Source organism: Pezoporus wallicus, unplaced genomic scaffold (genome assembly GCF_028554395.1).
Source record: "Pezoporus wallicus isolate ANWC-B61680 ecotype Strahan unplaced genomic scaffold, APGP_CSIRO_Pwel_v1 contig_6974, whole genome shotgun sequence".
Lineage (NCBI taxonomy): Eukaryota > Metazoa > Chordata > Aves > Psittaciformes > Psittacidae > Pezoporus > Pezoporus wallicus.
In genome coordinates, this window is record NW_026636227.1 from 569,024 (window position 1) to 713,202 (window position 144,179).

Genomic DNA, 144,179 nt, shown 5'->3' on the forward strand with positions numbered 1-144,179 from the left:
GTGTTTAACACATTTCTTCTGTGCTAATGAATGCAAAAGCAGGCAACACCACTATTAGTAATTGTTTTTTATTCGTAGTCCTCATTTTCCAGATAGGTCACATTAAACACAGCCATTAAACAATAGTGGTTGAGATAATCCATACAATGTATGATGCTTTTGTTTGGGTTTTTTTGTGTCATTCATCGGTCATTGGTGCAACTTTGAGCCATATGGGGATTCAGGGGCTGATAAATGAGAATGCCAACTTGTATCACAATTGGGCCAGAGAAGGCAAAACCTGAATCAGGTTTCATTCAATTACACTTCAAATCAACAAATCTTGATAGCCAAAACTCCCATTTAAATTAATACAATAACTGTCTGACATCAAAAGAAAGTAATTAGACAATAATGAGTGGTCATATACTATCCTGGGCTTCAGACTCCTTCTTGACCTCCCTTCCATTGGACAGCAAGCTGATTGAAAGTTTGTTTGAATGATGTATCTTGCTCCAGTATGAACAGTGTTTGACTTCTAGGTGTAATTTGAACTGGGGAACCTATATTCTCAAGTGGCAAATCGCATTTAAGGATAATCTCTTTCTTGATAAATATGCTAAGGAAAAAAAAGACAACCCAGCAACAAAAAACAGAACAAAACAACAAACCAACCAACCAACCAAACAAAACCCACACAGAAAAAATAGCCTGATTTGGAGTCCTGATTTGATTGAGCAGTTGTTACAGGAGCTCCCAGTTTCCCAGTTGCTGACTTTCATTAATAATAGAAAAACAGAATACCTTATTTGCTATTCAGTGTACAGCACAATTTTATAAGTTACTTGCCTCCTATAACTCTGCCATTATCTTTATAATCATGTGGCAGATACTTTCTTTTAGTCTTATAAAACATGTATGTAAGGAATGAGAGCAACAGCTCATAAACTTGATCTTTCATTTCTGCCTCTCTCCAGTGGTGAGAGACACCATGGAGAAAACATACTTTCTTAATTCTTTTGTGTGTATTCCTTCCTGCACACACACAATCGTGTTAATTTAGACTGAACCAGCAAAACTCACATTGCATAAGCTCTGCTGTTTATTGGTTTGTTACACATCCATTCTAAATAATGAAAAAGATTTCTTAATGTGGGATATCCTCATTGGAAGAAGTATGCCAGAGATCTACAGCACAAGGCAGTTGTCAGCCAAATTATATAAAAGCAAGATTTCCTAAACTCTTCTATAAAGCTGCAAGTCATGAATTCTGAATTACCTTAGAGTGGTAAATAAATAATCACTACTAAATACAGATAATGTGTTAAACAGCTAAAGCTAGTAAATCACTAGTGACAGAGAGCCTTAAGGTAAATTCCTCTTACATTGGCGCAGCCCTTTCTCAGAATATTGTGTGGTTATGTCTTCAGAAACATACAATGAATTGTACAATTGGTTACTCAGTGTTAAAATCATTTATAAAATACACAAATCTCCATCACTTGACTGCATTTACATACTGGCTTAGATTTTGCTGAATTAATGGATTTCACTGGCAGAGATAAAGACTTGGTGTACAGACACAGAAGTGATGGGCACCACAGAAATACATATAAGAGACTAATAAACAATAAAAAAATCCTCTCTATTATGGAATTTCAAGCTGTCAAGCTATCGAGAGAAACCAATCTGTTGTCTCCTGGACAAAAAAAAAAAAAAAAAAAAAAAAAAAATATATAACACAGACAACACTACATTTTAGATACATAAATTGTCCAAAACATGGAGAGTAGCTTGATAAAACATGTACAATATCCTTTTCTTCTTTTTTTTTCACATGTAATTGTAGCCTTTTTTTTTAACAGGAGGAGCTAATAGCAAAGTGTCAGAATGGTTGTCTCCCAAAGACAATTCATTGTAGGACTGACTAGCTAAAATCACCATTTAACAGCAATCCCAACATCAAAACAGGATGTTGGGTCAACTTTCTTTCTTGAAGTGATAAAAGCTATGGCTTTGTGGTATTTGAGGTTGCCAACATCTTATATATGATTGTAAAGTAATATTACATTTAATAAACCAAATACACCACTTTAAAGCCATGCACCAGAGTGGTATTTCTAACAGAGTATCTGATGTATATAAAGCACAAATCCTGAGATAAAAATTATATTCTTCTGTTGCTTCTTGTTCTGTGCAAGTTCATTTTAAATGTGGGTTATTTTTTAACTTTCATCTGAAGGCAATTTTGAATTTTTCAAACCCTAAAAATACCCTTAAAAAACAATAATAAAAAGTAGAAACTGCATCCCAAGTTATTCTGCAAATACTTTTCAGGATGAATGAAAACCATTCAATGAAAACAAAAAACCCACCCTTCCTCCCTTCTCCCCCCCAAAAAAAATAAGCAGTGTATATCTAGAACTGCAGTAAGAAATTGCACACTCCAAAGAAACAGATAAAATCCTACTCATGGCACATTGGCATTACTGCTTTTCATCTCTCGGACCTTAATATCAAAACTTTGAAAATGGTGGCGTCTCTTAGGAAGTCAATAAAATATACTTCTTTAAAGATGCTGACTGCATGTGTTTAGAAACAAAACAAAACAAAACAAGGAAGTTCCAGATGTTGGTTCAAGTGTAATTTTTGTTATTAAACATGGGTTTGCAACAGAAGCTTCTACAAGGACTTGCACATAACAATGACTGATGGATGTATTTGTAGGCCGTTCAGCTAGCTCCATCAGCTCACTCAAACACATTTTGAACAGATTATGTACTGCAGTACTTCGTAGACCATACATTAAACAAGAGACTTTGCTCTGAGGCGCTGCTTCCCACAATCCATGGGGAAAAGGAAGCAGGAAAAAACAAAACTCATAGAGTTCGACAGCTACTGAGGCAACACTTGCCATTTACAATATAAGCCCAAATATTTTTGCAACACAACTATATATTAATTTAATAAAATACACAATATAGCTCTTATACACTCAACAATTTGGCTCATATGCACTGAATCTGCAATAAATCAATAAAAATATGTCATTTGATGTAAACACATTGATTCTTCTTACATTTGCACATTTAAATGATCATGTGACTTTTGTGGTTGTCTAAGACATTTTCACTTTCCTGAGCTATTTTAGTGTCCACAAATGAATAAACAAGTGTTAATAATGTTAATTTATTTTGTGTATTACCCTTAAACACAAGTTGGGGTTTTTTCAAACTTTATTTTACTTTAGTTTTTTTAAAATTTACTGCTAGCTATTGATAGTTTTGTGGGACACTAAAACGCTAAATAGATACTAATTTTTAATTTTTTTTTCTCTTTTATCAAGTGAATTAGCGTATGTGTGTGCAGGACAAGATGGACTATATCATTTTACATTTTACCTTAATATGATATGATGTGCTTTACTAATGATCAGGATATGTTCTGTTGAAGAATGGTTTTTTTGTTTTCTTGTTCTTTTTTTCTTTTTTTTTCTTTTTTTTTTTTTCTTTTTTTTGTATAGATTTGTGGCAGGTAACTTTGTACATAAATGTTTACCACAAATGAATGTTAATGTTTGGTGTCACTTGGACTACTACAAGAACTCATTTTAGGACTTTCAGTAGAAGTCTGCGGTGACTGCTGGAAATCCACCACAGATCAGAATTATTCAACCCTGTTTTTCTTGGGGTTTATACGTAAACAGTAAAATCAGCATCAGCTATTGAGGACAGTCTTATAATATTAGACTTATTTCCATTCCATCTTTCTCATACCTTCCTATCAGATTGTCAAAATGGCACCGTCTTTCCTTCTTTCATTTTGTTCTTAGTGTACTTGACTCTGTCCTAATCAAAGTTTGGACAAAATGAAACCAGCGTCATCTGTCAAAAAGAAAGAGCAGTGAAAAGAACATACTTGTGGGCACTTCAGATGTTCACTAAAAGCCTTAAAGCAGCATTGGTCTTCCTTCATTCCTGTAAATCTGTTACAACCAGGGGATTTACTTAATGATTTACTTTTAATCAGCAGAAGTGGAACACAACTGCCAGCCTGTCCTTATTTTTCCCCTCACTTTCTGACAGCCACAGGGTCGCTTCCCCGACAGTCCTGCAAGAGCTTGTCGATTTCTCTCACAACTTCCTCGGCATCCACCGACTCTCTGCCTAGATCCCGGGCTGAACGATCTAACTGCTCCAGAACAGAGTCCATCTCACTCGAGTCTCGGCTCACTCGGGAATGCACATCTGCAAAGGCCCTAGCCATCTGATCTGATGCAATGAAGGGAGTGTCTTTTGACTGTTTACTAGGTGAAAGATACTGACTGTCAGTTGACAAGTACTGGCTGCTTGGTTCAGCCAAGGCTCCTGATTTCACTTCACTACCATCCAGTGGTCCTTTTGTTGAGGTGCAAGGCTCAATACATGTCTTGTTTGGGCTGCTCGATGCTGAGGGAACCTCCTGAAGCAGAGGACTCAGGGCACGTTTGGCTTTTAAGTAAGGTTTAACATTGGCAATGAGAATAGTGTGCTCTCTCTTGTCTTTCCCAAAGGTACAAAAAGTCTTCTTCCCGGTGGGATTCACAGTTTCGTATGTCTCAGTCTCAACATTAGCTTCAACTGTGGGTACAAAGAGATTTGTGCGATAATCTGCATTCTCAGCCTGACTAGCTGCAGGGAACTGTGGCATCCAACACCTGTCAGAATGACCAAGCACTCTGCATTCATCTGTGCAGTTAACACATTCTTCTTGCTCTGTAAAAGAAAGAAGAAAGAGAAAAAAAATCTAATTATAAGTGGAATTTTTTAAACTAATGGATAGGCTATGATCAACATGTTAGGGGCTTACTTGACATCTGTTTTTTTAATTATGGTGAAAAAAGAAGATATAATTAAAATATTTCAGATTGTATAAACCTGCTAGTTAAGACAATAGATTTATTTAACTCTGTTCTCTATGTATTAAAGTATTCACACAGCTCAGTGGAAGTATAAAAGGGTCATTAGAGAATCATTCTCAGTGGAACTGAGCTTCATCTGTAAACTAATCTGCTGTAGAAATCTGTTAGACTTTGTTCTGTGAAACTCATCCTAGAAACAAATGAACAGCACTTAAGAAACTCAAAAGGCATTATCAGGATTAATTTTTCAAATCAAATAACTGAGCAATGACTGCTTTTCTGTAAAGACAAACACTTCCTAAAATCGGCAAGTTGGCTTTTCATTTTTGTCACCTCCATTCAGTTTATAATTGTTACATTGTGTGATAGTCACAAAATAAAAAGGTTTTCTTGAAAAGCATACTTTTCCTGCTAAGAACAGAGAACTAAAGTTTTCCATCAGTATGCATTAAGTATAAGCTTGTCAAAAAGTGCATATTGCAATTTTATTAGACATGCGAATGAATCATGTGATCAGTTTTCCCCTTTTTTGTTTTGCTGCAAGTAAGTGAAAATGGATTGCTCAATACATATGATTCAGAAGAATGAAAAACTATGACACATTTTTTGAACTGATAATGTTTTCAAGTAGGATTTCTATATTCTTATTTCTTTCAAAGAATATAGATATGTGACTTTTTTTTTATTCACTGCCTTTTTAGAACATAAATTTTGATGCTTCCTGTTTTACAATTCAAAGAAAACTTTTTGCTTCAAAAACTTTATCTTGCCTGTCATTTTATAGAAATAAAATATATCTGGGCTACCATTTTCTAATTGTACACGACTCCAACCCAATGTCAGGGATAGAGAAAATTACAGAAATACCCCTTCAATATGTTTTTTTTTTTTTAGAAAAACACAACTCTGAGCCAAGTTGCTTTCTTTTTCTTCTTCTCAGTACTCTCTATTCAATACCGATAGAATAAATGTTTTTATCATCTCTGTGTTTCAATTTGTTATACACTGGCCTTTAGCTGTGAAGTATTTTCTTCCACAAAATGTGGGTTCAAATATTCATTTTATTTGAGGAATTTAGAATTTACAAAATTCCTGGAATTCCAGTTAGACAAAAAACCTGTGAGCATACCTTTAAATGTAAACACAAAACACACACAGAGACATGACCCACAGGTCTTCAGAAAAGCAGAACAAACTTGTTGACCCAAAGATACAAAGAGTTGAAGTGATTATTATCTTTCTAAATCAGAAAATAAATTTCTAGTAACCTGATAATATCACCACCAGTTTCCTAACAGTTGCACTGAGGAATTCTGGCATAGAAGAAACACCAAAGGTGATCTATGACAATTCAATAGTGTGAACAGCTTTAACTGTTCTAAAAAGACATGAATAAATGTGATTTAAATCAAAATGTGTTATGTCATGATAAACAGTTAAGTAGACAGGCTGAGAAAGCTGGTGCTGTTCAGACTGGAGAAGAGAAGGCCTCATGGAGACTTCATAGCAGCCTACCAGTACCTGAAAGAGGCCTATAAGGATGCTGGGGAGGGACTCCTCATTAGGGACTGTAGTGATACGACAGGAGGTAATGGGTTCAAACTTAAACAGGGGAAGTTCAGGTTAGATATAAGGAAGAAGATTTTTACTGTGACAGTGGTAAGGAACTGGAACATGCTCCATCCCTGTCGGTGTTTAAGGCTGGGTTAGACAGAGTTTTGTGTGGCACGGTTTAGTGCGAGATGTCCCTGCCTATGGCAGGGGGGCTGGAACTAGATGATCTTAAGGCCCTTTCCAACCCTAACTATTCTATGATACTATGAATCTATGATTCTAAGTCAGGGTGAGATAATTTAATTAGTGGCAGTTCAGTGAAAAAATATCATTCTGTATGCCTGCTCTGTACTTTGAGTTTAAAATCTAAGATTGGTGTAAACCCTAAAAAAAATATCAAAAGCAAGACAGAATGAAGTACAGTGTGAAGAGAATACAGAGCGATTTTTGAGGAAACAAATGTAGCAGAAAGGCTTTGAATAGAAAATTCACACAGGTGAGTCAGCCTCACCTCTGAGCCTGATCATGGAACAAATCTTCCTGGACATATATCAAAACAGACAGGGAGGTAATTAGAGACAGCCAACACAGCTTCACCAAGGGCAGTTTTTGTCTGACTAATCTAGTGACCTTTTATGATAGAATGACTACCTCAGTGGAAAAGTGAAGAGCTACAGATGTCATCTACCTGGAGTTTTGTAAGGCTTTTGATAAGGTCCTGTACAATATTGTTGCTGCTAAATTGGAGAGATACAGGTTTCATGAATGGACTATTAGATAGATAAGGAACTGGCTGGATGGCCACATGCGAAGAGTTGTAGCCAATGGATCAATGTCCAAGTGGAAACCAGTAATGAATAGTGTCACTCAAGCGTCCACAGTGGGACAATATTATTTAATATCTTCATCAATGACACGACTGTGAGATTGACTGCGCCATCAGCAAGTCTGCTGATGGCACCAATCTGTGTGGTGCATTTGACATGCTGGAGAGAAGGGATGCCATTGGAGGGACCTTGACAGACTTGAGAGGTGGGCTAGTGCAAACCACAGGGAGTTCAACAAGACCAAGTGCAAGGTCCTGCATGTGAGTTGGGGAAATCCCCAGTATCAACACAGACTGTCGGATGAATGGATTGAGAGTAGCTTGTGGAGAAGGACGTAGTGATACTGGTGGATGAAAAATTTGACATGACCTGGCAATGTGTGCTCATAGCCCAGAAAGTCAATTGTATCCTGGACTGCACAAACCATAAGAGGGTAACCTTAGATTGTACATGAGGAAGAAACTCTTTAATATGAGGGCGGTGAGACACTGGAACAGGTTTCCTAGGAAAGTTGTGGATGTCCCCTGGTTAGAAGATTTCAAAGCCAGGTTCGATGGGGCTTCGAAAAACCTGACCTAGTGAAAGTTACTCCTGCGCATAGCAGAGGTGTTGGACTAGATGGTCTTTCAAGGTCCCTTCCAACCCAAGCCATTTTATGATTCTATAACCTCCAAGGAAAAGTAAGCTGCATGTTTTAATGTACAATAAAAAATAAGAATTATTGTAATGGTGGTAAACAAGAGTAAAAAACCAGCCCCATCCCAGGGACTGTAATGCAGTGACACAACGTGACACGACGGAGAAGAGCTTAAGGAAGAGATTTAAGTTTGTGGTGTTTGATTTTACTTCATTTGAATAAGATAGCATTGGTATGCATAGCCATAGTGACAACATATGTGGTGACAACTGCTTAATGAAAAGGGAGACACACAAATAAAGGACATTGTTATATACCTCATTCCACTCATTAGTTCACGTCCACTAAAGTTCTTTGCATCTAGTTTTCCAGAGCTTCTACAGCATCAAACAGCTGCTGCTTAGAAAAGCCAAGTGAAACTGCTACTTTCCCTCATACTCTCTCTCTCTCAAAAGGAAAACACAAAACTCAAAAAACCCAAAACAAATCAACATATTTTAAAAGGCAAATGGGGCAAAAACATTGGAAAGAAAGGTTTCAAGCTTTAGCACTGGATGGGCAATAGCTATACTAGCCAGGTTTGCTTGCATTTTTATCACAGAAATCCAACAGAAGTAAACTAAAAAATGCCCCAAGACCAACCATTTTAATGTTAATTCTAAACTTTAAATTTTGCAAATGCTTGTTATTTTTTTTTTCTTTTTCTCTTCCTCTTAATCATGCAAGTAGATTTGTGGCAAGGACAGTGTTTAGCTTTAAAAGTGTACCTATATACTAATGACAAATAATAGCTGTTATGTTTAGGATTTTTCTCTAATCATATCTAAAATAATTTCTCTCTTATATAGAATTTATGAAAATGCTGAGTAAAAGTTTTCTGTTCCTTTTAAAGATTTCACTAAATAATTATCAGTATTCCAGGTAACATTTATTTTGTAAACCTAACTATGCTTTCTATGAATTTTTGTAAATAACTTTGGTATCCTTTTAACAAAAGATGGAAACAAAAACCTGCTGCATGTTAGCTACCATAAAATGCTCAGAACTGCACAATCAATGGACCAGCACTTCTCTCTGCTGCTCTCTCTCTTTTTCAATTATTCTATCAAAGTAGGACTCCTCTTTGCTCCTTTCTTTCTCAGACAAAAAAAAATTAAAAATTACTTCTTTTAAGCCTTTCTAACCATATTTAATGTTTCAAGAACTCATAGTATTTTGAAAGACCAACAATGGACACAACTGGGAAGATCCTGAAATTTTGAAATTACAGTCCATTTCATTAAACCATAAAAAAACTGTCTGTAGAAGGGAAACACTTCATCCCTCTCAGGCAGTAGTTCTGCACAACTTAAAATACGTTAAATAAATATTTGTATATGTGCATAATATTTATCTGCAATTTACATTGATAACACATATATATGCATATATGAAATATGCAACTGGGAAATTATATTTCAACACTTTTTCTTATTTTAAAATGTGACTGAACTGTATTTTAAAAAAACCTGAACTGATATTGAAATTAAGAAACTTAACATGAAAAGTAAAGATCAAAGAAGTTCTTAGCCACTGAAAATAACTTAACTACACTAGGTATTCAGTGCTGTGCCAAAACCTATCATTTGAGACTTTCAAGACTGATTAGGTTAATTTTATTATAACCAAGTTATGTTCTAAGATTTTAAATTGTTAGCTCTTATGCATGCTACCTACACATACACTGGGCATGAGGATAACTCTTACACAGTGTTTACATTATTAATTACTGCCAATAAAAATACAAAGTTTGCTGGCAATCTCTAAGTAAAAGAGATAAACATCATATACAACCATATATGTTATATATCTTGTATGTTGTACCTTCCTTCCCTTTCTTATATCCTGTATCTGCTAAAGTAGTTTTTACACTCGCATTCATACTCACGCTATTGACTAACTTTCCATTTCTGCTCCCTGGGCATCCTAGCAGTGACTGAATTAAATATGAAGTGAAAAAAAAAAGAAGAAACAAATACTGAATGACCTTGAAAAAAACCCACCTGCATTGCATGAGCTTTGGTGCTCTAGTCTTGAAAATCTGTATTTCTTCACTCTTTTATGTCACATCATAGGAAACGGATTTTGAGTATTGATTATCATACATTATAAGCTGCCCATCTCACCATTAGCCCATAATTTTGACTGCTGCAGGTAGCAGACAGTGAAGAAAATTGAACAGGCATTTTTGTACTAGCAGCGGAAACTATAAACATGAACTATCACCACCAAGTGCCAAATTAGTATATATGAGAAAACAGAATCAATTTAAAGGGAAATACATAAATGTATATATATGTAAAATAGGTCATACACTGTGTTGTACAGTAAGATGTGCTGGTAGAGTGATATGCACCATTGGTCTTTATCTCTACACTTGTATCCCTTCTGTTGAAAATAAACCTTCAACAGTGCAAGTGTATACAATAAACAGAAGCAGCCTAGAGATTTTCCTAACTCTCTGGAGCTTTAAGGCTCAACAGTCCAAAGTGCTTTATGCACTTAAGGGAGAACATACACTAAAATAGAATTGTTAAATTATCAGCTGTAGAAAGAAAAGGAAACAAGCTATCTGGAAACAAGTCACCTAGATAGGAAATGTATAGTGGATTGAAATTTAAGGTGGTGTAGGATGACAGTTATGCTGGCAACATAAAATGCAGCACAGGGTATGTATTTTGGTGCATCAAAAGACATTTCTTACATATTTTTTCTATATTAGCAGAGCAGCTATATTTAACTTCTGCCTTCTCTAGCAAGCTTAAAGCAAAATATACTTTTATTGTCCTATTAATTCATAAATATTGTGAATGGAATTCAATATGGGTAATGATTTCACTCTAAATATATTGTACTAGGAAGTTAATTAATTAATGCTTTAGCTAGCTCGCTCCTTTCAGTGGCTAAAACTGAGATATCTTAGTTCAACTCACTAATTATATAAAATTTGCATAATTATAACAAAGAAGAAACTCAAGACATTTTTTTTTCTTAATAGTGATTCAAAGCATAACAAACAATTAATAAATACTTTTTTTTTAATTTAGCTGGACTCTAATGATCTAAATCACACATACACACACAAAGCAGATAAGCAAATGAGAAGTAAACATTCCATGTACAGAGAACATCAGCATACAAACATTTTCATTAAATATTTCATATAGCGTGCTTATAAGATGAAGAACTTTACACTCTATATCAAACTATTCTGTATAATGTAATAGTAAATGTTCAGTCTTGTGTATAGGGGAAATAAGACATTCAATATATGTAAGTGTGCATATTTACCTTTTTCTATATGTATATATGTATATAAATATATGTATATGCATATATATTTAAAATCTGATTTCCCTTATATGCAAGACTGAGCACATACCTTGATATAGACCTAGATATACACATTTACAATCATATTCCTCCCCAAATCTGTAAATGATGTTATCAAATTGTATTTGAATTTAAACAAGAGAAACAGAGTTCAGATCATTATAATTTATAAGATTTGACTTGGTAAATGGTCATTCAAGTGCATTCTTTTCCACAAACTTTGTATTCACAAAATATTAAAAAAAAAGTAGCTTTGTATTACCATATGTCCACCAATGAACACTAAATAAGAATATGGTGAGGTAAGTATATTAATAACTTTCACTTTTAAACTGTCAGTAGCTTTTGTTATTTTTTTTGTTGTTCTAGGAAATGCTAGCCTGTCTTTCAGGTATCTTGTTTATTTAACTCTTTGGTTTTTTTCATTCTTTCAATGCATATGTTCTACTATCATATAAATACCCCCTTCAGTTTGCCCATTTCCCTTCTTCTTTCTATAAATATGGAAGCTAAAAAATAAACACAAATTGTCAGAAGCGGCTCGTTGGCTGACACATCTGACTGGAATGGCTATCAACTAACAGCTACAAATAAAAAACACGCTGGAGGACCCATTCCAAAATGCATGTCTTCTTTTCTTTGAAGCATGTTATTTCACGTTGCTGATACGGTCTATAGTAACTCTTGAAATGCTCTGCTATTCATTGCATGACAGAGTGAACAGTAATGCATGTGTTTGCTGACCCTAGTTTCACATCACAAAGAAAATGATTTGTCTTTAAATGCATGCATGGAGTTCACACTGCTTCCCTAGGAGATTTATTCATTCCAACTTTGATGTTGTGCATTTGTCTTCATTATTGAAAATATTTCCATTTAGGTTATACTCAGTAATAAAACAACGTGTAAAATCCTCTGTAGCTTATATTTCTCTAGTCCAACCACAAACACTATTTAAAAAAAAAAATAAACTAATCAGTACTTGCTTTAGACTAATAAAGTATGCTTTGCATATTTTAATTCCTTGAATAGACACAAAAGAGCTGTATTTTCTGCACATAAGTGTAAATAGATGTACAATAAATTGCATCTAATCTCTAATAGAGAATATAAATCTGGCTTTCAGAACTTCAGTAACTCCTGTGATAGACCAGAAAACCACCCAGAATTGATATGAAACGGTGTCTTACTTTTTCACTTGAGATAGGCAATCGTCTTTGTTAAAGAACTGAAAAGACTATGAGGAGATATTTATTACAGGAGAAAAATAATAGGCTGCTTTGCAATGTCCTAAACACTGGGGCTATATATGACACTTCTGATGAGAACAATCAGCTAAAGTACTACTGCTGTGGTTGTATTCCTGTTTAATTACAATTGATTTTGACATAAATGAGCAGAGGTAAACAAATACTTCTATACACATGCTTGCTGTTATTAAACAGAGCTGTCTCCAATCTGAGTATTTATATTGGCTTGTCTGTTTAAAGGCTCCTTTCAGTTAGGCAAAACAATTATGTAGCTCAGATTAGCAAAATGACTGGCAGTAAAATGAGAATGGACTGCCACTTTTTTAAACCTCTTGCATCTCGTGGTCTTTTCCTGATATTGTAACTACAAGATTCTGAGGTCTATAATACTTACATAGTTCCTTCATTGTTGGTTGTTTTTTGCTTGTTTACTTGTTTTTTGGACACAGGATAAAGAGAATATATTTTTATATTGGTAAGACATAAAATGCTTAAAAAGCAATAAAAAAAAGATGGTGGGCCTATGGATTTAATTAGTTCACATTTGTCCCAAACCGTAAATATTGGACAAATATTTCAGAATTACATGGAGCACTACAGAACACGTAATATTTTTCTTACACAAGTACATTTTAAACTCATACTTGAAATTTAATGGCAATCACGCAATTTTTTTTTTTTTAATTTAAACACAGTATAAAAGCAAGAAAACATTTATTTTACCTGAAAATTTTCCATCCTCACAGCGGGCTGGTCCACAGATCCCAACAATGGGTCTTTGGCCTCTGCCTTGCTGTTCTGGAGGCAAATCAGACCTGTGAGTCACAGACAGGAATAGGCTCTGCTTCCAAATTTTGCAACTATTTCAGAACTTCCACAGCAGAAAAACAATTTCTATCTATCTGTGGCCCAGGCATAGCTCACAGTCCTTAAAGATTTTCACTGTGCTTCTCAAAGCTACAAACATAGAATTTTATAGCTGGCAGTAAACTGAGGATGTCTGACTAGTAAAAAGAGTGTCTCATTTCTTCCTATCAAAGAGGAGAGGCACATCCGGTTTTGGTTTCCAACATTTGCTTGTAAGTCAGACTGTCACCTATTCTAATTTGCAGTAAAAAGACCATATGACAGTCGTGAAAAGATATTTTGGGCTCTCCCTCATCCCACCATGTAAAATTCTCTGCAGCCTCAGGCTGCAGAGAGGAAATGTACAAGGGCTAGCTGTGCCACTCCTGCACTTAGCTGGGAAGCTACAGGGAAACTTTACTAATATGTCAAATTCAAAGTTTTAATCAGTAAATCTTTCTTGTAGAGCCCGAAAGCTGTTTCCTGGAAAAGAAGAGAAATAAACCTGCAGTAATTAACAGAAGAGAACAAGCTTGTGGATATGTTAGAAAGAACATTTTTATTATAACATATTTTCCCACTCTTGATCAAGGCAGCTCCATGGATTTAACAGCAGGATTTTTTTCAGCACTGCCGCCTACAGTTGCAGTGATTCTTAAATCTGAAACCTAACTTAATTTGTGTGATCATTTACAACATCTGCATGATGTTCACACTATTTTTGCTAACTTTATTGGGAAATAGTCATAATCGTAATATCAAATTTATTAATTTCCATACCTAAATTGAAATATTTAGTAAATACTAATACTGTGTATTGTATTGTGCCAATTTTTAGGAATCTAGCTATTAACTACGTCCACCATGAGGCATCCTATGTAAATAACAATAGATTGTACAGTTAGAGATAAGAGGTAACAGTGATTATGACTAGCAAAAATAATGAATGGGAAGGAAAGACAGCATTAATGAATCTATAATCATGCTGTTGACATTTCCTGAAGATATCAGTATAAAAGCTCCATAATTTAAAGAAGCTATCCCCATCTGTCACACCGTCAAGCCACCAATGATTATCTGCATATTACACCACTGAGCATTCCTCACCAGGTGCCAATTATCTCCGTAGACATATCTTCACTTAGAAGGCACCAAGCTTTTTGCTTTGTAAGCTTCTCTCATATTTGGATAGGACAACTTGTTTGCAGACATTGACTGATGAGGGTGCCACTGAAGAGAGAGACATGACAGGCTTCTGAAGAAATCTGTTTCTACATCCTTTGATGGTTCTGTTTATATCATGACTATAGGTAGACTGTCTCCAGTGGAAGTCTGTCAGGTTCTGTGTAGGAGCATGATTTTGTCCAAAACAGAATTAATGCAGTGAAGCTTTTTAAATGATATGTTTTCCTTTACAAAGTCTCACAAAAAATGACTAAAGGCTGTATGGGTGCTGAACCATTCAAAATCTGACAAGTTCAGTGAAAGAGAGTAGTTTTCTCCACACTCCTGCCAGTATGCCTGAATTTACATTCAAAATCTCCTTTACCAGACATAATGAGACAATGTCTTTTTTATACTGATATATGGAAAAGCCCACTCGGTATCATTCTCTGCTTCAAAAAGTTGATGTCATATATGGGTTATATACTTTGGACTTCATGGGAGGTACAATGCATACAATGCAAGGAAGAACACTTTTGTGATGCTGCTCTCAGAAAAAAAAAACTGAAGTTCTCCAGGCAAATATACCAGATTCTTGGTATTTTTCCACTGAGCTATATTCTTGCAAAAGTAAACCAATTTTACTTACCCCTTAATATTATACTACTGTGTTTATATCAAGCTACTGCTTTTTTACAGAATTAAAATTTGTGTCAAAGTGCTCCATTTTGAATGCCTGAAGGAACACACTGCTTCCTAAGGAATTCTCACTTGGACATACAGATACAGAAAAGAAGTAAGTTATTTATCCTGGGAAAAAAGAAATTATCACAGAGCTTCAAAGATTCTCCCCTATGCTAAGTAACATATTCATTATTGTTTGATTAGATTGTGCCCTAGACTATTATTTAGTAGGTTGCTGATGTTGTATTACCACCTTCAAAAGGGATCTGCAGAATGGGATTGCCATTATGCCAATTTATTCCCTTAGGAATTTGATCTTCATAATGCTATTCTACTTAGCTTTCTGACTAGACCGCACTCCAATTAGATCAATCAGAAAGAATAATTAAGGGTGCTTTTTTCAAATCTCTCTAAATATTACTAATTTTGCCGAAGGAACTGTACATGTAAATAGATTTAGTATCATATTTTCAGGTTTTCATGAACTGTAAATGAATTTCTGAGAGACACTGAAGATGCCTGGAGTATTCACATCTTCTTTTCCCCAAATTCATCAAGAGCCTTAAGCTCCAGATCACTTTCTTACATTTCAAGGATTGAGGAGATTATAGATAGTAACAACATTAATACAGAAAATCTCTTCTGATAGTTACTTTTATTTGTAGCAGCTGAGCTGCTCAACTGAGAGTCACTTCTTTACTTGTCATCTTTGCATTTGTTATGGTTTTAACTTTTGTGTTGATGTCAGAGTACTATGATTTGACAAAACATATGCTGAAGAATTTGTGAACTATTTACAAAGATGTCATTGTGTTTTCATTAGTTTCACTAATATCTTCACTTTCTAAGCTTGCTATCTTAGACACTGTTTTCTTGTCTTGAGCAACCCCTCATCTAGGCCATGTTCTTATAAAAAGCCTATTTCAGTCCTGGAGGTAGACTTGAAGACTAGTTACAAATTTCACCACAAAGTAAGATGCAGACAGGGTAATTTCTGTTAGTTGTGCCTTTAGTTTACTTATCCAAACATTAGATAAACTAAGCAAGTAAAAGATGCTACCTCTAAAACTGCTGAAGGTTTTAGAGATAGCATCTGTCCCAGGACAGAAGGATTTAGAAATATGTCAGTCAATGTCAATCTATTAACTTTCTTTAAAAAAATCTTTAAAGTACTACAACCCTAGAAATAGGGCAGTCATACTATAAAATGAAGTAAAACTTATTCTAGACATGGATCATGCTCAGTTTTTTGGGGGATATTTAAAGACCTTTTAATTACTGGAACTTATTACTATATTTACTTGATTTAGAATTTTGTTACTTGATTTTAATATGTCCTTCTCCTCTCAGCCCTTTTGTTCAATTGCAAAAAAAGGCAAGAGACTTGTCCATTTATTACTGGCCTGAATTCTTAGTATCACAGATAATGAGAAGCAGAGAAAACTGACGCTTCCTCCCCAGAATATCTACCACATGGTTTTTGCAAAACAGCTTCTAGGTTTCCTAATAAAAATGTAACTTTGACTTGTTTTTGTTTAGGAAAAAGAGTTGAGTAATTCCCAAGGAGATAAAAGTCATATGTGAAGCACCATATCCAAAAGCAAAGCTCAGTGTGGCCTTGAACAAATTCTGTAAAGAGTCAAAGGTAAGAAAAAATCATCTTATGGGGAAAAAAAAGTCGAACGTTTGTTTTTTGTTTTTTTTTTTAAGTCCATCTGTTACAGCACACACATGATACGTATCCTATTTCCTGGGTATCTAAGAAACAGTCTAGCAGAGCTCTAAATTTATTTGTAAACTCTCAAGTGACTCTCTGCATTTCCAGCTAAAGATGGATACAGGACAGTTAATTTGCTACCACCAAGGGAAAACATTATAACATAAAAACATTCCCTCCCTTAGCTTCAAAACTGTTGAGTGCCTAGGGAGCTCATCTATTTGCGGAGTTGATACTATGCATATGCTTCCTCTCTAACTGCTACATACATACATCTGACATCTGCCTCTGTGTTAAACAGACTTAATTGTCCCTAGTATTACTATGAAAAAAAACCTCTAACCTAGATTGTTAATGCAATAGAAATAAATGAAAGGATATATGTGATTTTTGTAGATCTATTTTTGCATTATTGGCAAAATATGCAAGCTCTGTACTACAGCTATCAGCAAAATCTTTTAACTCTGCCTTCTGAATAACTTTAAATAGAGATTTTTTTTTTTTTTCTTAGCATCACATTCAGCACCTTGTGCAGCCTTTTAATGAAAGTGGTCATTTTACCTAGAATTTCTTTTTTCATTTATTCTCCTTTTTCCACTTTCTTGATCATTGATCCTCCTTCTTTATCCACATCAGACTTCAGAGCATTTAATCATTTGCCAGACATAGCTGGGATGATTCTGAAGATACATAATTTCTTTTTTTTTTTTTTTAAGTGATATTAAGGGGACTTTACATGTTAGTACATTGTTCAGCTCAGTGTTGCCAGGAAAGTCAAGATTCAGGCAAAGCACTTGATTTCAGATTTCAGTATGTTTTTAAAAGATCAAAGAGCATGGCAAATCTTGTTCTTTGGTTTGGCAGACCATGCAGAACAACAATACTCTAAAAGATTGAGGTAGCTCCATAGAACTAATATTAGAATGAAGGTTCTTTGAAGTTGTTTTAACCTTTATGTCAATTTTCATCTTAAAACCACCAGCAAAGTAAAAAAAAAATGAAAAAAATTCTTCTAATCGGGAAAACACACAGAAATGAGTTCTTCCTGTAAAGTAAGGTAAAAAAAGAGCTGGCGATTTGATGTCTGACATCATTCATGATAGCAAAAAATGAAATATTCTCAAGGTGTTTCTTTTACTAAGATTTACTTCTTTGAGCAAGAATATGAAGCATAGTCTTTCGTAAGGCAACTGTACCTTTGAGATTCAGGGAAAGGGTATTGTTACAGCTGAAGTCTTCTGAAAAGACTGACTTCCGCTTTACCACGTGAACTAAGTCCTAGCTAGCAGGAAGACAGGCGACAGTTTTTTCACCCCTCCTGTTTAAGCTTCATTATCAAGCAACAGGTATGCAATCCAGAGAGAGCTTCCATCTAATCTGCTATTTAAGGGAGAGTTCTGGTCATTCAATGGACTGAAAAAAAAAACCCACAGGAAGTAGACTCAGCTGCAGAATATTATTTTCTTCAGATGGCTAGAAGCAGCTATAAGAAAGAGCAATTTCATTCAAGAAACAGAGGTACTGTGATACTGTGATACCCACATAATCTAATTTTGACAATTAAAATCAAGCTAGAATTCTTATGCTGTCTCTAGAGACAATGGAGAAGGATGGATTCAAAGAATCAGTCAGAATTTCAGTGACAGGCCTCCAGATCGAAAACTCTCCACAGACAGGCCCACCTATTCTCACTAAATATGCATTGAGTTGATGTCCTTAAGTTATCTACTTCTGTGTTAGATATATACCCTTTCTGGGGTATATATCTTTCTGGCTGTTTCCTATTAGCTAATTTCCTTATTATTTCCTATAATGCTATTAGCTTAAGTTTTTCAGCACTCAGAAAATAGTCAGGTTTGATTCTAAGGGCCCAGTATTCCCTAATTTAATTTAGATGGGCTTTAGGTGTGTAACTCAGCATTACGAGACCCCTTTTCCAAGAAGGGCTCGTAATGCACATTGTCCTCACATTGGTCAGAAAATTGTCCCTTTACAGACTAATAACTGGTTACATGCACATATAGCTTCTGGGATTTCCACAGAACATTCATTCAGTATTTAGTCAGATCCAGAATCCTGGTATTTTCCCACTGAGCTATTTTCTTGCAAAAGCAAATCAATTTTATTTATCCCTTAATAATGTAATACTGTGTTTATACAAGCTACTGTTTTTTTACAGAATTAAAATCTGTGTCAATAAGTGCTCTATTTTGAATACCTAAAGGAACACATTGGTATCTGCTACTCTTCATTGAGGCAAACTGTACCTGATCCACTCCCTTCTTGCGGCTGTAGCTCTGGCTCCAACTAAATGCTTGTCATAACTACAGCAAGGAGTTTTTTGCTGATGTATATACATGCTGCCGCCTTAACAGAAGCAGTATGTTTGACTTGGTATGAAGTGGCTTTTATTTTATTTTATATTATTTTATTTTATTTTATTTTATTTTATTTTATTTTATTTTATTTTATTTTATTTTATTTTATTTATTTTTTAATTATTTTATTATTTCCTGAAATTTAGCAAAAGAAATTCAGATCAGCTAATCAGCTATACTTTGTCTACAGAGCAAGTTGGCACCTTAGGTATAACCAGAATATCATCCTAGATCCTGCTGGAACTTAGAGGCAGAGGCAAATGAGAGCCAACTTCCTTCTTGCCAACTATTCTGTCTGGCCATACCTTGGTTTTGCAGCCCAGGCTCTGCTGGCTCACAGATCTGAATCCTAAATACAGCAGAGTAATGGATACTTTGCAAGAAAGCTACATTCCAATTTTCATTTTTAGTTGCAGTTCAAACCTACATACCTTCTGCAAATACTACCAAAGAATACCTTTAGCTTTTGCTTAGCTAGGGAAATAAAAAGAGGGGAGCTTCATGAATCATAGCTCAAATTTCTGTAACAGATTTTTCATATCTGCCTGTCTGTCCTGAGAGTACATAATTGCTAACCTTGGATTCTGGAGTCAGCCTATAGGTTTTCTGAGATGCCCAAAACTGAATCGTAATATGTCCCTTTCCAAGGACAAAATAGAATTTATTGACACAGAGCAGCACACCTGGAATTTCCACTAGTCACTGGTTCTATTCTCAGAAACAATTCTGATCTGAAAAATTTTATTTGAAAGTTTTGAGTAGGACTGAGCTCTTCCATTCATTAAGTCTTTGGCTTTCAACATCAACATAAATGCTCCTTCTTTAAATAAACAGTTTAAATTTCGCATGCACTTTTTGATTTGTTGAATAAGTATTTCTCAGAGAATCAGAATGGAACGATAAACAACTGTCAACAACTTTATCGATAAAACATCAGCCACAGTCCTCTGGAAAGCTGACACACTTATTTAACAGTTAATTTTTCTTTAAACATAATCAAATGGAAAACCAGTGATGGTATTCCGATAGAATATATCTGGATTATCAAATGTTCCTGTGATATATTACCACAGCTACATTTAGCCACTACAGCCTACTGATCTACATGATATACAAACAAATTCAACTGCAGCTTGATGTTACAAACTGCCTTCAACATTTTTATCTGCAGTTCATTGAATCTACATAACTTCAAGAAGTTATAAATAAAGCGTTTCACATAGACAGGCATATGTATATTTCTGACACTTTTTAATTTTTACCTTTGGAAAGGAAAACACAGATGCTCCTATAAGCTTTCAGTGTCCCAGTTAGCCTGCTCTGACCATGATGGCAACACGTCTCTTTGATGTCATGGATGAATATATCTAAATCTCAAGTCTTCCTTCTAGCAAAACTGCAGTTCAGTACAGAAGGTCAATGACAATCTCCTTATTAAAGCCAAGTGTTTGTAAGTAGCAAGCAGCATTTTCTTGTTAGGATTTGTCTATCTGGTTTCCTATCTGAATTATGCAGCGACATGCATCTATTTACCATACTAAATCCTGTTGTTCATCTTTTGCATGTGGCATATTTTTTATTAATTTCCTAGAGGCAGACAAATGGAACTGGCATTACTTTTAGCACTCTCGAAAGACATGGTCAGTGCAGATCCCCTTCTGCTTATTATTTAGCAGTGCCTGCCAGTAGGATTTGGGTATCCCAAACAAGTGTTGCAAGGGAAGGGTTAAATTCAGCGTGTTTAATGGCACTCTCTGTTCCTTGGATCATTCATCATATTCATGGAATCTGTTCCATGAAGTGACCTAAGGCTGCCAATTCAAATAAATTAAACTAGGTGAACAGCCATCAGAGTGAATGAAATCACTGTTGAGATCACTGTCATGATCTGAAGTAGCTTCATTAATGGTGAAAAGACATGTTGGTACAGACAGTTCTTTCAATCTGCTCCAAAGGACCCTTGCTAAAAGTTGTGTTTGGGAGGTATAATCTCTAGATCTAAGCTCCCTGAGAAGTGATCATATTAAAAGAAACCTGCTGGGGTACTTGATTTAACATTAAAGTGAATTTATCAGCTACTCCCAACTTTTTGAGAGACTAGTTGAATTATCAAAGGCTGCAATGGGGAATGTAAAGCCTTCTGAGAATGAATCTGTAATACATATAAAATCCTTAATTTGTGCCATGTGATTATCTTAAAATCTAGTAATAGCCTGGATGCTAAAACACACCTGAATTTAAGATTTCTTTTGCATGTCTAAGGCCAATCTCTACCCATCAAATTTATGGGAAATGTCAAAAATACAAATTTATGTAAGACATCTTATTTATTCTGTGTCCTTTTTTCAGTGTCTTCAGGTGTGCTGAGTACTCAGTAGGGTAAATTGTATCAAATTTGTTATTCAGATGTTTACAGTATTTATTTTAATATTTCACTTTTTTCAGCTTTCAGAAAGAACATACAATTTTCCTCATTTTTGGTGGGATCACTCATGATTAAAATAAAACATGAATGCATTATATTCTTGAATTAGGACATCTAATAGTGACAGAAAAGCTGCTATTAATGCAGAAATGAGTTTCATTTGTGAAAATCCAGCCTTGCCCAAAATTTTGCAAGATAAGTATCTGACAATTTATTTTTTTTTTACTGTGTGTCATTGATGTACATATAGTTTTGCAATTGTAGAACAGATCGTGGCAAAAGGGACCGGTGGACTGGGGGCATTGAGTCTGGCAAAGTTACAGTACAAAGGCAATTTATTATATCCCCCTGATATGTAGTTAGATACCACCTTCATATACATACATTGTGAAAATAAATGTTCGCAATGATACTCGTGAATCTGTATTATAGAGACAAAGTTGCGTCTACAATGCATACACTTTAAAGTATGAGAATAAAGCTTGCAAGACTTGCATGACAGAACAAAATATACAAGACCAGCTTTGACCCTGTAAGCCTCCTATGCTGAAGTCAAGTGCAGTGACAAGCTGGAGGTGTTCACTGGATGGAGAGGTGAAAAGAGGTGATTGTAAGAAGTGTGAAGGCAATTCTATATCCATAACGTATTCATCCTAGGGTGCAAGGACGTGTGTTACAATTACCCAGGCAAAAGCATGTAAAGAATCACAAATAAAGGATAATTCCACAAGATGCTATAAAGCATTAGAAAGGACATGTATTGTAATCTTACTCTGTCATAGAAGTGTATTCTGTCCCTAGAACACAAATGGTGATAATTGCAAGTAATTAATAATTATACCAAGAAGCATCTGCTTCTTTCTCATGCACAGAGCAAAATCAACAGTATTCCCAAAACATGCTAGTGGTCTACATTTCCCCATTCTCTTATGTAAACCTCTCAGAGGCATGCAGAAACCATTGCTCAGTGAAGTGGACCTGGAAGCAGATCAGGAGAAGCTGAGGAGCTATTAATTGCTTCTAATTTATTTTTCAAAATAGAAATTGTTTGTATAAAGAATAAGAGAAGGGAAAGAAAATGTCAACTCCTCCCCCCCCCCCAGCATTAAATGCATGTATAGTCTAGTATTTGCTAATCAAATGCCTTGCCAGCCTCTCAAGAGCCTCAGGAATTAGATTGCCTGTCCCTGACTTCTTGAGTGTTGTTTCACTGATAAATCCATCTTCTGACTTTCATCTGCCACCAAAGTAAATGTAAACTTTTTCAAAACTCTGAACAGTTTTGCATATTCACTGTCATTCCATCATCTTCTTTCCACTAAAATTTTTAGGTTATGATAGATTTGTCCTCCTTGAGCTTCTCCACAGGGCTGTTAGTCTCCCTATACTTAATTCTGATCACTAGACCTGTTTCTGTTGCACTGTCTGCAAAGTTGTTACCATGTTACAATCATGCATAGTTCCATGAGCAGTGGAACTAATTAAAGCTTATTTTCTGCAATTTCTTTTTTGTATTATTATTGACTAAAATATCTTGGAAGACACACTCTACTTGAAGCTTTCTCAGTAACTAAGGCACTGTTAGTGACTTTCTTCAGTGAAGAGTCTTCAGTGTCTAATAATGTATGACATTAGTTTTTCACTTATATTGGGCACTTATATACTCCATTACAGCTGTCTATATCTACAAAATTTGTGGAAATTATTTTTGAGGCCTGTGGCTTTGGATAGATACTGTTTCAGAAGTTACAGGTAATAGCGGAAACAGGCAGACACAGATTGCAAATTCACGCAGTTATTTCTAAAAAATCCCTGAAAATTTATATTTTCATAACTATTGTTACGAATTATCTCCCTATATAGAATTTGCTTTTTTCTTTCTCAAATATATGGAAGACAGGTAAGCCATCATGTACGCTGCCAGAAGATATTTATTGACTAGTTTTTTCAAATAACACTTGCTGGCCAAATATATGCAAAACATATTTAAATGACTTCTTGTTGAGAAGCAGATTAGCCTGATTAAAGACATTCACTAATGTTTCCACATTGATTCTGACACTGGACTATCTCAGACACTTCCACTCAGCATGCAGTACTGCTTTGTGCTATTCGCACAGATAGGTGCATATATTTACACCTAAGGAATGTGTTGGAACATAGCCCAAAATTCTGACACTTGCATGCCTCCAAGGAAGGTGTCCATATGCCAGATAGGTGTCTAACTCCCCATTACAGTACACTGAGGCCTACTTAAAAGATTCAATACCATGCACACACTACTATAGATATTTGCAGTTGATCTGATGGGGTGTATGAATGTGGACTAAAATTGCACTCCAAATGTCTAAATATAGATGTAGGTTTCTATCTTATGCAGAACTACTGGAAAATACTTGGTTCCCTACCCTAAAAACAGTCTTCTATAATAAGACACTTTGAACAGAATTTTGGCAGTGATTACAATCAGGGCTGCAGAACTGACATCTAATTGGATTATTTTTGTTACTATGTTAGGAAATTCCTATTCTGATTAATCAGTCTTGCTAGAAAAATGTGCTATTTATTTCACAGCAGTTTTCGAGAAAGTGTTCTGAAATTTCTTGGAAGATATGCTCCTGCTTGTTGTGCTCAGCTGTGTTACATCACACAACACCACACTTACACATGATTAATGAAAACCTTATCATCTGACGCTAGCCAAGAAAGAAATAATTAAACTTGCTTATATTCCCACCCTTTCCATAAGGAAAAAGATTGTCTAGTGCTACTTTAAAAAAATTGAGTAGATTAGCTTCTGTACTCTCACCCTTGGAGCCAAGGACAAGAAAGTAGAAGTTGCAGGTCACAGGACAAAATTAACCACAAGAGGCCAATATATTTCTATCAGATAAAAATGTGAAGGCTGGGGGAAGGGAGAGAAAAGCCAAAGCTGTAGAAATGATTTTGCTGAGAACTGTTTCTCTAAATCAGAATTGCAAGTTTAGATTTACTACTCTCCAACATGAACTAAGTTATAAACCTCCAACCAACAACAATTATCACTTATTTGGATATAGTTTTAAGCAGTTTTTGAGAAAGCCTTCTGAAATTTCTTGGAAGGTATTTAAGTAGCATCCAAGATCAGCTGAAAAAACAAAGGAAAATTTATGAATATAAACTTTCAGGTCAACAAACTTTAACTTACCAAGCTTAAGCAAGCCTGGAAGTGTTCAAGGCCAGGTTGGATAAGGTTTTGAGCAACCTGGTTTAGTGGAAGGTGTCCCTGTCCATGGCAGGGGGGTTGGAACTAGATGATTTTAAGGTCGTTTCCAAACTAAACCATTCTACAATTCTATGATGTTGTGATTTTCTACCTGAGCAGAAAAACAAATCTTTTTAAATAGAACGTTTATCAATAGTTTATTCTGAAGAATTCAAAGCACGCAAAATTTTATATGTACATAATACATGTTGGCAAATATGCAGAGAGAATGGCTGTTATATACCTGCTTTTCTAAAATGCAAAATCATATTAAAATTAAAAATATCAGTGATTATAAAAAAATCCCAGTCCACCTTCTAAAACAGGTTCTTTTGTTCACTAATTCAGAAATCTCTTCAAGCTTAACTTAATTTATAACTTGGTTGTGCTCAGCTGTACTAGGTGTGGCTATGTTTGCTTGCCTTTTTTCCCATTAAACTGGTACTAAGCAAAATTGGAAGAAAAATAAAATTATGTAACACAAAAGAAGTAGGCTCTAAACCAGAATGCATTTTTACATGAAGATTGTTTTACCAGTATCAGTTCCTTCATAAATATATAGCAAAATTACACCACTTACTTCCATAACCTAAAACCAAGAATTAATTTTGCTTTGGGGAGAGGGGAATTTGATGAATTTTTAAAGATGTCCAAACTGGACTCTAGCTAACTCTAACCTAACTGAAGCTGTTCCACACTTCCAGGGTTTTATTCAAAAGGAGGTGAGCTGAAATGGAAACAGTAGGAATTTTTAAGCATACACACAGCTAGAGCATCTTTTAAAAATATGTATGTGTATCTGTAGCAATGAGCAGGAGAAATACTTTCTGAAAAGTATGTTTGCTTTCATGAAATTTAAACTATTACAAAATATATGAAAAGCAACATATTACTTAATAAGTGTTAATTTTCTTCTTTTATTCTTCAGTCTTTTGTTTCTCATCTTATTTTTCTTTCTATGTTTCTCTTCCTCCATTCCTACTTCAAAACCTGTAATACAGTTCCCTTTTACTTAGTTTTCTGAAGTGCTTTTTCCCACTTTTTCTTTGACTAAAAATAAGCCATAGAATTAATCTCCAAAGCTAAACAAAACCTGAATTGTTACTAACTTTGGTTATTTTGATTTGTATATTGGAATTAGTTCTGGGTTTTTTCCTCATGAAGTACAGATTTAATAAACTTATTATTATATACTGGCTGCAGTTACATGACACCAAGTGAGATATGGAGTAAGTCACATGCACTCACACAGGGAAAAAACAGAAATAATGTTTCAAGATTTATATTTTTGGTCAGGTATAGAATTTCTCACAATATGGACAGGAAGATTATAAATGAAAAATTTTTTCATTCTCAGCTGAAATCTGTGTCTTGCAGTAAAGCAGGTAATAATGAGACAAAGTATTTCATGCTTTAACAAAATCTACTTTTTCAATAAATTTACACTAGATAGTAATGAGGTATATTGTGCAGTGTTTAATCTTCTCTAAAAAAAAGAAAGAGAGAAGTAATTCTTCTGTTTGGTTCTCGGGTATTAAGTCCGTACATCTTTTATTTTGACAGTTCAGCTTCAGGCTATAAAATAAAAGGACCTGTTCTACATCTACTATTTAAAACAAAGGCAGAAAAACTAAACCTCCATCAATCTGCTGTCTTTGGTTTTATGGCTTATCTATGGCAAAAAATGAATCAGAAGAAAGATTTGCTCTGATTCCAAAGACAGATCCATCAACCTCCTGGTATCTGTGAACCATGCTTTTCTATAGAGATTGGGTGTAATGGTGCAGTTGCAGTATTAAACATACTATAACGCTGAGATACTGCTATTCACTTGCAATTACAATAAGGATCTGTAATAGGAATGTATCTAGAAAATGTGCATGCATACACCATGAACTGAAGTAATAAGGGCTCGTATTACTTCAAAAACCATATCATGGTTCTTCCACATCTATACCTCATCTAAATGGCACACTTTCTTTTAGAAGCTCTATCAGGACTAAAGCAAATAGAATAATACAGTGATATAATTTTGAATATTTTTTTCAGAGGAAATTTCAGTCCAAATCCTTTGAATACAAAATGCATACAAGTATGCAGTTTCTTCATCAAGTTATTTGTAAGCTCTTCAAGAACTATCAGAGTCTATTGAGTTGTGGGCTGTGACTTTTTAAGCTGTGACTTTTCAAAAAGCATGTCTTACACAGCTTTATAATCTCACATGTAAATTTTGGATCACAAGCAAAGACAGATAGCAGATGAAGTATTTCTTCACCTGTAAGAAGCAGTTCAACAGACTGAAGTCTACTTGTGATGGTATGTACGGTGAGGATAAAAGAGGAAAACAAAGTCAGGAATGTTTGAAAAAAAACATATTTTGAGGTAACAAGAAGAAAATTAAAACTTTGGGGAAAGGATTTATTTCACTGCTGTATCCATCCCCAAAATGGTCTCTGATTTTATCTTAACCTGTGGAATAGCCATCTCTGAAAAAGTGTGGTTGCGATTGCATTAAAGCACGGTTTTTTTTAGTCAAGGGTGACCGTATTCAGGGATAACTCCCATTGAGGTAAATAATTTACTCAGGGTAAAAGGGAGTACACAGTGTAGTGGTGATGCAAATGATTTACTCTAGTTACCTCTGTAAGCAGCTTCAGCTCCCTTTTTTTAGATAGCTCTGTCCTGACAGCAATTTCATAATGCATTCAAACCCAGTGACAGAAAATATCAATTAAGTGGAAAAAAAAAAATGAGACACTTAAAAAATGATAGTTCACTTTAAAGCATGACACAACTGTGAGAAAAGGGAACAGAAAACCACACTAGTTTAGTTGCATATATTCCATAAAGATTGTGAAAAATGTATCTTGTATGGATTATTTGGATATTTGCAAAGCATGAAATAAACAACTAATTACATAAGCTATCAACAACTTCACATAGAAAGAGCTTATAGGGTTTCTGACCTGATATGGTATTCATTTAATCTAATTTATGAAAGTGCTTGAGGAAACATTCAGCTGCTTTCTGAAAGACTGACTTGGGAATTATTAGAGCTGTATAATTGTTCAACTGATCAGACTTGAAATAAAAACATTTAGTTTTACATTAATCTTTCAGAAATGGGCAATGATTTTGAGAAATAGATTACTGTCTAAAAGTCTTGCCAAAAATATATCTAGCTGAGAGCAACCACAACTACTTTTTTTTAGCAGTCTAATTTTCTTATTTTCAATCTTTATTCAACATCTGTTCTTTCTACCCTCCTTTGTAACATAATTATGCAGAAATCCAGCAGAAAACAGGTTGAGCGGTTAATAACAGGCAACTTAAATATTTTTTTCACACCAGTGCCCTGCAGACGTTTCTTCTTCTTCTTCTTTTTTTTTTTTTTACTTTGGCTTTTAATTTAATCGGTGTGTGTTTCTTTCCTGATCTTAAAGTATGCTATCAGAACATATGGAAGCACCTGAAAATAAGTCTTGGAAATGCACATGTTAATAAGGTGCTTATTATGATAGGTAGCACATTTAAGAGGAGAGAGAGAAATTAACAAATTTTCCACTTAAAGCAGAAGGAATTTGATTGAGATAGATAGTCTCCCAACATGCTCACTCCAAGAAGACTTCTAGACATTTTAGAGATATTCTGTATAAAGGCCGACAATCTTTCAGTACACATCTATATATATGTTTTCTCTAAAATATGTTCACTTTTCTATATTTGACATAAACTCATTACACATTTCAAAAGTAATTGTGGCTCCATGATAAATACTCCTCATTTTGCAATATTTCATTTTAGTAATTAGCACTTGACATTTAGCCTAAAAGAGATGGAAAATTGTTATAATGACAGATGTTCAAAAGGTCTACTTAAATATGAGTTCCTCCATGTAGAAGCTGGTACAAGACGCTGTTTTCCCTGGAATTTCTAGAGTTCGCTGATTAAGATAAATAAAGGATCTTAATTCATCTGGAAAAAAAATGTTTAAAGAATTCAGTCTTAACTGAGACAAAAGTACTAAAAGTTGCTAAAAAAAAGGTAAAAAAAGGAATGATGAAAATTACAGAAGACAATACTATGAAGAAAGAGAATGGATCTCATTTTATGTGATACATGTAAACAGACAAAGCACAGTTAGTGTAATTGAATGTACAACCCATTGTAATTAGAGGATTCTATTTTCAGGTTTACATAAACACCTTAACTAGAATTATTCCTTGAATGTTGAATTGTTTTATAAGAGATGAATCCGAACCAGCCTTATAAGAGTGCACATTTTCCCTTTATATACATTTAGTAATGTATAACCCCTCATGTTTGCATTCTGAGGACTAAACATTTGGGTAAAGGTGTTTTTTTTTTTCATATTCTCACTGGTTTATTTTTATAATCTTGGTATTTGAGGCCTCTACTCTGTATTTGCCATATTTTCTGGTAGACTTGTGTAAAAAAGTTTTGATTTTAATAATTTTTCACCCTGCCAGCTGCACAACATTTTTACATTTATGTGGAGTTTCACTCATATATTTGTTATACTATAGATGGACAAGATACTACCTTTTATTAGACACCATGTAAACTGATAGGTCCTGCTGGCCAAAAAATACTATCTGCTTTCATTTGTCTCACAAGAGATGATGGTTAAAAATTAGCATAGTAGACGTGTAAATTCCTAGTTTACCTATAAAACATTTGTCCTTTAAAATAGTTACAAGACCGCAGCTTCTAACCTACAGATTTTAAAGTAAAAGAGAAATTAAGCCATTGCAGTAGTGAAGTTTGACACAGATTAATATTTTTTCTCAACTAAATATGAATTCCAATAAAAAATTTGAAAGATTAATATATTTTCTTTGGGCAAAATTACTTGTAGGATAGTTACATATTACAAGATTATTTCATTTTCCTTCGTTCATCCTAAAGATATCATTTCCCTTGCAGGCAAAAAGTTAAAAGTGATTTTCAAATTAACAAAAAAAAGACAAACCAACAACAACAAAAAAACAAACATAACCCAATCAGACCCAAACTCCAATTTCAAATCCCCCTTTGTGATAAAGTAAGAAAAAGCATTTGTTTTATTTTTAAACAGTATCTAATGCTAGAAACTTCTTTAATAATGAAATATTACACAGATAGCTTTTGTAATGTGCCCAGTCAAGTTAGCCATAAATATGTGCATACATAACAGAAAATTTCTTTTGTAATGCAAAACTTTATGTTGTGAAAGATATTTCCATGAAGGAGTTCTTCAGCATATGCTTGAAAGGGTTTCACTTTTAAATTATCGAAGTTGCAGAAAACTCTTTTTGTTCCACACTGTCCTCACCTGCTTCCAGAAAAGAAATCAAAGCAGAAGAGGCAGTTTGGAGCAGGCTGGAAATGTTAAAGAATGTGAGAAGAAACTGAAAAACACCCTGCATCTGGTATGTCCTGAAATTACCTTGGAAGTCTCCTTAGAACTACCTGCCATGCAGTGTGCTGCTACTTACTGTGCACACGTGTGCCTAGAAAATTGGTATTCTTGGAAATGATTCAGCCAGACTGCAGTTTAGAGTGACACTTATTAGATCATGATGGGGAACGGAGGGAGAGAAAAGAGGGGGGGAGAGAGAGTTAGAAAGAAGGGGGAGAAAGGGTGAGTTAAGGGGAAAAGTGAAAAAGAAAGAAAGAGAAAAAAAAAAAGAAAAAAAGAAAAAAGAGAAAAAGAGAAAAGTACCACAGCATCTTCAATATAAACACAAAAAGATCTTTATACGAGACTGATAGAACTGTGTTATGGCTTACAATAGAGTTTTTCTGCACACCATCATCCATTGTAAGAACAGTAAGGTAATGAAATATTGCATTGTTGCACTCAAATTGGATCTTCCTCTGTCAACATAACCTATTCCAAGCATCATACATACAACCTTCTTCAGTTTCAGCATTTACTGACAGGAGGTTTCCTAAATAGATTACTACAGTAAGTTACTACAATGATTTAATTTGAAGTTTTATGATATTTGTCCCACTGTTCACTGAGTAATATCACCAGAATCATGACTTCAAGACATCACAAAGACATGACTTCATGGCATCAGGAGGACCAATACCTGATATTACCACTACTGGCAGTGGATGTCCGCTTGTTAAACTTTTTGTACATATGTTAGGATAATTCTGGTGAACTAATTTTATGCAAAATCAATTTTTCTTAGATTTAAAGTACACGAGCAGAGAACAATTATTTATTGTTAGAAGAAATCTTTTCTGCACATGAAATTAAAGACTGTTTTTCCTACTTTTCACCAAAACAAGAGATTTAGTAATTGCTGTTTAGTAATGTTTCATGTACAGCAGTAAAGATATGATTACTATATATACAAAACCGCACTTCAACTTTCTACCAGGGCATAATAGCTGTCAGAGGGAAGTAATGTCTTCACATCTTTGCAGAGGGAAATTTTCCTGGCTTTAAAATATTCTATTTATAAAGTTGACAAGCCTCAATTAAACACAAATATTTTTTAGTTTCTTCTTCCATTTGCTAGTCCTCTCTATACTGATCTTGCAGTAGCCTCTCACTAGAGGTCTCTAAAAAAAAGACTTCTATCTTCTCTTCTTGGATACCAACATGATGTGCACTGACAGATTGGTATTTCACCCAATGAGATTCCTCCTGAATTATCTTCAACGCCTTTTTTTTTTCCTTTATTTTCTGATTTCATTTCATTTTCTATTTTCAAGATTTGTGCTGTTCTACATATTGTGTTAATTTTCTTCTTCCTCACGAGATCTGATTTGTATTCTTATATCTGGATTTCATCACCTCAGAATTTTCTGACATTGTTCTCAGGAAAAGTTTTTATCTAGTATCTGCTGCTTGAATCTATAGCCTTGTAAATACACAATTCCGTGAAACTCTGCATCTATGATGTGAATGTTCTAAAATATGTATTTATTAAGAACAAATTATTCAGTTATGACACTTTAAAATAGTAGTGCCTGTTTACAGATCTTTTATTAAAGAAATGAAAAAGGAGTTGACTGATATGTTGTTTATAATGGAATGGAAAAATCCTAGGGTTTGTACATTTTGAAATAAATACAGTCAGAGTCTAAGATTATTCTTGCCTTCTTGCATGAGCCATTTCATTACAAGATGGCTTGCCCTGACCTTTGGTCTTCTTTGTCGAGAGAGAGAATACTAACCTACAAATGACCATACCAAGAACTTCTGTTAAAAACATAGTTAGTGCTCAGAAGGCTTATTAGACTGTTGTATATATTCCAGCAGTAAGTGCAAAAGTCCTAAAGTTCAGTACAGCTATTCACCATAAAAGAAGATCATACCTGAAGGAAACGGTGATCAAAAAAAATCTGAATTATGTCCTTTGCATCTTAGGAAGACAAACAATGACTAACGGAAGGTGGCTGGTAGTGATCCTAGCTAGTCAAATATGTGACCCTGCCTTTCTTTGCAAAACCAGTATTGTAATAAATGTTATGAGATTCACCAACTATAAAAACCAACAATTGCTATACAATCTTCTACATCCTGAGCAAGTTCAAGAAGATGCTAATTAACAAAAAATCTAAGCAAGTTTAATATTCTTAAAAATTCAGTCTGGACTTGGGTCACAGCATAGACCTGACAGTACATTGATGGTTGATCTAAAAAAAAAAGTAAGACATCACTACTCTTATATTCATGTATCTTTGCATTATTTAATGTCAACCCAGAGTTCTGTCTAGCTTATAGGGAGAGTGTGCTATACTTTTTGTCATAAATGAGATGAAGACTTATCCTCTATAGATCAGACCAGCAATTGTGGTGAATATTCACTAGTTCAGCAGTGTAAATGATCCTAAAAACCTCACAAAACTATTGTGAAGTTCTCACAACTGTACTATAGTCTCTTGGGCCTGAAATTGTATCACTACAAAGAATAAAATAAATGGTGTTCTGGGAAGGCTACATTGTTAAGATATGTAAATTAAGAACTTAGACTTCTTATGCACCCTACCTACTCAAATGGAAAAAGAGAGGCTGTTTTAGAGGGAAATTCAGTTTACATTCTTAATATACAGACTAAAATATTTTTGGTCTAAGCTCTCTCTTGTTTGGCTACCAAAAATGAGAAAGAAGAGTCATTAAGTTCATGAAGTTCAACAAGAGCAAGTGCAAGGTCCTGCACCTAGGATGAGCATTCCCTATATCAGTACAGGCTGGGAGATGAATGTATTGGTAGTAGACCTGCAGAGAAGGATTGGGGATACTGGTGAATGAAAAACTGGTTGTGAGCTCTCAGTGTGCACTTGAAACCCAGAAAGCCAACCTTATCTTTGGCTGTATAGAAAGAAACATGTCCAGCAGGTCAAGGGAAGTGATTCTGCCCCTCTACTCTACTCTTGTGAAACCCCACCTGGGGTACTGTGCTCAGTTCTGGGGCCCCCAGCATAAGACATGAACCTGTTAGAGAGGGTCTAGAGAAGGGCAAAAAAAAATGGTCAGAGGACTGGGACACCTCTCCTATGAAGACAGAATGTGAGAGTTGGGATTGTTCAGCCTGGAGAAGAGAAGGCTCCATGAAGACCTTATTGCAGCCTATCAATAGGTATATATAGAGGGCTATAAGAAACATGAAGACACGCTTTTAATCTGCGCTGTAGTGACAGAACAAGGGCCAATGTTTTTAAACTGAATGAGGGTAGGTTAAGATTAGATATAAGGGAGAAATATATTAGGATGAGGGTAGTGAGTCCCTGCCTATGGTAGGGGGGTTGACCTAGATGATCTTTAAAGGTCCTTTCTAATGAAAAGCACTCCACGATCCTATGATTATGTAAATCACATATCTTTTGTGTTCTTTGTTCGTGTGAGACAACCTATGAATAATATTTTCCCTTCTTGCTATTTGGCTACAAAACCGTCTCAGCTAAGCACAAAGTGATCTGCCCTTGCTCAGGTCTTCACTTCTCAGATAAAATGTCATATATTTCAACATTTCACAGTTCAACCAGAATTATAAATTTTAACTAGAATTGGAGTCCTCTGGGACAGAAGCTACCAAAAATGCAGTAATTAAAAGTTGAGGCATTCAGCTGTTTTTTCCTTCTGGAGAGAAAATGAGAAACTTTAAGTCAAGAGCTTAATACACCACTGGGAGGTACTCAGATACTGCTGTGATGAGTATCAACAGAATGAATAAGAACATCTAATACAAAATAAAAGCAATATGGGAAAGTGTTTCTTTTCAGAGAACTACCTGCTCTTTTCATGATAACTTGGCAGCATATGTGCAAGAAGTGCACATACATTTATAATCCTACTTTTTTTACTGCACACTGATGATTGTGGTCTCCTTTTTGTGCTATGCTCATTTGATGAGCCTGATTTTTTCAGAGATACATGCTTTTCATATCCAAATTGAAAATATGGCTGAGAGGCCTGGATGCTTTTAAGTTACTACATTTTGCTGGAACAATACAAGAATACTAATCACAAGCATGAAATAAAGAAAGGAACAAAACTAGCAACAACCCATTCTGCTTCTGGTAGCAGACTGGAATAAGTGCAGCTTAAAGATTAATGTATATAATATAAACAATGAGATAGATCAGAGAGTGCAGTTATTATTACAGTTTTTTTTTTCCTGCTGGACTCTTGTTTTCAAGAGCAAATTAAAAATAATTTGAAAAAAAAAATAAAATGTTAGGACAGGAAGGATTTGGGACCATTAACCTTGACAGACCTCTATTTGCCCTAAGCAATCTTTGTGCTTTCATAATATGAGCCACCAATGTTCATTTAGAGTCTGAGAGGAAAATACAATTGTATTTTGCTCATGGACTAGTACTCATGTTTTGTTAAATGTACCCATTTAGTCACTGACATTGACTTGCTTTCCTGATGTACCTTTAAGAGAAAGTGCAATTATTCAAATTCAAAACTCCATGTATTTTTTTATTTTTTGTTCATGTATTGCAGTAATTTAGGCTGTGTCCAGGTTGATCATGTAATCACCTTCAAATGTATTGCCCTAATCTTACAGAGAACGGAGAATAACCAAGAAGTTGCCAACTTAGATTTCTGAAAAAATAAAATCACATAGCTGTAAACAAGGACAAAACAGTATTAGAAATCTTACTAGAAATAAAAAATAAGATTAGAGGCAATGTTAATGCTCAGGCAGAGTGTCATGGCTTATGCCCAGCCAGCAACTAAGCACCACACAGCCTTTGCTCACTCCTCTCTCAGCAGGAGGAGAGAGAGAACAGGAAGAGCAAAAGTGTGAAAACTGTGGTTTGAGATCAAGACAGTTTAACGGGACAGAAAAAAAAAAGTAATAGTTAATAATAGAAGAATTGGAACATATAAAACAAGTGATGCACAGCATGGTTGCTGACAAATTGCCAGTTCTCAAGCAGTAGCCCCCAGCCACTTTTCCTCCCCAGTTTCAGTATACATACTGAGCATCATATGATGTGGAATATCTCTTTGGACAGTCCTGACTGTGTCCCTTCCCAGCTTTTTGTGCCACTCCAGCATTCTCTCTGGCAGGGCATGAGAATCAGGGCATGAGTATAAACACTACTTAACAACAACTGGAACGCTGGTGTGTTACCAACATTATTCTCATACTAAATCCAGAACGCAGCACTGTACCATGTACTGGGAAGAAAATCCACTCTAACCCAGATGAAACTGACAGGGAGTCAAAACAGTAGAATGAGCTTAGCCAGAAGAAAAGAACAAGGAAAACAGTGTGGGAGAAAGTGGTGAAAAGGTTAAAAAGACAAGACTTATACAAAATAGGAAAAGAGCTAATTATAAGATCAGAGATAGAAGCAATAAACCATAACTAAGAGATTATAAAAGGAAAAAATCAAATACCAAGGTGAAAAACAGTGTGTGACTAACAAGAATGATCTAAATTACTAAATAAGAAACATAAAAAAGGTGATAGCCCAAGCAAAAATATGCAAGAATACCAAAACACATGAAACAGATGGAATGTTAAAAGTAATATGCTGGGGGAGAAGTGTAATGTAATGACTGGATCAAAGGTGTGTGGTAGAAGTCACAAGAGTCTTAGTAAGAATTATTAAGAGTAGTAATAATGATGATGAAAATGATTGAACTGATTTGTTTCAAAAAGAAATGTCAGGAGCTAAGTACTGTTACAGTGGAAATGAAATTAAATTCACAAAAAGAACAATCTAAGCCACTTGAAAATACCACTAATATCTGTGCAATCTGGCTAAATGTATACTTCCTAATGCATACTTTACTGCCCATCATCAGTACATAAAGTACTACACAGAAATGCATGCATTAACAATAAAAGCCTAAGCCATTCAGCTGTATCACAAATAATAATTATGTGGGACAGTAAAAGATCATGGCAAAAGCTAATCTAATAAGTCTTCCATTATCCTTTAATACTTTAAAACTGTGATGTGAGCTAAACAGTTGTCAAAATTGAGTTCTGTTTACACTGAGCTGAGTATCAGTGAAATAAACAAAGATATCTGCTGAGCTCTAATTACAAAAACAAATTGTTTTCTCTGTAATTGAGCTGAAAACATTATTTCATTTTGCTCTTGCCCCATCATCAGACTTTATGCTTATTGGAGGCAAAAAGGCAGATGAAAGACCATATGTCATTTGTTGAGCAGATAGTTATTGTAAGAGAGTGGATGGACATAATAGAAAGACCCCACCAGATAACTGATTAGCTGCTGCCTTGCAGGGATGAGGTCACAGAGAGCACAGTGACTACTTTATACCAGATACTGTATTTCATTTTAACTCAGCTAATGGCATACTCCCTTCTCTCCAAAGTGCAGTGGCTAAAGTGTGGTCTACCAGATAAGTGCAATCCATGGATATTCTCCTTCTGAGGGGAGGTACAGACTGCAGAGGTCATGCAGAGAGGTGCAAGGGGATCTGTGGTCTGCTCAAGATCATATGGACAGCAACTCTCACATAGGAAGTATACATATCCCATATGTAAAATCTGCAGCTGTATACGCTCCACGTTATGCAAATATGATCCAGCATAAAATAAATATTTGTGGAAAGTTGACTGCATACAGATTCAGGTATTAGATTATTAATAAACCTGAATTAGGTTTATTAATCTGAACTGAGTTCGGATATTATGTTGTGAAGTACTGCTCATATGAAGGTCCAACATGAAAAGAAGTAGAATAGCTCACTGCTTATCATGTCTTCTAAGGTTTTATTCATTCCTAGTGGGGAAAGGTTGCATGTTATTTGTTTTGCAGTGATAAAGTCTTACACTGATAGGCACTTTTATGTCCACTTCCCCAATTCCCAGTCCTCTTGCCAATATTTTTCTTCTATTACAATCAAAGACTAGCTATTGTCTGGCACCAATATAGATATTCATGGCTGAATATAAAATGCTGAATGCATTCTACAGCCATGGTTGCTTGTACCGTCACTTCTCTATAGATACGTAATTTGTTTCTTGAAAGAAGTGCGATTACAATGCAACTGAATATAACACAGCTTCTCAGCAGGTATCACTGGGGTGAGAATAGCCCATCACAGTCAGACTGTAAAAATTTGTTTTACACAAGCCAGTCTCTGCTTGTTCACTGTCAGAGACAATACATTTTGCATCATCACTTATGTTGTTTTCCTTATCTGTCATGATAGTTACAATCTGTATTTCTCAGCTCTGTGCCCCAGAGACTAAAACTATCAAAGTACAAGGAAAGCAAATAGGCTAATAAAAATGCAGTACCAACCCATCTCATGAACATAACCAGACTCACCTTTGATTTCCAACATGCTCACAGCTCTATCTAAGGCAGCTGTTAAATTACTACTTTAAAACACTGAAAGCCAGCATGAGAAAGCTCTTATTTTTTGAATAACTGGTACCTTACACACACAGCCTAACTCTGGTAAGAACACTGATTCATTATAACTAGTACACAGTTTTGCACCTAGAATTAAAAAAAAAAGTAAAATAAAAAAAATAGCACACTGTTCTTTTTGACTAATAAATAACAAAAACAAAAATTAAAACAAAAGGCAATTAAATTTGCTTGATTCTAACTTCCCACAAAACTACACCATATCTAAAAATTTAAGACTCACTTAAAGCAAATGGAGTGGTTCATTAACAGCTTATTGAAGATGTCAGTCAACTGGAAATGTGAGAAGAATTTTAACATGTAAGTACTGGCAGTCCTCATGCCTGATTTTTTTCTTCTCGTTCTACTAAGGAAAAAATTCCAGTCTGGTACCCCTATTGAAAATAAAAATTCCTCCCAGTGTAGATTTCCATGTAACATTCTTTCAAAACATATATTCTCTAATACTAGAGATGCTAAGAAACCTTGTGCTCTGGAAGTGCAATATCTACCTTCTTTATGTAGACAAATAAAAATACTATTAGAACCTTGGGATTTTAACACGTTTGACTAGGTACATTGTATCTGCACTTATATTTCATTTGCAAAATCAGATTGCTATAGATTTTGGAACCTTTAAGATTCTTTTAAATGTGTCTGCAGTATTAATCTGAACTTTCTATTGAGAAATGAATTATTTTACAGTAGGCATTCATGGTTTGCAAGAAAACATTATTGTTTGATCTCCTTATATTTATCTCATCTAAGATGGAACTGCATAAAGTCATTACTCTAAACAGAAGTAAAAACTGAACAGAAATCTGCACCGTTTACTCAGTGAAGAGTGATGACAGTACACATTTGCTCTCGTAGTTAGGACTTGTAATCTGATTAGGATTTATAATCTGATTAGGCCTGTAATATGAACATAAAACAATAAATACTGAATAATAGTGTATTTTTTAAGCTCCTATTTGTAGATTATGTTTATAATTAAAACGTCTAATTTAAAATATAATGTAGTGATAATTTGTTCAGTTTAAGAGTCTGATGTCTCATATCTTGCACAATGATAGTTTACATCTTGCTGTAATTCTAGTTTGGCAATTTTAAAATTTGAACTACTGCTTAAACTTTAAGGTCTACATTTTTTGCATTCTCAGAAAGGACATTCAAATACACACAAAAAATTCTTTGCGATGATGCGTGTAATTCCAATAACCTATGTAAATTGCAACAGATTAAAGTGACTGTCCACTTCTTCATTAGGTCAAAAATAAGACTTTTACCCAGAGGTGTAAAAAAACCAAAAAACCTCCATCTTTTTTTTTTTCTTTAAGCAACTTTGCAGTGTTTGTGATATTTCAGGCTAGCAAACATCATTAGAAAAGACCTAGTTCTGACAGAATCAAGCTTCCCCTTTCTTCAAGCTGTGGCTGCACAATATGTAAAGATAAGACAGATTAGTATTGCCTTGCATCCACTCTGACTACATTTGTATCCTGTTTTAATATTATCATGAATAGGTTCAAGTGGCTAAAAGACCAGAGAAAGAAATAGTTTTCTGTTTGTTCACCTTCCTGAACTAGATTGCTGCAGGATGACATGAGCCCTGTCTTCTTCAAAATCCCCATATCATGTGGATGGAGCCATAACTGTCTGACTGATAGAAGTCAGTTAAAATTGTGAAAATAACCTTTTAACACTGGAGAGACTGTGATGGACCATGTGCTCATCAAGAGCTAGCACCTACCATGGGCAGTCATTCATATTTTTACCTCTCAGTTTAATGATAAAAGTTTCCTCCTCATTTCAAAAAATTAATGCCTTCCTAGGATTTGTCCTTCTTACGATTCCTCCTTCTGGCTTCCCTTGCAAAAGAAAGCTGGTCACAGAAGATATTTCTACAATATGAATTCTTCACAACAGGGGCATGAATCTCCTCACACAGCTTCTTTACAAAGGTGTCACAAATTCTAAAGGGTAAAAAAATATATGAGTCAAAGTCATCCAGCTGAAGAAGGATGTGATGATGTAAGAAAAAGAACATTCTGCATGTCTGCATGTTAGGAATGTCTTACGTTTTCTCAAATTATATACTGTATGTTTGCTCAAATAGTACAAAGTCTCAAGATCTCATTGAACTTACAGAGAAAGGAAATGGAATCCATTGTTTTCACCTCAATAAATACAGTCTTTAGAAAAGCTGGATTATATAGCAACCATCAGTGTGATAATCTCTTCCTGCTCATTCTATTACAGTTACCGTTATGTAGAAATCAGAGTCAGAAATAGAAGCATAATATGTTGTCGTGGTTTAAACCCAGTCAGGCAACTTGTTCACTCACTCCCAGTGAGTGGTGCCGGGCTGACAACAATCGAGGCCCCCCACCTCCCCCACCGGGGCTCTCCCCTTCCCTGCTCCCGGAGGAACAGGGAGGAGGATCGAAAGGGTGCAACTCCCATGGGTTGAGACAAGAACAGTCCAGCAACCAATGTACAACACAAATCACCACTGCTACTACCAACTACAACAATGATAAGAGAAAATAACAAGGGAAGAGAATACGATACCACCGGCCAAGAAATGAGTCTCACCCGGAAGCCCGTGTCCTTCCGGGTAACTCCCAGTTGCCCCCCCTCCCCGGGCATGACGCGCTGTGGTATGGAATACCTCTTTGGCTAGTCTGGGTCAGGCGCCCCATCTCTGCTTCCTCCCGGCTTCCCCTCCTCCCTGGCAGAGCATGAGCCTCACAAAGTCCTTGGTCAGGGTAAACATCACTTAGCAGCAACCGAAAACATTGGTTTCACCAACATTGCTCCAGGCTGGAAGTCAAAACACAGCACTGCACCAGCTACCACAAAGGAGAAACATGACTGCTACTGCTGAACCCAGGACAGTACATAGCAAGAAACTTAGCTCTTTACAAGGACAAGCTACCACAACCTATCATACCAACAATTAATATTTTCCACTGGTTCTCAATTTACTTTCAATACCAGTTCAAGAACCTGGCCATAATATTTAAGGCTTGGCTGAGCAAGATGCATCCAGGACTAATTCTCTGTTCACTGCACAATGAGACAGCTGTGTCCCTCTAGAGCGCACTTTCGAGTGTGAAGCTCTCAAGATTAAAATTAAAATGTTCTCAGTTGATGGCTGCCATTTGCTGGAAACAACACATCACAGGAAATAAACAGAGGTTCCAGTCAGATTCTCCTACACTGAAGAAGTAATCAAAGCCAAGAATAATAACTAAAGTAAACAAAACCAGAAGCTAAACAGCAGTAACTAAAACCCGCCACATCTTTAAGCTAAGGGTTGGAAACCTGAGCTTCTGAGGAACACCTCCACACAGGTACATCAAACTTGCATGGTGTGGACCTAGTAGGGTGCACATATTGCTTCCCCATCCACATACCTGATTCCTATTCTTCTAATGGTAATGAAGATGCAATAAGATAAAAATTAATTTAACAGAGGTTGAAATCAGGATCCCAGATTGGATTTAGTCCCAGTAAGCCATTCAGCGCAAGCAACTCTCACAGTTTTGTCTCGTCAATGTCTAAATGGTTGAAGTTGTTGGTTCCCTCAGGCTCTTATAAGAGGCACATGGAAATGTGATTAAGGAGTATGTAAGGTCTGAATACTATGGGTGCTAGCATACTGTACTTAACAAAATGAATGTGCTGTATCTTTGTGTTTTCTTTACAGATATGACTAACCTTTTTTTACATCCTCACGTTTTACAAGGAAACAGGCAGTAATTTAATTTACCTTCATATAACTCTAATGTCAATTTTTATTTATTATTTGCCCAAACTCACTCTCCTTATACACTATTCCTACATGTCGTGGTTTAAACCCAGTCAGGTAACTTGTTCACTCACTCCCAGTGAGTGGTGCCGAGCTGACAACAATCGAGGTCCGTGTCCGTCTCCCCCCACCCCGCACCGGGGCTCTCCCCTTCCCCGCTCCCGGAGGAACGGGGAGGAAGATCGAGAGAGTGCAACTCCTACGGGTTGAGACAAGAACAGTCCAGCAACAAATCACCACCGCTACTATCAGCTAAAACAATGATAAGGGAAAATAACAAGGGAAGAGAATACGATACCACCGGCCAAGAAAGCGAGTTCCACCCGGAAGCCCCTGTCCTTCCGGGTAACTCCCAGTTACCCCCCACCCCGGGCATGATGTGCTGTGGTATGGAACACCTCCCCGGCTAGCCCGGGTCAGGCGCCCCGTCTCTGCTTCCTCACAGCCTCCCCTCCTCCCTGGCAGAGCACGAGCCTCACAGAGTCCTTGGTCAGGGCAAACATCACTCAGCAACAACCGAAAACATCGGCTTCACCAACACTGTTCTCAAGCTAGAAGTCAAAACACAGCACTGCACCAGTTAACACAAAGGAAAAACATGACTGCTACTTCTGAACCCAGGACACTACAAAATAGCTGGAAGAGCTACTTTAGAATCAAAAACATTTTTGCTGGATAGAACAAATGGCAGGATATGCTTGAGGAGTTACACAGCTGGCAGTCGCCACCAAGAATAAAGCATATAATGATAACTCTCAGTGTGCATCAGGGTGGAATTCAAGCTCAGCTAAACAGAGTTGCAGGTAACCTTGTCTAGCTTTGAGCTGTTCAACCTGACAGTGCAGTGTACCATAGCTTTACATTCAGTCTTGTTTTGCACTTTTCAGCATGGAACTCCTGAATACAACATGGATGGGATTGCTCATCTGAATCAGCAAGCAAGCTATTAACAGGACATGACTGGGGCAAATATTCCACAAGTTTCAGGTTTTATTGTAACTTCTTGTTAAAACATAAATGGAAAGATATTTGCTTTCCCTAAGGTTCCAGAAGAATGAATTTAAAATAAATATAAGAAAAAAGCTGAAAAACCTTGGATAAACTGAGAGACTTCTACCCTTGTCTAAGAAGATGTGAGCTACACTCTGAGAAGCTCAAAAAGTTGGTTCTTTCTCTATTGGATTCTTTGGCATTAGTAAATGTAAAAATGCCATGTCGGGAAACTAGATACCATGTAATGACCCTACCTATAATGTCCGTGCAGCTGAAATTACACTGGGTGCACCTTTGGACTGGACCACCTATCATTCTGCTAGGCTGTTTCAGACATGTTTCAGAAGTCAGCATTGTTACGAATCGTAGGGATTTGTCAGGAATAAGAGAGGGTGTGATCCCTCTCATTAGGATAATGTTCTTCCTGATTTTTACTTTGGACTTTCACAAAATTCCTGTGTGAAAAAGAGCCTTGGTAAAAAGAGACTATAAGAATGTCTATGGCCAGACAGTGGAGCTCAATTCTGGTATCAGAGAACATTTGCAGTCAGAGTGCCTGTAGTTTATTTGCACAAAGTAAGGTTTTGAGGGTGTTACCTGGCAGAATCTGAACAATGGTGAATAAAGATGGATTACCAATATGCTTCTTTCACGTCTTCTGACTCTCCCTTTCCTGGACCTAGCCATGAAGCTGCAGCAAACTCCATGAAGGTATGGCAGCCTAGGTAGGGGCTATAGCAATGCAAAAAGATCCCACCACAGTCCGTAAAGTAGGAGTGGTACTGCTTTGAAGAAAAACCTCCACAGTGCACTGGTGAACACTATAGCACAGAAGACCTCATATACTTCTGTCTGAGGCTACAGGGTAACACTCTGGATAAATTAATCCTTATCAATTAAAGAGGCATATTAAAAAAAAAATTGTTCAATCTCATTAAACCACCATGTGGGTATTCTTATATTCTTACTGCTATACTCTTATTTTTTCCCCTTATTTTTATTCTAATTCCTATTGGAACTAAGATGCTCCTGGTTCACTTTACTCTCATTCACTTTGGGACAGGTTTAAGCTCAGTCAAAGTAAACGTGTTTTAAGCCCAAGTAAAGATATATTTACAGTGATTTAAAGTGATTTGACTAATCCACCTGTAATGTTAATTTGGACAAATTTTCATAGCTGCTCCAATGTAGAAAAAAATTAAAAACATCAAGATGTGTGCTAAAATGAGAAAAATAGTAATAACAATGGGTGCTTGCATTCCTGAATGGAATTCTGCAACAATAATTTGTGAAAGATCTCTACAAGAAAGGTCTTTACAAGAGTGAGGAAAATCAAAATGGCAACAGGGTAACTACAGGCCTAAAACAGACATTTGGCAAATTTTGTAACAGAGGAATACTAAAAATATTATTAAAGTTTTAAAAATAGATTAAAAATATTTTTAAATTTTAAAAAAATATTATTAAACATTATTCAATAATGAATATGAATCTTTCTTATTCATTATTACTAACCTACTAAAGAAAAATGGACATTGTCACTACATGAACTTTAAAAAAAATTATTTCTATTTGTCATAACTACCAAGAAGTGTGAGAATAAAAATCAGAAGGAGCTGATAACAGGAAATTGGTGGCAGTCGTTGGAGACTACCAATATAATTTGGTTTTGGGCTTTTTTTTTCTGAAAAAGTAAGCAAACACTGCATTTTTCTTGAACGTTAGTAACAGGTATAACTAAAATCTCTCATAAAAATTTATTATGTGTAAGATAAAATTCAAGATGAAAATAAAACAGTTATGGCTCTCTTCATAATTGATTTAGAATGAATATGTCTTTGGTTGGATTTTTTCTGTCTTTCCATTACAGCCTAAGAAATACTTGAAATGACATAACATTCCTGCAACTTTTCCACATTTCTGCAGAGATTCTGTTTCTGTTTCTACTTTTTGATTTTAGATGCTAAAGCTCTTTTACTTTTGTGGGTTGAAAATTGACTTAGATAAGAGGAAGGTATATTTTAATTAGCAATCAAGGAAATGTTTGTAATTAATGGCACACATCCAAGAAGGCTAGGCATCATGCAGGCCAGCACAGAAAAAAAGTTGGTGAAATTTGAATTGGTTATAATAGTGTTTTTAAATTCAGTGTCTCTGTAGAAAAGAAGAAGGTAAAACAAGTTACTACAGTAACATTTACCTTAAAAACAAATGGAAACCACCTGAACACGGCAAAGCTTTTCACAAGGAAATTGAAAAGGACAACTAAAAGACTAAATGCTTGCAGATAACATGACAGACTGCTTAAAGTTACTATATTAGGATTTCAGAGTAACTGTATACCATCCTTTAAAAATACTTTTAAAGGATGGATAAATAGCCAGCATGGTGAAACAGCAGAGTCAAGGAGGCTATTAGAAGTAAAAGGATACTCTTAAAAGAGTGAGAATTGTGTGCAAATAGGATGAGAAAAAATGCATAAAGTTAAAATATTGTAGGCAAGGATGGAAAAGGTTTTGAAGACAATTTTCTCATGACATAGCAAGTAATGAGGAGAATTTTACAAAAAAATAGAAAAAAATAAAACCTTCCAGAAGATCATGGGTCCATGGGGCTGACAGAAAATCAGCATATGATCCAACACTGAAACAAGATAAGGTTGCAATTACCTATGCCTCACAACGAAAAACAACAAAAAGGAAAAAAAGCTTTGAAAAACAGAAGCCTAGGAAGATCCTTACAATGTATTTTGAGGCTACAAATGAGTCAGAAAAACTGCTTGCAACTAAAAGATTAATAGACTAAATTTTAGAGAAATTGGATAAAATGACTTCGAACAAATCAGCAGAACATATGGAAACCAAATATCAAACTGGAGCATTTTTAACACTATCACTTAAATAGCTTTGGTACCCAACAAATGTGAGTAGTAAAATCTGAGAGTGATTGTGAAGAGCTTAAGCTAGATGTCACACTATTGAATGACTACAATAAAATGGCACATAAGATTCCATGTCAACAAACGAAGGTAATGTACATGATGAAAAACAGTAACAATCCTCAATACACAAACTGTGAACTCTAAATCAGATCTTTTTTATTATTCTGGACAGTTAAATGAAAATGTGAGCTCACAGCTCACCAAGAGATCAGTTAGAATAAGAAGAAATCTTGGAAAAGGAATAGATATTAAAACACAAAACATTACTCTGTTTAAATCCATAGCTGCTGTCTCTAGACTTCTGAATGCAGTTCTGCTCATGACATATTCAAAAGAATAGAAAAGAACTGAAAAGATAAAAAAGGGCAGCAAAGATGATAAAAGTTACAAAAAGGCTTCCATAAGAGAAGAGATTAAATAGACCAAGGTTTTTTAGCTTAGAGAAAACACATCAAAGGGAAAATATGAAAATATTTTTGAATTGTGGTTGTCACTGAGCAGACTATTAGGAAATACTTATTCATTGTTTCTCCTAGAGCAAGAACTAGGCACCGCAATGAAATTATCAGGTGGCTGGTTTCATTAACAGTATGTTTGTACACGTACACATACATATGTTTGTTCAAACAAACAATGTGTTTGTACACATGCCTAAGTATGTTGTAAAGATCATCATGCAGAACATTATAGATGCCAAGGGTCCGTAGCACAATTAGACAAATTCATGGAACAAACATCCACTCAAGTTTGATAGAAAAATGTCTTTTTTATTTACTTGCATTCTTTTTTAAGACCCTTAATTGCACAGGGGTGTAATTGTCCTAAAGTCTTTGTGCTGGAGTGACAGGAGATTCCACAAGGTGACTCAGATGTTGCATCTAGGTGGATGATTGAATTACCTTCAATTTGTATAAGTGAAGGGCACACATACAGTACAGTTGCCCTGGAGTGCATGATGCATTTTAGTTTTCTACCTCACAGTAACTTCCACTTCTCAACCACTACTAGACAGGGTTGTTTTCATTTTATTTTAAATTCCTACAGATTAATATCTTACACACTAAAGAAAATGTTTAAATCAGTGTGGTAGCTGCTGAATCAGTGTTTGCACTGCAGCTTCTCAGCAATTTTTATTACTCTTGCTTTTATATCCATTATTCTGAATGTCAGGGAGCTATTTTTAAGTACTAGCTTAGTTCAGTTTAATAAAAGATATAAAAATATCTGCACCAGAATACTTAAAATAATTCCTTATTAAGAACTTTGTTTCATAAAATCAAATGCACATGTAGCTAACTGCATGACTGCTCCACACAAGATACATTTTACAGGAGTAACATTTTACAGTCTATGCTAGAATAGTAATACAGAAAAAGACAGATGGGGGCCAGGATTATGAAAAATCACAGAAAGAGCACCATTAGAAAATTTAAATGTCTAGTAGAAAATTTGGGCACCTTTTCAATACTTTTTTAATATGAGCACTATTACTAAACTATTGCTTTATGAAAAACTTCCTTCCTTTTCAAAATCTGATCTTTGTTAGCAATAGAATAACCATAATAGTTAATTCTTAAATTTATTTGAACAAAATTTTCTGATGATTTTCTATGAAAGGAAATAAAACAGTTAACTTTCAAAAAGCTGAGGGCTCTAAAGCCCCAATCAGAAACAATGTTAAGGAACTAAATTGGTCATTATTGCCTCTATTGATTCATAATGGTACAAGACAACTTGTATGTTGTGAGATATGAAAAGCTCTATAAAGCTAGAAAATAAAGAAATTTTGATACTCCTTCCAGTAAGGCACACTTTCACCTTCCCATTCTGTAAACTAGGCAAACTTGGAATACTTTCATGAACTGTAAATTTAACTGTGAATAGGAAAGCATAAATTAGGACAATAGAACCTTAATCCAAATTACATTTCTAATAATTTCTGAAATAGAAATTTACAGGCATTAAAAACTGTCTACTTAAGGGTTTCACAAAAATCTTGGTGCTTTCAATTATGAAAGAGGTGGGGTTTGGATGGGGTCGGTTTGTGTTTTTGAGGGAGGGTTACAAATGTATTCTCCATTTTCTCTGAAAAAGTAATTGTTTTGTTTTTTAAAAGTAATGTTGTGGATAATTAAAAATGAAACTAAACCATCAGAAGAAAGTAATCAAATTTCCCAATATAAATGGACTATCTTGGGGGGAGAGAGGGGGAAACCCAAATGAGATGCTTACTCCCTTGTCTATCATTTAACAAAGTTGAAAAAACTAACACAAAAGCAAAAGACAGTAAAAAATATGTGACTGCTGTACAACACGTAAGATTTACTCTCTGAGAGAGTTCTGAGGGGTATTTTCAGAGTTAAATAGTTGCTATTAGGGTTATTCTGAACATTAGAAGGTAACTAATGCATTCTTGACAATCCCATTCAATTTGCCAAAAAATGCAATTCAATCTTTACCTCTGTGATCCTTGTAAAAAAGCAGACTATGTTCAGTACTAATAACACTGATGTTGAATAGCATCAAGACCAGGTCTCTATCATGAAGTATGGCAGTCAAGCCTGTGTTATATAGAAGTGTGAAAAAAAAAATAAATGACAGACACAGTTCACACAGCTCTTTGGCAGAAAACTCTGACATTCACATAGTTACATGAATATATATTTTATTTAGTTTATCTCATTTAGGGACACAGTGCAGAAAGGCTAGAAGGAGACCTCTTTGTGCCAGCATGTATTTCTCCAGCAGCTGGCTCTGGTGATGGAGTTAAAATGAGAGTGGCAGATATATCCCTGCAGATAAACCTCATCTTACCACTAATAATGGCACATACCACAGTGGGTCTGATACAACAGGATAGACTTGAAGTATCTTAAATAAATATTTACTTAGTTTAATAGATTGTTACTGTATGTTTATGAAATGCCAGTTGATTCTTCAATGTATTTGCCAGGGATTAACAGCTATTCCAGAATCCATTGCTATTTAATGAACATAGAAAAACTGTCTTAAATGTAATACAAAGTTAAGTTTAATAAGGTCATGAATTACTTCAGCTCACAAAAATGATAAAAAATTACTGAAGATTAATACTATGTGAGGTACAGATAACTTACATGGAGGTTAATCTTTGATATGTTTTTATTCATCCCTTGGTATTTCATTCACTTAAATTATAATAGTTCAAGTGGTCAGATAAATATATTAAATTATTTTTATTCTAAGTAGAAGACCATGTAATCTAAGACCATCCATTTTCTTTAGTCATTTCAGCAAAGCGTTTCAGCACGTAAGACTTCTTAGAAGCCAAAGAGGAGGTAGATCTCACATTCTAATTTTAAATCTCCAACACACTCTTCTTTATCGTGTCTGGCACCAGCAATCTGGCCATAAAATTCAAAAGAATAGCCAAATAGATGAATATTTAAGCAAGCATCTGAAACTATGAGCCTTTTACAGACGCCCACTTTTGTGAGGGAAGAAACAGCTCCCAAATGAAAATACATGGAAGAGGAAACAATAGTTGTGCAAACAGATATGATGTGTCTCTCGTGGAAGAGACAGTCACCACCTCCACATTATAACTGATGAGATGGGAAAGATTTGGTGAATAAATTAATGATAATGCCTCCAGAATAAACTCGGGCTTGAACCATTTGCACGTATAATATGAATAAGAAGCATGGAAGCCAAAAAGTTGGAATAAACAGTGGCCAGCATGCAAAATGCTAGTTCCTGCAAAACTGCTGAACTGCAATTTGTCTTTCATAGCTTTAGATATGTACAATTATTGAATGGCATATGAGTTAGTCATCTTTACTGACAGTAGAGAGGAATGAGTGTTTGAGGGCATGATTCATCTAAAACAGGTCAAATGAATCATGTTTCAGAAGTACCTACTGCTCTCCTCATTAATTCTAAAGTGCTTGTCAACTAAATAACTGTAAAGAATCAGAGTAACTAGCTCAGAGGTAGGTAAAATCGTAGGTGAAATGGCAGGGAAAAGATTCCTCAGAGCTTGTGTCTGTTTTTCAACAGGGTTGAAAATTTTGAAATTTGAGATGTTAAGCTTTCTTTTCCATTTCTTGAAGTTTAGGTCTTGGTTTTCCAGTTTCCTTGTGCTTACAAAGCTTTAGCTTTAATCTATTTTGAAAAGGTAAAATTCACTTTAAGATGCCATAAACTTGAATTTCCTGGATTTCATTAAGATTATGACAAATGTTTTTAGCTGTCTTGAACTTGTCAGTTATTTGGTTTTTTTTCTTTTTATTGTTTTTATTATATTTTGCAGAGTACTGTGTTCACATATCTTGCCAGTAAACTGAACAAAGGGCACTAAATCCTAAGTAAAAGTGTAATTATATTTTGAGGAAATATTCTAATTTTGTTTAGCTACAAAATCTTATGCAAAAGAATGATGTTACCTGACACGGGATTAAAAATGAAAATTTATGTTATGTTAATTAGTAACAATAAAAAAATATCATACAGTGTTGATTCAAACCAGGCAAAGTGGCACAACTCTGTTGACTCTGATGAACCTTCATTGGAAAACTGCAAGCACCTATCTGGCATGGAATGTATTCCATTTTAACATTATTTAATTGCAGCTAGTCTCCAGGGAAAATACAAATTTTCATCACTTTTGGGCAGTGAATTAAATTCAACAAAAGCATACTACCTGTAACAGAAGGGCAGTTTCTCCTTTTTTAAGAATTCTGAGTGTTTGATTACTTGCTTTTTATCTCCTCTACGTTACATGTTATCTTCCCACACCTTAAACTTCTAAGCTGTTTTTTTATATCTTTCTTCTTCCTGTAACTCTCTCTCTGTCTTTACATAATTCTGCATATCAGAAAAATAATCAAGTTTGCAACAAAGAAAGCAGCTGTATGGCATTTATCTTTCAAATGTGCTTGTAAAAAGTCTTCTTTTTAATAAACAATTAACCAGTTACCGTTGTCATATATACCTGTGATAAACTGCAGAATAGTAATAAATTTAGAATAATTTGTAATTCTACTGATATTTAAATCCACGTCTTTAAAGAATTTAAAGAAATCTGTAGGTTTTAAAAAACAAAGAAATTTTCAGGCTCTAAATAGCAGCTTATTTTGTCTTGTTTAAAGGGGTTGCACAACTCCTGATATCACAGAAAATAATAGTGAATTAGTGGTGGAGTAAGACTTTTTAAAAACAAGAGGAAGGTGGGCCTTAATTTTCATTGATTGTCTAACTGTTGAGACTCTTTTCTTGTGCCAAAATGCTAACAACCTAAATATTTCTGCTGTTCTCCGTATACTAAGAAAAAATGTGAATGTACACAAAATAAACCACCTAAAATAAAAAATAAAGGAATACAATCAAATCTTTATAATAAAGAATTCATAAATGGACTGAATGTAACAAAAAAAAAAACGGATGTTATCAATAATTGCATGTAAAGTAAAAGTATCCATAGGCAAAATTCACAAATTTTATAACTATATACCAATAATTAGACTTAAACAATAAATATCATGAAGCCAGGAGATTTGAGATAAGATTTTTTTTGGAAGTCCAAACTAGTTAAATTCTGTTCTGTTATCTTGAAATAACTATGCAATGATAACTAAAATAATTTTTAGTACATGCTTCAAAGTTTTTGATGCTTCTGTTCAAAATTGACATTTTTATTATTGTGGGTTTTACTGTTTGAAAGTTGTAATAAATGTTAAATGGAAGTGTCCTGAGTTAATTTAATAGTGTTTTCTTTAGGGACAGTTATAAGCTGTCATGCATTTTACCATGTGAAAATTTTACTATGTGTAATTCCAAACAAGTAAATCTTTTGAGAATGTCCTTTGTTTCTTATATGACTGAATACCAAAGAAAAGATATTTTATGCTATTACATGATATTTTCAGTGAATTAAGATTATACAGTAACAACTTTACATGATCTTTTTAAATTTTTATGGCCTAATTCAGTAGCTTGCTTTGCCTACTCAGTGGTACGCTTGAGAAGCAAAAAGCAGCCACTGCACGCTGGTTAAGTTACACTGGGTTTAAAGTTCTACTCATAGCAGTGGCTGTAGTGTTCAATGTAATTTTCTTCCTCCATCGCTCTCTTCTCCATTCACTTCCCCTCAAAAACACCTGCCTTTCCTATCCAGCCAAGTATCATTGGGTCATAAAGCTTTGAACTGAGAAAAGAGAGAAAACCACTTGACGTAACTCAGGTTCACATTCAATTTTCTGTGTTTTATAACATAAACACAAACCTTCTTATACTGTTTTAGTCAAACTCTTTAGCCAATCCTTTTAACCAAACTGTTTAATCTACCTTTTTTTTTAAATAGCCCATGGGCTTAGTCAATAAAAGAAACCAGAGTGAGAATTTGACAGAAATTAATTTCTTAGAATATCTTGCATTTTTTTCACAGTGAAAAATATTGGTCGTTTTCAGGACACATTGTCAGGGCCACATAATAGGATTTCCAAAATTAAATGTGCAATACTTCTACTGTAAGTAAAATATTCTCATAAGAGTGATGTGAAGTCGGTGCTTTCTGAAATTATTATAATGGTGCAGTATGAATTTTGTATGCTTAAAGAAAAAAAGAAAAAAGTTATTTCTTCTTTGAATTAAAATTTTGGCTCAATGTATAGACCTACAGCGACTTTATGTGAACTTTCCTTAAAACTGTGAAATACCATAGGCACAAGGGGCAGAATCCTTACTTGAAATCAAATTAGGAAAGTAGAAAAAAAATACTAAAAATAATCACATACTAAACACATACTAAACCTAATTGCACACATGAAGTGTAGGTCTGCATATTCAGCAGTGCTGAAAGATACGCATCCCTAGGCCATACAAATTACAGATGCATAGCAAAAGTCTGTTCACAGGGTCAGAACAGACACAACTCCACTACCGTGTTCTGGGTGTTCTTGGTCTGTATGTTTGCCTCAGAGCTTGGAAGGCATGTAACTGCCTAGAGATCTGGCTAATGTGCAACCTAAATTGCACTTTTTATATAGGAGCTGCATTCATCAGTTCAAGAAAAAATTGGGCCAGATATAGTAAAATATTGTATGAAGAATTTAACTCAAACTCTGAGAAAGACTTGATAGGCTACCCTCTAAAACTCCAAGGTGCACATCCCTGTAGTATTCAAGTAGACACTGCAATTATATTGTTATATATAAAATATTATAGATAAATATATATTATATGTACAGTACTATACATTATTAGCTATATGTTAAAATTTTAACCTTATATTAACTCTATATTTTTAAATACTGTTTTTCAACTGTTAACTATATTTCAGATTGACAGCTTTTGCCTCAGACTTAATATACTTCCCCAAACAAGGTTTATGGTGAAAATACAGTGCTTTATGTAAACAAATTTGTGAATTATTTTTACATTTTCAGTTTTAAAACAAGCATAAAATGTTTAAAAAATTTAATTTTTCAACACTATTAAGGTGCATATTTATGCAGATTATGAAATCAAATTATCAGGGACATAATTTAATGATATCTTATTTCTGCATTTATGTATATGCATGTATACATATATAAGCACACATACACTACACACACATATACGGTATAAATAATATTAAAGGAAATAATAAAAGATGAAGGATTTTTGATATTAGTCACAGGAACATCCCCACTGAATTTATATGGGACAGTGTATGTATAAAAAGCTGGAAGAATATGTCCCTAAATTTAGAAAATACATCTGGAATTTTTTTCTGTGTCACAGTATGACTTGGTTATACTGGACATATGCTCCTCTCCATTTTATGCTGCAGAGAGGAGCAGGTGGAATTAAATATAGCTTGGCACACAGCACAGGGGTAGCCATGGAGCAGTATTTTTCAGTGTCATGCAGGCGCTACAGGCTCCATATACATTAGAGATGTAACACAAAAAAGGGCATGTCACCTTCAGGAAAGCATAGTAGTCAGGGAACATCTGTTATACATGCAGTGTTCCCTGTAGAAAGAATTGAAACATGATGAAATATGCATCAAAAGTTCCCTATGCACTGAGGTACATTAAGTCCCTTTCAAACCATATGAAGCCCACTTGGGGAAGGGAGGTTATTTGAGTGCAGCAGCTGGAATAGGAGAAAGCAGCAGCAGGGAATGGAAAACAGCTGTTCTGACATTCTGGAAATCAGGATGGGCAGTAGATGCACAGAGGCTGGTACATGGCATGCATGTACAGAAACTAGACAAAGTACAAAGCAGTAATTAGTTAATCATGCTACCAGCAATGGCTGAGCAGAGTCCATGTTAAATGCTAAGTACTAGCATATTATTTCAGGGATTCTTGTTGTGAAGCACTGTACAATCCAAGTTAACTGCAATTCTCTAACATGATGAACTCTTCCTGCAGAAGATGTTCACAGAGAAAAGGCTGCAGAACAGGTCAATGCAAATGTTCCTTTCAGTATGGTTTACTCAGGACTGGACAGTATACTGCATCCTCACATTTAATGATGACATCATAAAAAGCAAGGCTGGAAAAGATCTTCTGGCCCTGGGTAGGTTAAAATAAATCTACATTATCAGTGAAAATATGTTTTTAACCTGTTTTAAAAAACTCTAGGCAAGGATATTCTTGAACTTACATGAGTAGTCTGGTTCCGTGCCTGGCTATATTTATAGCAAAGTTCTCCCTCATACGTAACTTAAATAGCTCTCTCAGAAATCAAACAAAACAAAAACCAACAACAACATATAGCAACTTGATATGTACAAAGATTTTTATTGTCTTTTTTCAGTCTGTTCATTTAAACAAACACAAATGCTAAACAAACACTTCTTTTAAACTTCACCTATAGGCCATGTTTCATAAACCTTTATTTTTTGCTGTTATTCTACCTCATTGTTGATTTTTAATTTGCCCAGATATTCCTTGAAAATATGCCTATATACTGAGTATGGTGGTTGTGTCTCTAATTAAAGTGTTCTGCAATCCTGGCCCGAATTAAATTATACCACTTTCCACCCTCTGGAAAACAAGGCATAGGAGAAAAGTAGTACGCACACAGAAGAGCCAGGAAAAGGACAGACTGGATTACTATATACAGAAATAACAAGTTACTCTTTGTTCCAGAAGAACAAAATCCTATTATTATTATTCGAACAGAAGAATTGCTGAATGGAATAATTAGCTCCTGTCTCTTATTTAAAACTTCTCTATTGTCTTTCCCAACTGGACATAAAACTATTTATAAATACAGTCCAAGTTCAGGTTTCCAACTACTACTTTACAGTAACTCCATCTACAGAATGTTCCTTCATTTTTGTAACAAGAATGTGACTGGAATATGCAATAAGATTGTTTTAAAACTTGACTACTGTCGCTGTTTATCATATCTCTATATTCCACTGACGCAGTAAGAGGAAACACAATCATACAAAGATGATTTAAAATAAGAAAGATGTATTTATTTTAATTGCCTCTTTTATATAATTGAATAAACATATACACTCGTATTTTTGGGGGGTTTAAACTATAATTCTGTGCAAGCATAATTGAAAGAAAACTGTAAGGGCACCATATAAGAATGTTTTCAGACTAAGAGGCAGGAATAGCCTCTCCACCCATTATGTTTCAATGATATTAAGTATTTACCCAATACATGAATATATGTCCAAAAATTTTCATTAACAATAGTAAGCACAGGCAGAGAACATACGTTTACTACCCAGGGAAATGCATAAAGCCTGAAAGAATGAAAACTATCTGGTTTATGATTTTCTTGTTTCAAAAGTTGATCTTTCTATGCTCCCACTTTTCTTTCAATTTGTAAAAAAGAATCTGAAAAGGAGAAATGTTAGCTGAAGATAATGATTTTGACATAGAAGGACCTCATCTTACTGAGAACTGCAAATGCTTCTTATGCTCTTCCAATGGGAATAAAGCAAAAAGATAACTTATGGATTCTAGGCCTTCCAGGAACAAAATGCAGTACAAATAACCATGCTGAGCCCCAGGAAAAGTGACGTCAAAACAGAGTACAGAAAGGAAGCAAAGAGATCAAAACTAGTGATGGGGGAGGGATATTCTGCTTTCTTGCCTTTCAAGCCAAGCACGAAGAAATGAGCACCCACAACTACAGTACCCAAATATTAGAATTTGCAGTCATATCTGAGATTATGTTAACAGACTTGTGATCTGGAAGTACATGTTATGCATTTACTTGAAAATAAGATCATCAAAGAAAACCCTTATGAAATTTATTAATACTTTTATTGGTACAGTCTCGGACTTTTAAGGTGTTAGTAATCATATATCTAGATTGATTTGATGGTGAGACTTCCAAAGAAAACAAAATACAGGGCAAAAATATATACAGTTTTCAACCACAGAATAGTTTACAATTAGAAAGTAAGTAGAAAAAGTGGGGGAAGAAATTAAATTACCTGAAAAATGTAGCATAACACACCAAATGCTGCATAGATGAAGCTCTGCTGAATGGATATAATCCCTTCTTTGTCTCACAGTGACATGTTTTGTGTGTATACAGATGCAGACAGTTCTTTATGCATGTTTTGAAAGTCAGTTATAGAAATTTCCGTTCTAATTTGTGGCTAAACATATTAATTAAATGTTGGATATGCTATTCACAAAACTTCACTGCTACCAGTTACATGATGATAATCATCTGCCAGATGCTGAAACATGCACCTGATTAAAAACCTGGTTTGGCAGAACTCGACTCCAGTTGAAAAGCAGGATAATAGGCAATAACAGGTGGCAATAATAGGCTAAGATACTCTGATGCAAAGTGTATTCACTGTCACTTCAGCTGCCAGAATGTTTGCACTGCTTTTCTATTTTATATCAATGAAGGCAGATGAGTAGACGAGGCATTAAGCTAATCTACCCTTTCTCTGTTAGGATTCCACTTCACTTCCTTTTCTGACTTCTTCTAAGACAAACACCTGCTTCCTTAACTTCTTTCTTCACCTGGATAGCCTTACTTGAAATCCAAAGCTGCTCAGATACATATAAGATCACACTACAAAGGGCAGCTATGCATGGGAACGCTCTCATCTCTAGTGAGGAAGCATCAAACTAACTGGACGCTGCTTCTAAATACACCTGATTATCATTCAACCTGAGGTCACACAGTGTCAATCACGAATCTAGACTCAGTATTTAAATAACTGAAATGTGAAAAGTGAACCTAAATTGCCTGGTAAACTAGTAGACAGTCTAAAAACTTAAAACCAGAAATAAATTCAACATAACTGCAACAGAGGGAAAAAAAAAAAAAAAACTTTAATACTCTGAGTACATAGAAATTGATAGATACAAGAGTTGTCTGAATTTTGTCATACTAAGAAAAGGAAGGAGAATCTAAATACAATTATGTTGCTCGTATAGCTTACCTGGATGAAATTTAGGTGAAAGTAAAGAATGGGTATTGAATGCATGTCCTGACATACAACAGAAAGTTAGCATCTTACCTGACCATGTTAAGGGTAAGCAAGTTGGAAGGGACGATATTGCTGGACATAAAGACTTTTAGGTGGTGTCAGAACAAGTCCTGCAGTCTGAAAGCTATTCACATTCTGACCACAGAAAGAATGTGATAGTAGTTGTTCTGTTCAGGGAAAAAAAAGAAAACCTACAGGAAGAAGCAGTGTTGAATGAAACATTTCATAGGTTGTGTCAGCTCTGGGGGGACTCCCAGCCTCTGTCAATTTCTCAGTGGAGGCTTTCACCAGCTTTGAGAACTTAAAAAATAAATATTTCTCCACAATTTTCTTTTTCCATTATCTCATTAAGCTGATGTACTCATAAAAGAACCCATCATTCCCAATGGCATGGAAAACACTGGGCATGATGCTGGACAGTAGAAATTTGTTTGATGAACTTTCTGCACTTATCGGTCTAGACTGCTTATCACTCAGTTAAACAGAACAGATTTTAATTACGCTACAGACTCAAAAAAGATTATGGCAAGAAAATCATTGCACGGGTCAGAAAAAGTCTTGATTGATAAAAACTCTGATAATTTTGCTCTGATGCAGATAGATAATGCAGGATACTCAATTTCAGGAATCATTCTTGATTAGAAATTGAGAATATAAATGTACAAGTTACCACAGACCCATTCTGTCATCGTGTTCAGTAGACAAACTCAAGGATTGACAATATCCATAAAGATTCTATAACACTGATACAGTTTTTATGCCTAAGACTGTTGCATACAGGACTGCATCACAACTAATGCAAATGTATTTTTGTTATGATGATAAAGAAATAAGTTATTTTTAAGTTATATTAAGTTATATTTTTATCTCTGGAGGAGTCTCTGACACCAGTGCTGAAAGCTTTCCTTTTACTCTTCCTCCAAGGAAGTGTCTCCAGTTTTCATTTATTCTTGGCATCTATGCTACCACTAACAAGGCAGCAGCACCTGTAGAAATCCCCCTTCTATGATACGCAGAGGTGAAGAGCAAGCAAATGTGTGAAGGAAAGATGTAATGCACAGTGATAAAGCTAAAACTCAACAATAAAGCTACTGAATTTGAAGATGCTTAATCCCTTAGGTATTTTTGCAATGACATGAAAAGGAAAAAGTCCTGGGAAAATCTAACAAAGACCATGATTTCTGAGTAACTACAAAAAAAAAAAAAAATCCATAACTTTATATTGTTTTACTGATTATAAGGTAAACGTATCTAGGATTCACTAAGAAAAGTATAAAATGTACATATTGCTTTTGTACTCCTTCCTTGTAGATATCATTTATGATATCATTTTCAGCTTTAGACAACTTTTAAAGAAATGCAGATTATTATGTTTAAACTGTAACAAAATTATTATTTTGTTATTTAAATATAAAATATGAAAAATACATGACACTTCAGGTGAAACAAATGGGTAACTTGACAGATGTATTCAAACTATTAATTCTTGTAAGATGTCTAAGTAGGGTGATTTCAAACTGTCCTAAGTAGTGATAGGGTGTAAGGTCTCAGCAACAGAAATGAAAAAAGAAAGGTAAACAGAATAAAGTATCTAAAACCATTCTGCTGAAAGAGTAGTAGGCATATGGAACAAGCTGCTTAGTAAGACAGCTGATTCAGATAGCATAAGTAAGCTTAAGAGACAGCTAGATGTTTTTATGAAGCAAGTGGCTGGGAATTGACACCAAGAGGATATATGGTTGAGATAACTAAAATGGAACATATTTATTTTAACTCAAAAATTACTATCCTGATCAATATTATAAGACTGGGGGTTTTCCCCCTTTCTGTCCATTAAGGTCAAGTGATGAGCTTTCTGAAGCATTTCATAAGATGTAATTTGCATTTTCTTTCCCTTTTGTGTAAATGTTTACAATCACTACTTGACAGAACTTGTTACCTGGAGATATTTTCCTTGAAATGAAATGTTTAAATAGTGAAATTAGTGAGGTTTTATCATATCCTGTTTTCACTAGTTTAATGCAAATTGGATCCATAACAACAGTGTTTGGAATTACACAAAGAGGATGTCAAACTCAAACTTAACTAATTTTTAAATTTGGAATCTCAAGATCCTGAATTCACAGTTCATTTACCAAAAACTGTCAGAAGATTTAATAATTAACACTGTTCTAATAGCAGAAGTTAAACTATTTTAAATATCTTTAAACAGCAATAATCAAGACTGAAACTTTGCCACAAAATAGTGAATTCCCATTTCTGTGTACAACCCAGAATGATAACACAACCCCAACTTCTGATACTGCTTCAGGCACTGCCAGAGACAACTGTTTCTAGCAAGCTGTCCACCTCCTTTTCGTGGAAAACACTTCTTCTCTGCAGAAAATGCAATTCCTTTTTTTAATCCTAATCACATATACTGTATTTCTCAGCCACCTTCAACTTGGCTTATGAGTAGAGAAAGCAGGGGTTTTCATAATCTTTCAAAAGAGAAAAGTTACTTTGGGCTAAGAACCCTAATCACACCAAGCTCAATGACAGCTGATCATTGATTTCATTGGGAGCACCACATTGCACTACATTTGTTACTGCAATGTTCTGTAACCCCATAAGGTGTTCACTGCAGGTTCAGTTTTCTTAATAGCAATGATTTCATTACAGCACACTTGAGATGGAAGACTTCATACAAGTAAACAAATGGATGTCATTACCATTTGTAATTAGATTTTGGAAATTTTATTTTTTTTTTTAAAGTTTACCTCTCAAGCCTCATTCTCTCTCTCTCTTTTTTTTTTTTTCTCATCAGGGAAATTCACATAAACACCTGCTACAGCAGTTCAGTGGCTGATGAAACTTAACATTCACAGTTCAAGATATGTTTAATAAGAATATGAGTAATTCATATTAACCAGTGGAGTAAGTTGTTTTGTGATGAGTAAGGCCTGTCATCTAGATACAGATAAGTGCAAACCTCCATATAACTCTTTGCATTATAATGAAAATAGCAACATGATTGGCTGAATCTGCTTACTAGATTTTTTATATTTTTGACAAGAACTGGACTTGATGATGTTGGACAAAGTGCAATATTATGAACTCAGCCACACAGTCCTCTTTTTTTTTTAAAAAAAACAAAACAAAAAACAAATAAATAGAAAATTCAGAGACTTTGTCTTTTTCTTACACAAAACTGAAAAACAAATAGACTGACACTCAAACAGCTTCTTAAAAAAAAAAAAAAAAGAAGTCTAGTATTGCATCTTTTGCATCTTTACACAGATCAATGTCCAATTATAAGCACGGAGTTTCTGTGGCAAAAAGGTCACTGAAAAAATAATCTTTCTGGCATTTATTACTTGGAAAATAAGGTCATATATGAGGTCAACCTTCAAAAGCATACACAATAAATTATACTGCAGCATTCTAAATATTCTACATAGCAAAAATTACATTGTAATCTCAACATGATCAGAAAAATTAAACATATATTTATACCATGACTGTACTACAGATCAGACTAGCTAAGAGGCAAAAAAAAACCTATGTCCAATTAACAATTCATAAAAATCCTATATTTCTGCTAAATTATAAATATAACTTCTTATTAATTTAATATTAATTAAATTATTAATCTATGCTTACAGCATAGAAGCAAAAAAGACAAACACAGAGCTGGAGTACTCGGTCTGGTGCTTTTAGAAAAAGAAGTGTCTCTTTTGAAATAAAAGACCTCATAATTAGGTAAAAAATATCTGGGAAAAAAAATTACTTGGACACAGAGTTTGAGGAAATAAGCATGCTTGTTTGTCAGAATAATGATTTCAGAGAGTGCTGTCATTATCCTGATACAAGTCATCTGAAATGTTTCACAGAGACTCATCTTTGTTACTTTCACAGGATGCAAATGAAATTGTACAGAAAATCAGACTATATTATTTGACACTTGTCATGCTACTATTAATTGTGAAATCAACATTGCAAATAGTAAAATATATCCATGAAATAAAAACAATTTCTGAACCATTTTCCTCATCTGATATCCCTAGCCTCTTTTCCTCTTCTCCAAACTATGTGAGGAATGTAAGTGACTGGTGTCTTTTTATCTGCTGCAGTCACATCTAGTTTGAATTTCCAAAGCACACTTTAGCATAAGGACTGTGTATAATATATCACAGGCAATGCCAGTAGAGATAAAGTATATTCTAATAATTTTAGAAAAGTACTATTTTGTTTTTACTCTTTTCTTTTTTTTTTTTTCTAATGTGCTTTGGATACTTGCAGTTTCATGTTCATTCTGAAAGCTACTGAGCTTTCTTTGCTCTTGGCTACCTACAAGATTTACTTTTTTTTTCTGATAATATTATCATTGGGCTATTGCTTGATAAATTACGACTGCAGTACTAATAGGTTTATAATGACAGCTTAAACTTTACGCTTTTGTAAGCATTGGAGGCTTCACTCACCTTGTTCAAGTGGCTGGCTTTTAGTTGAAGTAGTTTTCATCTTGAGTGCCTCCCTAACAGACATGTCACAGCAGGAGCCTTTGTTAGTGTCTTGGTCACTGTCAGCCTGATCACTGTCCCCATGCCCGCTGTCCCTCAAGCTGGCTCTTTCTGGATCCTTGAACGTGGAGCTACTGAAATATACATTAAAAAAAAAAAAAAAAGAAGAAAATAAAAAAAGAAAAAGAGAGAGAGATATAGTTGTATTTACTTGTTCTGAGTTGAATTGTACTCTCTGGCAAAGCAATTTTGACAAGAATGCAAATGGGGAAGCCGAAAAAGTTATTTAATAGGCCTTACCTTTGAACAAACTGCTGCCTGCTGCCCATGTAATTGGGCTCTGCGGGAAAATTGTCTGTCTGTGAAAGAGAAGGAAAAAAATACGTATAGTTGTACACTGGACAAATCTCCTGCAGAGCAACAAGATTTCCTAGAGGAGAAATGATTAATAATTCAAAAATTCCCTTAATCTTCAGATTTGTACATTTTAATTAGATTGGAAAAGGCTGGCATGTAATTATGTGCTCAGAACAATTAAATGATTCCGGTCCACAAATTACCTGCTAAAGTAAACAATGAGGCTCCAACAAGTGGCATTCTCTGTTAGCAACTTGACAGATGACACTGTTTATGTTTTTTCATTAGTTAGATATTAAGACTGATGGTTATTGAAAATGAGAGAAAAAAATACTTTTGCATATTACAAAAGTGAATTATTCAATAATTCTAATTTTTAATTATAATTACATCATCTAATGGGATTCTGAAGCCCTTACTGCTGTGATAAATTTTCATGTATTGCTATATTACTCTTGAATTAATAAAACAAAGCAAAAAAAAAAAGAAAACCAAGAAAATTTACAGCTGCTTAGCTGTGGGTTTTCTTAAATGCTACTTGAAAAGTGCATGTATGAAAATATTTGGATTTTCTCTCTTTAATTTTCATCAGTATTAATAGCTTTAGCAGAATAATGAGAACCACACATGCAGACAAAAATATTAAATGATAGCTGTAGATAAGTAGTTTTTAAAAGAAGATACTTTAATTAAGTCTGTCATGAGTATATTTTTAGCAACATGAGCTAAGTAGCTGTAGAAGCAGAAGTATTTGCAGCATCCAGATCAACATGGAGCCCTGCCAAAGGGATCTGAATTCCCCTTGTATCATCAGCTGAAGTTCTTTGGGAGGAAGAGAGACTGCATCTTTCACAAAACTCCACATACTGTACATTCACACACGTCACTTCTTGCAGCTGACTAGTGACAGAGCTTCTACTGTTTTCTGCATCACTTCATGTCACACCACCCTTCTTTGCACCAGCTATGTGTTTTGCAACAGCATCTAGCGTATCAGTATCGGTAACACAAGCAGTTAATGAAGCAAAAGGCCCAAGGTAAGGTTTAATGTTACACAAGTGTTTCCACTGGTCTCTCAGATATTTGGTTTTCTGTGCCAGTCTCCACTCCCTTTTTTTTTAGCTTTGTTTTTGTTTTATAGGTTAGGTGGCTATCAGAAATATTTGCTATTTCTTGTATGGTTGTATTCTTGGATCTTGGGAAAGAAACATGAAGTTTCATCTGGAATTTAACAGTCGTTGTTTGCAACAAAAAATACATAGCCACTTGCCAGTCTCAATGTACATGTGAAACAAATGTTCTCATATGCATGAATATCTTGCTTGATTTAAGAAAGGGACAGAAGATAAATAATTATCTTCTCTTCAGCATGTATGAAGTCAATTAATAGTGTACTTTCTTGTTCCTAATTAAACTTTTTGGTTCAATAATTAGGATTGTAACGCACTGTGGTCATATTTTAAAGTTGTTTCTAATTTAAAATATGGAATGCATACATTTTTGTAATGATATAGTATATGTGATTACAAAAAATAATCTGATGCTTTATCATTGAATTACCTTTTATGATAAACAGTACACCAAAATCAGGTTTTGCTCATCTGTTTACAATATAGAGCATAAAGCACCTATACCTATAATTCTAAATTATTTTTTATTATATCAAAATTGCACATAACTTGGAAATCCTAATTTGGGTGTCTGAATTCAACTAGAGACTTGTTCTTTAGCAGCATTATTGAAAGATGGGCATATGAAAGTTCTTAAATACTGCCTAAGGAATCAAACAATATGCCATATTACAGAAAGAGAATTCTGAAGATCTGGGATACCAAACTCAGTGTTGTGTCACTGCTTTTCCAAGACAGTGTTTCAGAAGCTGATGATTTCAGCTAGAGGTATCAGTTTTTTTTAAAATCTGGCCACTTCAGTTAACAGTGCAGTTCAGTGCTTTGGGCTCAAGACCAGACAAGATCCTGGTCTTAGTGTAGGCAATTAGAATAAAAGCTTGTTTTAACTTTTAATATATGTTTCAAGTTATAAATACAAGCATTTAAAACAACAACAACAACCCAACTCAAAACAACAGGAAAAAAAGAGGGAATGAAGGCATAAAAATATTTCAGCATTCTTAGATGTAATCTTTTAAATGTAGCACATGAGATTTCAGAAGCAGCCTGAATTATTCTGTTTATTCTTTCCTTGTGGCAAAATGTAATAAGATAACATCTCTCTTGTGTGCAGCAAATCTACCTCATGTATATACACATATAATCATCATGACACTCACAGAGCCCAGTACTTCTCAACCCAAATAAACCTTTATAATTGCAGAATTTACATCTGTTTTCTAGGTCTAATATCTCAAATAGATACCCAGGAAAACTGACCTTCTGCTTTTACTTACGTTAGACATCTGCCTTCTCCTAAACACAGCTGCTACTAGAATCAAAATTTCCATTTTTCATGTAATTGTAAGGCAAAACACCTGCTATAAATTTCCTTTTCATAAATTCTTCTCTATTGGAAAAGTCAGACTTTTGCCCTGGAAATTAAATTATATTAATTAAATAGCACCTCCTTAAAGATGGTGCTAAGAACTTATCTAAAAGCTGTACCACAGTAAGAACTGGTCATACTTTTTGTTTCTGTATTTTCATAGTAAAAAAAAAAAAAAAAAACAACAGAGAAAACAAGCAAATAAACAAATAAAAAACAGCATTTTGCACACCTTGGACTAGCCAAGTCATAAATTTTAAAATATAAATTATGACCCCATCTTATCTGCCATCCTATAAATGGGAGCTGCTTCTGAGAAATTCAGTATTTATGGTAATCATTAATGACCTTTAACTTAATAATTTGACTAATTTCCTTCATAATGTATTTTGCAACAATACAAAAAGTTGGGCTCCATGTTACAGTGGGTTCACTACTGCAAAAGAACAAATGTAAATACTTGATAACTATCTACAGGAACTATCTACAACCACAGAGCTCAACTGAATGATTTTCCTTTTGCTCTCAAAGTATTAGACCTTCTCCTAGGAGCTATGGAAGTATAATGTTGTAACAGTATATTTCAAAATACAGGCAGCATGTTATTATCCATACAAAAACTGGGATAATAAGAAACATTTAATTTCAAGGCTAGGCAGTATAGAAGAATCTTAGAAGGGCAAGCCTCACAATGGCTTACAGGGGGATGAATGTCTAACTCCCTTAAACACTTTTTTTTTAAATCCCAGTTGAAGTAAGAGGTCATATACTTAAAATTTTTACACCTTAACATCTATGGAAGTGACATTACATGTTCCAGTTCATGCATTAATCATACCTCTTTACACTGCATAGCTGTAACTCTAAGAAATGAGTGCTACTTTAAGAATCTATCAACAGTAAATAAACTCTCCTTCTCTGGGTATACAGCCCCTTCTAGGAAATCAAAACCACTGTGCTCTCTGAAGTTTTAGGAACACTGCCATTACTGTGATGTTGCAGAAAAAATCCTGAGGAATTCTGTATATACTTTTAGTACAGCTTTCTCAGAAAGTTGAATCTCCTAAAAAATGTCATTTTGAAAGAGATCAGAAAGCATATGTACCTTTTAAAAGCTGCCAAAATTTAAAAAAGAAAGTACCTTACAGTTTGATCATGTTACCTTTTTCATCAGGAAGTTGAACAGAAAAAATGTTAAAGGACAGGCAAATTAAATCTGTGCAAATTGTACTTTTACTGATACAGAGTTTCAGATGTGACAATATGATTGATTTAGTCCAATAATGTAACTTGAAAAATTATTTACTGCCTAGTGTTTGCGTAAGCAACATGTAGAACACCCTTCAAGTGCTATCGTCAACTGTCTATAAAACCATTCATTCTATTACATGTGTTACAGCTTGCACAGGGGCCTAGATAATCTACAATTTTTTGCTAAGTATTCGCCTTACATTATGAATTTGAAATACTGAATTTTATAAATTCAAAATAAAGCCATTCAGAAGTTTGAAAGTCAACTATTAAGGTTCTACTAATTAATTCTAGAATGGATATGATTTCCAAAAGTTTTATTTAGAAAAAAGGAAAATGAAAAACTAAGGCAAAAAAACAGAGTATCGGAAACAAATTCCTCACAGGATCTATTAACCTTAAATATTCTCTTAAGAGGAAAAAAAAAAATAAAGAATGTGAAAACAACAGTTTGAACCAGCCTCAGAAAAACATTATGCGATGAATTATGGGAAGTATTTTTAGCAGTGGGATCTCTTTTCCTTTTTCTTTTTTCATAAATTCGTGTTCACAAGGTGTTTGTGTTTACTTCTGCTGAAATTTTTTTTTATTTTTATAAATGAAAATGAATTACACTGTGTATTTGCACACATACATTTAAAAAAAAAAAGAAAAAATATCAGAATTAAAATTGCAACCCCATATTAATCAGATTTCAGGCATTCTACTACTGCTCAGTAAGACAACGATAGAGGACCTGACAAGGTTTCTGCTTTGGAGTATTCATATAAAAAGCAGACTGGTTATTAAAACGTAAGAGTTTTTTAACTACTTCCTTTTTTCTTTTTTTAATCAAAAATTTTGTTACACCACGATTCTGGAGATTTCTGCTACTCTTTGGTGTGTTTTATACTGTTTTAATAAAATGAAAGAAAATAGCAAAAGTTTTCAATTTGACATGTCAGTCTCCTAAAAAAAAAAAAAATTAAAAAATCTTAAAATCAACATGACTGAAAAGATGGAAAAAGTAAGATAGAATAAGATGGGGAGCCAGAGAGAGAAATGCAATACTTAAGCGTTCTTGACAAATTGCGCCCAGAAATAATTGTCATATTAGAGAAAGATGTATTTTAAATTATAAAAAAGTCAGACATTAATCAGATTTATGAGTACTAGATTACTAGAATACTCATATTTTTTTTCTCAGAATTGCAAGAACAAGTATCACATTTTGAGAAATGATTCAATGCAACTCCATTTTAGGAGGTATTGATACGTGGAACTATAATAAAGCAAAATGTCTCAGCTGACTTTAATTCTTTTTAATTAAAAATTAAACACAAAAATCAAATGAAACATCTCTCCCCTTTATCAGACTGCCGTTTACTTTCTAACTCAAGTATCTTCTGTGTCTTTTCTTGAAAACCTTTATTCCAAGTAGTCTGCCTTCCCCCATGAAATAAAGATCTTATGTAATGGGAATCACTTCTGAAGACAAAAGAATTGTATTTTGCCAAATCTAGTTTTGAAAGAAAAGACAATTGCTTTTATTTTGTTAGGAACAGTTTGTTATCATAGTACAGTTTTCCACAAAGACTCCTCAGTATAAGACTGCCAGTGAGTGTATATACTTAGCCTGAAGCAGCATTTTTCCGCTGCAAAAGACTTACTTCACTAAGAAATTTCATTAGCCCAATAGTAAACAAGCCCACAAAAAACAACCAAAAAAAAAAAAAAACCAAAACCACAAAACCAACCAAGCAAACAAAACACACACACCCCAAAAATGGGCATAAACTTCTAATAAGTTATTCTACCTTTTTGAAAGACAAAATTAAATAAGCTGTATTAACAAATCCTTGTCCTAATATGTGTTCTCCACTCTTATTGATAATAAGTGACGTACATATTTGGGAAGTTTCACAGTTGCTGCAAAATGTGTATTTTTATGTTAAAAGACCTACAATGTGTTTATGTGAATTTCTGACATATGTAACATTCTTCAAAAGCTCATTAAAAACACAGGGCAACAAAAGCAGTCAGGTACACAAGGAAGTATCGTTCACCAGGCTGCTGTACTCTTTACTGGAAAGTGTTGGTGGCTCATGTTTTCTCTTTCTCTTGACTGAGAAAAACAAAACTGTGAGCAAAATTGAAAGAGGTCTTGAGCTCTTCAGTCAAATGACCTGAGTGACTTCTGAAAAGTGAAGCTCTAGGAACAGAGACCGCCATCCTTTCCTTTAAGTGAAGGAGTACTGATTCTCACAATAATAAATGCCTAATCCATGTACTATTTTCTTTTAGCGAGTACCATGGTTGTTACCAAAAGAAATTATCATTCATTTATTGCTTAAGCTTTCATGCTAAAGTATTCTAGGTATTTCAGTTCTTTGTACTACTGGCTTAATTAAAACTATTATTTCTTAAATTTTTAAAAGGGTTTACTCTTCAGTGCAAAAGACACAAAAGAAGCTTAGACTGAAGGGATTTAATACAGTGCAAGTATTAGAATGCACAGGGCCCAACGGAGCTTCCTCTCACCTGATGACTGCACCAAGCCTAAAGACTGAAGCAACTAAAGAGGTCACTATAGTTGGATATATTTTTAAGTGACCCTGGTAAAAAAGTAGAATTAAAAGACACTCAGAAGAAGGGATGGAACCAGATCCTGATCAGATTTTCTGATACAAAATATTGAAGTATTTCAGGAACTAGCTTGCCCCTGTTGGTGAGGAACTCAACAAAAGCCCTCAACTCTTCTGCCAGAGCAGATGTGTTTATGGACAAACTTGTCTCTGGGGACTAGGAAAATGTGTGGAAGCTGAACCCAAAAACTTTTTCTACTGAGAGGGTAATCAAGAAGGTTTTCTGGACCAAATTCAAATTGCTGTTTGCTTCGCAGTTGTTTCAGTTTTCTGAGCCTCATTTTATTTTGCACTCAAGAAACAAGAAATTTAATATCTAATGAAATTAACATGATCTGGGAAGAGAATGTGAAAAGTTGACAAATGGGACTGGGAAAAAGTAATTGCAATATGAGTTCTTCAGATGAACTACTTTTTGGAGAAGGTGCAAGATTAGAACTCAGGAAGTGGTGCCAAACATTACACCACAGAAAGAGCTAGAGCTGAAAGCACAATAGTTCTGCTTCTGCTATCATAGCAACAATAAATAAACATAATGAAATTCATGACACATTATTGCTTTGCTCTGTATAGCCTCTATTCGTTTAAAAATGATAAACACTTTTAAAATAATTCACAACTTGTCAAATGCCTGTAAGCATTATGAACAGTTAGACTGGTGCTTTAAGAGGCATTTGTGAAGATCTTACAAGAGAGCTTGATACAACTTATATCAAAGTAAAGATGGAAGTATGGGAAAACAGAATAACTACTTCACCTGAATCTGCCAGTACAGTTGCATCCAATATATTTACACTGTTCACCAATGCTATGTACTTACTGAAGCTACTCAGTCAATAAAAAACACATTAAGAACCTTCTGAAAGAGCTTCCCTGTCAATTAGGCTGCAGATACATTCTATCGCTCCAGTTTTCCTGTCAATTTCATATACTGGATCATATTAACAGTACTGGCTTGTCAATAAGGCAAATCCAAATCCTATTAATGGAGTTATACTGCCAATAAAATCGACTTCCTATTTATCGAGCTCCCCAGTATATGGGAAAGCTGTGAAATGGGATTATAAATTTAGGTTACATACATCTGTCTCTATATTACATAAACATCTCAGGAATTGTACCCTATTCTGTAAAGAAACACCTGTAATCCCTGTAAACTTCAGAATAGTATAATTGTTTACCATTGCTGAGAAAACATTAAATCACCCTTATTTATCATTTTATGCTTCCTGCTTGCTCTAAGTAATGCTGTAATTTTATAGGACAGTCTACGTGTGTGCCACACATATAGAACTAGGTAAGAGATGTATGCACTGAACCCCACCTGCACAAGGTACTATCTGTTCCAGAAAATGAAAGAGATAAAACACATTTTAGGAACAAAATATTAAGGATTCCACAGTTTTGTAATGTGCTGCGTAATCTTGGTGGAATTGAAGCTTGTAAGTATAATACTAATGTACCAGAAACCCCTGGAAATAGCTAATAAGAGGTAGTAGCTCATGCATAAAAAAACAGTAGAAGTTCAGCAAGTCTTCTATTTAATAGAAGCCTTAATGAAGTTGAACATTAGTTGCTTTTAACCATATTCAATATTAAATAACTACTTTGACTGGATTAGCAGAATATACAACAGACCATTAAACCTGATTATATTACCAAAAAAAGAAAAGAAAAAGAGTAATTGCATTAAAATGTACTGGGATTCCCTTATCGAATTAACTCCTTAGGTCTAACATGAAAATATGGATTAAAAAAAACACCACTATGGTCCAAAATAACAGTTAAAGGTCAATGAATCAAGTTGCCAATTATATTTTCTGGTAACAGATGGGTGCAATGAAACCTAATGATTGAATTTGAAATGCTTTAATGCACCTTTTATCTATGGCTCCCACGATGTTGAGTCTACCTTAGTATTCCTAACAAATATTATATTTACTAATTATTATATTATATATGTAATATTATATATATTACTAAATATATTACTATTGTATTACTAAAATTAGTTCACTAGAAGGAAATCCCCACATATCCCAGAATCTAGGTTATTCTAAGAATACCATGCCATAAATGCAAAATAACAATACTTTTGGAAGTGTATCTTTGATAGTATTTCTGGGGCTTTGTTTATTTTTTCATTCAAATCTCCATGTTAAATGTGAAGTCTAGAAATAAAGACATTAAAATTAGAGGGAAACTTAAAAAAAATGTGCCTTGAAATTTAAGAAGATGATCAAAGTATTTGTTATAGTTTCAATAATGTTTTTATCCCCTTGTGCTTAGAACCGCTTTTCTATACGAAAACAACCTTTTCTTTCTTTTTTTTTATGCACACAGATTCTACAGTGCAATTGTGAGCTCCTGGTGTTTTATTTTTAATTTTGAGACATATCTGAAAGCTATTACTCATCAGGAATTCCCAGTGAAGCAAGTAAGTTTTGTAGAATTTGTCCTATTCTTACCACTGTTTTTTTTCCCGTTTCTAAGAGCAGCACATCACAAATATTTTCTGAACAAGAAAGCTTATAAACACAGCAGTACTATACGGTGGAGAAGGAGATCAAATTGTGGCCTTTTAACATTGACAAACTGTTTTGTACTCATACTATTTAGCAAGGGGAAACAGAGACACTGGGTATTTTAAAACTATTAAGTTTGTGTTAACATCTATCCACTGTGTTTACCTTCCTCTGTCCAACCCATACTTTCACTAAAGGCAGTAGAACTCCCACAGTCCATGACCTGAGGTTTGCTGAAATCAATGGATGTTTTCAAATTGGTTTCAATAGCCTTTGGATTGGCCTGCTTACTTCAGTTAAGGGATAAGCAAGTCTTTACATAGTGTGCTACATTCCCACAGATACATATGTTGTATGCTGAAGAAACATGTAAACAGATTTGTAATGTCAGTGACAAGGAAAGGTGATCAGGCAGGCAGCAAACATTTAATGTGGCAAAAGACTCCAGGTCTATGTTTCTTTAATACAGAGTGAAAAATATTAGCAGCAAAGATAGAGCAGGACTTGGTTCTGAAGGCACACTGCCTGCACAGAAAACACATAAAGAGGAACACTGAAGCTTTCTTCCTAGGTGACAGTCAGAAGAACAGGGGTAAATCTAGATCACCTCCTTTCTTTTAAATCTGTAACCTTATCCCCTTTCTCTTCCTAAAATTGTTCCTCTGAAAAGCAATGATTGCCTTAAAGTCCTTAGGAACTAGGAAGAAAATTACAGATGTTAAAACTTACATTATTACTTTCTGTAATTTCTTACTCAGGTCATGCAACTCTTTATTTCAACATTTTGTTAAAAATCCCCAACAAGGTATTCTATAAACATTTTGAGACAGGACACATATATACCTCTTTTCACATATATACCTTAGCATAATTCTTTCCTCTTAGCACTAGAAAAAGACACACCAGAAAATACGCTGCCAAAATAATGGCTGAATTTATGACAGAATAGTAGATCATCAGACTTTACAACCTCACATGCCTGTGCAAGGAGATTTTCAACTGTAAAATGGTGATGAGTTGATTTATTATTTGTGACATAACATAAATAATTTAGGCTTGCACAAATATAGCAAGAGGTTCTGTCCCTAAACATATTTTAAAGCCATAGCAGTCATGAGTCTATGATGAGGGACCTCATAAAAAGGGAAGTTTGATCAAATACACCATGAATATAGTAGCAGTGGTCAAGTAGGTTTGGACAGAAAAAAAATAAGGCCTTTCTGCTACAGGGCTTTGTATATCCATTCACAGCTCTGTCACTTCAGTGTTAACTGACTGCAGCATCTTCATACAGGACTCTGTAAGTTGATTCAAAACAAGCAAAAAAAAAAAGTTACTTTTCTTGATGGGATCAACTCATCTAGAACATAACACTCACTTATCTAAGGATCGCCACAGGTAATCTATAAACTCATAGACATTTAAAGGTTGACTTCGACCTCTAAATTCTTAAAAGCCTGAGGAAAAAAGTTCTGGATTACCCTTTTCATTACAGCTTGCCATATCAAGATTCTGAAATCAGATTTTGTTGTTAAAATGAAGAAGATGCACATAAGAAATGTTCTCTGCAAAGATTCCAGGATTACAAAAAGTCTCTATTGTGTTCCAAATCAGTAATGGTTTGTCAACATCTAGGACACTGCTGCAAGTTTCACCAGGGATAGAGAGACTGAACATGAATGCTAATATTTGACTGAGGGGTTAGTTACAATACAGTGACTAAATTATGGGTTTCCTCTGCATCTAATTAGCAGGATGCTCACCGAGCATGTGAGCACCTTTTTCATGCAGCAGCAACTGAAGGATGTATATATATATATATATATCTCATATTTTTTTCGTTTTTATGTTTTAGTCATGACCTTTCAAAGAAAATACTTAACACAGCCTTCTCTAAATAATGTCCGTATCACAGAATTCCCCCATTTGGAAGTAGTGTGGGGAAATCTCTTTCAAAATTGGAAAGAAATGAAAATATGACAGGTACAGTTCAAGAAATTAAAAAAAAAAACTCATGCAAAGGGGGGAAAAATAACTTGTAAAAACCGTTCACACTGCTCTTCCTGAATATTCAAACTGAATAACGTGTAACACAGACTAATGCTGCTCCCTGCAGGTGGATCATGCGCCCTCATGAAGCCACACCAACTTCCAAGTTCACTGGAATTCAACATGGAGTTTGGGGCTTAGCTGCTGAAAGTAATCTCTGGGAGTGGAGCCTTTACAAGCAATTATTCTACACATATGCCCTCAAAAATTGTTTTCATGTAGAAAAGCCCGTTAAGAAACAAATTAAATTATTTCTATGGAATTTAATTTACATAATTTTAGGACTATCTTAACTTACTGGTGTTTGTTTCTAAATAAACACACCATTATGTCACTGGGAGTAAAACAAAAGCCATAAAATACTAAGGGACTGTGCATGGTCTTCAGTTCACATGCAATTATATTAACTTCACCATAAATTCCTAGGAGTGAGTAAACTTGAGTTTGTTGGTTTTGTTTAAATCTTCTCAGGCATAAAGTAATAAAACACAAAATGCTCTTTTAAAATATGCTAAGATTAAGATCCAACTCATTCATTTTCCATTAAAATAGGATTAGGATCTTACTCCTAGGGCTTTGTACTATCAAACTTCAATGCAGAGACTTTCCAAAGAAATGGTATAGAGTCCTATTCATAAAGGTTTATGATAAGTTTGCTGCTTTAACCTGAACCACAGCATAACGAACAGCACCAATATAATGATAATCCAAGCTACTAGCAACCTTGAGAATGTTCAAGGAAAAGACAAATACTGGCAGGAATTAATCTGGCATTTTCACACATCTGCCCAAGGGGGGTATTCTAATTGCAAAAATTTACTCTTAGACTGCTGAGACTTGTAGTAATTATGTTTCTTTTTTAATAGAAATAGCCACAGGTAGTAATAAATTGGGTTTTGAGATGGGGAACTGGGCATGCATTCTAACCCAAATTACGATGTAATTGTCTGTATTATAAAATACTATAGAAAACCTATGGCTCAAAATTTTAATCAGAAGAAAACCTTTCCTTTATTTAAAGTCTTCTCCAACAGCTGTTCTATATGTATGCCTATTTCTTCATTCACTGGTATCAGCAAGACCAGTATGACTGCAAGCATTTTATCTAAAGACCTTTGCCGATGATAACCAAAATCCCTGAATGTTATATTTGCTTTAAACAGATTTGCAGAAAAAGTTTTCTCTTGCTTTATTTTCATTCAAATAAGTAGACTAACAAGCAGGTCAAAATCTGGAAATCCAGCTACTTTTTTCTGAGGTTCCTTTGCCAGGGGATGAAGAAAAGAGTGTGTGTGGTCTATATATATTTTAAATTAACTGACATGAAAGTGTTCTCCAAAATTCTGGAATCTCATTTGAAACAAATGAGCACAGGAAAGCACTAAATATTAGTTATTTCATGCTTGAAGGAATTATTATTTCATTACTGTCACATTGTTACTATAATGAGACAAATACTGTTAGGAAATACCAAATACAATCATGGCCAATAAATAAAAAATAATCCAAATGTATCCAGTTAATTCTGCCCTTTGCAATACCTGTTAAACCTGATAAAAAGCTACAGGTGGTTTAAACAGGAAAAAATACATTTACAGATTTGGACAAAAGGAAGACTACGCATTAAAAGAAATAACATAAACATTTTGGTTTCCCCTCTTTGTCACCCAGTGGCTATAAAGCTGCCTGATGTGGCTACAAGCCCTTCCCTTGAGCTACAAAATGCAGATTATTGTATATTTTTTAATACCTAGAACACTGATGGAAGCAACTGAGTGCTGATTATTCTCACATTTCACATAAGACAACTTCTATCTCCTTTTCATCATTACTCTCAATCCTGAAATCTGATACAGGATACATAGTTTTAAGCAAGAGATGGAACTTTCACCATGAAGTGGAAAATAAGATCTTTCTTTACCTACACTCTTGCCTCGGGAAAAAAATGGCAACAACATTTGTCTCTAAACTTTATGCTTTTTAGATTTCAGCAAAAGATGTGGATTGACAGTATCTTCCAAAACACTGCTACACAGCTACCTACAGATTGTACACAACATAAGGAGGAAAAAAAAAAAAAAAAGATCAGATTGGTTGTTAATAATGCCTTTTATCTATCTAGATACTTCTTTTGGTTGTATGCTGCTCTCTTATCTATTTATCTCAACATAGGTATTCATACACACACATTATCTGACTTATAGTCTAGAAACCTAGTTTCTACGGCTTCACAGCTTCCATTTTTAAAAGGCACTTAAATTCATTGTTTGCCAAGCACTCTAAATTCCACTGTTTTCTTATTGTTATTTGATCCACTGACATGATGAAGAGATCAGAAAATAACAAACTTGGAACTTTATAGCTGTGGCTGGATAATCTTGCTCATGATTGTCAAAGCAGGATTGTTTTTATGATCTTAAAATCTGCATATCAAATTACACATCTATGTTAAAAGCAAAAATTCCAAATATTCAGACATCAAGATTATCTCAATAGATTACTAGAGAATGCAGTTGGAGGCTAAGTGAAATGAATAGCTTTTGCAGCTTTGCTGTGTTTATAAAGCAAAGGAGAGAAGAAATAGGGAGCAGATCAGCTACCCAGAGCAACAGATTCTGGGCTGAATTCAAGCTTACACTCATCAGCAACTACACTCCTGTAAGTAATCCATTTAATTCAATGGTTCTATTGACCTAAATTAAAATATTCAGTGAATGAGTGTTTTAAGGATCATGCCTAAAAAGATGTAATACTAATGCAATTATACATATGTAAGTTTTCACAGGCTTCAAAATTACTTGCACATGGATTAAGAACATGACCCTGCTCTTTCTAGATTTGTAGAAAAACAGTCTTTTTCTCAATACCAGTAAGAACAAAGCCTAAGTGCTGCATCTGAGGTGCATTACCAAAACAATGCTTTTTTCTTTGTCACCTTTAAAATTTTACAGAATTTAAGTATTTTCATTAAGACTTAATGAAAATTTGTTTAACCCAGCTCACTTTTTTTTTTTTTAAACTGAGTTGTAGCTAAACAATCTTAACCATAAGTGGTTGCTTAGCAATCAGCGAAGAATGAGACAGAAATGTAGTAAGTAAAGAAACTGACTGATATGTTCTGTGTTTGAATCACAGCATTCATTAAAAACAGCAGAATAACACCAACAGAAATTTAAAACAAAATTCTATTAATAAAAGATTACATATAACTGTCTTTAGCAACAAATTATGCGTTTAAAAGCTCCCAATTGTGATTCACATTGTTCTCCATAAAAAAATCTTTAGTTAGTATTAAAATTACATTAAAATTCTTCAAATTCTGATTAAGCCATTATTTACCTTTTGTTTTTAAAGCAATTGTCAAGTATGTTTCCAATTATTTTAAAAACAGTATATACCTACAAAGCAAGCAAGCGTTTATACCTTTGAAGACTGAAATTGATTTTTAATGCACCAGCTTTCAAACACTACAAAGGCTGCTCTCTGCTGATAAAGACAGTAAACAAGAAATTGTCCTTTAAATGTTCCCTTTAATGTTTTCCTTTAATTAAAAAACCAATCAAAACACATTGCAACAGTAAAAAATTTTAAAATAAGACATTAAAAATGTTTAAGGTTTTTGACACTCAAAGCATTCAAACTAGAATGAAAACTTAAGATGTTACTTTTGTTTACTTTTGTTAGTTTAGACTTTCTTTGCAGTGTAAACATTGTTAATAAAAAAAAAATGAAAACACTTAAAAGTAGTTTACCACTGAACACAGATATTTTTATTGAATAGAAATGTTAAAAATATGCTGAAATGGAACTAGACATTATAGAAGTACTGAAGTAAAAAGCTTTTTTAATACGTTTAGATTATTTTAATATATTCCTTTCCTCTAGTCAGACCAAAGCCTATTTATGTAGATTATTTACATCTACAGTCTCATTTATCCAACCTGTATTTATCCTTTGATCACAAAGCTTGTTAACTTAAATGGTCTTTTATTGTTATGATTCGTTTTCCCATAATTATGCAGTTTAACTGCTTGATTTTTTTTTCTAATAAATATATGCAACCGCACCAATCATATTCAGCAGTGTTATGCTGGATGTTCAATGAACTGTAAGAGCCATTTCAATGCAATAAAACTGCCTGGAAGTGTTCCAGGGCAAGGACTGCAAATACTGGTAATCATAGTGTCACTAGAACTAGTATAGGCAAATACAAGCGTGTTGCACATATATCAACAGACAGTCTGAAACACTGCCTGAAACTAATTTTACATGCCTATCACTTCAAGAGCTTACAAAGCATCCCACCCACACAGCTGAAATTATGCATTTCTATCTTGTAACAAGGCTTTTCCTTTCCCCTTCACAGAGTCCTCCTTTGGCGTGCCATGGAGACTGCAGCATGCAGCCACCCAGCAGGAAACAGGATGCAATTAGAAACTTTTCTATTGCATGTAAAAGTATTTTATGAACTGACAGAACTCGTATCTGATACAAATATCACAAAGCCAGTAGAAAGGTCCATAGCTAAAAGAAAATGCTGTTCATTTGAAGGATTTTACTTGTCTAGATCACTTATAGCGTATTAAATTAAAAATAGATCAGCATGAGACTGTCTTGAGGGGTGAATAAAGGAAATATCTCCTCATTGCACAGAACTGAGATGCAAATTGATCTTTGTGCTGTCCGTCTGTACAAGTAACACTAACAATTGGCTGAAACCATGCAGTTATATCTTTACATGTAGAGACACTCCTCAATTTTGAGGACATGTCAACAGATGAAAAAATGAGATAAAGATCTTTAAGCAAGTAAATTGCTCTTCTGCTACCCTTTCTGCATAGGTAACACCACTAACTAGTGGAAACAATTCAGTAGAAGAAAGAGTTGGTTCTTGTGACCTTAATAAACAGGAATAATATCAGCAACTTTGGGAATTATCTAGAAAATATGTGACTGCTCAAAGAGGTTATTTAAAGCACTGCCTAATACCCTAATTACCGGGACATTCACATGAATTTTCTTGTTCTCGAATATAGTACTTCATATTGTGTATTTTATCTAAAATGCTTAATAATTTATCTTTTTTTTCTTTCTCATAGGATTTACAGTAATTAATCCAGAATCTTCTTCTGTTAGAAAAATAAATAAATAAATAAATAAAATGCCTACAGCAGTCTAAAAACAGAGGCTGCACTAAAAAGACCTTGACAAATATGTTACTAGGGCTTAAAACGAACCTTGGCTAAGATTTATGGCAGGCTGTATACTACTCCATTTCATGTCATCATATCAGTAAAAGCAGCAACTAGTTAATCTCCTACTTGCCCTCTTAAAACCGTAATAAATGAAACACTTAAACTCCAGGAACTTTTCCCCAGAATCATTTTGTCACTCTCTTCCCAGTACCTTTTTTTTTTACCTTTTTTTTTAAGGCAAAAGCCTGCAGCCCCTTGAGAGTTTCCCTTGTTTCCTATATTTTGAACCCTTTAGCATTAATTTCACTACTTCTTCTTTTACAGCTGAAGTAGAAATACAATTGAACGTTTAAAGCTCTCAGGCTATGGGCTGCAAAATTTGTCCCAGCTGCCCTACGCTGACGTTTTGAAATCAAAGGATTGCTGCTATACTTATAAAGACAAAACCAGAGCTGTGTTTCTGCTCTGGTCAACAAATCATGTTTTAAGTTATTTTCACAGAAAATTCTTACCTGTTGGAAAATAATAGCACTAGTGTCAAAATGTCTTTCCTTTAGAGGTGCAGGTACTTATCAGTCTTGAAGAAGAAATTAGTGAAAAAGAATAAAAAATGCCAAGGAAAAAATGAAAACAAAAACCTCCAAACTTTTGAAAACAAAATCCCTAAGTGTTTCACAGCCAAATGTTGTGACTTGGGAAGAAATATAATATTTAATGACATTTTTGCCTCATTAGAGAAACCAGGTGGTATCTATGCTTTCTTAATACCAAGTGATATTTGCTGCAATTTTACACATACCTAGTTATAATTTTCCTTGTAACAATATTTGCTGAATTTCAAGAATAATGTTATATTTTGCACATTCTCAAAAATATAGAAAAATATGTGAAAATGTGTGTGTGTCAATATGTTCAATAGACTCTTTAATTTCTTCTTTTAGCTGTACACCAATTATACTAGATTACCAGTTGGTCTTGAAGATCTTAAAAGTCTCTTCTAACCTAGGATCCTATGATTCTACATTACAGTTCACATGATAGTTACAAAATCTTCTAAGTTCCACTCTCTAATTGTTTATGAAGAAGCTGTAAGAAAACACCACAAAAAGTTGAAATCTGAAAATAAAGGATGCAATCATACTATTCTCAGCTGCACTCTCCAAGGCTCTCAGTCACAACTTACACCTGAAGCACTGAAAACACTGATGAAGTCAAAAATATGCTGTTGACATAAGTAAGAACAGGCCTTCATCTATGTGGGTAAGGAACAGAAAGCTGGCCAAATCTATTGTTAAAAGATAATTCTTCAAAGGATCAATCATCAAAATTGCACTGGTAATCACAAATTTGTGCTGATTTTCCCATTTAAAATTAGATAGCAGCAGTGAACACCAAGGTGAGGAAAGCTCAGTCAACATTAAGAGCCATGGAGAGCTGTGATCCAGCAAATCCTGAACGACTTACTTCATGTCTTTCATTGTAACTGCACTAAATTTCTTCCACTCTTACATTTTATAAACCAGCAAGTTTTATGGAAACATTATTATTCTTAATTTATTGGTTAATGAGAATTTCTGTTCTGGCAATATAATTTTCTTCCTCATAATATCGATGTTCTGCTTCAGACTTGTCTTTTTCTCTATTATGTTTATTGTTCTTTATTACAGCAATTTATCTTGGAAAGTTCTTTAGATCTCATTTGGACCTATATATCAGGAAGGACCATTTTGAAATAGTATTGTTATAAACAGTATTGGCAAGAAGCTCAAGAGCAAGACCAGAGCGAATGTAACACAAACCAGGAGCCCAATTCTGCTTCCTCAGCCTTTATCAGCAGCCAGGGTGTATGCCATAGTGAACAGTATGTTGACAGACCTGGACCTAAAATGTATGTACTTTCCACCACTGTACTATGCAGCATATCTTCATGAAAATATAGAAAAGATCCTGTCCTGAAATTCTTAGTCAGCTGACCCTGGTATTGACTGCACTGATGAAGCAAAACTAAAGCTACAGAACAACGTAACACAAAATCAGACTAGATGCAGACTGTGTTTTCACAATGCGAACATTCACAGGAGTTATTTTGCAAGACATCTAACCTTGTAAAACACTGTAAAAACTATTTTAATGCACCTTAGTTGGGTAGTCCTAAAGTTTCATCTAACAACAACTTAGTGTCCTTAAATAAGCCATTGTGAAATTTGGGGAATTAGAAAGTACAAACTTGCAAACTAGAAAATGTGTAGAACTGCCCCAGTATTGTTTTGGTGTAAAATGTTAACTTCTACTAGCTCTAGTGAGGGAGAATAACATTCCTCATTTGCAGCAGAAGATATAAAACAAAATAATGAATACCTCTTTTTTTCAGATAGGAATTTACATCACTGAGAATGAATGCATCTTCTGTGAGGAAAGCTGCTACTCCTTATACTGCAGCAGCTGCAGACTTCTTTTTGCAATCTTGAAATTTCTGAGCTCAAGTTTCTCCAAGTAAAGCTTTGAGAAAAATAGTGTATCTAAAGACAGAACAGCTCTAATATAGCTTATGTTTTTTATTTCCTCTGAAGACTCTATCTTCTTAGGTACTACTAGACACCTAGCAATGAAGCTGGATTAGAATTTGACAATAATGTGTTACCATATCATAAACATCAGGTGCCTCAAGTATTAAGAATAATATGTACTTTATCTTAAAATGCTGCAGGACTGTGTAGTACAGCAGCTACAGCGGTTCCCAGCTTGAGAGATCCTTGCAACACAGTCTTTTTTTTCTCAGCTGTTGTTTAGCAAAATCTGTGACTTCCATTTTCTTTATTCATGCCTGTCTCATTCCTGATATCTTTGCAAACTTCTCCAAGTTGCATCACAAGTATAATAATAAATAATCTGTAGGATGCCCAACACTATTTGCATATGTAGTTTTCTACATTGCAGTTATTTCACTTTGAGGAACCTGTTTCCAGACCCTATCTGTTTAAAGAAACTGTTTCCCTATGTCCATCTGTTCTCTTATCTACTGTAAACCTGCAAGAAGAAATTTCAACTGGCTCACCCAGGTAAATGTGAATTTTTTGGTAGGAGAGATATGAACATATATGTGTATTTTAGTACATGATATTTCTTTTTCTAATGTCTGTTCCTCAAAATAAAGCAAAATTCTATTTCTATTAGTCAGGTGAGTAGGTCAGCTTGATTTTCTCACCAGAATGAGATGAACAGAGTTTACCAGTAGTCCTTATGGTCTGAGTAAACAGAAATCTTCTTTTGGCCGTGTAGACATTCCACCTACTCACACTTTCCTCTTTTTCCACCCCAATAAAAATTAATAGTTTGGACCGTGATTTAAAGGTCACATAGAATTTTAAATCTGGCAATGACAATTGTATAGCACTGGTTTATATTTAAATATTTTTAACAAACTTGTGTTTGAAAGCACTGTTCTTAAAGTATGCTTAGAATATGATTGCTGAAGTTAAAAGCCATGAAACATGTCAAAAGGGTAGCTGTCTTAACTTCCCAGCATGTTACTAAACGCTGTTCTTCATACACAACCACCTCATGTGTGCATCAAATCACAAATGGTCTCTTTTCAGAGACCTTAAGCACTTGCAAGTCTCTTATGCCAGTAAAAGCTGAAAGTACACAGCAACCTTGGCTGTCCATTCAAAATTTTAAACATACATGTATGCATGCATGTATAAATTACTTCAATTTTGTGGTACTGGAGTTCATTGATTCATATAGTAACATGCAACCAAGGCATATAGCTGGATGCTACAAGGTAGTGAGTAAACACACAAGCTGTTAAACTGTGTGACTAATGCGTAACATAAGTCACTTAAAGAGACGCAGGATTACACCCCTCTTACACATACCTGGCACTATTTTATTCAGCTGCTGGTCGTTCTGGGTCACTCTGAAACCCATAGTCACTAAATAACACTTTACTCTGCAGGTATTGATTGATACAAATTGGGCTATCTGTAGAATAAAATACTGTTCATGAGAAATAAGAGAATCATACAGCCTATTGACTTTATTAGCTCTTAATAGTAAGCAAAGCAAAAAAAAAATGTTTATGCACTCCTAATAGGAGTGAGAAAATTCAGATCTTACTGAGAAAGAAATTATTTATTTGGTTTTAAATATTTATAGACCTAATGGGATATACTAAGTAATAATAATATAATATTTAGCATGTGTATATATATATATATACCCAAGTAGATATATATGTACATATATATATATAAACATAAAGTTTTAAATAACAGGCTCCTGCTAGAAAACTCTGCCATTAAAGACTTGCTGAGAAAACGAGAGTAAAGAAAAGCAGTTCCATTGTATAAATTATATAGTGAGATTATCATGGTTCAGTAATATATCTGGAAACACTAAAGTGAATATTCACTAGAGAACCCTTACACAATCACTTACCTATCCTTTACTGAGGTAAGGAAGAAAACTGCTTTTCTGAACTGACTAAAGAAAGGAGATGATAAAGCAGCTGTTTGGATTCCGTATCTTTTTTCCACTAGCTATACTTTGATTCCTAACTGTGCAATTTACTTTTCCAGACACAGGTTTCCTGGAGTGATTAAAGACATAGTAGATCCAAAGAGAGGACTGATCCTTTACTATTTCTCCCTAAGTCTGCAGTTTGAATTTTACATGAGGCAGAAGTAGAGGACCAGACACAAAGCAACGTCTACATTCTAAATGCAAATTGTATATGAAATTTACTCTAGGGATGTGAAGATGGAGCATACAGAAGGTATTTTAGTAATGAAAAATTATAGTGAAGAGGACCAGATTTTCCTATTGAATCGCTTGAAGTTTGGGCCTTTCCTAAACAGAAAACAACTACTCTGTTTCATACTGTGTATTTGTTTTGTCAATACAACTACAAAATATAGTATCAATAACTATGCTTGAATAGGTTGTTGACTAGAGAAAAATGACTCCTAATCTACTGGCTGGACCACCTGAACATCCAAAATACTCTGTAGATATTCAGGGAAAACAAAAACAGTATTAGATATACCAGTGTGTGATGTAAGGAGCTACTGTTAACATTTTACACAGTTGTCAAAATGAAAACTCTTATAGAAACCACAACACACCTTTTTAATGGAGGAAATTCCTCTTTTACCTTTATATAGATCTCAGGAAAAAAAAATAAATCATGATTGATATTATACAGTGAGAACTGTAAAATAAGGAATCATATATTCCATAGGGATTTTACACTACAGTTGAATCTTTACTATTCAGTAGCATCAATACATAAATTAATTGCTTTATATAGACATTACATGGTTGTAGGAAAGTATAGTTTTCTGGATTTTAGTAACTGTTACACTTGTCAGTAGGAAAAAAATGTGGATTTGTTTGGGTTTTTTTTAGCATTCTGACAACTCCATTTTACAGTAAACACTTTAACAAGTGTCATCGAAAGTTGTTTTTTAAAGCATGAATTATAAATCAAATTATCTCCGATTGTGCCCTAACTTAAACTCTTTCCTGAAGTGTCACTTTTTATTAAAATCAGTTTCAGATTCTAAGTATTGCTCCGCTCACCTAATTGATAGCAACACAAATTCATGATAGGCATAAAATGAAATTGTTTCTGTGACACAACTCAATAGTAGATTGAGGATTAGTTCACAGTGACCTTGTGCAGACAGCTTTTTTTCTGTTGTTTTTTTTTTTTCTTTTTTTCACAGTTATAAATATTCAATTTACAGGCCATTAGTTATTGGAATTTTGGTTATTTAACCTGCCAGTTACCAATGGCCACTTCTATTTAGTTTAAAACAGTAGGAGCAGCAGCTGGCAGCTAGAACATTCGGTGCTCACAGACCACAGGGTATGATAACTCCAAGGAATTCTGAATTTTCTTTTGGTACATCATGTGTCTATAACGCAACTTCTTTCCCACTAGCTGCATACACAAAACAAGTCTGTGTCACTTCTGATACACTCAGCTCAGTCCCTTATGACTCAGAACAGCATATTAGGAGAACCACAGGATAAAACAGATCTGACATTTCAAATATATTTAATAGTCATTATCCAGAGCCCGCTTTCAATCCAAATGTTAAAAATCACTCTGGAACATCTCTGTAGTATTTGAACATTAAGCTGCATTAATCATGAAGCAATACTTTAAATTTAATCAACTGAAGCCGATCTGCCCTCACCTTCACTCTGCATGTTCACTTCTCTGGAATACATCTTCTAAGTTTGAACTTTAAACTACCTACTAAAAATTAAGTCATTCTTTGATTAGCATCCTATATCAAATGGTCCAAATTCTGCCATTTCTCACATTCACAGAAGTCAGTAGAGGACAGTGTGGACATAACTGGCAGCAGAATGCAGCCCAGCTGCAATTTCTAAATGAGCTTTGGTAGGAGACCGAGTATGTAAGTCTTTCACTATAAAGCAGTCTTCAATATTGACTCAGGCTACTGGAAATCTGACTAGTTGTTTTGCTGGTTTATGACAAGATTGGAGTTCTGCTAACATTTGGGGGTAGGAGGGAATCACCACATACATTTTATTTCTATTTGACTAAGCAGAATTTTCAGTGCTTAAGGTTTGGTTGTTTATGGGGAGAGGAGGAGGCAATGGAGCCCAAACAATACTGTTCTGTGTCAAATAAAATATATTTATGGATCTATATTAGAAAGAAAGATTTTTTTTTAAATTAAAAACATACATCATGGAAAGATAGCTCATATTTACATAGAGGATTACAGGGCTATAATACGTTGTTGCAATAGATGTCCTCAGTGTGTAGAATTTCTCCCACGTCCTGTTAGTTACTGCAGATAATATGACTGCTTCAGAAACACTGTCCCCCTTCTCCACCCCAAACCAAAGTGAAGTGAAACCTGTGGAAGCACCCACCTCTGTCTGACAGTCTTCTGGGAAGACACCCCAGCATGCCCCAAGTGTACTAAACACCTGCCTACACTTTCACTTGCCCCTCTTTTACACTGTGTGACTGGTTCAGTGGGCATTTACTTGTGAAGCCCATGGGAAAGAACAGTGTGACAACAGAACCAGACCCGCCAGATGTGGTCAGTTTCCACTTTCATTAAGTCCACCTCTCTTTAGTGACTTGTGTTGGTCCCTTCAGTGGTGTCTTAAAGCAGATTTCACTGCAGAAAAAAGGCAAAGTTAAACCAGTGTCTAAAGTGAGGTCCAGGGTATTCTAAAAGCCTCCTACCTGAATTATGGACATCCGGCTCTGGGGAGCCTCGCTTGCGTTAGTCCCTTGCCCTGTGAAGCTGGTGTGGCAGCCCACATGTCCCTGGGGTACAGTCAGGTTGTTGGAGGCGGGCTTCAGGTACATCACCTCAGACCTGGGAGAGCTGAGGGGCAGGCGGGTCTGGTAGTCAAAGTACATGGGTGAGGTGGCCAGGGATGGGCTGCTCACCACGTTCATGACATTGAGGGGGCCCCGGCTGTCCTCGCCCTCACTGGGCACCAGCATAATGTCATTCTTGCTGATCTTCTTCTTCTTGCCCTTGCCCCCTCCACTGCCACTGCCTCCTCCTCCCCCGCCACTGCCTCCCCCTCCTCCCAGCTGAGGGTGGCTATACTCAGCAATGCGACAATTATAGGTGCGGATCTCCTTGTTCTCTCGCTTGCACTTCACAGCAATAGCAATCATGGCAGCCAGCAAGATGATGGACACAGTGCTCAGCGTCACGATCAGGGGCAGCGACAAGTCCCAGTGTGGTCGCCGATGCTGCTCACCGTTCACCTGTGGCTCGCCAGCCTCTGGCAGGGGCCCTGCCAAGGCCCTGACAATGAGCTTAGCCACTGCAGAGAGGCTGGGCTTGCCATGGTCACTGACTTTTACCACCAGTTCAGCAACAGGGCTGAGTTCTTCCCAGTAGGGATGCAAGGTGCGTATCTCACCGCTAGTAGGGTCCATCTCAAAGAGGTGTTCCTCATTGCCTTCCACAATTTCGTATGTGAGGCGCCCACTCTCCCCAAAGTCACTGTCCAGGGCACGGACGGTGCCCACGGGGTAGCCCACCCCAGCATTGCGAGGCACCTGCAGTTCAGCGGTGTCATTGATGAGGGCAGGCAAGACGATGAGGGGTGCATTGTCATTGACATCAAGCACAGTGACACGCACTGTGGCATTGCTTTCACGGTGGGGTGAACCCGAGTCTTTGGCCAGCACACGAAACTCAAAGTGCTTTGTCTGCTCATAGTTGAAGCTTCTCAGGGCATAGATAGCACCATTGGTAGGGTTGACAGAGACATAGGTGTAGATAGAGACATCTCCCACATGCCCGGGCAAAATGGAGTAAGAAACTGTCCCATTTTGGCCCAGGTCAGGGTCCTGAGCCAAGACAGAGCCCAGGTACTCTCCAGGAATGTTGTTCTCAGGGACCTGTAACACATAGAGGTTCTTACTGAAGCGGGGTGGGTTGTCGTTCTCATCAAGGATCCGGACAGAAAATGACTTGGTGGAGTTGAGAGGGGGGTTGCCCCCATCACGTGCCACAATGGTCACATTGTACTCATCCTGTGCCTCACGGTCCAGGGGCCGGTCAGTGACAACAGTATAGAAGTTGTCATAGTTTTCCTCCAGGGTAAAAGGAACAGCTCCTGGCCCACCGCCACCACCCAGTACTCGGCACTGGAGCTGTCCATTCTTGCCCGAGTCTCGGTCAGTGACCCGCACCAGGGCAATGACAGTGCCTGGTGGGGCAGCCTCACTCAGTGCTCCCTGGCGAACAGAGACAAAGCCAATGGTGGGTGCATTGTCATTGCGGTCAATGAGGCGGACAGTGACCTTGCAGTGAGCAGGGATGGGATTGGGCCCTAAGTCCCGAGCCTGGACGTCGATCTCAATGAGGCCACTCTCCTCATAGTCCAGGTTACCCTTGACACGGATGAGGCCGCTCTGTGGGTCGATGCTAAACAGGTCGCGGACACGCTCAGGTGCATAGCCACTGAAAGAGTAGAGCACCTCTCCGTTGGTACCCTCATCGGCATCAGTGGCATTAAGGTCAATGACAGCAGTGCCCAGTGGTGCATTCTCAGGCAGCTCTACCACATAGGAAGCTGCCTCAAAGATGGGGCTGTTGTCATTGGAGTCAATGAGGCGAACGTTGATCTGCACTGTGCCCGAGCGTGGTGGGTCACCACCGTCCAATGCCGTCAGCACCAGGGTGTGGTGGCTTTGCTCCTCACGATCTAATGGCTTCTGGATGACCAGCTCTGGAAACTTTGTGCCATCACCTCGGGACTTCACATCAAGGGAGAAGAGGCCGTAGTCATCACGGGTGAGCAGGTAGGTGCGCAGCCCATTGTCTCCAGCGTCCGGGTCGTGGGCACTGGTGAGGGGGAAGCGGGTGCCTGGTGCAGCATTTTCTGAGATGTCCATATCCACTTGGTCAGAGGGGAACGCTGGTGCATTGTCGTTCAGGTCCTGGATCTCCACCTTGATCATGCAGATCTCCTGGTCGTTGGCGAACACCTCGAGGGAGAGCTGGCACTTGGTGCTGCGCCGGCACAGCGCCTCGCGGTCGATGCGCTGCTTCGTGTAGAGCAGCCCGCTCTCCCCGTCCACGTCCAGGAGGTGCGGGGCTGAGTTTTCCAACACCCGGAAGGTGGATTTAGGGCCGCGGCCTCCGGAGCCGCCTCCGGGAGCGCTGCGTTCCGCGGGCAGCATCCCGCCCCCCGCCGCTCCCGCCGCCAGTCGCGCATCGCGGCCGATGTTCCCGATGACCGTGCCTGCTCCCTGCTCCTCCGGCACCGAGTAGTTCAGGTTCTTCAGCGACAGGGCGGGAGCCCAGCAGAGGAAGAAGCAACAAATGGAAAGGTACATCCCCGAGAAGGGGTGGCGGTTGCAGCAGCTGCAGCGGCGACCAGGGTTGTCCCCGTCTTCTCTGCCTCCTGCTATGGGTTTGTTCTTCCTCCTCCTCCTCCGTCGTCTCCTTTTTTTTTTTTTTTTTTCCTCCTTTTCTCTCCCCACCCCTATATTTTAAGTTCCTGAACCTGTTGCTCTAAGCATCTGCAGAGACACAGGATGCGAGGCAGCAAATAGACCATGTAGCTCAGAGGGAGGGAGCAATCGGGAGGGGAGGAAGGCGGGAGGGGAGGGGGAGCGGGGGCAGCAGCTTCGGCAGCGTTTCAACTAGCGCTTGCCGTGCTCTGGAGTCCCCTCGTAGTCACTTCGGCTGTCCGACTTCGGCAGTGGGAGGATTGCAAAAAATCAGAAAATTTGCAAAAGATCTTCTCCTCCTGGCAGATGAAGCGTTTCCCGATCCTTGAATCCCCGCAGATGTGCAAAGGGTAATAAAAATAATAACAATAATAAAAAAATTGCGGCAGTGGCTTTTTTTTTTCTAAAAAACGATCAAAAAATATTTTTTTTTAAATATGTGTATTTATATATACATAGGAAAGGGGGGTGGCCACAGATCTGTGAGCAGGAGTAGAAAAGCCTATTTGCTACTCATCGCCTGTGATGCTGTTGGTGGAGTGGAGGGGTGGGAGAGAGACAGAGAGGGGAAAAAAAAAAAGGCTCAGCTTGTTGTTGAAGCCCTCTTCGTGTGCAGTGAGAGGCAGTGAAATGTCTGATCGCACCGCGCGGATGTTGGTTTTCAGGGAGTGTTTTGCTGCATTTAGAGATCTAATCTTGCATTGCTTGCGGCGGAGAGCTGCATCTCCCTGCCACCGGTATTTCCCTCTCCCTCTATGTCTCGTACACCCTCACTGTTTCCCTCCCGAATGAGAAGGGGAGGGAAGGAGGGTTGCAGGGCAAGAGGGGAAGACAAAACAGGGGAAAAAAAAAAAACAAAAAGGCAGAAACTGTGTCCTGATTTGTAGTTTCCTTTTTCACCCTCTACTACCAGCCCCCCACTCGTCCTTTTGCTGGGGAAAAAAATTATAAACTCATCATCTGACCGTCATCACTAGCAAGATAAATATACGTTTTGATAGAAATCAGGGGCTCAGTCAGAAGCACACTTGGTTTCTTTAAGACAGGCCAGTAGCCGCCGCCACCGCCACATCCTTTCTCTCCGGGAGTCTATGCGTGTGTGCGGATGCGTGTCTGAGGAGCTGCACTTTTCTCGATGCAGTTTAATTCCAGTTTGCTTTTCTCTCCAGCCGAGAGGAAAGCAACAGGCAACCCATGGATGGATGAATAGACTTTACAAAAAACAAAAAAAAAACAAAATAAAAACAAAAAAAAAAACAAAAATAAAACGGAGAGAGAGAGAAAGGAAGGGGGGAGGGGGAGAGAGAAGCCAACACACACACACTCTCCTAGTGTCTCGCTAAAAGGGAAACAGTCTCTATATTCACAGGGCTGCGCTATCAAGTGCCCCTTTTCTTTCTATTCAGTACCTCCTTCCAATGACACTGCCGCCTATTCCTCTTCATTTAGGGGAGGGGAGAAGAGGAGGAAAAACAATCCTGGCGCTGAATAAAGTGGGAGACCCTTTAATCAACTAATTCGCTTATATTAAAAGCTATGCAGTTCCGCGATTGGTGTGAAGCATATTTTACTGTCTTTTCAAGCTTTTATAGTCTCCCTGAGCCCAGATGCATCCCAGCGCCAGATGCATTCCCCTCTCCCCTCGATACGATGTATGGGCAAATACTGGACAAGGCCAACTGAATTATATCTCAGGTTCTTTTAACAACCAGAACTAATAGAATGGCATATCCAGAAATGCAGGTGTTTGTATCTGCTGGATGAGTCAGATCCAGCAAAACAAATCACATTCACTATTGCCTCATGTTCCTCCCGTCACAGATATTAGTTGCAGCTTCTTCCTAATGCTTCTCTGACTCACTCTATAGACAGGAGAAAAAAAAAAATAAAAAAAAATCAGTTGTTTTTTTTTTTTTTTTTTAGGGGGGGGGAGGGCGGGAGGGAGGAAAAGAAAAACAGAGGGTGAAGGGGGTGTCGGATCCAGCTACACTTTTACTATACCTCTTTCTCCGGGAGATTGAGGATCAGGAAAACAAGGCTGTTATCCACTCACTGGCAGAGAGGCGCGTCTGTCTCCTGCTTTGCTGAGTGTTTTTAACCACCTTTCCTCAGTGTTATGTGTGAAATACATCAGAAATCTTTCATATTAAAAGAAAAAAAAAAGGAAAAACAACAAAAAAACCCACATAGGTTCCCAATACATAGCTCACAGATCTAGTTCCGAGCCTCAGTTCTGCACTGTTTGGGGTATTTTTCTCCTTTATTTGAGTCCGGACCCAAAGTACACAGTTAATTCTGCAACTTGTGGTAGAGAGGCTTTCAAAAGAAACAGAAGGAAAAGGAGATACTCTTCTTTGCCTCATTGGTGGGTGGCTCCCTCCGAACAGCCGGTCGCCAGTCTTAGCCAGGCAGCACACGGAGCCAACGCCGATCCCCGGCAAACCAGATCCATTGCACCAGCCGACCGCAGGGAAGCCGAGGATTCGGCGAAAATTCAACAGTTGGAGCCGCTCTCCCTCCTTCTCGCCTCCCTCACTGCAGTACCACCGGGCCCGCCCCTCCGCGCTCTCCCAGCGCCGCTAGCCGACTGCCTCTATTCACCTCACGCCGCGGCTTAAACATTGATACGGATTCCCCGCCAACCAATAGGCGGCGGCGGCGGCGACCGGCCCGCCAATGGCAGAAGGCGGGAGGTCGGCGGGGCGGGGCCGTGGCGGGCGCTGGGTGTCATTGATTAGCTTGGTTCGCTGGAGACGCGTAGTGTGTGCAGGGCTTGGGCGGGCGAGTTGCGGTGGTGACTGGTAGCCGCGCGCCGCAGCGCCGCGCCCCCGGCACCCTCTACCCCACGCTGTTTATTTATTTATTTACTTATTTGTTCCCACGCTGTTTATTTATTTTTAAGACATATCAATAAATCGTCCGCGATAGCGGGTGGGAAAGGAGGGGGAACGCGGCACCTCCGTGCTGCTCCAAAGCACTGCTCTGCACAGACCCAGCGCACCTCCTCGCCGCCCCAGAGATACATAGGCGAAGGGAGCAGAGGGGGACGGGGGACTTGTGGATGGGGAATCCCCCCGCCGGCGCCGACCTGGCGCACCCGCTCACCGCCCTAGGGATGTATAGGCGAAGGGAGCAGAGGGGGACGGGGGACTTGTGGATGGGGGAACCACCCGCCATCCCCGCCACGGCCCTGCGGGAGCCGCCGCGAGCGGGTCTCGCCCTCCCCGAGGGGCAGGTCCTGGCACGGGAGTATCCCCGGGGCCGCGGTGCGGGGGCGCCGGCGGCGGGCAGGGCTACAGCCCCGGGGTGTTGGGCACGGGGCCGCAGCAGTGCCCACTTCCCTTCCCTTACTCTTCTCCCCTTTCCCCACCCGCCCTCGCCGCGGCGGGAGGCTCTCGGTCAGTAGCGGCTGATAGAGGGGGAGTTGGGAGGGAACGACTGAGGCTGACAAGGTGGGTGCTCGGATTGTCGGAGCGCCAGTCTCGACCCGTGCGTACAGAAAAGAAGCTGCCGTTTGTGAGCTGTGAGTGACGAGCGTGTAAGTAGCATGAATCATTTAGGGAAGAAAAAAAAAAAAAACGAAGGGGAGAAAAAAAAAAGAAATCAACTCTGGAGCAATTATAAGACGCTCTGTTATTTTAGGAGCTGCTCTTAAAAGATTCACTTAAGGAAGCCTTGCTCTGTAGGATAACCTGCCGCCCTGTATGAGTTACTATGTCCGCAAATATCATTTGACTTGGAGAAAATATTAAAAATGTATAAATTCAAATAAGTATTCTTCCTAGACCCGTCTTCCTGTCCTGAAGACCTGTTTGTAGCTTTGAAATGGATAGTTTGCCGTACGGAACGTGTCTGCTGGAAACCATTATAAAACTAATGCTGTGTTAAAATGCTGTATATAAATAAAGCATACATACATTAGTGGCAGCATAAAATCACTACTCTCAGACGTGCCAGCTTTCTGTGTGAGAGAGACAGACAGACGAAATAAAGGATATGTTTACAAAATGGGCTTTGCTTTCTGAATGAGGATTGGCTGATGGAAATCGGCGTGTTCAGCTAAGTCACTTACCTGGAGAAGTCCCCTATAGAAGCAGCACAATTTTAAAAATGTAATACAACCCAGAGTAAGACCCGGAGCTCCCAAGAGATCTAGTTTCACTGTAACTGGAGTCCTGTGCTTTCCTTCCCGTATTCCGCAGCCTATGCCAAACCTTCAGGATGTCCAGAGATTTTTCGATGCAATTTCTGCTAATTGGGTAAAAAAAAAAAAAGGGTCATTGCAATTATGTCCTGGCTCCCTCTAGCGTGCTAGAGGTACTGCTGCACTTGGGGTATATCCTCTGTGTGCGTGTGTGTGTGTGTGTGGTGTGTTCGGGTGTGTGAGCATACAGCAACACCAATTTCTGAGGCAGCAGGTGAGCACCGGCAGGATAAAACGATAATTTCACTATTACAGTGGCAAATACTATGTAATGGATTTCTGACAATGTTGCTTCTGTTTTACTTATGTTTAAAAAAGTCACAAAACCCAAGATGAATTTTTTTTTTTTTTTTTTAAGTCTGATATCTCCATCACTTTTTTCTCCAGCCTAGTGAATGTCTTTCTTTTTTTATACTACTCAGCATTACACAATAAATACTCTGACTCCACAATGAAGTCAATACCTTTGAGGGCACTCTGCAGTTTGTAAAACAAGTACTCCAGACTCTGAATTAAGTGGAAAACTATATAACCCTTTATCCAAGTAATTAGAGGTTTTGCTTGTAAAATCTACTTTTCTTCTTCTTTTTTTTTTTTTTTTTGTCAAACATCTTGCAGCTTGCAGCATCCCATTGCTATCATCGACATGCAGGGAATACTTGGAAGAAAAATAAAATCTACATCACTAGCAGTAGATCCTCAAACTCTGACTGATTACCAGGGATCACAAATGAAACATCCTCAGCCACACAGGTCACTGTGGGGTTTAGTGTTCTCTTCAATAGAGTTACTTTTCAATACTCATTTTTAGGTATGGCTGATTATTAGCAATTTCTAATGATTTATTGGAAATTATATCATCTTGACATCTTTAAAAATTGTGGCTTTTAAACTCAATAGAGACTTAGGTGTCTAACTGGAAAAAGCCATATAAAAAATTGTGCCTGCATATGAATATATGCCTCTGCCAGGCTGATGTTTGTTACATTAGGCAGCTTATAACAACAAAATGGCATGTATTGATTTTAATCCACCTGTGCAAGTAATGAATATTTTATTTGTTCGATAATTTTACCATATATCTAAAATACTTTTACTGTCAAATTTGCAGCACACACTATATATTTGATAGCTTAGACTGGCATCATAATTTTCTATACATTCATCCGGAAATAGCTGTATTTTTCACATAGAGAAGTCAGAAGTAAAATGTGTGAAGGTAATGCCAATGAGTTGCAATAACATCTATGTGCTGTGTCAGGTCATTGTGTATTGAATATAGAGTGTATATTTATTTGGTGTCAGAAAAAAAAAATTAAGAATGCTTATTAACAACTCAGTGAGAAAGCTATACTGTGGAGAGGTTAATACATAGGCAAAATGCAAATCCTTAGTGACTGGAATGCTCATATAGAAGGCTTATAGTATCTGACAGATCAAGAAAACACACCGTAAAAGAGCTCAACAAAGTAGTAAAGTCCAGTATAACAGCCTTTACAATAAGTTATATATAGAAGGGATAAATTATGCTTTGTAAAACTACTTTTCAATACTTGAAATGTTTGTTTATTGGAAGCTTTATTTTGACATCAACCAAAATAACAGTTAGTAACAGGACACATCTCAGCTTCTTAAAAATGCTTATTAGTCATGAACATAATAAAGCAGTATTCAGAATTTTCTGGGAAAGTGTGCATAACGAAATCTGGTATTTTATTAATCTATCCTCAGCAAAGACAGGTAAACTTTCTACTTTCAAAAAAAGGGAAATAAATAAAAAATATCCTCAATCTGAACTTCTGAAATGAAAATCACAGTCTCAGCATGGAAGGTACTTAAGCATAGTACAAACGTCTCAGAACAAATATCCCTAAAGAAATAAAAGAAAATACGAAGGCAAGGAAAAGATCAATATAGTTAAATGTCAAGGTTCAATATTTAAGTTATTTGAGCTTGAAACGTATCATTGGGAAAGCCCAAATCCAATCATCTTGAAAACGATAGAAAGAAGTAAAATTAGAAAGGCCAAGGAGGGAATTTGAGGAACAAAGAGTCCATATATAAGAGAATGGATTACCTGCTATAAAGCAAACATACGCTTTGCCAATATGAGGAAGCTATGGCAGAACTGGCAGGCCTATCAGTTGGCCAGCTATAAAAGAAAAAGTATTGCAAAGAAATTAAATTTTGGTACCCTAGCACTCTTAGTAAATGAAGACATTTCCTCAGGTCAACTTTTTTTTTAGTAACAAAGATGATATGTGGGTGTGTACTCATGTGTCAATAGTGAGATCCTTAAAAGGCAAAAAGCATCTAACTAATGGTAGTCATCAAGGGTTCTTACAGAATCTGAAAATGAGCTAAATGAACTGTTAAAAATATGCAGCCATTAAGATCAGTTACTCTGTATGAAGATTAAAAGGCACAAAATATGTTTGTCTTTTAGAAAGACTAAAAGGGTGATCAAGAAATAATGGCATGGCAAGCTTTACTTTTCTCAGTAGTATAAAAATCAGTTAAAATGACAATTAAAAATAGAAATTATATAGCATCTAGACAAAGGTATGATAAGTACTGTCCAAAAACTCAATGAAATCAATAGAAACCTTTCCACTGTTTTGATTCATCCCATAATAGCAAAGTAGCACAACTCACATAGATTAAAAGGACATTTCTTCTGTTTAGTAGTATTGTTTCAAAGTAGCGACAGAACAATAGATAAAATTACTTTTATTGCTTTGTGTGTAAGAAGTTTTATGTCAATGTAATTGTGCGTCCACACTAGCAAGACATGTAGAAGAGGGGATTCTTGCTGAGAAAGGGAATATGAGATAATAGTGCAGTAGGTATAAGCAGGAGAGGGTAGGTGTCTGCCAGTGGTGTTAGTAGACTAATTGAGAGGTGGGGCCAAGAAGAGAGAGAAATAGGAAAAGGGTGGTGGAGGGGGACATAGAGCTATTTAAAAAAGACTTCAAGGAAAGGGAATTAGCAAGTGGGAGCTAAACCCGGGATTGTCACTGAAAGAATTGATAACTACAGCTTCTATCTAACTGGGAAGTATTTCATTTGCAGTTTTACCTGTGTCATTTGGGAAACAAACAAATGAACACACACATTAGGCTTACAGAAGGAGAGACTTGTTAGGTCACAGATAAGTGGCTTTGGACTTGGATTCTCATGCCTCTTTTCAGGCATGTTATCTAATGACTGTTTAGCACAGAATACAGAAACATGACTTTTTTAAAAGTCATTTTAATGAAAACAGGATACACTGAGATCAAACCCAGCATGCTTCAAACAGACTAAGTAGAAGTTTCATTAATTATTAAAAAAAAAAAAAAAACTAAAAGAAAAAAAAAGGCAATTTATTGCAATCTAATGAAAACCAGTTTCCTTCAGGTGTGCCTTTAATTTTCCCACAGCCACTACTACCAGCTTCCTCCAGTGATGTTCACCCTACAGATGTGAGAGGCTGGCTGAGAGGGCCAGACAGCAGCTGCCTAGAAACGTACAACATCTACTTTTCCTTCTCTCATTTAAGGTATCAATTTTATCTCCTACACATACCCACCACTGTAATAAAATTCAAACTCTAATCACCTTTGAAATATCTATCCCACTTGCAAATTTGATTGAAATTGTCCATTGGGTCACAAAGTTACTGGGCAGAATGACAGAAGGACAGTGAGCTTCTTGGGTAATGGTCAAGGGGGCTGCATGTTAGCTTACATAGCCTCCTTTAAAAACATACATTAAACATTTTAGCTATTTAATTATACCATGACCCTAAATCTGGAGGTAAGCTGTGGCACAGTAATATGATCATATGATATGGCTGGCATATTATGGCTGATATTACTAGTGATATGGAAATATACTGTGTGACTATAAACATTAGATTTTGCAACATAGAATAGAAACTATTTTAATTTTTAAATAAAGGATATTCTCTGAAATATTAAGAAACTTTTCTGAAGCAAATATTATATGGATTTTTCTTAAACCTGGCAATTTTAATTTTCATGCTTAAACCTTACAAAGATCAGTAATATGTTTTGCTTCGCTGAATGATGATGTACTTTAGTGATTAAAATCTGTTTTCTGGATTATTTGTGACAAGTTTGTTAAAGATTAGAGCACATATACCCTATATTATTATGATGAATTTTATATTTATTTAGGAATTTAAAAACAACATTGAAATTTATTAAATACTTGGTTTAGTAGATGGTGTTTAGTTTGCCTACAGTTATTGTAAGTTAATGTCTCCTATGCCCTTTAAAGATTATGTGGCAGGAGAGGTGTATGTCTTCTTCCTCTCTGGGTTAGTTTGCACTCTGGAAAGGGGGAAGATTTTGTCTTCCCTAGGAATGCAAAAGTGAAGAAACTTACAGAAGCATGGGATAAAAAAGGAGGGAAGAGAAGAAAAAACAAAAGACAAGAGGGAGCAGACACTCCATAAAGCTCTGAGAAAAGCAGGGAAAAGAACTGCTGTTAAAGTCTCAAAGGGGAAAGAAAGAAAATGTTCCCTTGGGCTTGAGAAGGGGTCTGCAATCCTCTGCAAACCTGCAGAGCTGCTAGGCTGATACCATACAGGAACAAGCAGACCTGCCATCTCACAGCAGAGTGAGCCGGGGATGTTCACCTACACCTATTCTATTCTGTCTCACTTTGGGTGTTTAATGAAGCCTTGTTTTAGAGTATAATCTGATCTTTGGGGTTTAAAACTTTTCTGGGAAAGCTGGTAGTGCTCACTTTAAGGAAAAGGTAGAAACAGATCCAGGTCAAAGACCTGGCCAGTGACATGCATTGGGCAGACAGAAGTACTGGCAGAGTACTGATAGAGGACAAAGTTGGAAAAGCCAAAATTAAAGTCACATTTCAAGAAGATCATAGCTGATGATATTAAAGGTCAAAGGCCTGACAAAAGTCTTGACAAATGTATTTCATGAGAGCACATTAAGGGCAAAAGCATGTGCTTTCTTACATCTGTAAGAAAGATGCTCTATCAAGTAGATTTTAAGGTTATGGTCAGTAAGGTTAAGTGTGGAGTTAATCTTTTTCCTTCTCTTCATTAAAAAAACAACTGAACAAAAAGGCAAACACAAGATTACTGACGCAACAGAGTCTGAAGAAGCTGCAGATATGTCACGTTTCTTTATGTAGGAATGTCCCTAATAACATTAAGAAATAGTAATAATCGTTATTATTAATTCACAGAAATCTCAGTATAACATGTCACTGGACTTCCTTTAAGGAGAAAATAACTGCATCTTCTAAGTTACAATATTATTGACATCATGATCACACATAGGGAAGTGTGTAGTCTGCCTGGAGCCCGGATCAGGGATATCACCAGGGCGCTCCCCAACCTGGTGCACCTGACAGACTATTACCCGCTGCTGGTCTTCCAGACAGGTGGGGAGGAAGCTGCTTCCCGCAGTCTGAGGGGGATGAAGAAAGACTACAGGGCCTTGGGGCGGATGGTGAAAGAGTCTGGGGCTCAAGTGATCTTCTCCTCTCTCCTTCCATCTTCCACTGATGTGGGAAGGAATGGGAAGATTCAGTTCATGAACAATTGGCTTCGAGACTGGTGCTACAGGCAGGGCTTTGGATTCTTTGATAACGGCTGGTTTTATAGGGCACCAGTCTGGACAATGACAAGTGAGAAAGGTTTGTCTCACAGAGGCAAAAGGATGCTGGGGCACGAATTAGCAGGGCTCATTTGGAGAGCTTTAAACTAGATTCGAAGGGGGATGGGGTTGTAGCTGGGCTTGCCCCAGTGGGGCAGCGCTCCAGAATTAATGAAGACTGGGAGGCCTCCTACAATCCTAGGGTGAAATCGGTGTGCTCAGCTCGCTCCCTGGAATGTCTGTACACCAATGCGTGCAGCATGGGAAATAAGCAGGAGGAGTTGGAAACCTGTGTTAAGTCAGGAGACTATGATCTGGTGGCAATTACAGAGACGTGGTGGGACAGCTCACATGACTGGAATATAGTCATGGAGGGCTATGTCCTTTTCAGGAAAGACAGGCCAGCCAGGCGGGGTGGTGGGGTTGCTCTTTATATGCAGGAGGAACTACAATGCACCGAGTTCTGTCCAGGGACAGATGATGAGCGAGTTGAGAGTCTGTGGGTGAGAATTAAGGGGCAGGCTGGCAGGGGGGATACTGTTGTAGGTGTCTGTTACAGACCACCAGATCAGGGTGAGGAAGTTGACGAGGCCTTCTACAGGCAGCTGAGAGCGGCCTCACAGTCACAGGCTGTGGTCATCATGGGGGATTTTAACTTCCCTGATGTTTGCTGGAAGGACCACTCAGTAACCCAGCCACAGTCCAGGAGGTTCCTCCAGTGTATGGATGATAACTTCCTCCTGCAAATGGTGGATGAGCCGACCAGGAGAGGAGCGCTGCTGGATCTCATCCTCACTAACAAGGAGGATCTGGTTGAAGCAGTAAGGGTTGAGGGCTGCCTTGGTTGCAGCGACCACGAGATGGTGGAATTCAGGATCTTGTGTGGTAGGACTAGTAGAATACCAAGTAGAATTGCAACCCTGGACTTTAGCAGGGCAAACTTTGGCCTTTTCAAGCAATTGCTAGGGGAAATCCCATGGGCAAGGCTGCTTGAAGGTAAAGGGGCCCAAGATAGTTGCTTGACATTCAAGGACTGCTTTTTCCGTGCTCAAGATCGGAGCATCCCGACACGTAGGAAGTCAAGGAAGAGGGCCAAGAGACCTGCGTGGCTAAATAGGGAATTGCTGGGTATGCTCAAGTGGAAGAGGAGAGTTTACAGGTCATGGAAGGAGGGGCTGGCCACCTGGGAGGAATATAAGGCTGCTGCTAGAGGATGTAGGAAGGCAGCTAGGAGGACTAAGGCATCCTTAGAATTAAACCTGGCGAGAAGGGTCAAGGACAGCAAAAAGAGCTTTTTCAAATACATGGCAGACAAAACTAACACCAGAGGCAATGTAGGCCCACTGATGAACGGGATGGGTGCCCTGGTGACAGAAGATACAGAGATGGCAGAGTTACTGAATGCCTTCTTTGTCTCTGTCTACTCTGCTGCGGGCAGTCCTGAAGAGCCCTGTACCCCTGAGACCTTAGATGAAGTCAGGTCGACGGAGCGGTTTGCCTTAGTCGATGAGGAATGGGTTAGAGACCAGTTGAGCAATCTGGACATCCATAAATCCATGGGTCCAGATGGGATGCACCCGCGGGTGCTGTGGGAACTGGCGGAAGTCATTGCTAGACCACTCTCCATCATCTTTACCAAGTCTTGGGAAACGGGAGAGGTGCCTGAGGACTGGAGGAAAGCAAATGTCACTCCAGTCTTCCAAAAGGGCAAGAAGGAGGACCCGGGTAACTATAGACCGGTCAGCCTCACCTCCATCCCTGGGAAAGTGATGGAACACCTTATCCTTGGTACCATCTTAAGGCATATCAAGGATAAGAAGGTTATGAGAGGCAGTCAACATGGCTTCACCAGGGGGAAATCATGTTTGACCAATCTCTTAGCCTTTTATGAGGAAATAACACGGATGGATGATGGCAGAGCGGTGGATGTGGTCTACCTTGACTTCAGCAAAGCATTTGACAGTCTCCCACAGCATCCTCACGGCTAAAATGAGGAAGTGTGGACTGGATGATCAGGTAGTGAGGTGGACTGTGAACTGGCTGAAGGAGAGAAGCCAGAGAGTTGTAGTCTATGGGGCTGAGTCTAGTTGGAGGCCTGTAACTAGTGGAGTGCCTCAAGGGTCAGTACTGGGACCAGTATTATTTAATATATTCATCAATGATTTAGATGAGGGAATTGAGTGTACTATCAGCAAGTTTGCTGATGACACTAAGCTGGGAGGAGTGGCTGACACGCCAGAAGGCTGTGCTGCCATCCAGCGAGACCTGGACAGGCTGGAGAGTTGGGCAGGGAGTAACTTGATGAAATATAACAAGGGAAAGTATAGAGTCCTGCATCTGGGCAGGAACAACCCCAGGTTCCAGTATAGGTTGGGGAACGACCTGTTAGAGAGCAGTGTAGGGGAGAGGGACCTGGGGGTCCTAGTGGACGACAGGATGACCATGAGCCAACACTGTGCCCTTGTGGCTAAGAAGGCCAATGGCATCCTGGGGTGTATTAGAAGGGGGGTGGTTAGTAGGTCGAGAGAGGTCCTCCTTCCCCTCTACTCTGCCCTGGTGAGACCGCATCTGTAGTATTGTGTCCAGTTCTGGGCCCCTCAGTTCAAGAAGGACAGGGAGCTGTTGGAGAGAGTCCAGCGCAGGGCAACGAAGATGATTAAGGGAGTGGAGCATCTCCCTTATGAGGAAAGATTGAGGGAGCTGGGTCTCTATAGTTTGGAGGAGACTGAGGGGTGACCTTATAAGTGTCTATAAATATATAAAGGGGGAGTGTCACGAGGATGGAGCCAGGCTCTACTCAGTGGCAAACAATGATAGGACAAGGGGTAATGGGTACAAACTGGAACACAAGAGGTTCCACTTATACTTGAGAAGAAACTTCTTCTCAGTGAGGGTGACACAACACTGGAACAGGCTGCCCAGGGAGGTTGTGGAGTCTCCTTCCCTGGAGACATTCAAAACCCGCCTGGACGCATTCCTGTGTAACATTATCTAGGTGTTCCTGCTCCGGCAGGGGGATTGGACTAGATGATCTTTCGAGGTCCCTTCCAATCTCTAGCATACTGTGATACTGTGATGCTGTGATGATAATATTGTACTTGAGTCAAGTTGAATCTCTAGCTAGCACCGCAGAACCAATACATTTTTTAACTGGAAAATCACAGGCTTCCCACATTTCACATCCTCAAGCTGCAGAAGGTTTGAGTCACTTATACAAAACATTTTCCCAAATTTTAATCATTAGGGTATTGCTTTTTATGGAATGGTAAGTTTTTATTTTTCACTCTTTTCTAGTATTTCTGTATTACAATTGTGCCAGAGCTAATATTTACTGGCAGTAGCCAAGGAATTGTGGTAGCGTTCAGTGCATCACTTCTTCCTCTCAAGGCACCAATCTAGAGGTAGAAGGTTGTAACATCAGTCAGACAGGTCAGCAATTTGCTTATGAAAACAAGACCAATGTCTCAGTGGAAATTCAGAGCTGGTGCGGCACCTTGAAGTAGAGCCAGGAAACAGAGGATTGAGGAAGACTTCAAAAGAATTTAGCTGTAAAATACTACGAATTCCTGAGCTGAAGAAATTCACCTCCACCATTGTTCTTACAGTTACTCCCCAAGTGGGATGAAGATATCATGGTCTTTGAAACTTCTATTTTCCAAGTGCAGTGTTTAGTTTACTGAAGAGAATACGACTGGAGTATAAGTGCATAGTAATCTGTGTGTATAAATTTGCAGGAGATAAATTTTCTATTGGAAACAAACCCCAAAATAACAAAAAAAAAAAAAAAGGAATTAAGCCAGTTTTCTGATTGTCAGTTATTTCCATATTTTTGTCACTTTAGTTTCAGTTTTTCTAACTTAGCATTTTGCATCCACTGACAAGATTGCAAACCCTCCCTAGGGTTTATAAAATTTCTTATACGTTGCATACTAAAGATTCTACAAGCTAAATTTTCTTGTTATGCAACCCTTTTGTTTCCAAAGTATTCACTTATTCACTTATGCAGTTAGTAGCTCTACTTGAAACATGACTGATTGCAACACTGTGAACAATTCTGTTGCTAAATCTCGAAGAGAAATGGAATCCCATTTACTCTCTCCTAGCTGCAATTTCGTAAGATTAGAAAGAATGAAAAACCTCCCCACCAAAGCAACACAACAGATAATGGAACTGTCTCTACTTTCCACCCTGAAAGTCTAGGGACACAATTAATGATAATAAAAAAAAAATCTGTTGAGTCAAGTGGCACACATTTATGGTTGCCTTTTAAAAGGAAGCAGCATCTTTAGAATTTCTGTAGTAGAAAATCTTTTTGCTAGTTTATATGTCTATTTTAATCCAACCATTCAGTTTTGTACCTGCTAACCCTTTTCATTTGTATACTCCTGTGTGAGCTCCAACATAAACAAGACTCGTAAACAGCAGACTATAGATAAGCTTTCAAAATGTTATGTGGCATTTTACCCACATATCTGTCAAGTAAAAGGTTAGAATCTTCACTTTTAAAGAAAAACATACCAATTAGTAGCAAGGCTGTCTAGAGCACAAGGTTTTCAAAGTTTGACATGTCTGTAGATGCAACACCTATTTTTTTTTTTTTTTTTGTATTAAGTTCCTTTTCATTTTCTGATAGGGAACTAGGATCCAGGAAGGGTCCCAGCCGACAAGGTTTCAAGTGCTCACAAGAATTGCAGAATGTTCTTTGCCAGATGTGTCCAGTATAGCTGCAACTGGATAACTGGGTAGCAGGTGATTGCTTCACCTTGTTTGCCTACCAAACTGAGGCCTCAATACTGGTTTCAGTGGTGTAATCTCAGAGTAGGGTTGTCAAATGCTTTTATCCCCAGTGTGCAGGAGAATAAGGAAGACTTGAGGGCTTCCTTCCTGGCATGGGCTAGTGGGACTGCAGATCACAGCAAAAGATGGAGAGTGATGACAGCAGCCTGCTAGGGGCCACCCATCCCTGTCCTGGTGGGGCATTGATAGCCAGCGCTCAGGGACATGCAGGGCTTTGGCTTCATCCCCTCATAACAATGATCATCTGAGATAAACTGACCTGACAGTTGGCTGCCAGCATAGAGCAGTAGGAGTTTGTGTCCCCCTTAGAGCCAGGGGCAAGCAAGAGAGGAAATTATGTTTCTAGTCATAATTCCCTTCTTTGTTTGCTCCTGGGATGGCGCTGCTATGCATCCCCCTTTCTGCAGGCAAATGGTTGTCTTACAGTCTTACAGGTTGTCATAAGTGATTAGCCAGAACCCACTGCTATAAAAAAGCCAGAACCAAATGTAATAACCAAGGTACAAAATTAACATTTAAAAAATCCTATAACCTGCTGCAAAAACAAAAAAAAAGATCCTTAAATTAAGATATGAAGTATGGTATCCTCAAGACCACTGAAAATGCCCAGTGAATTTATCTATCTTTAGGAAAGACATTTTAAAGAGGCTTGAATTTTTAAAATTGCAAAGTATCCATATCCTGGAAATTAGGTCATGTAATCTTACTAGTAAGTATATAAAATCACTTGTTACTCTGAAAATCTTGTTTAAAAAGCAGATACTGTTGGATTACCTATGTAAAAATAAAAAAAAATGAAGAAAGAAAAGGAAACAGGAAAAAAAAAATCCATGCAAATATAAATCCTTATAAGTATTTCTATTGTTAATTTTTATCTCTTAGATACCAAAATATTTTTTAGTTTTATGCAGGAAAATGTATTCATGGCTGCTGCTCTGAGGAACTTATAGCGTCAATAAATTAACGTAAATGAATGGCTACAATTATGTGTTTCATAATAATATCATGAATTGTTAGAGATAACACCTGAATTGCAAATAAGTCACTACAAAATATATGTTGTGGACAGTTTTTATTTAATGTGTACAGTCATTAACATATAAATGGCTAATTTCTGCCATTTACCTGTTTCACTATATGTGTCCACTGCAGTGTGTAAAGGGAAATGCAGTGTATTTAGATGGGTAATATTTTAAATAAAGATTTAGATTACACTACAGGTGTTTAATTTGGATCTAATGAGTCAGTTAAATTACTAAAACAGGATAGTTATTTTAAATATATTTATTCAGATGTAGGGAATATAGAATTTATTTTTGCCCTTTTTTTTTACTTCTCTGTCTCTTAATAACTAGTTCCTGTTTGATGTGTGGTAACTCCTATTAAACCTCAATTAAATGTTTTTTGAAGGACTGCTATTTAGTTTTACAGAAGAAGTAAAATTAATTTTTAAAATAACTACTTAATTTACATTACAAATTAAGGGCATGTAAACATCTCTGGGCATGAGAACATGCCGTTTCTTTATGACGAATGATGACCCATTGTCAGTTACATCCTCATTTCTGTAATGGCGAGGCCATACACCCTTATTGCATGGGAAACTCCAGCTGACAGGGTGCTGTAGTGAACTCCATAACACTGGCTGCCACCTGATGTGTGAGAGCACAAAGCTTATCTCAAGGTGTATCAGTCCAGTTCAATATCTCACCCTTATCTGAAGGTGCTTAATGATTTAGGGTATCAAAAATGCCAAGTCCTTTGTGAAGACTGTGGTTGACTATTTCGCTTTTTTATCCTGGTAGAACAGTCTGCCATAAATATAGTTTATCCAGAGAAGGACCTGACACTTTTGGCAGGCAGACCTGATACAGTGGAATGAAACTCCATGAGAAACAATGACCATTTTACACCTCAGCAAGTTTCCAGTTTAGATGCAAGGCTTTTCTCTTTACTTAGCTTGCTTTAATGGAAGTATATAGCAAAATTTGTACCTAGGTAATTTTAATTTATTAAGATAAAACAGCTCACACTTTTCTCTTTGAAGCAAGGAAGGCAGAACAAAATTAGAATAGATTAATTTGTACTGCTTGCTACACTAATATTAGATGTTCTCATACGACAATGATGAATGTCTGTCAAAACCTATATATTGGAGAAGACCACATATGACCAAAAGAAAGATAAAATCACTGCTAATATGTGGTGTCAGGGACCTAAGCTGTGTGAAATACATTAGGTCACCAAAATGACTGAAATCAGACATTATTGAGTTCTTATTACAAGACATAATCATATAGAAAACTGCTGAAGAAGTGCATTTGAAATTGCTTTGCTATTTTCTTCTGTAAGAAAATGTGGAGTTCCTGATCATTGTCTCTGATCTTTAAAGGCTGTAGTAATGTTAGTATAGCATTCACATCTTCAGCAGGCATAAATTGTCTCTAAGGTATTATGGCTGTAATCTTGATTCTGCTGTCATGTATAACTTTACCAAGTACCTACTTGTTGAATTTAACTAGTAAAGGCTTATCAAAGCACAGCCAGATTTAAGCCTTTACCTACATGATCATCTTGTTACCATTTGGCCTGTGTCATGCAAAAAACAAAGAAGTCCCCAAGAAACTGGAGTTATAGAGAAATACATTTAATTAATTAATGAGCTTTGAATGACAACTTTCTTTGTAATTTTTTTGTTTGGTTGTTTTTTTTTAACCAATGAGTGAGGAGAATTCTAAGTTTTATCTTATGATTATTCTTCCACGTTTCGTATAGCAAGCTCTTTTGTATAACGACTTTATGGGAAAGAGGTCACAAACAGGTGCCACTGTTCGTTGCCTTGTAGTAAACAGCAATTGTCTCAAAAAACTGGTTACAGTACCCTGGGAATTGGGCCCAAAACTGCAAAGCCAGTTATCATACAGTAAGTAAATAAAAGAAAAATTGTAAAAATTCACAGGAGGATTTTGAAAGACCTCAAAGAGACCTATGCTGTCTATCTCAAAAAGTTTAAAATAAGACTTATTACAAAGTTACATCTGGCAGACCCATCAATACGACCCTAAATGTCCACCTACATAAGGTGTATCACTTTTACTGAGGAACTAAAGCTCATTTGCAGATTAATATTTAATCTCTTAATTCTGTTTGGTGAAAATCTTTCAGCATGCTCATTTAGAGTTGAAGCTGTGGATGTTCTCTGGCATGTTCTAATACGCATGTTCTTTCAGTCAGTGAACCGAAAAGAAAATCTACAATAGTGTTCACACCTGATGCATAAAGGAAACAAAAAATGGTTCAAAAAACAGAGTTAGACAAACACTAATACTTTGGAGGACTTTCTGTTGTGTATGACTAGCATGAATTTAAAATTATTAAATCACTTCATAATCAGCTATATTATAACCAAGGCCTAACTCTTACCTTAGTGAATAGAAGAACAAATTCTCATTGGGTTTAACAGGCCTTTTCTGGTATTAAGCATATTTATGCAATTAATTAAGAAGCAAAAGCTGATAAAAATGTGCTTTTTCCCTTCTGTACGGTAAATAGTGGGTGTCAAGACTAACAGTGACGCAGCTAGCATTTGTAATGTATCAGGACAATTATTTTGAATATTGGTCTAGGGTGAGGTGTCCTTGCCCATGGCAGGGGGACTGGAACTATATGATCTTAAGGTCCTTTCCAACCCTAACTGTTCTATAATTCTGAAATCAGATAGTTTTGCCACTGATTGCCATGGCAGCAAAAGCACAGACTATTACACTGAATATATTTAATTTTAATATAGGGAAGAACAACAATTATTTAGTTTGCAACCAATAATTTATAAGATTTCTACCATACCACCCAAAGTAAAACTACCCCAGCAAAAGTTAATGTAAATTATTTAAAATTAAATATGTAAATATACTTCCTGCCACACTAAAATGTTGCTCTAATTTGGTTCAGAAGCACACAGAAAAAAAAAAAAAGTAATCTGTTTTAGTGGATTTTTTTAATTTTTTTTTTAATAAGACACTTCAAGATACTTAGACTTATTATTAGCACTGACTCAGTAGCACCACAAAGAGGAGAGTCTCTGGTATATTTTTACTAGGACCAGTGCAACCATACTTTACTTTAAAGAAGCATGATTGAATTTAACAAGATGTGTTTTAATTGTTGATGTCAATGTTTCTATCATTGTTGCCATATTTCAAAAAAGAATAATAAGCAAACTGCTATCAACATTGTTAGACCAGATAGATGAAGAGTTGGCATGCATTCTAGTCTACATCTCCAAATGTGTGGAGTGTATGTCACAGATTATGTGAAAGCATGTTTGAATGTAGGCAGGTAGTGATCTTCATAACATGTTGAGCTCTCAAGCAGATTAATTTCTACATCACTTTACAATGGCATATTTTTATCTCTTTTGCTGTTTCGTTTACTTTGATAAATTGGGGAAAGGGACTTTTTCCACAGTAACATCAGATGCAGAAATTTTTAGTGGATTTTTTTCTCACTTAACTCATCTACATGTTACAGTTTAAGAAGCTTACTGCTAATTAATCAATTACATATCAAGATGCAAATCTTGTGTGGCCAGCCTTTTTTTTTTTTTTTTTAGTGTTATTTCTTCTGTTAATCCTTTTCATAGTGTCCTGGGTTCAGCAGTAGCAGTCATGTTTCTCCTTCTTGGTAGCTGGTGCAGTGCAGTGTTTTGACTTTCGGCCTGGGGACAGAGCTGATAGCGATGTTTTGGTTTGGCCAAGGACTTTGTGAGCCTCATGCTCTGCCAGGGAGGAGGGGAAGCTGGGAGGAAGCAGAGACAGGACACCTGACCCAAACTGACCAAAGAGGCATTCCATACCACAGCACGTCATGCCCAGGATGTAACTGGGAGTTAGCCGGAAGGGCTGGGAGACTGTGGGGTTGGAGGAGGTATCAATCAGAGCTTGGTTGGGCTGGGGGGCCAAGTTATCGGTTGGCTGGTGATGAGGTGATGTATTCTCTTCCCTTGTTATTTCCTTTATCATTGTTATTATTGGTGGTAGCAGTAGTGATTTGTGTTATACCTTAGTTACTAAACTGTTCTTATCTCAACCCGTGGGAGTTGCATTCTTTTTGATTCTCCTCTCAGTCCCTCCGGGAGTAGGGGGATGGAAAGAAGCGGGGGGAGTGAGTGAACGAGTTGCCTGACTGGGTTTAAACCACGACACATAGCTAAGCTAAAAGAAATGGATCACGCACCACATTTTCTTAGAAAGAGTTACTGATTTGCTGCCACGAGTTTTTGCTTCTATTTCCCACTTCTGTCAATAAAGCTGAAAGCAGTTGTCCTTAGATACTTCTGATACTATAATATCTTGAGTGGTAAAGATTTACAGACATTAATTTATCTGTCAATAAATTATAGAATCTCATTGCCTAATAGCTCAATTATGGGAAAGATTTGTATGATAAACAAGTTTAAACGCCCCTTGCCTGAAGAAATTTCTAAGAATAAAAGGTTCTCTTGTGCCTGTGGGTATTTTACTTTCCCAACATTTTATTTGATTTGGGGGGGGGGGGAAGAAGAAAGAGATCAAACTCTTACCATAAACTTTTCCCCAATATTTTTTCTCAATATAAACCTTGCCTATGATTTCTTCCCATGATTCACTTTCCTAATTTTTTTGTTTTACAGATTTAGATATACCTGCCTTTTTGCCCCAGGATATGTTTGGTTGAAAGGCAGCATATTTATTTCAGAATTAACTATGACTTAAGCATCTTTTGAGAAAGTCACAGAGCTTACGGCATCCTGGCATTCTTGTCTTAATGAGAATCAAAAGTATGCTTTAGCCTATGATAAAGTCCAAGCTGTGGTTTAAATATGTATCAGCTGGTTGTGGTCAGCCTTCAAAGGAAAGGCAATAATCTGGTGAGGGATTTAAATTTGTCAAGTGTATCTGACTCACACATAGTAACCACTATTCTTTATCCTTTACTTGGGTAAAAATCTGGAGGAAAAGAGAATTGGAAACATTTCTATTGTTTACTTAGTCCAAGTATATTTAAATGCTACTTTGTATGTTTATTTACAGTGTGTGACAAGATAACAAAGTAAATTTCATAATTATTATTTCTTTAATGTCATTGTTATACCTGCAACTTTACAAATGCCTTGTGTTTTCAAAAACAAAACCCTTGCCCCAAAGCACACATAACCAAATTTACACAGAATGCATAAAGAGACCTGAAAGAGGAAAATGGGGTTGTTGGGGAGGATAGAGCAGAGAGGATATTTTAGGCAGTGAAACCAGTTTTGGGAATAGAAATAGGAAGTCATGCATGAGGTATGGATATACACAGTAGGCAGGACTGTATCTAAGCCAGGAAAGAGCAAGGACTTGGTCCAGTGGTAGGCTAAAGCAGATCCTTGCAAAGCCTTGAAATTGCAGAGGAGAAATTTGACCTTGTAGTGTAATGAGATGGAAAACCACCTGGGGGACTGATACATGACTTGACATGATCAGTGATGAACAAGAAAGATAACCTTGTCCACAGTGTTTGGAGTGGACTGGAGAAGGGAGATTAGAGGGAAGAAGGTTACAGTGGCTGAGAGGTCACAGCTGATGAAAAATAAGGAAGGTGTGAAACAGAGGAAATAAAGATGAACACTTGAAGATACTGTGGACGGAGAAAATATTATTTGGCCAAGTAACAGAAATTTGGACATTTGGAAGTTGATGATGTTAAAAACAAAAAAAAAAGCATTCAAGGCTTTTGTTGTGTTAATTTACTATTCTATGGGTATGCTGCATGCAACTTGCTGTAGTAAAAGTCACAAAGCTGTCAAGATCACCTATATCTTTATCCGTCTCTACACATTCACATGTATTGGTAGACACACTTTGAACGTAGAGCAGCAATATGGAAATCAGGTGACAGGGGTTTATTGTGCTGACTGCTGCTGATTGGCCCTGTGATCTTGGACAGGTTATTTCTTTTTGTTGTGCTACAGTTTCTCCGTCTGTTAAACTGTGAAAGTAGTTCGCATTTTTTCTTTGTACATTTATACATGAAAAAGGATAGATACAGTTCAGTAGACTTAAAATTCTCTGTAGAGCTTGGTTAGAAGACACCCTGGGCAATTAGACCATCAGACATAAACACCTTTACAACCACCATGGGGTTGTGACTGTCCCTTTATAGTGGCAGCTTACCAGTTCCAGATACTGGGGTGGGTCCAGATGTGCTTGGGGTTGCAAGAAAGTTGAAAATAACTGTGCTGTGCCCAAGCAGGTAGTTTTAATTGGAAGTGTCAACTGTATCTGAAGCCATCATTACAAAAAATATTTGTAGATGTACTTCACCTACCAGTTGGCTTGGAGGACTATATATGGCTTTGAAACATATGCTATCAAAACCAGTGGTGGTATTCTTCCCTGAGAATACTTCATTTGACATGCCAAAGAACATTTTTTTAAATATTGGTAAAATAAGACATAAAGCAGACAAGATACTTGTTGGGAATTTAAGCTGGGAGTACCAGTATGTTTAGAATGTCACAATTCTAGTTCAGAAAAGCTGCAAACAAGTGATCATGCCATAGAAGATAAAAAAAAATATGTAATTAAAAAAATGTATATATATATATATCTGGTAGATTAGCCATAAACCTGGTAAGCAAGAGTACCTGAGCAGTAAACACAGACAAAATGGTGACTATAATTTTTGTTAAATCACAAAGCTAGACTCTGCACAGATGAGCAAAAAAAAAAGAAAAAGAAAGGGTGGAAGCTGGTGAAGCATATTTCCTCTGTGGCATTCTTGCCTTAATAGACTGTCCTGGGTTCAGTAGCAGCAGTCATTTTTTCTCCTTCTTAGTAGCTGGTGCAGCACTGTGGTTTTGACTTTCGGCCTGGGAACAGTGTTGATAACAACGATGTTTTTAGTTACTGCTCAAATGTTTGGTCTGACCAAGGACTTTTTGAGTCTCATGCTCTGCCAGGGAGGAGGGGAAGCCCGGAGGAAGCAGAGACAGGACACCTGACCAAACTAGCCAAAGGGGTATTCCATACCACAGCACATCATTCCCAGGATGTAAACTGGGAATTACCCAGAAGGGCTGGCTCACTGCTCGATCAGGCTGCATATGAATGGGTGGTATTGAATTCTCGTCCCTTGTTATTTCCCTTATCATTATTATTACTGGTGGTAGCAGTAGTCGTGTGTGTTATACCTTAGTTACTGGACTGTTCTTATCTCAACGTGTGGGACTTAACATTCTTTCGATTCTTCTCCCCATCCCCCCGGGAGTGGGGAGGGAGGGGAAAAAAGGTAGGGAGTGAGTGAGAGGGCTGCTTTTTTCTGATTTACAGCCTGGCCTTAAACCATGACACAGTCTTCTTTACACTGCTAGTGCTGAAGCTAAGATCCTAAAAGGATAAGGAAGAGGGGAGAGGTCCTTCACTATATCACTGAAGGTGGTTATAGCCAGAAGTTTTTCCCCAGCTGAAATTCTGAATTTGTCAGAATTCCTCTGGAGGTAATTTCTGCAGCTTATTCCTTCTGGTTTTGTTCCTGTAAGCTATGGGTATAGAAACCTGCTTGCAATAGCTGCTATGCAGATTAATCAATATTTAGGAAAAAATGTTAATAGCATTTAAAAAATTAACTGCACATTAAAAGACTGACCATGGAAAGACATGACCAATAAATCATGTGTTTTGTGTTTACTATAGTAAAGCATGTTTTTGAAAAACAATAGAAAAAATTCTTGGAAAACAGAAAATTCTTAGAGGGATAAATGCAAGGAAAGATCTTCCCAGTGCAGTAAAGGAATACATAACACAGAAAAAAAAATCTGTTGAATATTTAAGATACACTTACACTTTTAAACTTTCTAAATTAAATTGTTGCCATTTGTTGCTGAGACAATTAGCAGGTGTCAGTTAGAAGACACAATAGATTATGCACCCAATTACTTTCTCTTTTCAGACAACAGTTTGCAGTCACAAGAATGTGTGAGGAGGTTTAATCAAAGATTAAAACTTTTTAATTAAATAGGGCCGTATGTGACTAGTCATTTGTCATTAATTACTGTTTTAGTTGGATTCCTTTTGATTTGTAAAAGGCCTTGAGCATTGCAAAAAAATGTCACATCATAGAAACTGCTGATTATTAAACCAAAAAGTTTTCTTCATCAGCCCATCACTCTTGCAAAAGAAACATAATTTCAAAACTGAAACGGCTGCCTTAGAGAAAGAGACTAGTGAGTTTTAAAAACAAAATAGCAGATGGTACTTCAACTGACTCCACTTAGAAGGGACAGCCTGAAAGCACTTAATTGTAATGATTGATAAGGTCTTCTGTCAATGCTCAGCAAAACTTTCAAGGGGCTAAACAGCTGGCATGAGGTTCATTTGGAGTTTTAACTAGTTGACTATCCTTTGGGGTGTCTTAAAGCTAACTAGCATCACTGATATTAATAGAGGGCATCAATCAAAATGAAATGCTGTAGAAGAAACTGCTCTGAGACTTCAAGTTATATTTTGTCAGTTTACAAAGAGGAGGATAAATGTTAACAGCGTCCTTGTGTGATAGCTTTAAGTTCAAGTCCGATAGTGGCATCAGTGTTTGTGAGTAATTCTTTTGTGAATTTTTCTTTTTCACACATTCCACTTATTCAGGGTAAAGTGGGAATAGCGACAATTAAAATCTATCTGAATAGCCTGCAGGAAGAAAAGGCAAAAAAAAAAAAAAAAATCCAAACAAAAAGAGAAAGTTATAAAGGGAGCAGGAATAATTCTTAGCTCATGTAAAGATTAGGGGTGAACTTCACGCTAACACACACTCACAGTCATTGTGCTTTTAGTGGTGAATTTTTAGAGAGAGTTGAGCATGGGACACACATCTGTCTGAAGGTGAATTAAGAAAACAAAATCTGTCCCTAACCAGTGCTAAAGTGCATGTACCTGCAGCTCCTCTCTCAGCCTACCTAAATGGTGCTCTATGCTAAGCTACCGGGTCTCTCTGCCACAGAGCTTTCTCCAGGGGATCACAGGATGCCTGGCACTCATGGTGGGGAAAGAATATCTCATGGGGAAAGTTTGGGAATGTCTGAGCTAGTGATAGTCAGATTACCAGCAATGCTAAGTACAAGTCTGGACCCTGTTTTGCCACAGACTAATCATACTAGTAAATTTTAAATCATCAAGTCAATTAAAAGCCTTTTTCACACCCAAAATTAACAAAGTGCGTTGTACTGAGAGTGTTCCGTGGGCAGAAGTATTGACATAGTAGAAAGAAAGAATATAACTTGGAGTTGGCTAATGTCCACAAATTGATATCTGATTTACATTCAAGTCAGCTGCTATGGGCTATCAGCACAGGCTGTTAATCTGCAGTTTGAATAAAGTTACTTGATGGAAAACTGAAGTCCAGTTTCCATCTTGGATTGAAACTCAACAGACTTGGATTCTTTTCTGTGACAGTCTTCCTATATGACTGCAAAAAATGTCATTTAATTTCTCTGTAATTCAATTTCCTGATTATGGAAAGATGTCATTAACTTTCTATTTCATTTAGTGACAGTAAGATTTGAGAAAAAAAAAAAAGTTATCTGTTACCAGCATTGGTGCAGTGCCTGGGACAAACAGATTCTCCTAAGTACTGCTTTTATTCCTGGCATAAATTGTATTTATGCCTATTTTTCTATTTTAGACTCCAGCCTGCTACAGTCTGAAAATCACTATGGAAACTGTGGCTGTAAATGTGGTATTTAGCAACCAGCCTTCATACCATGTCTAGGTTAAATCTTTTCCTAAAAAGATCTAAGTCACATTGTATTTCCTATCGGATTGCAGCCTCTCCTGAAATGGAAGAAGAGTTCACTCTGTTCATATAGAAAGTTTCTATTTAAAGCGAAAAAACCTGCCAATTGCGTGTGAAGGCAAGCACTGTAGGTATCTTTAGTTCTAGGATGAATGGAAATAGGTGTTTATTATTGAGGAGATACTGTTTTTCAAGGAAAAAAAAATAACACTGAGGAGAAACACAAAATTATCATAGCATTTTGTATTCACTGCATCAGTTTTTTTCCCAAAGAAAACCTATCAGTTAAAATGATGAATTTTAACCTTTACAGATTCTTCTAGAGAACATTCAATTTATATTCTTCAGGCACTTTGCTACTTGTTCACCATACTGATGCAAAATTATTGTTTTTGTAATATTTATAAAGATCTAGTTACAAGTTTTCAAGGACATAGTTCACATTTTTTTCAATTCTAAACCTTTTAGTATAAGTTAAGATAGAATGGAACAACAAATGTAACATATGGTGCAGTAATATGCTTCAATACATTAATATTTAAATACAGTATTATATTGGATACAAGTCTGGTGGTCAATAGGAAATACAAAGGTCATGTTATCACAGAGTACAGAAAGCTTTAAGAGATGAAAACCAATGGATAAATATTTCTGCATAGAATCTTTCTTTTTTTTTTAGTTTGTTCCTATGAGATACAGTAACGTCCATAAGAAATCAATGGGTTCAAACTCCCTTTATGAAACCAATCCCACAAATGCTGCTGGCAGTACTGAATTTGAACAAAAAAAAACAAACTAACTGTCCTGGGTTCAGCAGTAGCAGTCATTTTTCTCCTTCTTAGTAGCTGGTGCAGTGCTGTGGTTTTGACTTTCGGCCTGGGAACAGCACTGATAACACCAATGTTTTCAGTTGCTGCTCAGTAATGTTTACTCTGACCAAGGACTTTTTGAGTCTCATGCTCTGCCAGGGAGGAAGGGAAGCTGGGAGGAAGCAGAGACAGGACACCTGACCCAAACTGACCAAAGAGGTATTCCATACCACAGCACATCACGCTCAGTATATAAACTGGGGGCAGTTACCTCGAAGGGCTAGATGGCTGCTCGAGTCAGGCTGGGTATCAGTTGGTGGGTGGTGAGCAGTTGTATTCTCTTCCCTTGTTATTTCCCTGAACATTGTAATTATTGGTGGTAGCAGTAGTAATTTATGTTATACATTAGTTAATGGACTGTTCTTATCTCAACCTGTAGGAGTTACATTCTTTTGATTCTCCTCCCCATCCCTCTGGCAGCTGGAGGGAGGAAAGTGGGGGAGTGAGTGAGCTGCTACATGGTTCTGAGTCACTGGCTGGGCTTAAACCACAACACTAGCAAACAAAATAAAACAGTTTGAATATAGGTTCAAATTTGAGCTTTATTAATTTGTGTCTCAAAATATTTCTGTAGCCATGATGTCAGTTTTTCTTTAGGCACAGTAGACTTCTGGGCATAATTCTTCAGAAAGCAGCAGTGCTACAAATGAATATTGCAGCTTTTGACTACTGCCCCAGTGTTGCAGAGTTCAGTGGTATGCTTACCTTACAGTTTAAGGGTGTGTTGGGCTGATAGGCCTGGGATACAAAACTGCCAGCACAGTGAACAAGGAGATTGTGAATAAGAGTGTCATGAGAAATGAGATTACTCAGATGTTTACTAGCCAGCTGTAAAGATCACTTGCTTAAAGTAAGGTTCATAACTGTAAATCATTCCAAGACTTTTTTCTTTTGTCTTTTTTAATTTAAAACCTTTTAACTCACTGTTCAAAATAATGTTTATGTTCCTTCAAAATGAGTTTGACATGTAGATACCTACTGGAGTTTGGACCTTTTCTGGGGAGCATTTGAGCAAACACAGAAATAGGAAGTTCTGGGGATTGCCAAGGGTGAAAGGAGTAGGAGGCAGTGACAGGTACAGCAATAAATTGGGATCCTGCAGGTCCTGGGCAAACTGAAAGCCTTGTTAGAGGCTTCAGAGATGACAGAAGTAAGGTCTCTACTAACTACAGAGGTCTGTGCCATTTGCTCCAGCTGGGAAGCTGCCAGGTTGGGTGGAATAAAGTGTAGAAGCAAGACCCTGCCTTTAAGATAATGGAGGAACGGGAGTAGGGAGGAATGGTTTATAAATTAACTAACTAATTGTTTATTTATTTATCTGTTCTTGTAATGCTGAGGCTGTTTGTTTTTTTTTTTTTCTAAACAAAAAAAAAGAAGAAAAAAAATATCTCCTAGTTGAAAGACTGTTAAAGCCTGTGTTTTTTGTGTTTTCAGTCTGCTTCAGAGAGGTCACTCAAGGGAAAAGATCTAGACTGATCCACCTGAAAGATTTGGCTGATTTGGAATCCTGCCAATGCTCTTGTAGATATTCCAGTATAGCTGAAATACTCATAGTTTAAGATTTTGCTGTGGAGTACACTGAGTAACGTCTACTCTACAGATTTTGAATCTAGACACCTACCAATTTAATGTTGTTAGAAGCCTCATGTTAACATGCATGGCTTCTGGCAACAGCTTAGTTATAGTGGGAATATTACCAGTGGAAATGTTAGTCACCTCCTAAGTGATATCAGAGATTTGCAAATGTCACTGGTACAAAGCCTTCATACGTAGATAGATACTTAAAACAGTAGTTGTAGCCTAAGGACAAGCTCCAAAAGAAAAGCTTGTGTGCTAGTGTAGATTATTTGCTGTATCCCAGGAACTGAATTTTGCTGAATTATACACCTAAGAACAGAATATTCAATGCTAGAGTACCAGGTACTGGAGTACAGGGAGATTTCAGGATCAATCAACTAGAAATTATGAAAATAGGTGTCTAAACAGCTTTTCTCTTCCAATTGGAGAACCGAACTCTGAGAAACAATTAGCTGCCTTGATGAGCCTAGACCTTTTTTAGGAGAGCCTTTCACACAGTAGCTTGGTCGTTAGAGCAACTGCCAAAGAAGCTGAAGATTTGGAATAAAATATATTTCTCTCTTTTCATAAGGTGCTCCACTGAGAAGAACCAGATTTGCATTCTGATAGGTTCTCTTGCTGTCACCATAAGTTTTTTATCTAATGGCGGTTAGTGTAAACTGGGTAGGGAAGCCAGTGCCCTGATTCACCTGCCATGATTACTTCAAGTACTGTGCTATATTGTTCCACCGCTGCTGTATGTGAATGTGGAATTCCCGTTCAGCACCCACCTTTTGAATTCACTCCAAGCTCTTCTGAAGAAAAAGTTTAAGTATGTCCTCAATTCTTTCATAAAGTTAATCTGTATTGCATTTGAGAATCTGACTTAGAATGAACAGCAGTTTATTTGACTATCAATCATTTAAATAATTTTTTTTAAAAGTTAATGTGTATTTTTTATACATTTCATTATTGTGCAGCAGAAAAAAAAAAAAAAAAGCCTGCCTGTGACAATGACAAAAGTGCACAGATCTATTTTAAACCTGGCTGACACAGGAAATATTCTATATCTGTAAGTAGGTAGCCAGCAGCTTATTCATTCACATCAGCAATGAACAAACAAAAAAACAAACAAAAAAATTCCCCTGCAGAATTAAAAAAGTTCTCAGTTTGACAGAGGGGATGTAACTGTAAGACAGTAACATTGAACATAGTTATTTTCTTCTGCATTTATCTCAGGCAAAAGCACAGTGATATTTAAACAAGATAGTAATTATATGAAAGATGTGAAATAAAAACCATTCAAAATTCAAATTTATATAAGATTCTGTTAAAACAAACAGATATGTTAGTTCTCCTAACTTAAATAAGTAGCTAACACAAATCCAAAGACAATTATTTTTCAAGATTTCATAAGAGTTGTGGGTGTAACTGGTTTATCTTTGATAAAAATAGAGAATTCTTAGATGTAGATTTTCTTCGATGCCTCTCATTACATGCCAAAGTCAGTACACAGTAAGTCACTTTAGGGAGATTTTTCACCCCGTATTTTTGCCAGTCTTTAATTATTGATTTGTTGGCTAAAGAATACCTTTTAATGCCTTATATGGTCTACATGGAAGACAGACTGCTTGTGAATTAATGGTTTCCCTACACACATTCACCACTATCGCACTGTACTGCTTCTTAATGTAGAGCTACATTCTAATCCCTAAGTCTTCCATCAAACTATTTCAAGTATTGTTCATGGGCTGCTGCGGGTTTTGGATCTTTTCTGAAAAAAAAATAAAAAAGAAAAAGAAAAGGTTACTTTTTTTCATTTCTTAAAGCTGCTAAATTGGTGTCGGCTACAACTGAATAAACAGGATATCTCAGCGACATCCAGGCAGTTATATATCAGAGCTGCCACCTGTTTGCACATCTGAAGAGTACTTTTTTTCAAGACAATCCCTACTGTAATTTGAATCATTGTCAAAAATCTGAAAATACTTCTGTGAATAAAATCAATAAGGGTTCATTCCTTAGAGAAAAGTTTTGTGTTAGAATGAAAAATATTATGATCCAGGAACACTATTAATAGGAACTTATTGATATTCCACAGATGACCTTGGCATAAATGTCATGAACTACAGAGCACTGGGAGGGATCACCAGTTTAATAGAAGATCATGAATAAATGGATGGCTGTAGCGTAGAAGGAGAATTAAACGTGTCACGTGTAGTATCATCTTAGAGAGCAACAAACTCAGAGCTAAATCATATGGGGGTGAAAAAAAAAGGTAAGAGCTAGCTGTAACAGTCTATCAAGGAACAACACTCCCTCATGAAGCAACTCCCTCAAAAGGCTGTTACAACCTTAGCACGTATCAAGTAAAATTACCTCAGCAGAAACAGTAGAAACAGAGAAATACTAATGTCTCCATACAAGGAGCTCTTTGAAATTTTACTTTGTGTTGAAGTCTTCCAAACTGCTAAAAATATTCTTCTATTCTAAGACGTGCATTTCTTAGGGTACATTTTTCAGAAGATGACATGGAGTGTTGGGAGACATGTCAGACAAAACATTTTGGGCCTGGGCCATTTCTATCCCTTTGATTCTAAGGGTTTTTTGCCAGAATTAGACAATGTCTTCTCCAAAGCTCCTGCTCGCATGAAAAAGACAGGAATTCTTGCTCAATTAGTGAGACTAGATATGAAGGAGGTGATGCCTTACAAAGGAGTAACTAATAAACATAAAGGCAGACATGTAAACCTTCTACAGTGTTGAAATAGAAATATCAACATTCAAATTTAGATCAGTTTGAAGACAACACCACTGAATTTATTTTGATGACATTATTCACTTACACCATCTGAGGGAAAAGGTATTTGGAGAGATTGTGGGGGAGAAGGTGCTAACAAATGGGAAGTTTTAAGATCTTACATCCTGTCTTTGGGACGGTGAAAGGTTTTGTCTTCTATTCCTTTTGAAGTAGAATTTCACATGGAAATACCAGTGGAATTCCTCCATCAGTCTAAGAGAGCTAGGAGGATAAACATTTTACCAGTAGATTGTTGAAGACAAGTAAAAACCACAGACCTTGTGCTGGAGTCAGAGGGATGACAGAACCACTGATATAAATTATCAGTATCCTCCACTGCTTTCTAGCTGCTGTCACAAACAATGTTTTTTGTTTTTTTTTTTTAAATAAGCATATATATGCCACTTACATGTAGAAGACAGAAATCAAGAATGAACAGAAATAGTGTTTTAGATCTTATGTCATTGTTTATTTATCTCTTGTCTCCTGGCTCTCAGACCAGAAAACCTTTGTAGGTCATCTAATGAGTAAACAAGGACTCAGTCAAAAATACCTGGTGTGAAAATTAATTATCAAATTAGAGATCTCATTTTTAATTTGTAAACAAAATACCTGGAGTCAAAAAGAGCTAGTGTGATAATTTCAGCAATGAAGATGCATATAGTAGGAGTGACATCTTCCACCCACATGCCCTTGTCAGTCTTCAAGTATTTAGAATATGGAATAATTCAGAGCTCTGTAATAATATTTTTCTCCAATTGGTCTCTAGTCTGTCTAGCATCTAGCCAGTATCAAGAGGCTTGGAAGTACAGTAATGCATGAGATGAGTCATTTGCTGCTGAGATCTTGGAAGCAAGATTAGTCATTAACACATGTACTATTGGCAGTCTGAACTGTTCCTGTATCACTACCCAGAACTCTAGGAGACGGGAACTCTCACCTTGCCTAGCAGAAACTTCACTGCTCCCTGCAAACTCACTGCAGCATTCCTCACAAGACAGAATAAATTGTGATTGCTTGGCAGAGCAAAGCCTTCAGGCCAGCACATTTTCAGTGTCTCAGAGAAACCTTTGGAGTCCTTTTGCCAAAAACATTTTATCTTTTCTTTAGAGATAGGGGACTTTCACTCTTGTGAAGAGGTTTTATTGTTCACTGATTTTGGCTAACAAGGTTCATGAAGGGAATGTGTTGCAAAGAAGTATAGCCTGTAGCCAAGCGGACAAGCAATAAAACTCATCTTATTCCCACCCCAATATCTGTTAACACTAGTAAAAGTTAGGCAGACACCTGCCCTAAGTGATTTTCATAATATTATGTTTCATGCAAACAATAGACCATTGCTACAAAAGTTGGAAATTACTTTCACTGCTAACATGTATTGCTCCTATTCCATTTCTAAAAACATGTGCCCTTTTATGTTTTTTCTGTTGGCATTTCTTTCACTTTCATCTCTTTTCTATCACATTTTTTTTGTAGACTTTGTTTCACCCTTTTTCCCAGAATTAAAATGACACAAACTATTCCAGAGGAGGCCAGGTTAAGTGAGCATTAGAAATACTGTAAAGAGATATTTTCATTAAGAAAGTAAACATTCTCCAGCTTTGAAATTATCTGAACATATATATGCTTACAATGCATTGTCAAATACTGAATGGAGTAAAATAAGATTGAATGAAAGAAACATTTTGTTTGGGCTCAAATGGTGTGATCTTTAAGACATTCTTTATTTTAGTTTATTCTTTATGTTCTAAAGTAGTCGAATACTTTATTTCACAAACATTAACATAAAACTGTAATTGGAAGTTACTAATTACTCTATTCTGATAACCACACGGGGTCTTAATTAAAAATTGTAAAATATACATGCATATAATGAATACACAATTCAAATATGGTGTCAGATAACTGGATTTTATTACTTAAGCTAAAGGAAATAAATTTTCTAAAAAAATGCTCAGAAAGCATTACATTTCTCAGTGTTGCAGTTGCTCTCTGCTATCCAGAAGTGAAAACAATAATTATTATCTGTTCTTCATGTTCTTAGGCTGGCATTGATATTTGTTTGCATGAAGAATGCAACCATGCAAAAGCACTGTAGCACTTTATATAAAGAGAGACTGCCAAACTCTTTGGTGAGATACTTGCCAAAAAACCACTCACAGTACAGTGTCTCTACTAGCTTGCTATCGATATGCGTATAGGTCCTGCTCTTCAGGATAATCACCTGCTACTGAATAGAACTATTCATTGAGAATGAGGAAATAACTAAAACACAGTCAGTCTCAAGCCTTTCAAAATTGCTACGTTGCCAATGCTCTCACTTACTCACAAGTCTCCTGATGCTTGGTTAACCTGTGATTAGTGCCATGTTAACACTACCACCCAGCCTTGGAACTGGAGTCAGCTTACAGCTAGCCAGATGAAAATTGGAAAATTGGGCTAGGGTGCCATATGAATCTTTACATCTGTCTATGGAACCATGTCCTCAGTCTTCCAATGTGTGGTGGAGGAGGTAAAGTCTTCAGGGAAAATTGGAAAATTCATTCCTGCTCATGCTATCATCCTTTTTTATTTTATGTGAGACAAGGTTAATTGAGCTCAAGAATGAAAATGGCATGGTGAACTCAGATATATGTCACTCAGCTGAGAGTAAGTAGCTAGTTCCCATGAATAAATTCTTGCTCTGATGTGAAAGAATTCAAATTAAAAGAGTGAGATGCTGGTTTTGAGAGCCTACACACCTTGGGGGAATAAGCACCAAAGGGAATGAGTTTGAAAAGTGGTGATAAATTGCAATCCCTGTCTTTTGAACTGTAGGCTGGCAGTTAAACCATTTGTTCAGTAAGCAGATTTTCAAATCTCAAAGCAATTGATGTTTCCTGTTCACCCATACAGCAGTGGCCCTAATCACCAAGCTCTGTGACCTCCTGAGACATGGTGAGAAGAGCTATTGATAAATGTTCATCTTTTCTCTTGCAATTAAGCCATTATATCCAGAAAAGTCAAGTGACCATAGAAAGGGTTTTCCAACTGTCCTTTGAGTGGGACAGAAATTACATTCTTGCTCTATCTCAGAATAGATATGTATTTCCTATGGCTTTTAGTTACAAGAACAATAGTCCTAAGAGTAAAGACCAGAAAAATATATCAGCTTTACCTCTTTCCTACTAAATGCCACAATAGGTAGGACACAGTCAATCTTAAACTTCCTATGTCTTCTCACACTATGACTCCTGCTTCATAGAAGTCCCACCTCAGTGGGAGGGTGGAACATGTCCTTTCCTGTGGCTGCTCTTAAGGTCTTACCAGCCAATGCTCTTTCAGGGCTGGTAACAGAACTCCAGTTTCTGTGAAGAAGAGCTCTGAACATTAAGCAGATTTGAAAAAACACATAGAAATATTTTCAGATTTTTCTGGAGAAGTAAATAGATCACTGACTTAAATCCTCCAATTAAACCTGAAATTTATCTGGGCAATGGGCCTTTATCTTCAGTAGCCAGGTCTGAAAAAGTATGACCACCTGCAGCAGTAGCAAACTTTAAGCCACACAGGAAGGTATTTTATAGATTTAGGTATTGTAAGGACTAGGCACTGCCGAAAAGAGATAACCTAGATAATGGTCTGGGTTGTAGTCAAGTTTGGGCTTCTAAATCCCAATTTAGACTAACCTTGAGTGATCCCTATATTCTTTTAGCTTCATAGTAAACCTAAAGCATATATTGATCTGGCCCATAAGGTCTTTCTGGATCTAGTATATGATATTAGGTCCACAAAAAGACTTTTTTCCTTTGAGTTCTGAACAGATTTCTACCACTCCCCAAAGTGTTTCTGTATGGAAAACCTCTGTGAAGATTTGTACATTTTTGTAGCAATCCCCTAATACATTAGAAGCAGTATCTCCATTCAGAGGACTGTTGACACTGGCCCACATGACATCCTTGTCTCTAAACTGGAGAGACATCAATTTGATACATGGACCACTCAGTGGATAAAGAACTGGCTGGATGGCTGCATGCAAAAAATTGTGGTCAACTGCTCAATGTCCAGTTGGAAAACAGTAATGAGTGGTGCCCCTCAAGTATCGGTAGTGTTGGAACCGGTCTTGTTCAACAACTTTGTCAGTGACACAGACAGTGGGATTGAGTATGCCCTCAGCAAGTTTGCCGATGACACCAAGCTGTGTGGTTCGGTTGATACGCTGGAGGGAAGGAATGCCATCCAGAGGGACCTTGACACACTTGTGAGGTGGGCTGATGCCAACCTCATGAAGTTTAACCATGACAAGTGCAAGGTCCTACACCTGGGTCGGAGCAATCCCAGGCACAGCTACAGGTTGGGCAGAGAAGAGATTCAGAGAAGCCCTGCAGAGAAGGATTTGGGGGTGTTGGTTGATGAGAAAATGAACATGAGCCGGCAGTGTGCACTTGCAGCTCAGAAAGCCAACTGTGTCCTGGGCTGCATCAAAAGGAGTGTGACCAGCAGGTCAAAGGAGGTGATCCTGATCATCTACTCTGCTCTCCTGAGACCTCACCTGGAGTATGGCGTGCAGTTCTGGTGTCCTCAACATAAAAAGGACATGGAACTGTTGTAACAAGTCCAGAGGAGGGCCACAAGGATGATCAGGGGATTGGAGCACCTCCAGTATGAAGACAGGCTGAGAAAGTTGGGGCTGTTCAGCTGTCGTGGTTTAAACCCAGTCAGGTAACTTGTTCACTCACTCCCAGTGAGTGGTGCCGAGCTGAAAACAATCAAGGTCCGTGTCCGTTCCCCCCCCCCCCCCCGCACCGGGGCTCTCCCCTTCCCCGCTCCCGGAGGAACGGGGAGGAGAATCGAGAGAGTGCAACTCCTACGGGTTGAGACAAGAACAGTCCAGCAACAAATCACCACCGCTACTATCAGCTAAAACAATGATAAGGGAAAATAACAAGAAAAGAGAATACGATACCACCGGCCAAGAAAGCGAGTTCCACCCGGAAGCCCCTGTCCTTCCGGGTAACTCCCAGTTACCCCCCACCCCGGGCATGACGTGCTGTGGTATGGAATACCTCCCCGGCTAGCCCGGGTCAGGCGCCCCGTCTCTGCTTCCTCACAGCCTCCCCTCCTCCCTGGCAGAGCATGAGCCTCACAGAGTCCTTGGTCAGGGTAAACATCACTCAGCAACAACCGAAAACATCGGCTTCACCAACACTGTTCTCAAACTAGAAGTCAAAACACAGCACTGCACCAGTTAACACAAAGGAAAAACATGACTGCTACTGCTGAACCCAGGACATCAGCCTAGAGAAGAGAAGGCTGCGTGGAGACCTCAGGGCAGCCTTCCAGTATCTGAAGGGTTCCTATAGGGATGCTGGAGAGGGACTCTTCATTAGGGACTGTAGTGACAGGACAAGGGGGAACGGGTTAAAACTCAAGCAGGGGAAGTTTAGGTTGGATATAAGAGGAAATTCTTTCCTGTTAGGGTGGTGAGGCACTGGAATAGGTTGCCCAGGGAAGTTGTGAATGCTCCATCCCTGGCAGTGTTCAAGACCAGGTTGGGTGACATGGTTCGGTGTAAGATGTCCCTGCCCATGGCAGGGGGTTTGAAACTAGATGATCTTAAGGTCCTTTCCAACCCCAACTAATCTATGATTTTATGATTCTATGACTGTTATGTAAATATATGTGCAGAAATCTAGGAAAGTTAACTTTTAAAAGGGACAGACACTTTGGTTTTTAGAAGCATTTTTATTTGTAATGTTGATTCTGGCTGGGATATATAAAAGTTTGAAACGCAGTGGAAAATGTAGAAATTGAGACCCTGATCCTGCACTGAATTCTGAGTGGGCAGGAGATGCAGGATCAGGACCCTCAAATCTGAACTTTCAAGGGCTGACTTTTTTATTCTTCAATGTTCAAATGGACTGCTTAAAAAAACCTATAAATGCTTCACCTAGACAGCAGGGCACCATTTCAGGAACTGATTGCCCATTATAGTACTGACAATAAAATAGGAAAATACCCCAAGGGAGAAAGAGCAGAGTCATATGACTTTCCCATTGAACTCCATGTGAAACTTTCAATTTCCTGCCCCCACTTTACAGGATGTGCCAATTTTCAGTGGCTGTTGTGTCATGCTCCTATGTCTCTTTCAAGCAAATCTGAAATAAGGAGGCTTGTTACAGTTGAAAACCAGAGAAAATCATGGCAGAAATCTGAGTTCTACTACAATAAGGATTTTTTTCCTATATACAAAAGAATATATATCTTTCCTTTATATTTGCTTCCCTCTCCCCCAGAATTTATCACCTAGAAGTAATATTCGTTTGATTTACATTTTCTGTGCTCAATTGTGAAAATATGTTTGCCATACATAGAAGTGAGCATATCTGTTTAAGAGATCTTTGAAGATCCTTTTTCTTCAGAGTTCTTTTTAAAGAATCTCTGAAACAATACTCAGGGAGAACAAATCAGGCTCATACACAGACTCACACATTCTCCTTTTCTGCATCAGAGCCAAGAAACCAATAAACATGCCCCTCCTCCCCATACTGAAACTCCTCCGTGAAACTTCCAGCAGTTTGTGGTAGCAGAGAGCACCTGTTTGGATAATGTGAAGGGATAAGGGAGTATGTTAAACAAGGGCAGAGGGAATTGGGGAGAGATGCAGGAGACACAGAGCTAATTGAAGCAAATCATTTTATTAATCTAGAGTGCTGTCTCCAGGCATGCCTGAAATCTAAATAATGATACTGAACTTCAAAGGCCTTATTCTCCATTCCTTGTGCACTCACTACTCCTTGTTTAAGTTAATGGAAGCTCTAAGTATGTAAGAATGCAGACTCATACTGCAAATAAGCTGTAAGAATGAATTAGCGATAAAATCTTATACTGCTTACAAAAAAAAAGACAAAAAAACCCAAAAAACAAAACACACCAAAAAATCCCCAAACAAAACAAACCACATCTTTATCTGGTCAATTCTTTTCCATCTATTAGTAGCATAAGTAGTTTGAACGTAAAGGTATGTGATTTTGACTCTCTGGAGAACCATCTAAAAGCATGGATCTCCTTTGAGACTTCATTGTTTTCCAAATTATTTATTCTGCTGATCTATTCTGCTGCTGTTGGACCCTGTGTGTACATGGCACATCAAGGACTGTGTAGAGCCTGACTACAAAGTTGTGCAGCTTTTCAGGTGGGCTCTGGGATTTAGCTTGTGCAGTTTAAAACTTCTGTTGTTTGAGCATCTTTGCATATTGAATTATGTTAATTTCAGTAAGTAAACACTAATTACTTGATGGTTTCATTGTGCTATGAAGCTTAAGGTATTCTGAAAGTGATCCTTGAAGTCAACCTTTCACAGAGGTTCAGAACTCAGTTCTTCACCTGTCCCTTCAAAGTGTGCACATGAGGATGCCATTTACTGAGATGGGACACAGCGGGAAAGTTGCACAAAAAGCTCAGTTGTTGTTACCTTCAGAATCCCAAATCCAAGAAATTTCTCATTTTTGTCTTCCTTTAACAGGATCACCAAAATGTACATCCCAGCACTCAGGTCCGTCTGAAAGAGTGGAGAAAATGTTTGTATCTAATGTCATGTGTAATTTCATGTGTTAGGTAGGATATTATCACTGATTATGCTATGTGAGAGATTGAAGTTACTAAGTTTATTTCTCAATTACATTTAAATATTAAAATTCACATGAAAGGTTTTGGGTTCATTTAGATTTTAAAATTTCCGTGTATATTCTTTTCTAAACTTTTTCTGTTATTAAAGAAGCTTACTTAGCCTGCTGAGGTTGGCTTAAAACATTATTAATAATTGGCTGGTTGATGTTTTTAAATAAGAAAAGTATTTCATGGGGGAATGGGAGTTCACCCAAAACAATGGAATTTGCACAAAATGTTTATTTAATTAAACAGCTTAGATTTCACGATCACAGCATATAACATGAGAAAGCTTGTCTCAAGACTTATTTGCTTTGTTTTATAACTAATCAATATTACAACAAAATTTGTTTTTTATATGAATTAATATATTGGGTGTCTCTGGCAAGGTGTTGACAGAGGGAGCTGCAGGGTGATCTCTGTGAGAAGTGGCCGGGGCTGGCCTATGCCAGACACAACTGATTCCAGCTCGCTCCAACCAAACCACCACAAGGCACAGCTGAGGCCTGCAGACAAGGGGTGGCACCTCTGGGAAAGTGCACTTAGAAAAGCATAAAAGGCATCATCTCCATGAGAGAAGAGTGAGAATATGCAAGAGAAAGATCTCTGCAGACACCCAGGTCAGTGAAGAGGGAAGGAAGGAAGGAAGGAAGGAAGGAAGGAAGGAAGGAAGGAAGGAAGGAAGGGAGGGAGGGAGGGAGGGAGGGAGGGGGGGAGGAAGGGAGGGAGGAAGGCAGGAAGGGAGGAAGGGAGGCCGGACGGAAGGAAGGAAGGGAGGAAGGAAGGAAGGAAGGGAGGGAGGGAGGGAGGGAGGGAGGGGGGGAGGAAGGGAGGGAGGAAGGGAGGAAGGGAGGAAGGGAGGAAGGGAGGAAGGGAGGAAGGGAGGAGGGAAGGAAGGAAGGAAGGAAGGAAGGAAGGAAGGAAGGAAGGGAGGGAGGGAGGGAGGGAGGGAGGGAGGGAGGGAGGGAGGGAGGGAGGGAGGGAGGGAGGGAGGGAGGAGAGGAAGGAAGGAAGGAAGGAAGGAAGGAAGGAGCTGCTCCAGTCACAGGAGCAGAGCTTCCCCTGCAGCCTGTGGTGCAGACCATGGTGAGGCATTTATGCACCTGCAGCCTATGGAGGACTACAGTGGAGCAAATATCCACCTGCAGCCCGTGGAGGACCTCACGCTGGAGGAGGGGGATGTGCTTTGGAGGAACTGCAGAGAGCCTGTGCTGGAGCAAGGGCAAAGTGTGAGGCGGAAGGAGCGGCAGAGAGGAGCTGTTATGGACTGACCACAACTCCACAACTCCCCCATTGTCCATCCTCCTGCACTGTTCAGCAAGTGAGAAGGTAGAGGAGGCAGGAAGGAATCAGTGATGTTGACCTGGGGAAAAAGAGATTGGAGAGAGGGAGTTTAGTTTTGGTTTTGTTTCTGACTACCCAACTCTATTTTTAAGCAGGAATAAATTAAATTAGTCTTCCATAGGTGAGGTCTATTTTGTCTGTGATGGTAACTGGTGAAGGATCTCCTTGTTTTTATCTTGATCCACAGGTTGATTTTCTCCCCATGGTGAGCACCTGGAAGCCAGCACAGGTCAACCCACCACAAGGAAACTTCACATTTTTGTCTAAAATAATCTGGGGGATATGTACCATGAAAATTTCTGGAGAAATTTTTCATGAGTTCTAATCAAACTTGAGTTTTGTTCTTTACTTAAAGAACATTCTTTCTTTAAATGTTGTCATCGAAGTTAAAAGCTAAATCAACTATTTTATTTATTTTTTTTTTCCCCTTAATGTCTTTTCTACAGTGTTCCTAAACATCTTGTTATGCAGTTAACCATGTGCCTGGACTGGGGGTTTAGCTTTGGTTTCAGACTTCTGTTGACTCCTTCAAGTCAAAGGGCATAGAATCACATTTCCAGTGTTCTAATTTCAATAATCTTTCTATGTGTCATTTCAAAGACTGTAATTTTTTTAGAAATTCTCTTCCATTTACTCTCTGTCTTCAGAGATTGAAGAGCAGTTATTATTTCACCAACCTGACTCTCCTTAGTGTAAAACACACTGGAAAGATATTAGAAACTACTTCTTCAACAATGCTCTTCTCTGCACACTTTTTTTCTCAAGGGAGATGAGAGAAATAAAGAATAGGTTGGGCAGAGAAGAGATTCAGAGCAGCCCTGCAGAGAAAGACTTGGGGGTGTTGGTTGATGAGAAAATGAACATGAGCAGGCAGCGTGCGCTTGCAGCTCAGAAAGCCAACCGTATCCTGGGCTGCATCAAAAGGAGTGTGACCAGCAGGTCAAAGGAGGTGATCCTGCCCCTCTACTCTGCTCTCCTGAGACTTCACTTGGAGTATGGTGTGTACAGTTGTGGTGTCCTCAACATAAAAAGGACATGGAACTGTTGGAACAAGTCCAGAGAAGGGCCACGAGGATGATCAGGGGACTGGAGCACCTCCTGTATGAATGTAGGCTGAGAAAGTTGGGGCTGTTCAGCCTGGAGAAGAGAAGGCTGTGTGGAGACCTCAGGGCAGCCTTCCAGTATCTGAAGGGGGCCTATAGGGATGCTGGGGAGGGACTCTTCATTAGGGACTGTAGTGATAGGACAAGGGGTAATGGGTTAAAACTTCAGCAGGGGAAGTTTAGACTGGATATAAGGAAGAAGTTCTGCAAGGGTGGTGAGGCACTGGAATGGGTTGCCCAGGGAAGTTGTGAATGCTCCATCCCTAGCAGTGTTTAAGGCCAGGTTGGACAGAGCCTTGTGTGATATGGTTTAGTGTGAGGTGTCCCTGCCCATGGCAGGAGGGTTGGAACTAGATGATCTTAAGGTCCTTTCGAGCCCTAACTATTCTATGTTTCTATTCTATGAATAGGAAGCTGCTAATGTTAAGTTTCTGAAATATTTCTGTATGCAAAACATCATACAGCAGAATTTCTTAGCTGGAAGTGGAATCTGGAGAGGCTACAACAATCCCCCAAAATAAGTATATTATTTTAGTAGCAGAGTTCACACTGGTATGGTTAATGGCTTTTGGCTGCAACATGATCAAGCATTATTAAGTAGCAATGAATATGATTTGCACATGTAAATAATCCCATGAATCTGATTTCATTTCAGTGGACAAAGTTTTACTCATGCTTATGTCTCTGCTCTGACTGAATCTTATTTAGTAAAAAATACACCTCTTCTTTATCTAAAGGTAATTTCAGCACAGCTAATAGGCACTTATCGTTATCTGGTAGTGGAAAAATGGGAAGGAGGAAGGGAATAAATAATCATTACAGGATAATCTACACAGAACACAGAAGGAGTACCAGCAGGGGTGAGATGGAGCTAATGCCAGACATGGAAGTAATCAATGCGTCCAAAGCATTTTGGCAACACTGATGTATACTCAGACTATGGAGAAATGACAATGCAGACAGAAGTTCCTGCGAGGGTAAGTTGGAGAAGACTGTATGCTGAGAAAGAAGCTCCACAAGGGAAGAGTTGCCTGTGGTAAATGAATCATAGAATCATAGAATCATCCGAAGCAGACCTATAGGGATGCTGGAGAGGGACTCTTCATTAGAGACTGTAGTGACAGGACAAGGGGTAACGAGTTAGAACTTAAACAGGGGAAGTTTAGGTTGGATATAAGGAGAAAATTCTTTCCTGTTAAGGTGGTGAGGCACTGGAATAGGCTGCCCAGGGAGGTTGTGAATGCTCCATCCCTGGCAATGTTCAAGGCCAGGTTGGAGGAGGCCTTGGGTGATATGATTTAGCGTAAGGTGTCCCTGCCCACAGCAGGGGGGTTGGAACTAGATGTTCTTAAGGTCCTTTCCAACCATGAAATGCATGTGCAGAAAGTGGTGCATTGAAGAAACATGGTTAAGGTCAGCAGTGGGATTTTCTTTAAAAGGTGTATGGAGTTTTTCTTGTGCAGCAATGGGTCACCAAAATGGAGGGCAAGTCTGCATAAGTATGGTGAATAGAGTTGTGTGAGATTTTCACTGGACTGGAAAATTCTTGTGACATCTTTCAGGGCCAGTGAAAATTTGAAATACATTCAAGGCTGTTATTGGGCTGAAAAATACACTGCAGGAAAATAAAAAATAATAACCAGCATATAACACAGTTCATTCATTGAAATTTCTCTTGCTTTGCTAATGTTTACTTAATGTGTGGTAGAACAGTAGATGACTTGTAGAGTAACCATTATGTCAATTATGAGACATAATAGAAAGTTACTAAAAGATTCTTTAATAATATTTTTATGTCAGTATTCAGATATAAAAAGAAGTGATGCTTTTACAGTTACTTTTTGCACATCAGACTAAATTACAATACAAAGATAAGTAATTAAAGCTGGCTGACATTCTTTTGATTTTGCTGTGCATTTTTTCTATTAGTTTTCCTCATTGAGTTCTGGCCCAGATCTTTTCTTTCACGTATTACCAGTTGGAAGCAATGGTTTGCTTGGGGAGAGCAGGAAGAAGCTAGATAGCAAAAATAGGGAAGGGATTTAAATGCACCCAGTGATATATAGGTGCCTTAGTTAATATTCACAATTCTTGAAATCCCTGCAAAGCTGCTTCTCCGGGTCATTTTAGCTGGAGATCAGCATACTCGGCTGTCCAGCACTGGACACTGAGGCCAAGGCCGAATTTGCTTGTGATTGTAGTTTTGATCCAGAAGCAAGAAGTTTTTAATACAAAATCCTTTTACAGTCTCAGTCAAGAAGAGAGAATATTACAGTATACCCTCGTACCAGCCTGGTTAAATTGATGTGTGTATAGAGTGTTCTGCAGTTATTCTTCAATTAGTACTGAATATGAGATACACTGTGTCTGGAACTGTGGGACTTCTCAACCCACAGCTAAATGTCTTAGACACTTGGACACAGAACCATATTCTGGCCTAAGATATTCTGTACTCTACATTATTTGGAAAAAATGAAGAATGCATCTTTTCGGAAAGTGTATTAAATAATCCCTATTAGAGAATTTGGTAAGAATCTGTATTAAAAAATTTTGTTCTATTTTCTTCTGTTCTAGCTTCTAAACTTGTAAATTATTTAATCTTCAGGTTTTCTGGCATATAATTTTTAAATTATTTCTGAATTATGCAAAATTGCTGAGATGAAGACTGCTATAGACAATGTTTATTTGTTCATTTTTCCAACTCAGGCCCTGAGACAGAGGAGTTCTGCATTTGTCTAGAACACGTCTGATGGATGGACCACTGTGGATAAAGAACTGGCTGGATGGCCACACACAAAGAGTTATGGTCAATGGCTCAATGTCCGGCTGGAGACCAGTAACGAGTGGTGTCCCTCAGGGATCGGTGTTGGGACCAGTCTTGTTCAACATCCTCATTGCTGACATGGACAGTGGGATTGAGTGCGCCCTCAGCAAGTTTGCCGATGACACCAAGCTATGTGGTTTGGCTGATACGCTGGAGGGAAGGAATGCCATCCAGAGGGACCTTGACAAACCTGGGAGGTGGACTGATGCCAGCCTCATGAAGTTTAACCATGACAAGTGCAATGTCGTACACCTGGGTGGGAGCAATCCCAGGCACAGCTACAGGTTGGGCAGAGAAGAGATTCAGAGCAGCCCTGCAGAGAAGGACTTGGGGGTGTTGGTTGATGAGAAAATGAACATGAGCCGGCAGTGGGCGCTCACAGCCCAGAAAGCCAACTGTATCCTGGGCTGCATCAAAAGGAGTGTGACCAGCAGGTCAAAGGAGGTAATCCTGCCCCTCTACTCTCCTCTCCTGAGACCTCACTTGGAGTATTGTGTGCAGTTCTGGTGTCCTCAACATAAAAAAGGACATGGAACTGTTGTAACAAGTCCAGAGGAGGGCCACAAGGATGATCAGGGGACTGGAGCACCTCCTGTATGAAGACAGGCTGAGAAAGTTGGGGCTGTTCAGCCTGAAGAAGAGAAGGCTGCATGGTGACCTCATAGCAGCCTTCCAGTATCTGAAGGGGGCCTAAAGGAATGCTGGGGAGGAACTGTTCATTAGGGACTGTAGTGATAGGACAAGGGGTAATGGGTTAAAACTTAAACAGGGGAAGTTTAGATTGGATATAAGGAGGAAGTTCTTTACTGTAAGGGTGGTGAGGCACTGGAATAGGTTGCCCAGGGAGGTTGTGAATGCTCCATCCCTGGCAGTGTTCAAGACCAGGTTGGACAGAGCCTTGGGTGAGATGGTTTAGTGTGAGGTGTCCCTGCCCATGGCAGGGGGATTGGAACTTGATGATCTGAAGGTCCTTTCCAACCCTAACTATTCTATGATTCTATGTTGAGACTATGTATGACCAAAGAGAATATGAAACTGTGGAGCTTCTATGAGCTATTTTAATGTTTCACTCTGTCAACTGTTTGAGCAAACAGCCAGTTTCCTCAGATTTGTTAGATTTCTTTGCATAGAATCTATATACTGTTACAGATGGAGTAACAGGTTCCTAAATCTTTTCACAGTAGATAAGTAGCTCTTTTTAGAAAGGTAAAATTGTACTAGCTTGATCTTTTCAGAGGCAGACCAAATTTGCTAGGCTAACTAGCAGCAAATGCTTGAGATTAAATTACTGGGCTTTCTACAACTGGAGATAATGGCAAGATCAATCATGAGTTGAACGTGAGAGCTAGTTTGAGGTCTTACACATAAACATTGTGAATGACAAATACTATCACTAAACAGAATCTACACACATAACATCAAGTACTCTTTAAAAAACCGTGTTTCAATTATTTTCATCTGTGAGATAAAGTATAAAAAATATCTTTTAAATTATTACTCTTTCAGCTTGTTTAAATATCTTTCCCATTTATTATTAAAGTTGTCATGAAAAAGGAATTTTATATGATAAAAACCTTCGTCCTGTTTTTATAAAGAATTCTTAATTTAAAACGGCTTTTAAGTTTAGCTACTTTTGAAATAAGTCTGAAAAAAAACCCCAAACTGTCTGTCATTTGTTTTTTTTTTAGTTTGGGCTTTTTTTTTGTTTTTTCACAGAAGTAGTAAATACTTGACTTTCTTCTTGTATGTTTCAGCAATTTTTCCTTTAAAAGCCTCAAGTTACTGATGATTGCCTGTAGTTGAAAAATATGAACAGAAGCTTTTCCTTTCCTTCACCTGGTTCCAGCACACATGAACTTATACCCACATGATTTGCTAAAGAAAACTCTATGACTCCATAGATGATTCAATATGACTGCTTGTCATACACTGCAGCTAAGTGTTGAACTACTTAATATAGCTAGTTTTCTTAATGATCAGCAATAATTTTTATATAATGAAGCCTTTCCCACATCCACCACTACATTGTCTAAATTAATTTGTCTTTTCCGTTCTGTTTTGTATCAGCTCTTCATATTTACTGATTTATTTTTTGCTTTTACCCTTTCACCTGATTTACTTTCTTCCCACTGCTCATCAGAAAAGACAACTCTACATTTTTAGTATTGGCAACATTTATGTCTGTGTTTAGGTATTATCATTTATTGTGTCTGTCTTAATTGGGGTTGGAAGTTAATCTTAATTAAACTTTCCATTCTAAATTGCTAAATTTTCTGATACAGAGAGAAGTGTAATTTTTCATGAATAATTGTTATTAAATGACCGTATCTGGATATGACATGTTGTGTATCAAATTCTGTATATTACCTAACACAATCAAGTTTTTATTTCAAATTTAGAGGCAAGTAACTTTTCAAAAGCATTTGGCATTACTGGAAAGGCTTAATATAACCTAGATGTTCTTGTGTGAATTTTCCTGTAAAACACAGGTTCAAACTGACATTGAGAATGACTGTATATTAAGACATCAACTGCTGTGATTTTATATTTCTTAGTAATTAAATGTTGCATGACATAGATTTTCTCTGCAGCCAAAGTTTGTATAGGACAATTTGATTTCTACTGCTACATGAAGATGGGTACTTACGTTCAGTTATAATCCCTGCAAATAACCCACCTTCTGAATTTATTGTAGTAGAAAGCTAGTCATCTGAGCCACATAGGCTAAAAAATATAGTAAATGGGTATGTTTCTTTTAATTTACATTTACTTGTGTATTAAGCAGACACCTACAAGTGAGCTATTTGCTTATTTCTTAAAAGCTAGATGAAGAGCAAATAGAGATTAAAGAAACTGGTCACTAATAGAAAATTCTTAGATTTATAACTTATTTTATTTTCACTAGAGATTGCAACATTATGAGATCTGTTTATTAATCACCATCTAGTAAAGGAATAAATCCACTTTGAAAACGTTGTAACAGAACAAAGATATGATTTTTCTGAAGTTTTCTGAGTGTTGGGCAACATGGCCTAGGGTGAGGCGTCCCTGCCCATGGCAGGAGGGTTGGAACTAGATGATCTTAAGATCCTTTCCAACCCTAAACATTCTATGATTCTATGATCATTGTATATTTGTATTTTCAACAGCCTGCTGTTATCACTTTCTAAGACTTTGTTTTCTTTAGGATCACGTTTACTTTGTTTTTGTCCTATAGCATGGCATGTTGAGGTGAAAAAAGCAAAGAGGAAAGAGGAAACAGGAAAGGTGAGGCAAAGTGAAGTGAAGAGAACAGAAGTGAGAAATCCTTCACAGCTATATGAACTTCCCAGGAAGAGTCATATGAACCTGCTTTTTTCCTTAAATGTGTGATTACACTTAACTTATGTCATTATTTAGCTTCTTTTCTTCCTTTTTTTTTTTTCTTTTTGTCTATAAATTCTAAATTGCTCATTTTCTAACACTCTGAGAACTGAGGACTGGGACTACAATTAAACTAGCTGTTACTCCACAGAAAATAGCTTGCAGATAAATTCAGTTTTAGAAATTTTTCATTGATGACAATTGAGCCAAAGCACAGAAAAAAAAAATTTCTCCCATATTAAGGACCCTCACACATATTTAGATTTTTTTACTTTCACCCTGGAGAGAGCCTTTACCTTTTAGGACCTGTCCCTTACGCTATCATTTGCACATCATGTTTTACTGAGAGTGCAAATATTATCATCCTATAACATTACTTGCATTTGCATGCCCATGTTGTATTGTAAAGTGACATTTAGCAGCATTTACTTTTTGGCTGCTGTTTCCTCATCTTACATAATACATTTTTCTTATATTAGAAGCTGAAGCACAGGAAAATTATAAAGTTTGAGAGCACCTGTGGGATGACAGTGTGATAGACATCTGTGAAACAAGTGTAGACTTACGGTGAGCAGGTTCCATTGCAACCCCCTAAAATGACATTTTATAATATGGCAAGATTAGATGCTAGAATTTTGAACAGTCAAGAAAAACATTACGTCATGTAACACTGTAGCACAAGGGGAAAAATGACAACAGTGTGCAAAGCTGCAGCTGATCCTGCTTGCCATATGGTATGTCACTCACTGTAATAACACATTCCTCAGTAAGTGCCCTTAAATACCAGGGAGTGAATAAAGCAGTACACAGATTGCAAAAGGAATCTGTAATCATGTATACGGACTTTGTACTTTCAAGAATCATTCTACCCTTACATTAACAGAATGCCATTTAAACATGCATATATCTTAGAACATTCCCACAGCTAGATAATTTAAAATCTGCTTGTGCAAATGAGTAAAAGCAATGTTTCCTTAATTAATATAAACAAAAAAAAAAAAAAGGACCCCAGACTTAGAACAAGTAACTGCTGTAATTTCTTTCCCCTCCCCTTTCAGGATACTGTAATTTTCACAAGAATACAGTTTCCTTATCTATATTTATTTTTTCAGTGTCTTCTGTTCTAAAGGATCCTGATGAGAAACCAGCTAGCTCAAGTTGTTTGAAGGGTGATAATTTGCCCTTTATCACAGATGTGTGGTAAACTGTTCACTATTTCTCACAATGCAAAAGCTAGAGAGCACTCAACACAAGTTTCATGCAGCAGTCTTGAAATAAATAAAGGAAGTACTTTGTCATAGCACGCCTGTAATTAAATTGTGGAACTCATTGCCACAAGATGCTGAAGAAGGCAAAGGTGTAATTAGGGTCTTAAAAGGACTGAGAACAGACCCATCTTCTCTATCGAACACAGAAGCCTGGAGCCTTCATCTCAGGAAGTCGCTCAGACCCCTACTGCTGTAAGAGCATGCCAGAAGAAAGGATCACTCTAGGCATGCCGGCTCCGTATACACATGTTTGTTGAAGGAAGGGTCCTGGGACAGATGAATCCTTGTCCATATTTTATCTGGTGCTTTACAGAAGTGTTTACATGACTGAATTCAGACCCAGCACCGTGTTAAGTCGTTTTTTGTATATTTCACTGGATACCGAAACATGGAAACACAAGAAAACAAAACCCATTTATTAAGTTCAGGTCTGTTTTTTGTTGAGTTGGGTTTTTGGTTGATTTTTTTCTTTTTTACTTTTATTTTTTGTTTGTTTTTTTTTGGGGGGGAGGGTGGCTGTTTGGTTTTTTTGTTTGTTTGTTTGTTCCTCTAGAAAAATACAAAAAGGAAAATAAGTGTGAGGCAAACATGAATCATTACATTTTTTTTTTTTTTTAGAATGGATGAGTTTTTAGAGATAAGCAAGTAACTTTCTACTCTGACAGTCTTCAAGAGACAAATTCAATCCTTCATTATTATGTGAATAAAGGATTGTTCTGATATTGTTTTCTGATTTTAATATCTTCTTCATGTACTCTGCAATTCATTTGTGTGCTGGAACCATCCCTGTCCTATGAAATTGTGGAGATGACTGGGAGTTAAATATATTTTACTTTTTTTACAGTTTGCAGTTTGTAGTATCTTCCCTGACAGGAAAGTAAGTATTTTTTCCATCACCTACTTAGAAGTCAACCTGTCCTGGGTTCAGCAGTAGCAGTCATTTTTCTCCTTATTGGTAGCTGGTGCAGTGCAGTGTTTTGACTTTCGGCCTGGGAACAGAGCTGATAGTGATGTTTTGGTTTGGCCAAGGACTTTGTGAGCCTCATGCTCTGCCAGGGAGGAGGGGAAGCCAGGAGGAAGCAGAGACAAGACACCTGACCCAAACTGACCAAAGAGGTATTCCATACCACAGCACGTCATGCCCAGGATGTAACTGGGAGTTAGCCGGAAGGGCTGGGAAACTGCAGGGTTGGAGGAGGTATGGGTCAGTGCTTGGTCGGCCTGGGGGGTGAGTTATCGGTTGGCTGGTGGTGAGGTGTTGTATTCTCTTCCCTTGTTATTTCCTTTATCATTATTATTATTGGTGGCAGCAGTAGTGATTTGTGTTATACCTTAGTTACTAAACTGTTCTTATCTCAACAAGTGGGAGTTGCATTCTTTTTGACTCTCCATCCCTCTGGGAGCAGGGGGAGGGCAAGAAGTGGGGGGAGTGAGTGAACAAATTGCCTGAATGGGTTTAAACCACAACAAACCCTTCTCCTAATTTTATTGGAACCATTTCTGGCTATACACTGTTACTAAAGCAATAATCTCATTGATTTCTCTGTAAAATTCTTTAGCACTTTTGTTGCTACTGTGGCAAATCAGTTAAAGTGTACCACTAAGAATAATCCTGCAGTGACAGATAAAAAAAGCAACTTAACTATAGATGTTTCTTTTATTTCTAAATTCTACAGAATAACCATTCTCTCAGTGTCACTTAAGTGAGCAAAAGCACGTTGGGATTGGGATCCGAGATCTTACAAGGTCTTACAGGGTGAGATGTGCTCAGTGCACATGCTATCACTTTTGAGGTAGTTCATGTGGCATTTTGTCTACTATATTTTCTTCTCAGCTCTTTGACAGATTTTTCCTTTTTGTTTTTTTATTTTTGCAAGCTAGCAAAGTATGCACCAATAAAAGATAGATCTGTGTGGGGTATATGGCAATATTTTATTTTTCCAATAACTTTGACCTTATGCACATGAGCCAGGACACTGTTTTTCTACTGACTGGCAGATCCAATTCTTTATGATACTTCTCTTAGTCCATAAATGTCCTCTGCTCACACTTTTCATGTCCCTACTCACTATGTGGCTTATGGGAACTTTACTCATTTCAACTTTCTCCCACAGCTTTTGTCACCCTGAGAGTTTTCTCTGATCAGTTTGTAGGATTATGTTTTCCTGCAAGCTATTTCCTCTGAAATCACAGGTCTTTTCTGCCAACATTTCTGTCATTACCAGCAATGCATAACATTGGAGAATGCCCTTCTGATTTTTCCTGTTGCTCTTTTGCACAGTTTACTACAGTATCTTTTGTCGCTTCTCTCTATTCTTCCCCAGTTACGTACTGACTGAGATAGAGAAACTGACCTGATGCTTTCATCACCTGGGATCACAGATCTGTCTTTCCAGTCACAGTACTTGGTATCTGGGGATCAGGGTCAATATCAGTCCTTGGCAGAGTTTTTACATTTGAGGGTAACATTTGTCTGTGTGATTTACTGATAGTTTCTCCAGATCTGAGAAGAGTGAGCTTCAAGTACATTTTCTTCAGAGGTAGCACTAGAAGAAAATGTTAGTTGGAGCAAGCAGATTATCTAAACAGAGCCTGATGAGTCTGTGTCCCTGATCCTTGATCTTTCTTAATCCATGTTTGCTTAATTCATTCTAATCCACCACCTTTGCTCCCACTTTAGCTTTGCGGTGCCCCACATTCAGCAGAGCATAATGTCTTGGCAGAGTGTCAGTACATTAGGACTCCAGGATATTATCATCCTTCACCATTGTCAAAGACAGGGGACATGGACAGCAGTCAGGTTAACTGGTGATTCTTTATGGAAGATTAAAACAGTAACAGCAGTAAAAGGATTATATCTCATCAAGATTAGCATTCTGTCCCTATGCAGGGGTGCCAGCGCTTTCTTGGCTTTCAAACATGACCTTTGAAATGATAAAATAAATAGCAACTGAATGGTAGAACACAGCTAACATGTCAGCAATTATATTTTAATATCACACAGTATTTTTATGAGAGCATTATCATTGCAAGTGAAAAATTAAGCTCATTGGTTTGAATGGAGAAGTTTGTGAAATGTATAGAGAAACATAGGTGGTTTTATGCTACAAAAGCATCATTTTCCTGAAAAAGTAGAAGACAGGAATAATAAATATAACTGTATATTTTTCTAGATTTCATTGATTAACATAATGCATCTTTTCCATTACAAGTCTGCTACCATATAAGGACATAACTGTAAAATATTGAGTGACACTACATACTAGTTTTCCAGCTGATCGTTCACCTTGGAAATGTAGATAATTTTCCTTCTGGAATATCACTGTGAGTCAGTATATACAGACTACCTGAAAACAGAAAAGTTTTCTCTTTTGTTTTTTTTATTTGATAGACATGCTTAGTATACTTTAACATACATTTAGGATACACCCTTTGGAACCTTATTTATAAATTATATACCTTTCTTCCTGCCTGTCTTTATCTGCATCGTGTATCATATACAAAATGACTGTGCAGCCTTAAGTCTCTCCAGTGTACTTTAAACAGGTATTAACATATGTATCTTTAAGCACAATGATCTTTTTTGGAATGAAACTGGGCCAACACAATTTGAAATGGAGAATTAGAAGAAACATAGGTACAGCTGTAACAGAGGAACAGCAGCAGTAGATAAAAATTGTAGACAAACCTGTTCTGAAAAGTTACATGCAATGACTCTGCAAGCCCTGGGGTACTTCCACAGCAACTCGAGCAGATAGTTCTTCATGTAGCAAATAGAAAATGACACTTGCCAGAATCTGACCTTGACAGAATTATTTGAGTAATATTTCTAGTATGATTGAACAACTTCCTCATTATTTTAGGCAGTAAGAGGTTTTTCAGAAAGCTCTGTCTGCTAGTTCTTATTGTACTCTCTGCTTTCGTGAGTGGTGGGACAGGAATATAGGAAACATAATTGCATTTAGTTTTTAACCTTTTTATGTAGGTTCTTGTTTGGTCTGTACTACATGGGTGTTTGAGCAGTTTACAAATATGAATTCCTTCCCTTTTCCAGGGAAACTTAATTATTGCCAAAAGAGTTAAAAAAAAAAACAAAACAACACCGTCAGAAGAGGAAAAAATAATATTGTTGAAAGAGAAAAAGCACAGAAAACTGAGGCACAAAGAAACTGGCAGTAAGATCTTTAAAGGTATTCAGGAATCTCAAAACCAAATTGGGCAGAACATAGATGGTTTAGACTCAGAAAATGCCAGGATGAGAGGCACTGAAGTTTTCTCCATTTAGGATTTTTTTTTTTTTTTTTAATTTAATATCTTGTTACTACACATGCCAGGGAGATTCACCGTCTTGGTTGTGCTGAATATCTAGCATATCCTCTCTGCCCAAGATTTATGACTAACGTTTAGTCTGGCACAGATCACAGCAGTCACAGATGTACTTCTGTACTGTGTCCTAATGCTTTAAGCACTTTTCCAAGAAGCAATTCCTCTGTCATGTTAGCCTAGAGGACCCCTAACCCTGCCTCTTAGAACAAAAGGAGCTAGATGAGGAACGTGAGGTACCCTTGCCATTAAGCCTGTTGTTTATTTTATATTCAAGAATAGAAGCATCATGGGACTGGAAAAAAGTAAGGAAGAAGAAACCTGGTCATGCATTCTTATTTCTACCATCCTAGGCACTGTGAGGGCAAGCTTTTAGCTGCTTTTCATTGGAATGCATCAGCATTCAATCCATCGAAATTTAATGTAAAATTAATGAACCCCCCAAGATCAGGTTTTATAACTACTGTCTGTCATGTCTATCCTGGCCTTTAAACTGCAATATGATTTTCCCTTGCCTCATTTCCTTCTCCCATGATTCTTGTAACCTTGGCTACATATTGGCTGTATCTCAGCAGCTTCATGTGCTGGGTTCCCTTTCTTGCTATGCAACCCCACATGCTCTGTAATCTGAAAAGTATATGCCTAACAGGTAGGATCTGTGATACTTGGATAGAAGTGATACAAACCCACTTCCTTTTGTGGCTGCTCTCTTACTTCCTGATTGCTTTTTGTTTTGTTTGGGTTTGTTGTTTCTTTTCCTTTTTTTTTGGGGGGGGGGGGGAGGCTGGTATTTTTGTCTGTTTATTTGGTTGATTGCTTTCGTTTTTCCCTGAAAACAACTATTACTGTTACAAATTTGATTTTAATTGACATAACTACCCCTGAGATGTAAAGAGAAGCAAAAAGGAGAGTTGTACCCTATAATCACCTCACTTAGGTGTCCATCCATCTATAAATACCTAAACCGAAGAATTTATTAATAAAGACTGGAGTTGCCTTAGGTTTCTCTATAGTTAGTAGAGCAATGCAGGCTTCTCCAGAGACAACTTCTCTCTCTGGAGAAAGTGAAAGAGTCTCCAGAGAGTTTGTATAGTCAACCTCAATTGTGAAATCAGGTTTTAAAATTATAAAAATACAAAATATATTTTTGAAGATTATTAAACATTTGAGTATAGGTGAGGTGAATTCTACATGTATTAAAAAAAGCACTTGATTTTTTATATATATATATTTGTGGTGTATAAATTGTCATTCTAGTAGGATCTACTAATAGTAGAAATGCGTGAATTCAGTGGGCTTCTTGAAGCCCATTAGTGTTATTTGAATGGCAAGTAATTTCTCTCTCCAGCTCAGTTTTGGTCTTAGTTTACTGACTGCCCATAGTTTATAAATGTTTGCTCTTAAGTTCTCTTTTGATCCAAGCACTTCCCTCCTAAATTAAATCCTACCATGGTTCAGTGGATTGCACACTCCAACAAATGCTTTCAATAAGGCATTACAGATGAGAGGGGGGTTTTCTCCCCTTGAGCTAAGCAGATGTGACTGAGCATTGAAATAGGTTGCCCAGGGAGGTTGTGGAGTCTCCTTCCCTAGAGATATGCAAGATCCCACAATCCTGAGCAGTATGTTCTAGGTGACCCTGCTTGATGACCACCAGTAGTCCCTTCCAATCACAACCATTCTGTATTTCTGCAATTACTTACCAGGCTGGGGACCTTCCTACAATCCCCTATGTCCTTGGTCACCCCTCAAGATATGTGACATATGGCCACTTTTTCATGCTAGAGAAAACCTTTTAGGTAAGCTGCAACAACATTGTTTCACTGTATGGTGTCTTTATTTCAGACACATTCATTTAAAGTCCTTTCTTCTTCTCTCCCATCAATAAATATATATATGCACAGACTCATGCACACATAATGACAAAAAAATACATGAAAGTATCTATTTTATATATACACACATAACTATATATATTTACAAAAAGACCTTGTATAAACTATACAAGGCTCAGAAAAGGTCTAAAGCCAAGAACTGCTCATGCAAATACCATTAAACTACCCTAGAGGAGACAACTACTGAGGCTGGCTGCCAAGCATCCCTCCCTGGGGTGCATGCAGTTAGAAGACTATATGTAGTCTGATTTGCTACAAATTGTGCCTGCAACTTTTTTATTCTAGAATATTTTTTTTTGTTTATTTGTTTATTTATTTTTATTATTTATTGTTTTTTTACTCTAGAATAAAAAAAGCTGTTCTGTTATCCTTTTTCTACTTTGTATTTCATATACCTTTCTCATCTTGTTTTTTGTAAATTCTTTGGGTTAGGGTTTATTTTTACTGTAGGCTTGCAGAGCCCCTTTTGATTAAGTAAGAGCATAAAAATAATTTATTTCAATGTCCCAACTAAATAAGCTGTAAACTAATTTAGTTAGCCAAAATAAATATATTGTATTATGGATAATTTGTTGAGGGGAAGGGAGGAGGAAAAAAAAAAGTTATTAAAATGTATAAAGGCTAGAAAGTGTTTTGCTTTTTTATTTATTTTTTTTAATCCCAGAAGATTATTTGTGTAATAATTCATTTTACTAAATCTATTTCACAATTATTTCCTTTAAAAGCTCTTCATTGATATGTACATACCACAACATGTACACCCCTGAAGCGCAGGAAACCCAACTTCTTTATAATGGATTTCTTTTGAGCATAATGGAGGCACAATTTAAACTTTCGCGTTCTGAGAAAGATTACAAATGAAGGCAAATCATGACATTTGCAACAAAGCTAAAAATATGAGATACCTCTTCTGCCTGCATATCCTTTGGAATGTATTAGCTAATTATATTTAACACAGAATGAGAACATAATTCCCACTGTTTTGACAAGTAACAAATTGCACATTAGCACCTTGTAAATAATATTATTTAAAAGAGTTGTCCTTGTCTGTAGTTTCTTCTTTATAAGAATAAAATTAATTTGAGGCCTGTCATTCACAAGATGTGCATTATAATATCAAAGCAGCAGTTTTAAGACAGTGGAAACTGAAAATGTTATACACCCTCCGCAAAGAGGGAGAAATTTGGTGCTGTAATAACAAGATAAAAGGAAACTTATGTGAAGTCTATGATAGCAGCATGATCCCTTGTGATAATCAGATATTCAGTCATTATTAATTTGAGTAAGTCATTCTATTATAGTATTATTCTGACAATAATCTAAGCATAATACTGGTTTCCATTGAGAAATCTAAATCTTAGATTCTTAAGAATTTGCAATTTTTTATTAGTTGACTAATTAAAATGAATTGATCACTTTTTCTCCTTAAATATTCCACGCAGAGATGAATTTTAATACTTTGCATTTAAACACATCAACTTTCGTTCAAAGATCCAAAGTACTGCTTCACAGTACAAATATTAATTTGTACTCTATAAATGATCTCACAGCAGTCCAATGAGATTACTAGCTGTTATTTTTTTAAGGACATTTTTAAAGTAAAATGCTCACATCCCTCAGCAGGATATAATAACATGAATAAGTTTGCAAAGTCCTTTTCAAGTCAAGGGACAGTGCTTGTTGGTAGCACAAAG

At 37.0% G+C, this 144,179-nt stretch overlaps 1 protein-coding gene across 5 annotated transcripts; it reads right to left on the reverse strand.

Annotated features, from left to right (window-relative positions):
* Positions 1-3,456: 3,456 nt before the first annotated feature.
* PCDH17 (protocadherin 17) lies at positions 3,457-90,223 on the reverse strand. Of its 5 annotated transcripts, none has more exons than XM_057399154.1 (6): positions 90,054-90,223; positions 85,311-88,376; positions 61,871-61,929; positions 61,532-61,701; positions 13,243-13,317; positions 3,457-4,733 (listed from the first exon to the last, which is right to left on the reverse strand). In XM_057399154.1, the coding sequence occupies exons 2-6, from the start codon at positions 87,933-87,935 to the stop codon at positions 4,051-4,053; spliced, it is 3,612 nt and encodes a 1,203-aa protein (XP_057255137.1). In that variant the 5' UTR covers positions 87,936-88,376; positions 90,054-90,223; the 3' UTR covers positions 3,457-4,050. The 5 variants fall into 5 exon arrangements, with proteins under 5 accessions (XP_057255137.1, XP_057255136.1, XP_057255138.1 ...); XM_057399153.1 differs by having other exon boundaries at positions 61,532-61,704; XM_057399156.1 differs by having other exon boundaries at positions 4,417-4,733; positions 13,243-13,334; positions 61,532-61,704.
* Between the last annotated feature and the right edge of the window lie 53,956 nt (positions 90,224-144,179).

Excerpts from the sequence above, each read along its gene's own strand:
- PCDH17 (XM_057399153.1), bottom strand. The coding sequence starts at position 87,935 with ATGTACCTTTCCATTTGTTGCTTCTTCCTCTGCTGGGCTCCCGCCCTG. Across the intron at positions 61,930-85,310 it reads GCCGGATGTCCATAATTCAG|ACAGACAATTTTCCCGCAGA; the intron begins GTAGGAGGCTTT and ends TCTCTTTCACAG. Across the intron at positions 61,705-61,870 it reads AGGCAGCAGTTTGTTCAAAG|TAGCTCCACGTTCAAGGATC; the intron begins GTAAGGCCTATT and ends TGTATATTTCAG.